This window comes from Rhinolophus sinicus, chromosome 17 (genome assembly GCF_057876585.1).
Source record: "Rhinolophus sinicus isolate RSI-liver-muscle chromosome 17, RSI-T2T, whole genome shotgun sequence".
NCBI classification, from domain to species: domain Eukaryota; kingdom Metazoa; phylum Chordata; class Mammalia; order Chiroptera; family Rhinolophidae; genus Rhinolophus; species Rhinolophus sinicus.
In genome coordinates this window covers 102,530,386-102,674,564 of record NC_142517.1, presented here as the reverse complement: position 1 = coordinate 102,674,564, position 144,179 = coordinate 102,530,386, and the positions used below count along the sequence as shown (strand labels likewise).

At 35.2% G+C, this 144,179-nt stretch overlaps 1 long non-coding RNA gene across 2 annotated transcripts; it reads left to right on the top strand.

Moving 5' to 3' along the window:
- Positions 1-38,245: 38,245 nt before the first annotated feature.
- On the top strand, positions 38,246-113,138 carry LOC109456547 (uncharacterized). Of its 2 annotated transcripts, XR_012496843.2 has the most exons (7): positions 38,248-38,629; positions 39,016-39,562; positions 49,006-49,198; positions 83,694-83,838; positions 84,247-84,361; positions 110,360-110,412; positions 111,146-113,138. It is a non-coding gene; the product is annotated as an uncharacterized LOC109456547 (long non-coding RNA). The 2 variants fall into 2 exon arrangements; XR_012496844.2 differs by lacking the exon at positions 83,694-83,838 and having other exon boundaries at positions 38,246-38,629.
- Positions 113,139-144,179: the final 31,041 nt, after the last annotated feature.

The window sequence follows — 144,179 nt, the reverse complement described above, 5'->3', positions numbered from 1 at the left end:
CCCTAGGTATTAAATGAAAAATATCTTTTTGAGTAATGTAATTTTTTTTTTCTTTCACCTCCTTCAAACTGATATTTGCACAATTTGATTTTTAAAAGTCCTTGGCAGCATCTTAGCAAAAAGCCATTTTAAAATGTCAACAAATAGTTTCATTTGGGTGTGAATTATAATCATTCCAGTAAAACCGATGCTTGTTAGATATTTAAATTGTAAAGGGTAAGCTAATTTACAATCTACAATCAACTATATTAAACTAAAACTAAATAATTCGAATACCTGAAAATAAGCATTTAGAGGTAAGTGTCCTTTAGTTTAAAAATAAGGTTCAGAGTTTGTTCTTCCTCAATTTATCACAGTATTTTTAAGTATGAACTTCCTAATAGAGTTATTTTGTCTGTATTTTTAAACTTATTTTGTAGCCCTGAGTGAATTATATATTATACTAAATTGATGTAGATTGAGAAAAGAATCTAGAAGTTACTTTTTGATCCATAGTATCCAGTCTGCAGTTTCCTTTTCTTTTTTTCTCTTTTCCTCTTTCTTTTCTTCTTTGGGTGGAATATATATATATATATATATTTTTTTTTTTCTTTCTTTCTTACCTTTTGGATCTATTAATTTCTTATTTTCTTTACTCTAAGATTTGTAAGCCTCTTGAGAGTAGAAACCATATTTTATTTTTCTTTATATTACAGGTTTCAGTCAGACTGTGTAACATGTCCCAAATAAATATTTTTTTAATAATTGAATGGTAATGAATGAAAGACTGGCAGTCATAAGGATAATTTCATAATGAAACTAACTAAGAAAACTGGATAAACCTCTTTTACAGCATTATTAGTCAAAGTGACATAGTAAAGTCAATTGCCATATCATACTTTTAATTACTAACAGTTTTTACATCTAATATTCTTCTTCTGGACAACACAATAATGATAAGAAGACAATTACACAACTTTGCTGAGAACATGCAAGTGGACCCAAACAAAAGCAGAAATATACTCTTCCTGGATAGAGAGATTCAATGTTGTGGGAAGTATCAGTACTCTACAAATTAATCTAAAAATGTAATGCGTTTCTCAAAGTTTATAACAAGACGTTTCATTCTTGGAACTCGAAGGGCAAATTTTAGACTATAAGGGAAAATGTAATTGCTAAGAATATTTTGAAAGCAAAAACATAGAGCAACGAGAACACTTTTCCTCTTGGATGGCATAACATATCATATAGAACCAGTAAGTGAAGTAATATAATATTGCCACAAAGGAGTTAAGAGTGGAAGTAGGAAGACCAGTTAGGGGATTATTATGATTTCCCACGTTGACAACCCCGTCTCTGAGTCCCCATAGTCTTACTAATTTACTTGATCTATCAGTTTCTGTTAAATGTGTTAAAATAATCCACTGTGAGTATAGATTACTCCATTTACTTTGTGTTTCTGTCAATTATTGCTTTATATATTTTGAAACCATATTACTGAACACATACAAGTTCATGATAATGTTTTTTTCTTTTATTAATGTGTAATTTTTATTTTATTAATTCTCTTGTATTTAAATTCTGCTTAATTGATACTAATATTGCTATACAGTTTGTCATTAATAATTTGTAAGGTATACCTTTCTTCCATTACTTTATACTCAGTCTTTCTGTGTGGTTTTGCTTTAGGGATGTTTTTTATAAGATGTCATAATGGTTTCTACTTTCCTTTTTTTCTTTACAAATCGATAATCTTTTTAATAGAATTGTTTTATCTATTTTAATGAGATTACTGACAGATTTTAATTTATTCCTGCCATTTTATTTTGCTTTCTTAATATATATATAGACATATCTATCTATATCTATATCTATATCTATATATATAAAATATACATATATCTTTATATATAAAATATATACATAAATATACCATGTATAATAAATATACCCTGTATAATATATATATTTTTTCCTATGCTGATTGGGAAACTAGATTTTTATTTATATTCTTTTAGGGATTATTTTTAGATTTTTAAGTAGCTTGCGTATCTATATTCAATAGTTTTCTATCTTTCCAAACACAGTAAGACTTTTAGCATACCTTACATTCCCATTTAACAACCTCTATCATATTGTTGTTCAGAGTTGTAGTTTTGCCTCCGTTTAATCAAACCAATAAAATTGTTTAATGTTAGGTTTAATAGTTAATATTTAATAAGTTTCAGATATATTTTGTCAATGTTAGTACACACTATCGTTTCATATATTTAACACTTCACATCTGCATTTACTTTTACTTACTAGAAGTCCATTCTTTGGTAATTATTTGAGTGATACTCTTTATTTATTTTTTGTTGTTTGCGAGTATTTTTTTCCTTACTCTTAAAGGAGAATTTGGCTAGAAACAAAATTTTATCTTGACAGATATAGTCCCTCTATGATAGAAGATAAAATTCTACTAATTTCTGGCATAAATTGATGCCAAATAATCCTGGCAAAATATTGTTTCTGTTAGTTTTATTGTAATTCTTTTGATTTATATATATATATATATATATATATATATATATATATATATATATCTATCTCACCTCCACCCCCAGTGGTTTTTAGATGATTGGTTTATAGTTGATGATCTAGAGTATAACTATAATATATCTAAGTATGGGTTTATTTTTTTTTCATTCTGCTTATATTTGAAGTATAATTTTAATTCTGGAAAATTGTCAGTAATCTTCTCTCCAAATACTCATTTTTCTGCCATTCCTTCCAATCTGTTCTCCTGGAACTCTTATTAGACATCTAGAACTCTTATTATTGATATTTATTCCACCTATTACAATATTGATTGGAGCATTTCAGGTTAATCCACGATGTTTCTTAACTGTGCTTTACATCTTTCTATATTTAACTCTTTGTGGTACCATATTCCAGTTTATTAATTTCCTTTCTGACCCATACCCAGTGTTAAATTTATTCCCTCTATTGCATTATTTTTTATTTTAATAATTATACTGTTTTAAATGAAAGTTTATTGCAATGATAATGGTTAGTAAAGTTACATAGATTTCAGGTGTACAGTTCTGTAATACATGATCTATATATCACATTGTGTGTTCACCACCCAGAGTAAGTTCTCCTTCCATCACCATATATTTGATCCCATTTATACTTTTTTATTTTCTAGAAATTAAACTTACTTTTTCTTATTTTCCTTTAATTATTCATTTTGATTGTTTTGTTTCATAAATTGTCATTCTTTTTAAAAGAAACAATGTATACTTTCATTTCTTTTGGAAATCCATGGCATATTTATTTTAACGTTTTTGTCAGATTGCTTTACAGATCTAAACTTAACTAGAATGAATTCCCCTTTTGATTGTTTATTTTGTTTGGTCATTTTTAGCTTTAGTTTTTTTCATGTGTTTTGGAATTTGCATCTGGATGAACTCTTACATTTCTTGCCTTCTATCAGCTCCTCCCTTGCCTACCCCCTCTTCCCTTGAAGGTTTTGCACACGCCTCTACTCAATTCACTGGACCCCCAGGCTAGGACAATGGTTTTTAAAGGCAGTTCAGAACTCCCAGTGACCTTAAGGGTATGTAAATCGAGACTGATTCCGCAGGCAGTCTGCCTTAGCTTCAGAATGAAGGCTGTGCTCTTCCCTGTGCATCCTCAGACCTGCAGCTCCCCTAAAACCAAAGCAGCAGACAATATAAAGTAATTGGTAGGAAAAACATTTCGGCTTCCTTTAAAAGCAGGAGAGCTGCAAACTGGCCACGAGCAGTAGCCTGATTGCAGCCCCCTGCCTAAGGTGGGCACTTGTTTCTTTTGCCCGGTAGGGCCCAATTCCGGATCACCACTTCCTGCTTCTGGATTCTGAGTCCTATTGTTAGACTGCATTTGTGACCCATTTCTGATCTGAAAAAATGTTTACCTTTATTTGAGCCAACTCCATCTTTATTTTTTTCCACCTTTCCTTTAAAAATCTTTATCTATTATTGCTCCATTTTCAGAAGATATTCATTTAAAATTTGTCATTAAAATAACCCTGCTAGGTAGATGGGAGGGGCTGAGAAAGTCAGGTGACTTATTTTAGTAATTTTACAGATAAGATATGTGGGGACAGAGCCAGGAGTGCAGTTTCCAGGCTCTTGGCCTCACTTGGAAAGGTGTTGGCTCAGGTAGTAAATGGCCATCAGCTGTAACCAGTGAGCCATTGGTCACTAATATAACTGCTGTGGCTATGCTAGCAGAAAAATGTGGGCTAGCAAGGTGGTGGCTGAGCTAGCAAGGACTATTGTGGATTGCAGATTGCAGAGAGGCAGATTGCAGTTAGCAAGTGAGGTTGACTGGCAGAGAAGTGGCCGGTGGGTTGCGGATTGTGTGGCTCCTGCTTCCTGTGTCTCCAACCCAGCCACCAGCGAGACTATAGTGGTATGACTCCCCTATCTATTGTTCCGTGGGTGTTCCTTTTTGGCCTCACCGCATCCTGTGTTCTTATGTTGGGAGCAGGACCACAGACCCCGCATGCCACCCCGCATGCCACCCCGCATGACAAGATATTATAGACATATAAATTGTTTTCCGATATTTCAGATTGAGGTGAATGAAGAAGTGGGGCTAAGTATCAGGTCTTTATATTCCTATCATAAATCCTGTTTTTCTACAGCATCCTTTTCTTTAACTCTGAACTCTCTTCTATTTATTTATTTTTTTAATGAAGTAAATATTTATTTGAAAATAAGTCTCATGCTTATATTAGGTTGGTGCCAAATTAACTGCAGTTTTTGCAATTATTTTTAACCCTTTAAACAGCAATTACTTTTGCACCAACCTAATACTTTGAGAATATCTTTAATTACTACATACCAAGACAGCCTACACTAGTGTATGATAGCTTAAATCGTTGCAGATCCTTTTCCCTCAGTCTCGAGGTCAGGCCTTATGAAGATATGAAACCCATCACCTCATAACTTCTATCCAGTGGATGTTGTAGGAAACAACCCGGAAAGGCATCTGGAACTTTGTCCATGCATCTCTTAGAGCGGCACATGGTGGGCTGTGTTTTTGCTCACTTATTCATCCATTCAATGAATAATTAATAAATACCTACTATGTGGCTTTCTCCAGTTTGCAGGAGAAGACTCAGGGCTCTGTCCAGGTAACGTTAGTCTCGGACAAAAGTTTCTCAGTCCGGAAAGTTAATTTAGGTTCCCCTAAGAAAGTGTCAGCTCTGATCTTAGTGCTGTGGCTGCCTGAGTCACTCAAACAGACAAAACCTCCTGCCACTCTTTGGTCCCCAGCCACTGTATCTCTACCATGAAAGCTTGCTCACTGGAGAGGTCAGGGGAGTTCTTAGATAAGAGCTGGTTACTGCTTTTTCTAAGCAAAGAGTGTGATGGACACTGAGAAATTAATAAATTGAGCACAAACTCTATCTCCTCTAAGAAAAGAAGGGAGTCAAGAGCACTGAGTGCTGAGGCTGTTGTCATCAGTGATGTCAGTTCTTCACCACTCCATCCAACTGCTTTTCTGCTTCTTCACTTGGCCTCTCATTTCTTTTTACTGGGTGCTTTAAAGGGGACAAACTTAAGAAACAAACACAGCGATCATTTCTCTGGTGGGTTTGTGAACTCTTGAAGGGAGATCATTTCTGAATTAAAGTGTACACATTCAGACGTTATGTATTTAAGCTAAAATAAATATGCACACAATTAGAGTCTTTCAAAGTTTGATAAGCTAGGACCCTTCTGTATTCCAAGGCTCCCAGAAAAGTAAAAATAAAGAAATGCTGAGATAGGGTTCAAAATACTGTGATCTATTTAATGTAAACATTAAAGGTTGTGCATCTCTCCTCCAAATTTTTAGTCTATGTCTTGGATTCTACTTGTTTATATATTTTTAAATATCTTGCTAATATCAAAAGTCTAAATGTGAGCCACTTTTGGTGTCAGGACAGTTTTTTTCCTGCGGGCACCGTTAGGAGCTCCATCCCCCTCCTCCTCCGATACTAATCCGAGCAGTCTCTGGCGGGCACCATAGTTAGAGGCCTCTCCGTCAAAACAATGTTGAGTGATCACAGCTGCTAGGGACGGACCTCCCCGGCACCCCGGCCATATTTCTCCCCCCAACCTGAAGGCCTAACCCTATAAAACAAAGCACCCAACCCCAGTAAGCGCTCAGTCTTTGGGAACAATCCTGCTGAGCCAGCTAGTGTAATAAAGCTGTGTTCTCCCTGATCTCTGCGTGCTGCTTGAGTCTCTTGGTCCTCACTGCTTTTCCGCAACACTGGGGCCTAGGCTTTCTCTGAACACACTAAAGACACGTACACACATACACACATACACACACACACAACCTGGAAGGGCTCTGCCTATAAATAACAAATTTTAAGGTAGAAGTCATATTTTTTTATTCTCTCCTTTCTATAGAGAAAATCAATTTTATAGCAATATTTTCTTCATTGAATAAATTTGACATGTAACATTGTGTAGGTTTAAGGTGTACAATGTGTTACTTTGAAACATTTATATATTGTAATGTAATTTTCAATGTAGCAATATTTATCACGTTACATAATTATAGTACAACACTATTGTCTATATTCATTATACTGTACATTAGATATTTATGGCTTATCGTCTATTCATTACAATTCTGTACTCTTAAGCACCATCACACTTATACTCTCCTACCCATCCCCTGGTGCCCATCATTCATTTTCTGTTTTTTAAATGTTTAAGTTTTTAAGATTCTATATATAAATGATGTCATACAGTAGTCATGCTGCTCTGTCTGACTAACGTTGCTTAGTGTAATGTGCTCAGGGTCCATGCACATTTTCACAAATGGAAGGGTAGCTCCTTTCTCATGGCTGAATAATATTTCATTGTGTGTATATACCACATCTTATTTTATCCACTCATCCACTGATGGACATTTGAATTGTTTCCATATGTTGGCTGTTGTAAACAATATTGTGATAAACATGGGATTATATATATTTTGTCAAGAGAAATGGCTAATGAGGATACGACTTTATTTATTAGGCAATTGGACTTACATTTGATTCTCATGAAGAATGTCAGGCATTTAGCGTCTAGGCTTTTCATCAATTTAAAAGCATATAACCACAATCCAATTGTACTCTTCTATTTTAAATGAAGCTTCAAAACAGTCAGCTACATTAGCCAACTTCACAATCAAGACCTATAGAATGCTATTATTTTAGGGTAATATTAAAAGTAGAAGTTTCACTAAAATATGGCATAAGGGGATAGGACCTCACATGAGATGATCTTAGGGAACCCATAAATACACTTTTCACTATGATTCTACCTGGACGACATCTGTTTCTAAGCTTAACCATTATTGTACATTGTGTTCACCACTCAAATTACACGCATATTGTTGCTTATCTCCTCATACGTACATATGTTTCATATCACTGATTAGATCATGAGCCTGGAGTCCATAACACAAGGTCTCTAACATGAAAATTTGGGTATGTGTTTAATGTTTGTACTATTTGATTTCCAGCATAGAGAGCAATTCATAAGCTAGATGATCAAATAAGTTGAGACCTCAGACATCATTCCATCAGGTGTCCTTCAAACTTTTTTTCAAGTTTCTAAACCTACTATACAGAAATATAACTCAGAAGTGTAGTGTATAAAAGAGATAGAACAGGAGCTGGAAGAGCAGAGCCCAGTAGACTAGATTTCCTTGAACCTCGCAATGTCCAGGTCTCCCCATCCTAACCACTTTCAAAGAACCTTTAGAACCCCATGATGCAGTGTCTGAAAAACAGTTTAAAGATGAAAGAATTATGAGGATGGTTGTTTTCAAAATTTTTTGAAGACACACATTTTTTATGGGTAAAAACATTTTAAGTATGTTAAACATATATTTATATATTACAATGGTATGTTCTTATAAAACATATAGCCAAAATAAAATATATACAAAATTAAAATGTATAAATAATGCCTTGAAAATATGAAAATATGAGAGGAAAGCATGTTTTCCTTTCATACCCCAATAGATATCTATGTGCCCTGTATTCCCCACATGAAACACACAGCTTGTAGGCATGTGAGCCAACATCCCTGAGCCTCATGATCATTTGCAATAAAACAAAGATGCAAAATCTGGCCATCCATTCAGTGGTCCAGTGTTCTACTTACTCTACAAATCTTCACTTCTGTTCAGAATTAATCGTTTTGTGTTTTTAAGTAATGTGCAACTTTCTTTCTAGGGACATGGTAAAATTTCTTACACTTTTAGTTTCTGCACTATAAAATGAAAAACTAATTTACAAACCAAATATGATCCAAACTACAAAATCAATAAACACTGAAGTTGTCAGCATGAATGGACTGTGATAGATTTTGTTGTTTTGATGAAATTGAGTTACCAACTATATCAAATAAGAATTATATGCATATAACAGCAGACAAGATCTACAAAGTTTTAGGAGAAATAGGGGTTTGTTTTTCTCACATAGTAAGAAGTGTGTAGATAGGCAGTTATTGGCATTGCTTTAGGAGTTCAACAATGTCAAAGATGCTATATTTGGAAATCTTGCTGGCTTTTCTTTATGAGATGCTTATTGCAGTGCAGTTACATTTATTTTTAATAATGTGCTTCAACCATTAATGGATTAATGAGCTCCTTGATAATAATAGTGCACAATATTAAAAAAATTAAATGTTAGAACAAAAAATTACTTTCTGTGTATTTACAACTACTTTTTCTGCTAAATAATTGATTTAATCTGATGCATACCAGACACGCCCCAGTGACCTTTTCATTCTTTCACATCAGTTATTAAATTTATCATTAACTCAAGACTGAGCAGCCTGAGGAATGGGACTGTTGAGAGTAAAAGATAAGAAGCATTAAATACACCTTCCAACCTGTTCTCAATATGTTGTTGGGAATACCCCAGCCTAGAATTCATTACGTTTAAGTGTATTTTTAGGGTCTACATGCACTGGATGCTGTATTCATATGTTACCAGGAAATCAAATAAATACAGAGGATGCCAAAAAAATTATACACATTTTATGAAAGGAAAAAAAACTGTATTAAAATTGTAATACAATGAATGATGCTAGCATTCCTTTGATTCACGCCATCTTTGGAGCGAACGTCATACTACACATTGCTACCGTAATTCAATTTAACTTTGAAAAGTAATGCATAGGTAACATCTCTTAAAATGTGTACATTTTTTTGACACCCCCATTATTTAGAAACATGATTATATATAAACAGGTTGATTGGCCATTGGAAAAGACAGAAATTGGAAGAACATGTGAAGGTACCCTGAGCAATACCTCCATGGGTTAGGAATGAGAGGGAGGTGTTCACAGCGATGATCAGGGACCAGATTGTGTGAAACCCATGAAATTTAATTTTGTTGTCAGTGGAATAAGAAGCCTTTGAAGGGTTTTAAACAGGGCAATGACATAATCTGAAATATGTTTGGAGAAATTAAGTAAATTCTGCCAGATCACAGTGCTTCAAAGTTGGTGAATTTGAGATTCAAATTCAGATCTGTTCTACCCTGGAAGATTGAACTTTTACCAATCTATACTATAGAGTATTGCCTACTTTTGATATTATTGTCTAATGTTTATCTTTACTTAAAGATAATCTGTTTTATAAATAATAGCATAGTTTGACTCCTAAAATGTACTATGAAACATGAAAACACAGAAAAAAAAGTATAATGGAAAATATTCTTCTACTGGAAAAAAGTATATTGAAAAACTTTACTGCATTAAAAACATTTAGGCAAAATGACATCCGAGAGTAATTTAAACACTGATTTATGTTAGTTGCATTTATACACTATGAATTATAATTTATTACATCAAAATAATTATCACTTTTTTCTTTGGATTTGTGCATATGTAAAAATTGAGCTGACCATACTATGTACATAAATTCTGTACGAATATTTTATATATATCTTCTCTTCTACATTGCTACCACATGTATGATTAGATATGATGAAATCCATGAGAAAGGCTTATGTATTTTTCTCCTGACGGGAAAAAAACTCGTGAGAGAAACTATTCTCCATTCCTGTACAATTTGCAATATCAAGAAGGTTGGCTTGTTCTGAAACAAAGCCTTCCTCATTCTGTTTTGAAATTTTTCTATTATTTATGTATTCTGAAGTCATATTATTGTATATTCGTCTTTTTCCCTTTCTTCTGAGGGAACCAAGATAGGACACTTTTATGGAGGAAAGTAACTATCTCAGAATAAAACTGCACATTCATTTATTCAGTCAAATGATTAGTTGTACTAATGATCCCTAATTTACTTTCCTCTTTATTTTCTAAGAAGCAAAGAAAATAAAACTACCTAAGTGGATCAGATAGTACATCAGAGATGCAAAGACTATTAATTTATTTTATGTTCCCTTAACAAAAGCCATAAATTTGCTTGATAACTGCCAAGTTTTTTCTATCCTCCTATCTAGACCTAGAATTTGGCCAATACTTAATGTAATTGGTTATATTTTATCATGAGAACCATGCTGGTTTGATGTAAGAAAAATATACTTTATTGTCACACGATTACTTCAATTAGTATTTTGAAGACAACTTTTCATGCCAATAAAAATACTTCTACAGTATTATCATTTTGAACAACTTCAAAATATTCCATTGTATGAATGTACTGAAGTTCATTTAACTAAACCCTGTTGCGTGCTTGGACTCTTTTTCATTTTTTATTCCAATTAAAAATGCAATTATATGATTGTGTAAAATCCACAATCATAACTAATTTCATTCATTTCACAAATATTCAACAATCTATCTTCCTCCACACAGTTCAATTAATCATTTCCAAAGACAAGTCTGCCTATACTTAAAACTCTTTACAGCTTTGAAAGAAAACCTTAGTTATTTGAGGAAAAGAACGAAACTCTGGAAAAAGAGAGAGAGAGAGAGAGAGAGAGAGAGAAAGAGAGAACTCTGGTGCTTTCTTATCCCCTCTTGCCTTACTGCACACCGACATTCCCCCCGTTCCTTTCCATTGCAGCAACAATGGTCCCCTGTAATTCCTTGTATTCATCATGTCTCTTCCTACCTCAGGACCTTTGCATATGTTATTTTTCTGTTTGAAATCTGCTTTCTCCCTTCTTATGGTTAACACGTGTTAGTCACTCATCTTTCACTTTAAAGGGCCCTTCCTGAGAGAAGCTATCCTTGATCTCTGTGTCAAATACCTCTGTTAATGTCACTCCTGTCTCCCTTACATAGCACCTGCCAGAGTCACTACACATTTGTATGATTTTTTAATATCTCTCCCGCAATATACTATAATTTTTTGAGAGCAGGGAGTTGTCATCATTGAGTACTCAGCACCTAGCACAGTCACTGACGCAAGTATATATATAGTGTGTATGCACACCTGTGTGTATAAAATATTTATTAAGTACACACTATGTGCCAGCTACTATGCTAAATGATGTAGCCACATTAATTTTCTTAAGTATGTTCTTATAGTATATTTCTCAAAATAGAAACTGTTTAGTCAAAGGCTATACACAGTTTTAAGTTTTTAATACACATTATTAATTTGCTTTCAAGAAAAAATGTGCCCAAGATCAGTGTATAGGGATAGGACCCTTTTCCCTGAACCCCTTATAATATTTATAATTGCAAACTTTCTGATTATAATTTTTGATTCCTAGTAACAAAGAATATTTGTTTATTGATCATTTGTACTTATTGTGTAAATTCTCAGATTTAAATCCTTTAGCAATATTTTGCAGTTTGAAATGTATAGATTCCTGAAATTCCACAAATTTCTACTTGAAGATCTGCAATACTTTTCAAATTTTATGTTTTCATCTGGATAAAATTATAGAAAAAATATACAGTTATATCCTGGCCATCTGGAGAACCACCATGGGATCAAATCCCACTAAAAGGTTTTAGTACCAATGTTTGCATTATAATAAAAAAGGAACCACCTAACACAACTTTACTGATCAATTGTGAGAAAACAGCAAAGGCAGACTTAATAATGTAGTCATGTTTTCATATAATGTGAAGGTCAAATGCTGCTGTGATGTGCTCTATGAGTAATAATGTCACAGTTAATTTAAAAGAAAAATATTAGGAGAACGCAAAAACTTGCATAAGTACTATGAGTATAGTCGTATTCTGAGAGGAGATTTAGTTTTCGTGAAACATCACCTTTCATATTAAATTGTTATTGTTGATTTGAATGTCATATTTTTTAATAGAGATTTTGGTGGTAGTTAGTTTAAAAACCTGGCTTTGTTAAATAGTATAATAACACTTTTATATTGAGTTTTATATTTGCTCTTATTTGTCAAAATATACTTAATTTTAATTAACATCAGGAGTCCTTAAGAACATTTTCCCTTTAAAAAAATGGCTTTATATTACTCAACTATATGAAACACAATCATAGACCAACACAGTTTTAATTGGTATCTACAATTGGCATTTATCTAACAAAGAAGAAATACCTACTCTTAAGATAACCATAACATTTAATTGCTCAAACCATCAGCACACTTTAGAGACTGAGGGGAGTGCCATTCATGATTATGCCAGGATATTAGGTTTAAATCTAATCCACCCTGTGCAGACTGTATTGTTTGGTCACCCTGAGTATATATTTAGCTTTGTAGTAACATCTTGTCAAATAACAACCAGGCCAGGGCAAAATTTGGACTTGGCTAGTCCTCTGGTCTGGTAGCCAGGACTGGGCACAGTGATTATGGGATTTTGCCTCTTGAAATTTGACTCACTGAATTAAAGAAAGGGAAGCAGTAGGAGTATCTTGTGGAACAGTTATATCTAGAAATGGGTAGAAAGCACGAAATTAGTCACTATGTATAAGACCAAGTAAACTGAAAAAAGAGCAGACAGAACTTGGTATGAATTTTTTAAATAAATTAGACTCCCAGCACAACTTGCCATCCTGTTCATTTCCCTATAAAGAGGAATTACACCAAGAACACAGTACACTTAATCAATATACCTTCAATTTGGCTTTAAATATCATCTCTGAATGATGATGTCATCCAAAGTCATATCTTTGAACCCGAGTTTTCCCTGAACTTTGGAGTCATATATCCAACTTCTTATTTGATGTATAGAAGCCATCTCAAAGTTAACACTTGCTGTCAGTCTGCTTGGGATGACGTAACAAAATACCATAAACAGAGTGGTTTAAACAACAGAAATTTATCTTCTCACAGTACTGGAGATTGGGATGTCCAAGGTCAAAGTGCTGGCTGATTTGATTCCTGGTGAGAGCTCGCTTCTTGGCTTGCCAACTTCTTGCTGTGTGATAGAGAGAGATAGAGAGAGAGAGGGAAGGAGGGAGGTTGAGAGGGAGGGAGAGAGGGAGAGAATGTACATGAGGGATGGAGCTCTGGTATATCTTTCTATATGGGCAGTAATCCCATCATGGAGTTCCCACCTTCATGACCTCATCTAACCCTACTTACCTCCCAAAGACCCCATCTCCAAATACCATTGCACTGGGGGTTAGGGCTTCAAAATACAGATTTGAAGGAGACACAAACATTCAGTACATAACATATGCCAAACTTTTAATATATCCTTCAACTTACACTGGCCTCTCTCCTAGGCTTCCTCATTTCTGTAAAGACACTTCATTCAAAGCTCCTCACGCCAAATATTTGGAGTCATTCCTGATTTCCCTTTTCCCCCCACAGCTCCTAATCTAAAAATCCTTTTATCTGTTACTGCAAAATAATGCTTATACTGGAGTAACATGCCCTGTGAGATCTGGGGTCTGTCTTACTCTGATTTTCTCATTATTTCTGGCCATGCTTTCATGGTTAACAGTATTTTTTATTTTATTTTATCCTATAACCAAAAGTTCTGTAATTACTTAGCCTTATTTCAATATCTAAGTGGGTTCAATACTCATCTGCAAATATTTTTCCTTGTTTTCTCCAGCCCTGTATCAGTTGGCCAGATTTCATCATCTTGTTGGTATCGTTGTGCTGAGTTCTTGCATGTTTGAAAATGTACGCTTTTGCCTTTATTCTTGAGCAACAACTTGACCGAATATAAAATTCTTAAATTATATTTCCCTTCCTGGATATATGTTTAACATTGCTTTACCATCTTCTGGTACTGAAAATTGCTGTTCAAAGATCCAAGAGCCGCTTAATTTTGATCCTCAGTAGGTAGCTTGCTTTTCTATTCGGATTCTTTTTTTTTAAATCTTTGAAGTCCAATGATTTTACAAATACATGACTTAATGTAAGTTATTTTGTATCAGTTGTACTTCTCTAGTATAATACAATCTTTGGTATTCAGATTCTACTGTATCAAATATTTTCAGGTCCAATTTGTATTCTTCTTCAGTTATAACATTTAAGTGCCTCTTTCATCCTTGATAGCTGTCCTCCATATCTATTCTTTTTTGTAATCCTCTTACACTTTTCTGCATATGACCAATTCTATCTGAATCAGCTTATTGTATAAGAAAAGACAAAGAGTGATGAAAAGGTGATTGAGCAGGAGAAGCAGGCAAATCTATTCTATACATGGTGCCTCAAAACTTTTATGCCAAATATTTTGGGGCTTTCGCCTTAGGGACATGTCTGTACTCAATCTTCATAATGCTCCCCGAAGAATGGACTATTTATTAGGATCTGAGCAAAATCTCCAGTGTCACTCATTTTTGTGTGATGGCTTAGCAGTGACTTATTTTTGGCTACCTGTCATTAGCATCTCAGAGCAAGTTTCTTCTACCTCTTACCTACCCTGAGAAATGGAGTACTTTCATCCTAAAGAGATGTCACATCTCTCCTAACTGTACTTCATCTATGTTCTGTGAGGTGTGCTGAACACAGAGCCACTCTCTTAGTTCATCCTACCGAAAATCTTGCAGGACTAAGTACTGACAGGCTCTTTTACTTTAGTAGAATTCTGAAATTTTCACTGGATCTATAGAGATATGCTTCCTACTTGACATTCTCCCTCAAATGGATCTAAATTTGAAATTATAATAGTTCTGATTGGGCGTTGTGGCTGTTTTCTAGTTCATTGGAAATAAAGTTTATAATTATTTGTTCCTTTTAATATTTGACTGGTTTTAGAGAAAAGGAGGAGTAGCAATATCTTTATTCTTCCATCCTTAACTGAAAGTTTGATTCAAAAGATTTATACATAAAAATATGAAGACAGTCTTCAAAACACTCATAGTCTAGTAAGTGGAAATAATTCTTAAAGAAATAATCTTATTTTATGTGCTATGTGGTATATAATATTCAACAGCTTGCTTATTTTAATGCCTTCATCAGCTTTTACAATAAAATAGCTTTTCAAGGAAAAATATACATGTAAATAAAATTTATAATTTTATATTACATTAAAGTAGCTGAAGCTATGTTTCTATTTACTACAAATTTTAAAAATTCAAATTAAAATAATAGTGCAATACAATTACTCACAATCTTGACAATATTTTAAAGTTTGCCATTACCAGGCTTTCCTGAGAATGGAGGACATGGGAGGACATGTGTCATACTATTGGAGGCATCAATGCTGCTTCTAGTATGTACTCTACAAAGCACACATGCTGAAAAGACAAATGAAAGGATTTTCATGCCAGCATTATTGGTAATAGTAAAACTTTGACAACCCACTGCATGTAATTAATCAGAAAATGGATAAATAAATAGTAGTAAATAAAAAAATGGCATATTATATATCAATTAAAATGAATGAACTAGAGGTACATGAATTAATGTGGGTTCATTTAAAAAGCATAAATAAGTGAAAAAGAAAGTTAAGGAAGGGGGTTGCCATTTGTGCAAAATGTAAAATCATGTAAAACAATACTCATTATTTCTATCAGTCAGAGCCTAATCAGGAAATTACAAGCCACATTATATTCTAAGTACTAAAGATTTTGATACGAGAGATTAGAGACATAAAAAACAATTGAAAGGGCTGGGGGAGTATAATAGGGAATCCACTAGTGCCAATCTCAGTTGTAAAGACAGAGCTGATAGTTTTCAAGAGGTTATTCAGAAAGCATTGAAAGTCTCAGGAACCCATGGAACGTTCTTACTATTCCACAGGCAACACTGAACAGGGAGATGTTCAATGTAAATGTAGTGCAAGGTTAAGTGGAGAAATTATCAAAGTCAAAGAAAGAATCTAATAGCATTTCCACTTTTAATGAACAGAGTTGTCAGCTGAACAAACCATTATTTCAAGCACATATATAAACACCATTCATTGATTGGTTCACTTATCATGTAAGCCTAATTGGAATTGTTTTATACTTTGAGTTTTGCGTAGTAAAAAAAGTTTTCACATTGCCCAGATTCTCCAAAAAAGAAGGTATAATTATCTGTAGTCTGAAGACTTCATAACAGCGACTCTACCCATATACATGGAGATTCAAGATGACTTAATTCTGTGTAAGACAAGGCGGAGAGTAAACATATAACTAAGTGGGCCAGTGTGTGCACAGCTTGACTACTACTTTGGGAAGTTGTAGGCAAACACATATATCCTTACGTTGTATTTGAACAGGAAAGCCTGATGATTTCCTACTTAAAATTGATCAAAGGACCAAACTGATTCCTTTTTTCAAGTTTCCCATGTATAAACATTTCCTTATCTCATCTTATAGAAAAGACAAAAAAGAAACAAAAATTTAAGGAGCATTATAGTGTTATTAGTCTGTGAAAATTCCTTTCGAATCACAGGAGAATACATTTACATTTTGATATCAAAAGTTAATTTAATCCTGACTTCTTCCTCCCATCCTGTATCTAGTCTTCATAATTTTTAACATACCTGTAGCTCCTTCATAGTGTTTTTATCTTGGCCTCTGATATCAATTACTTTCTTTCTAAAAGATAATAAGCAGTATCCTGTAACTTTAAAAATACTTGAAATAATTTTATATTTTAAACTTTTAACATGCTTAAAACCACACAAGTAAAATGTTTATAATATTAATATGTACTTTCATGTATAATTATATTTCTATAAGATATCTAAGGATAACTTTTATAGGTATCTTCTAAAGATACTTCTGTAAATATCTTTGTAATCTAAGAACTTACTCGTTATTATATAGGAACGCAAATGAGTAATTCCAACACAGTGTTCAGAAATAAAAATATAGCAGTGTTATAATTGTTGTTCTGTACTAGTGTGAATGTTCAAATGGATTGTGATGCAAAAAAAAACAAAAACAAAAACAGTTCAAAAGAAAGAAGTCAGTCATGTAAGTACAAAGATGGGTTGAAAACCAGTAATCTTTGGTAGAGGGCAAGAGGAGCAAATCATCGAAATGGCTTTAGTTACAGCTGCCAATAGAAGAGCAAGTGACTAGAAAACAAACAGTGAGAGAGGGATTCTCACTGCTGTCCAAAAATAAACATATATGATTTTTTCCTTGATCAGACAAATTAGTCACAGAAAGTATGGGGCTGGACAGTGGCCATGTTTTTTTCAAAAAAGTTTGTGGTTGTAGTTTACAGAAAATGAGAAGTAGATAAAAAAGAAAAAAGGAAAAAAGAAAGAAAGAAAAGATATAGTGGCAGATTTTCCCTCAGAGTTGACAGTCAGCGTCTGGAGAGATTAAGAGAAGTAAACTAGTTTATTGAATTAAAGGTTTTGACAAGTTGCACAGAATACTCAGTAATGACTAACCTGGAATTTACAGTATGAAAACTGTTTTTACATTAAAATACATCTAAACAAAGTGTTTGAACATAGACACTCAACTAGAAAATAATTTACTGTGTGTTTGTTTATTCAAAAGCATGTTCTTTTACTCCATTGAAAACAAAACAACCACTAAAATAACAACAACAGAAAATCTCAAAGTGAAAACTGTCTTTTGGTAATTAATAGAGAAAGATTCTAGATGTAGCTGGACTAAACAGATTGACATGAGACAAGTATACTATTTTAACAACATCAGCTTAAACCAAGGAACCTTAAGATTGGGTACGTTCAACCTCACAAAACATTCCAGCTGTTCAGTGTCCCCATATAGTTCCTGTATTCCCCAGGAATTAGACAAAAGGAGACAGGAAGTAAAATATTCACTTAATATTAGCCATTTTATACATAAGGCAATTAAGTATAAATTTTATATTGCCATTTGATATTCAAACTGGTCTCTCCACCTGTTATGAACATATGGAGAATTCAAGGAGTGAGCTCAAGAAATACATTTGATCAAATATATAGTGACGGAAGGAGAACTGACTCTGGGTAGTGAACACACAATGTTATATATTGATGATGTATTATTTAATTGTACACCTGAAATCTATATAACTTTACTAACCATTGTCACCCCAATAAACTTAAAAAAAAAAAAGAAAGAAATGCATTTAACGTCGCTCTTTTGAACTATGGTCCAAGAGTCAGAGACTTCAGGGCCCATTTTGTCCTCACCACACTGTCTTCTGCAATGTCATAATAAAGGAAACAGGGGGACTCCCTAAAATTGGATAGCTCTGTAATTCATTCCGTGGTCTTCAGCTTCCACAGTGGCCATGGTGTCAGACAAGCTGAGAAGTGGTTCAGCTCTGAAGTGGAGACACAACCGGCCAGAACAATAGTGGTTGTTCTGAAAACAGTTCTGACCCAGAGAATATGTTCAGTGCAAATCAGACAGAATATCTATGTTTTCAATCACAGAGGCGTATTATGGAGTTGAGGGAGCTTAAAGTTATCTAAGCTAACTAAGATCCCAAGTTATTTTTTCAACAACTTTTGTTTTCAAAACCGTAGTTCATTTATCATAATATTTCTAAGAGTATATAATAAGTTGAATATTATTCATTTATTTTTTTCAATAAGTACTTACTGTGTGTCTTCTATATGTGCAGTACTCTTTTAGGCATAGGGGTACAACAGTGAAAAACTGTCGCGTCCTGCACAACACAAGCAGTGGGGAAAGCGAGGGAGGCGGCAAGGGCTAAGTTCTATTAGAGAAATAAAGAGACCAGAGACACTGAATGCAAAGAAACCACAGAGGACCAAGGGACTCACAGCCTCGAGGGACTGGAGCCCGGAATCGGGTCGTCGTGGGTATTTATTGTTTTTTTACAATAGGCATCACATGATTCTGGGCAGGGTCTGCAAGACTCTCACACCACTGATACAATTAGCATATTTCCAATACCCAATCATATTGTCCCAAAGCAACCTGTGCATGCTGTCCCCACATGATCAAGGTGCGGTGTGTACAACCCCTGGGGGAGTAGGTTTCTCAGAGCAATTACCTCATGAGCTAAGCGGGGAGCGAGATAAGTTCGCTCAGTTAACGTTCCTTAGCACAATAGGGTGCTGGACATCAGAAGCATGCGTCAGCAGCTTCCAGAAAGCAATGGAGGAGGGGCATCCCTCCTAGTTTCACATTAACTCATGGGGGTCCCTGGGGTCCCGTCTGGCTTAAGTCATTCCTCCCTTGAGGAATCTTACTCGTCTTTGACTGCAGACCCAGCATACTGGGACCAAGAGAGGAAACCTATAAAACTCAACCCCTAAGAGGGACAACCCCACAACCCTCTTTCCTTAAGGAAAGGATGGTAGGGACAAACGGTTAGGGTGCTGTGTGACAACAAAAAACAAATGCTGAACTCTGTTCTTAGGGAACCTCCACTCTAGTGGGAGAAGAAAAACAGTAAACAAAAAAAAATCAACATGGTAAATAATAGTGAGACAATAATGGAATAGACAGCATCAGGGGTTTAAGACAGAACATAGGCAAAATATGATTGTCAAGTAAGGATTCTGAAAGGAGATAGTGTCAGAACTGAACTCTGACCAAGGGAAAGAGTCCAGCCACACAAGGTCAAGAGTATTTCATGCAGCAAGAATGTCAGGTGCAAAGGCCCTGAGGCTAGAAGAAGATTGTGCTGCAGGAAGAGAAAGAAGGCCAGTGTTTCTGGAGCACAGTAAGCTTGAAGGGTGTAGTAAGATTGAGATAAGTTTAGATAAAATTAAAGATATAAGAAAATAATGCAGGACATTAAGACTGTATTATACGAAAATGGAAGACATTGAAAGATTTTAAGCAGGGGAGCAACAGTGTTTCCTACTGAATGTAGTGTAGAGTAGATTGGGCAAGCAAGAGTAGAATCATGGATTCAAGCTGGGGACTATCTCAGTAGTCCACGTGAGAGAAGAATTAGCTCAGTCAAAAGTGGAGATGGAGATGAATAGAAGCGGACAGATTTGTGATATAGATATCTTAAAGGTACAATCCCAAGGTCTTATTTGCATATAAAATGTAATGATGTGAGGTAAAAGAGGAATTAGGATTACATCAAACTCAGCTTTCTAGACTGAGTAACAAAATGAATTATTCATATAGAATACAACAAAGGACTAAGATTGAGTACAAAGGGTGAGGACTGACGATTCTGTTTTGGATATGTTAGGTTTAATATTTTTGTTAGACCTCCACGTAGTAGATATGAATTGGATAAATATAAGAGTCCCCATCTCCTCTGGAGTTGAAATCAACCCCTTTCCATGACCACCAGGCCATGGACAGCTGGCACTGTTATCTCCTTGATCCCATGTTTGTCCCTCACCCACTCTGTCTGTGCCATGCTAGCCTCATCGTAATCCCCCAAGTATAATCGGCCCTCTTCAACTTCAGTGCTTGGCACTGGCTGCTTCTTTTGCCTGGATGCTCTTCCCCTGTAAGTAACCATGTTTTTCACTTCCTTTAGGTTCTTTGCTCAGATATCACCTTTGAAATGAGGTCTTCCCTGAACATCCCATTTAAAATGTCAAAACCCCACCATATTCTCCTTAATTCCCTTCCCTGCTTCATTTTTCCATAGCATGTAGCAGTGTCTGATGCACTATAAATTGTATTAATTTGTTTACAATATTGTTGCCTGTGTTCCCACACGAGGGCAGGAATCTTGTTGTCTCTTTGTTTATTTTGTACCTAAAACAATTCCTGGCACACAGGCAGTAAGTAAATATTAGTTAAATAGAACACAGGATGAAAGTATTACAGAAAAGGAAGTATTCAACTTTGCCAGTTACCACTGAATGATTCATTAAGACGTTGCCATAATATTTGATAAGTTAGGGGCTGCTAATGACCTTGACTGTAACTATGTCATGGAGTAGTGGAGATGGAAACCCAAGTGGAACCCATTGATGGGAAACCAGAGGTGAAGAAGAGGATAATCTTAATTTACACAACTCTTTTCTGTAGTTTTGCTTTAAAAGACAACAGAGAATGAAGTGGTAGCTGGAGAAGCATTGGACAATATGTATGTTTTCTGGTAGGAAGGTCCAGAAGAGGAGAGCAGTTGATGATGCAGAAGAGTGTAATGGCAGAAGCAAAATCCTTGATTAGGCAAACAGAGATGAGATCCAAAGGGCAATCTCAGGCAAGCATGTATATATTTTTCCATTGTGCCTGGAGAAAGAGCATCTATTCAGTTATTGTTAAGCTTTTTCATGTAAAAGTCGCTATAATTGTGTGTATGGATATATGAGGTCTGACAATTAATTTTGCAAACTCCTCCTAGAAGAAGTGCTACATACCTCGTTGCAGAATATCAGTATCGTTACCTTCGAAATACTCCCCTTGGAAAGCTATGCACCAATACCTCCACCTAGTCCACCCTTCAAAGCAATTTTGGAACTCTTTCTGGAATGGCCATCAGAGCTGTCGTCGTATTACCCTTGATGTTCTGAATGTCATCAAAATGTATTCCTTTCAATATTTCCTTTGTCTTCAACTAAAGAAAGAAGTCATTGGGGCCAGATCAGGTGAGTAGGGAGGGTGCTCCAATACAGTTATTTGTTACTGGCTAAAAACTCCCTCAGAGACAGTGCTGTATGAGCTGGTGCATTGTCGTGATTCAAGAGCCATGAATTGTTGGCAAAAAGCTCAGGTCATCTAACTTTCTCAGGCAGCCTTTTCAGTACTTCCAAATAGTAAACTTGGTTAACTGCTTGTCCAGTTGGCACAAATTCATAATGAGTAATTCCTCTGATATCAAAAAAGGTTAGCAACATCATTGCAACAAGTTCGTAAACGTAATTGTCAGACCTCGTATGTACGTATGTGTATTCATCATATCAGATACTTAGACAGAGGGAGATAATAAATATAGGAACTTAATGTAGGTAAGTTTTGGAGTTAGACATTTCAAACCATGTCAACATCACTCACTTTAGGTATATTAGACAAGTTATTTAATGTCTCTAAGCCTCAGTTTCCTCATTGTAACATGGGGATAAAAGTATTTACCTCATGGAATTATAGTGAAATTGACATGTATATCGACTCTAACACACTGCTTGATGTGTAATATATTCTCAATAAGTGGTAGTTTTCACTATTGTTATGATTTCATTATTTTCAATGTTGCCTAAATGTAGTCTTCTGTATAATGGAGATAATACCTATGCATGAGTTTTTAATGAGGATTAAATTATTGCTTTATAAATCGTGATGTTAATACAAAGTTAAAATATTGACACCAAATCTCAGGTAGCGTTATTAAAACAAAAACAAAAACAAAACTGTTTCATCTACAAGGAACTACTTTGAGTCTCACTCATCTAGACTGTGACATAATGCTTTCATCCCACATTACAGGGTCAGAAGTGTATATTACACAACTATAAATAATACCTACAAAATGCAGAGTTTAATTATAAGGACTGATATATTTGAAAGACAAATTTCTTTAAGTTCATCAGAGCTAATATTTCAGTTGTTCCTAACATCATCATGGTACGTCTTTTGAGTTTTAAAATTAGGATATAATTTAATCCTCAGTGTTTTCACAGCTCTGTTTTTATTGTATCTTCGGAGAAAGCCTGTTTTGAACTTAACTTCAAAGAAAAAAGTAACAATCAATTACCAGTGGCTAACTAAAACAAAATATGGAAAGTGCTTTAATGTTTATAATTTGAAATATCTCATTCTATGTACTCTTACACGTGCAATCCTTACAGAAGACTTTGATCAAACATTGGGAAAATTCTGAAGAACTTGGCATATATCATTGTGGTGCTGTCCTTTCATTTACCTATTTCCTTCTCAAATAGATGTCTTCAAGGGTTTTCCTTTCTGTATCAGTTAGACAATTCCATTTACTAAAGGTTACTTTAAATATCCTGAATAGTCCTTGGAAAGGAAAACATTGGTATAATCCTTATTGTGTGGAGCGTAAAATTTGGCGGGGGAAAGGAGACATCAAATCTTATATATAAAATTCGATATACAAAATATTAGTGGCAATGAAAGTTGCAAATTATTATATTATGTGCTAAATATTATGTGCTAAAACCAAATTTATCTTTACTTCCAACAAAACTGCTCTTCTACTTGTGTTACTTATTCCAGTAAATTCTGCCCCAATCTATCCTGATGATCATGCCAGACACCAGGCTTTTCTTTTTTCTTTTTTTCTTTTTCTCTCTTATACCTCATCTAACATGTCCTATTCCATCTTCCAAGGACATGAATCCTTCTCCTCTCAAATCCTCCTTGGTCTACCCTTTGGTCTCTACACTGACATCAAACTCTTAAGTGGATTCCCTACCTCATTCTTGTTCCATTTAATCTATTTCTATGCTGAACTCAGAGCAGCTATTTTCTAAGTCACTAATTTCATCGTTTGTCTTCTATGGTAAACACTTTTCACCCTTCCCCTCTCTACTAACGAAATGAAATCCACACTCTTTAACATGTGACATATTATATTTCCTGACTGCTTTGCTCACAGTCATTTTGGCACTGGAACATTTCAAGCTAGTCAAAAATCAAACAACCCCAGCACATTTCTAAGTGTTTACAATGAGACTAAATGATTTTAAGGTCAATTCCTGAGGAGCAGCTTCTCTCTAAAATGATCTCCTAGAAGTGGTAATGCATAATACAATAAAAACAGGTAAACTTTTTAAAATTAGGAAATAAAATGACAATTGTGACTTTGCGGATTGTAATTTTTGTTTTCCATATTGTTAGTGTTGTAGGGTGTTTGGGAGAAACCCCCACTTATCAAAAACTTCACCCTTCACTACCCATTGTCCATTAAAATGAACTCCAACTTTGCTTCAAGAATGATATGGAAATATTGCTCATAACTATTAACTGTTGGTTGGTTCAGATCACAAAGTAGGAAGTTATTTATATTTAAAAATACGTTTATATATAGTTTTTTGTTCTTTTTTGTAGATCATCTAAGATGTGGGTAAGAGTGTATTAAAAAAGACAAATGTAGGGAGCTGAAAGCATATCGCCCAAATTTATCACCATGCTGCGAACAAAAGTTCTTTCAAGTAGGGAGCTTGTATGGGTTGAGTCCTGTTCACAGAGTAGATACCTCTCTGCTATGAGAGTGAGAGCTGTGACCTCATGTCACACCGAGGCATTCCAAGCTGACAGTTTTACCTTACAGTTCTCTGAGAAGTGACAACTTTACACCTAGCTGATATGCCCAACATTTCAGAACATCCAAAACCTGTTCCCCATCCTACATATACCTTCCTCCAAAAAATTTAGAACTTAGGGAGACAGAATGAGCGAGTCAACCATACATACTCCTTCCCCTTTTCTTCTTTTTGTTTCCCATTTGCTCTCTAAGTGGAAAGGGACAAGAAGAAACAGATACAAAAAAGTGGCTTGAGAGATGCCTTGGATATTCCTAGCTGCCCTGGGATTGAAACAGGTCACTAAGAATTAAAACTAAGGAGTCAGGATTTATTATTGCTCAAGAAAAACCAAGTCCATGCAAATATAGCTAAGACCAAATAGAAAATTTTATTATCACTCAGTTAAAATATTAAAATATTTATCACATAAAAGTTTCAGAAGAACAACAACTGTAGAAGAACACATATCCCCATGAATTTTATAAAGAACATTCAATGTCTTCTAATAGCTTGAAACATTGTGTCAGTTCACAAAAATCATAGAAATTATATTTTACTTTTGTAGATCTCATGACAGGGTTTTGGTAATCAACAACAACCCATTTATATTATGAGTCAGGGTAGGCCTATTTTACAAATCAGTATATTAATTTTTGTAAGTCAGCCAAAAAACATGAAAAGAAATTCCTTCTCAGTTGAAAGATATAGTTGTTCCAATCATCTGTATATTATCAATTGACTTTCTGAGGTAAAAAGTTCAAAAAGTAACCCTGAGAAATTGACGGTGTATTCATTAATTTTTGCTTTATAATAGTTTACCCCCAAATTTGGTAGCTTAAAACAATCATTCGTTTAGCTTCACAATTGTGTGGGTCGTTAATTTAGGCTGCTCTTTTGGGCAATTCTTTTACTTGTCTTGGAAACTCTCAAGCAACTGAGGTCAGTGGTAGGTCAGCTGGTGGCTAGATCTGGTTGAGAGGGTTGCTCCGCTGGGACAGACACCTGCTTTTTGTGGTCTCTGATTATCCAGTAGGCAAACTTGGGCTTTTCCACATGGAGTCTCAGGGTTCTAAAAAGCAGTGAGAGAATGTAAGTCCCAGTGCGCCATAACTCCAAGTCTCTGCTTGTGTTTCATTTGCTACATCCCATTGACAAACCAAATCACAGGACCAAAAACAGATCAAGAATGGAGAGATAGATCCCACTTACTAATGGAAAATAGTGCCACTGTGATGTGGTTTTTTTTTGGTTTGTTTGTTTGTTTGTTTGTTTTTTAGTTTACAACACAGTCTTATTTAAACAAAACTGGATAAAAGTCTGACATATGTGAGACACTTCTGTACAAAGAAAAAATTGAATAAGATATCTTTGTCCTCAGGAATTCTGCAGACTAGGGGAAGATCTAAAGGGCTCTCTTAGGGTCCCTGGCTGAGTCTGAAATTTAAACTGACAAAGACAGATTAACAGGAAAAAACATATAAATTTACTTAATATAAGTTTTATGTGACACAAGAGCCTTCATAAGTAAATGAAGATCTACAGAAATGGTTAAACCTGAGTGTTTTTATGCTAGCTTTGATAAATAGTGGACAGTCCCGACAATACTGAGACAGGTTAGTTAGTATGTCGTTAGGTAGACAGGGAGGTCCCTGGTGGAATTAACAAAGACAACCATATCCTAAAACTCCAGGTTTTGAAATCACTCCTTCGTTCCAGGAGGTTAATCATAAAATTCCTTTTAGCCTGACAAATGGAGCAGATCTGGTAGATAAGAGTGGGTTATTTTGCTAACTCCTTCAGGATGGGCAAGTAGAACAAATCTGGTAAACAAATTTCATTAGAAGGTGTCAGCTCCCCTTCCCCTAACAGGCAAGGGAAGGTGTAAAAGTAAGAACTTTTGCCTCAGTCTCTGGGCACCCCCATTTGGAACCCCCTCCCACTTAGGAGCTCAGACCCTTTGCTTTCAATAAACTATCCTCTTTTTAAAACTCTTCGCCTCTCCTGGGTCCGTGTTTCCATTCTCTGGTCTCAGGAGACATGATCCTGGCACTCACTCATTCAAAAGTTCCCTACATCATTTGGGGACTCACAGAGACATATTCCTATTTCAATACCATTTAATGAGTCCTAACAATACCATTTAAATTCCAGAATCCAGTCATCCCTGAAGCCTAGATATTTCAATTAAGCATTACATTTTCTTTTGACAACTAATTCCCAATTGACAGTATATCCCCCTTTTGGCTTAAGCCACTTTTAGTTGGATTTCTATCAGTTTCAACTGACCATGACATTTAGACTGATGCCTTCCCCCCTTCATTGCAAAGTGTTTCATTGGTATTGACAACTCAGCATCGGATGACAGGGTGGAAGCACCATTGTACTCAGAGTCAAAACTTACTGTAATTTTGGCTCTGCCACTTTCTAGCTATGTGGACTTAGACCAATGTGTTGGATTGTCTGTTGTCACTCTCATTTAAGAATGGGAATTACATTTTCCAGAAGTCCTTTCCCTGCATGGTTCTGAGTTAAGGTGACCAAGAAAGGAATTTGCATGAGATTTGGAAGGTAGAAGTGAAAAAGAAGCCATTACTATTGGAAAGCCATGGCAGTCAGATACTGTAAGGAACGGGTATGAAGGTCCCCAGTGGGCCCCAAGTTGTCATTGTTCTTCTCCAGCTCAAGTCCAGATGTTCTTTCTGACTGCTGGCCCTCTAACCCACCATGGCTCCAAGCCCACCATTACATGCTTGGCTGTGGGATTACAGAAGCAACATATTTCCCAGAGGGGGCTGTTTCCACAAGCTCACTCATCATTGCACAACTTTAGCTACCAATTGAACACAGCTTCTTAAAGTTTCCTGCAAGTTCTCACTTGTCCTCCTGGGTCAGCACTTCATTTAAACCTGGTTATTAACTGTCTCTGAAATCTATCCTCTTCCAGACTTGCACCTAAATAGCCACCCCCACATTTGTAAAAGGTCTAATTTCTATACTAAATCCCTTATTCCCAAAGTACTTGTAGGGGTCTGTTTTCTTTACCGACCCTGTCTAATAAGGCCAGTTACTTACTCCTCTCTTAAGTCTTAGTTGCTTTGCCTATAAGAAATGGGTTGTTCTGCCTGACTCACACAGCTACAGTGAGAATCGAGTGATAATGGGCCTTGTGTGGAAACTGCAAATGTATAGCATTATTGCGTGTCATCCTCGAAAGGAAGTGCCTTGGCTCCAGCTCACAGGACTTCATTACCTTTCTTTCTTCTATAAACAAACCCTCAAAAGACAAAAAAAGCAAGTAAGCAGTTTCTAATCTCAAGACAACTGTATGCCTTAAAAGTAAACAAACAAACAAACAAACAAACAAAGGCAATTGCAGTTGAAATTCTCTCAAGAGTGTGCCTATTTCTTGATCTTTCCTTTTTCTTCTCCTTATCATTCCTAGAAAGAATGCTGAGGTTTCCTTATTAATCACTAATTAACATTAAAATATACCTTTCCCCTATTATTCCCAACTAGATCCCACAATTCCACTTCCTTACATTTCAAATCTTTTTGACTCCATGCTATTTCTTTGCATGGAATTTACCAAAAGATTAAATTGTCAAAAATTTCAATCAGATAAATAACTATTTAAAATGTTTTTAATGATGTATTTATTAGACTCTTTTTGTTCTGTTTATCTATACAAAGTATATATATATATATATATATATATATATATATATATATAAATTTCATGTACATGAAATATATTTCATTTCATATATATGTTAGTATATATAATAAAAAATATGTTATATATCATATATATTTTAATGTACAATAAAATAAATTTATATATATATACCACTGCCCTCTTTTATTTCTTAACAAGAACTCTTTCGTTAGTTGAGAAATCTTTAAGCACTAGTGTTGAGGAGAAAGATATATTTTAACTTGAGCTTTTGCTCTGGATTGAGCGTTGCTGATCTGATGCAAGCCCCTTTTTTGCTTGTAATAAAGTATAAAATGGGCATTCTGCAGTGAATGCTCCCTCCCTACACAGTGATTTCCATCAATGTATAATTAAAAGTGGATTTCCTTTTCCTTTTTGGTTGGTGGGAGGGAGGGGCTGGTAAACCTGGTTAAAGAAGGCAGAACAAAGAGAACTTTCATGAGGTCCCCTGAAAACAGTCTATCAGTTACAATTCTGAGTCTTCGAATAGCTGCACCATTCTAAAGAAGTTCTAGAATAAAAAAAGTCAAGCAGGGGGTCCAAGGAAAATTCAACCGGCATGCCAACTAAGGGAAAGAAAGAAAAAGGCAAGAGGAAAAACCCTGTCTTTTGTTGTAAAAAGAACTAATGAAGCGGCTGTTAGAACCGTCCACAGTGACACAACAAGGCTGTACACCCACACGCATTGCTGAAGTGCCAGTCATCCCTGTAATGGGAAAAGGAAATGCTGTGATTTCTAAGGAGCTGGTGGCACACACTGCTTTTGGAGTTTAACTTGGGAAATCTCTGGGAGGACACACTTTGGCTGCTGTTAGCTCCCAGAAGCTACTGCAAAAATCCATAAGGTTGTCCACTTGGGTCTTAAAGTAGAGATGGACTGGTGGGGGGTAAAATCCCATTGTCATTATAAATTGCTAATTAAATAATTATCAATTAGTTGGCAGACAGAGCTCATTCCAGTGTATTCCTCAGAGAGCCGGCAATAAAGAAAAACAGTAATTTTGGCTTTTTTTCCCTATACAATATTCTTGCCTAGAGGTGCTAAATAGAGGTGAAGTGATATACTCTGTTACATGTTTCACATAGGCGATGATACATTATTGATCAAAGATAAACACCAATTATAGCAAGCAAACGTGAATTTGCATTACTCTAGTTACATGGCATTAATTTCACCATATTAACTAGTTTTGAGTCCTAATTACACTGTATTAACAATTTTGAAGCAATATACTATTTACTTTCCAATAAATAAAAGATCCTAACACTAAATTTTCTCAGAGATATATGAAATATTTTGGGAAACAAAATGTCAACTGATATTATGTTTTAAAGCACAGACTATGTTTCTGCACTTTTAGTTGCAAAAATTTTGTTTAGAACGTCTAGATAGAGTCATTCACTAATACTTCATAGATAATTTAAAAACAGCTAATCATTTTAAAATTAATTAGGAGAAAGTAGAAACATTCGGAAGGAACATATTACACATACCGGTATAACATATAATATATAATGTAAATATACATTTATATAATAGGTGTTAAAATATTCTATCTATCATCTATCTATCTGATATTCTATGTCCTTTATTATGAATTTAGGATTTAAGGGTAAGTATTGGTAAGATCCTCATATTTTTCAAGTGAAAAATAATTATTTAGTTCTCAGAGGGTGAGATATTTTTGGAAGTTTACATCAAGGCATTGAGCAGAAACAATACCCAAAGAATGTGATATCTGGAAAGGTGGTAATTGAAATCCTAAGGAATTCAGTTACATTTAAATGTGAATGGGTTTGTAGCAGTTCTGTTATACATGTAGATAATTTCTGTCTTTGTAGAAAGATATGAAGCTCTGAACTTCTCCAGTTGTCTTCTCTGTTAAATATGAATTGGAGAAAGGTTGTAAATTTACTAAAAAATTTAGAAAATTCAGTAGCATGTTACGGAAAACAAATAAGTAAAATAAATTTGTTTAAGTGGCCATTGAGAAAAACACTTTTCTTTATATTAGGGTATTTTTTACTGTAAATCTGCATACAGTTCCATTTTTTATGAAAATAATAACATTTTAAGGGTTGACTTTACAACCACTTATTTACTCATGACAGCCATCTTGATTACACAAACCGAGCCCGCCGTATTATATTCAGTTAATTAACTCACAACAGATAAAAAGGTGTGTCTTGTAACAGCCTAATGCTTCTTCTAGACAATGGTTTACTTTTGGGGATTTGGAGTCAATTGACGTCTCAAAATCTTAAAAGAGCTTCGTTATGGCAAGTTTCTTAATTTGATTTACTTTAAGGAATACTTAATGGTTAAAGGTCCTAACTATGTTGTTTTATTGAATTCTTGTTCATGGTTCAGGATTGATCCACTTCAGCCTTTCAGCAGGAAGCAGTTTTCCAGGGAGTCACGGCAGGACTCCAAATCAATAAGGTTAATAGACATGGGGCCATGCAGTCAGAGGTGCTATGGCTGGCATTTGTGATGCCAGTGAAGACCAGTTCTGAGGTTACCTTGTGCCTGCGACAATGTCACACTGATTACCTGGCACACACAGTTGTTTTGTGTTAATAGGTCTGTGAAGGGCCCGTTAATCTGAATTATTTTAAGGGAAATAGTTCATTGTTGTTGTTGTTGTTTGTTTTACTCTTCTTTAAATTACTCGGCTCCACACATTCTCAGATATCAACTACTCCCTTGATGTTGGTAACAGTAGTGTTCAGCTCTTTCTTGTTTTTAGTGCACCCACAACAGATTATAACTCCATAAAATGTTAGATCCCCTCAAATTAGATGGCATTTTGTCTGAAAAAAAAACCGTTTCTTTTATGAAAGGAACCCCATCTGAAAAAGGATTGTTTAAATAACAAAATCTCAGAGAAGCAACTCAATCTAGAAAACCCTCTTTATCTAGTAGTCTACATAAAGCAACATGAAATATAAACTAGTTAAGCAAATAAGTCTTTAAGAAACCAGAAGAAAGTAAGCAATTCCTCCCAAAACCCATCAAAATGTACCATTTACAGACATCCTACAGGAACTAAAACAGCTGACTCCAGAGCAAATAGATTCATGTTGCCCAATATTTCACATAAATATGTTGATAAATACATAAATGTAGAATAGAAGTATTACTAAGTAGTAATTAGGAATATTTGCCCATCTCTCGTTGAGGAAAAAGCTTAAGAGTGCACATTATTTCAAATAACTGACACTGATTTTACTATGCAAACTGAGGAATCATCATTACCACCATATCATTTACAGATTTCTTTGACTATTTCCTGCTTTTTCAAACTTTTGTCTATTTTTTAAAGAAAATAAAACAAACACTATGAACAATCTAAAGTCTTTAATTTTCCAAGAATTGCCTTGACAAACTCTGTGGTGTTCATATACCCATTCTGAAAGTGTCTGACTTTATGTTTCATCGTTGGCTGATTTGCAATATTCTTAAAATAAAGATTTATGATTGCAAAACCTGGAAATATCAGATAACAACTATTATTCTGTTCAGACTAGTTTGCCTGTGGAGACAAATGTACATGAATCAAGTTAAACAGGAGATTGAATTACAGTGTTCTTGTTGTTGCCTCCCCTACTCTTTAAACCTGTTAAAAAGTAAAACGTAATAGGTTAACTTGAAAATACTTCAAGTCTGAAGGAAACTAGATTTTTTAAAATTGAACTGTTAATTGACTTGTAATCATTATTGATCATTAGCCCTTTCTTTTATGATGTGGATGTTAATGATGACGGTGGTGGTGGTGATGATGATGTAATGTATACACAAAATGATGGAAATGTGTTATTTTAATCTGAAGAGGACTCATTTTTATGCCAAATCTATGTAGGTTTACACGGTGGCCCTGTAACAGCCAAGAAAAAGGAAGAAGCAAACATTCTGGACTTTAAACTAATCTAAAAGGAGAAATTTCTTTAATCTTACATTCCTTTTTCTATTTTCTTGTTTGAAATGCTAGCCAAGCCTGTCCTGAATTGAAATTGTTTGATGAGGATAAATACTATTTTTTAAATGTCTGTTACATTTATCTTCTAGGAGGAAAGCAGTTCTTTTACTAGTTGTACATCTTTAAAAACTCATGTCTAATTTGAATTAATTAACATATTTTGTCGTCAAAAATTAATTCTAAAAAAGGAAAAATAACGAGGAAAGCAATTTAATTGTTTATTTTATAAGAGAGGAAAAAAACTTTGTCATTCACAGGGCAGCTCAGTTAATTTGATGTGCTTTGATATAAATTTGGGGGTTGCTTTAATTTCAAAACATATTTTTTCACTTAATAAGAGAGACAAAAGAAACTTTCAACCAGCATCTCCAGTTTGTTATCTCAGAATGTTTTGGCTTCTCAAATGTGAGAACATGATTGTTTTTATTTCCAGGAGGAGATAATAACACTGAAGCAATAAAAAAGAGTCAAGGCAGCTTGCACAGCACAGGAAGTTCACAGCTAGAGACTTAATTTCTCACACAATGTGCTGTGCAATGGGCCCATTAACATAGATGAATAGGCTCTTTAAAGGTTTTTTTTTTCCTTCTTCTTCTTCCAGATATGCAGCTGCCGCTGAATGGTGATATGTTAATAAGGTACTCGCCTGCCTATTCTTCAGGTACTCTGGCATTCTCTACCTAGGTAATCTCCATATAGGAAAAGCTATTAGGGGGTTGTATCTGCTACCACACCTTCAATTATATTAACACCTGCACTGAAATCCACGTAGGGTAAACTAGTAGGGGGGCCCTGGCCTTAGTCCACCCCTTTCCTCCCTACGAAGTTACAGGGGGAGGGTTTGGAGAGGGGGGAGAAAGGAAGAAGTAGAAAAAAAAAAAGAGGAAAGTCACTTTTATTACACATCAGTGGGAACCTTCTGAAAAAGCTTTCATGCCTAGGAAATTGTTATTTCTTCAAACAGCTGACAGCCTGCAGAGGAAACTCTTAATGGAAACCCAGCTCCTGCATTGTTATGCATGGCCCTCATGTAGATTCAGGGGGGTGGATTAAGTTAGCTTCCAAAGGGTCTATTGTGTGGAGCATTAATTTGCAGGGCTCTTGATATCTGAGTTGGAAGGTTTATAACCTCAGTGTTTACTTAGATGAACTACATCATAGGTTTGTTTATTCCGTCTGCAGTCTCTTATTTCCTAGTAAATGTTACATTTATATTTGTTAACAGCAAGAATGTTGTTATCAATCTGAAAGAAATAATTACATTCATTCATTTAAAAGCCTTAATCCTGGGTCACCCTTCACAGTTATGTCTATAGAAGATTATACAGATAAATTCATTTCTCAAGAACATTTATGCCACCCAGTTAAACAACAGCATGAAGACAATATAGTTTGGAATGAATGCTTAATTATAGCCCACTCCACAGTGGTAACTTTCTGCAACATTAACATAACTGCCCCTTTTTTCTTTCATATAGCAATATTATAAATACATGTTCCCCGATCTATGCCTTTTAATTCCAGATGAACAAATCTATAGAATTGACGATTACGTTTTTGTCACTGTTTGTGTGATTATTTGTAAAGGGTTGGTTGTAATTTTGCAATTTTGTGTTTTTAAAATGTTTCCAAATTGATGTTTGGAAACACATCTATGTTTGTTTTAGACATAGGAACCCTTCAAAAGTCTAATTTTTCAAGATTAAATTGAATATATATATTCAGAAACGTTTTCAGCACCACCCCTAACCCTATACTACCCTCTTCCTTTCCTCCCAGGATTGTATAGGCAATTGCTAACGTGAATTTAAAATTCAATATGAATGGCTTAGGGGGAAAAAAATCAAGCCCATTGGAATTTACTCTGGTCTTAATCTGGATTTAGGGACTCAATAGAATAAAGTACATTATGCTTGAATAATTGAAGTTCCTATTATTATGTAACCTTTTTTAAATAGAAAACAACACCAACATGTTGAATATTTTCGTGCATATTTTCTACTTTTGGTTAGTATTTTTGATGTCTTACAGATAATTTAAAATGTCGCTATTTATGGAATTATACATGTTAGCGTTTATATTGAACAGGTCTTGTGGTAGAGTGGTGAGATCATTTATTTTCTCAGACATCAGAGACAGGGCTTTACTTCTGGCTCCAAGTGACTTTGGGTTGGTCTCAGAGCCTTGTGGGTCTTCTTTTTTCATCTGTAAAAATTAGAGTGATGGTCTGATTTCTGAAGTCTCTAAGCAATAACGTTCTATGATTCTCACTAAAATATCTATTTCTTATAGAAGGAACTCCCAATAAAGCTGATATACCTGGACCTCCTCTACTCTCAATAGTTAGATTTCCCAATCTTCATATACTTCCCAGGGTTGTTATCTTTATTACCATCACTTATAATGCTCACTATTTTTTCATTCTTTCTATTTTATTTCAAGAGAAAGTTGTTGTTAGGAAGACTCTGATAGACCCAGTTGAAAATATACCGGTTCATGGTAGTGAAATGTTGAAGGAAGATTTTGAGACCTGATTACGCTTAGTTTGGCAAGTGATGGCGAAACGGCTTCCCTGTTCACCTACCAACATGCTAATTAACCTGTCTCACAGGTGGTTCCTCTGCATCCTGAAAAGCAATCCATCCAAAAACAGCAATCTGATTAGCAAATATGTCTTGAGCACCTATCATATGCTAGTCATTGTGCTAAATATTGAGGATACTGTTATACACAAGAAAGAAATGGCCCCTGCCCTTGAGTGGATTATGTTGGGGGTCTGTGCCTATCATATGTAGACACATAACAAGTGCTTACTGAATGAATGAACACATGTATGAATGAATAAATAAATAAGGCATACCCTTAACACAGCCATGATTTATCTTAGGTAGATAAGATATACAGGTTCGGTTTAGCTCATTTTAATAGTAATTTATTGAACATCTTCTATGTGCCAAACATTGGATCTAGCATTGGAAATTTTTATTAGGGAAATAAACTACCAGTATAAGTTGATATAGCAAGGCAAAACCATGATATGGATTATACTCTTAAATACTTGCCAATAGACATAAATTCCAAGTGCTATAATGGGTACTGAAGAGCTGGCTCATGTAGGCTTCATTTAGCACAGATTTAATCTTGATCTTAAAGTTGTTATAGGAGTTACATATAAATTTATTGTAGTGTGGGGACAACAACTGCAAGAAAACACTTGGACTGCAAATGTCATTTATAAGCTGGATAAAGGATTCTATGGCTCAGTACAGAGTGCCAAAAGGAGGAAAGAAAAAAGAAACCAATTTTCAGTTACTGTATACTGATGATGACAGTGATGATGACAATAACGATGACAACTGTCTTTTATACTGGACTTATTAAACATCAAATTTTATCCTGAATACTCTATATGCATTATCTGATTGAATTTCCCCATAGGCTTTGGAGGTGGGCATTATTATCCCCACTCTGCAGATAAAGAAACTGAGGTTTAGAAGAATGAGATAACTTGCCCAAGCCACAGAGATGGCAAATGGTAGAACTGAAATTCAAAGTCAAATTTCCCTCACTCCCCAGTTTCTCCTCATAATGACTCCATTACTGTTATCCTATCCTTGTTGTCAGAGTTCTCTAGCTACTTCAGGTCTTCTAATGGTCAACTTTGTTCTTTCTGCAATTCATTAGGAGACTGCTGGGTACAATCATTAATTACAGCTTAATATAAGAACAGCTTTCAGGTCTGGAATCCATCAAAGAAAATTGTGTTACGCTCTTTTCCAAAGTTGAGAAATATAACTTTTTTCATGGTAATATTTAAAGCAATTTTAGACACTTCTATAAAATATCAATATGTGTCTGTTTCTTAAATTACATGTATATATATATATATATATATATATATATATATATATACAGATATATGTACTTATGTTAAAAGTATGATATACATATATATCATATATATGCCAAAAAATGTATACACATTTTAAGAAAGGAAACATTTGTATTAAAATTGTAATATCAATATATACCGATAACAAAAATGAATACAAGTTATGTTTGACTTCTGCAATTACAAGAGGTGCTCAAAGTAGTAACCATCAGCATCCAGACACTTCTGATTATAGCAAACTATTGCTTGAGCAATGTTGACCAAAGTGGTCACTTGTATATATTTTTTTGGAACCCCTGGTATGTGTGTATATGTATGTGAATATATATATATATATATATATATAGGATGAAGGAGGTGGTAATGATTAAATGGTGGGTTTATGAAACTTGCAAACTGGCCTGTTTAGAGAATGACACCTGCATGTCATCATTACAGCAAGAAGTATGAGAGTTTCTAAATCTGAATAAGGAACATAAAAGAACACGTAAATTTTTTTATTCTCCCAAAAGGCAAATATAATAGAGGGAGGGATGGATGGAGAAAAGCAGCTGCAAGGAGGCTGGGATTAAATGTCTGATCCTCTACTTTGACAACTGTAAAAACATATTTGATCACTGATGTCATTACTGGAGATGTTGATATGCTGTGGGTCTTTAGACAGCACAATCTTTTCATGCTTCTAGAGTTGCCATTTATTGTTTATTTTACTAGTAGGAACTTGTTATCAGTTTGTTTACATCTATAACCATATGTTAGTAAATTGGTATATATACAAAGAAAACTGGGACATAGTTAAATTTTTGTTGAAGACAGTAATTTGAGTTTAGAGCTTTTTTTTTAAAATCACAAATAAAAATAAAGTTGGAAACGTTATCAAAAGGAAGACATAGGAGTAATTCCTATTTAATTGTTTCAGTTACAAGTGCCTACAAATAATGAAGTGAGTACGTGTGAGTGAAGTTTAACAAGGGAGCTTATCTTCCCTAATACATAACAACTTCAAACATACATTTGATTTTTGCCTCGTGTGATTTAGTTGAAAGAGAAAGTGATTTGGTGCCTGCTAGTATGGTAACAAATACTTGCTATCACAGTTATTGTGTGGCTTTAGGGCAGTACCTTAATCATTAGGTCTCTTTTGTCTTTCCTTGTATTAAATGGAGATGAGAATGCCGACCTTTCAGGGTTGTAGTACGAGTTCAGGGAATATGTATGAAGCATATAACACATACTAAGTGTTGAATAAATGGTGGTCACATTTTAGTAATGACTAGATGCCTGGGAAATCAGGACATCGAGAGAAGAATGAAGAAAAAAAGGAATATTAGTAATAGAAAAAGCAGTGAAATCTACGAAAAGATGGTTTAAAATGGCCAGTACTGGGAGAGGGAATATACATATCGAAAGGCAAAATGTTAAAAGATAAGGACACTGAGTAGAAAAGTTTGTCTATAGAGTATTATTCTGATTTTTGGAATTTTATTTTCACAAGTAAGCACAATGCCCTAGAAAAAAAGAAAGAAAAAGCAACAATATAAAACTATGGGAAAATTAAACAAAAACAGGAAAATTAGATTAAATATGGATCTTTGGCCAAAAAACAGTTGATCAGTGCAAACAGAACAATATGGTAAAACAAAAAGCCTGGGAAGTCTTGAAAAGAAAAACAAAGAAACACGAGAAAGAAAAAAAGCAAACACAGAGAATAAAGGGTTCAAGCACAGACTTAAGCCAGAACACTCACAACTCTGCTTTTAATTTTGACAGCAAAATGATATCTGAATTGAGCCATTTACTCTATGAAAAGGGCATACATGATGTTAAAAAGCAATTATTTTTAAAATTCTCAAGTTAAAGCAGAATGTTATATTTAAGCATGATATGTATGTCTGTTTTTAAATACATACGGAATTTGGATGTTTTGACATGGAGAAGTCATTTGATTTCATTATAAGTTTACCCACCTAGATGCCAGGAAGGAGAAACTTGATTGTTCACACATTCACTCAATTCAAGAAAATAATTTTTTCAAATTACAGTTATGACAACAGATAGAGTAGAGATGGTAGCTAGTTAAAAATAGCCATGTGTCATTTTGCTGAATGGCTAAAGCAACAACAGCAACACAAATATTTTCAGCCATACATCAAGCCACCTGAAAATCCTTTGGGGATCAATTCCTTCCCTTCTATAGCAAAGTAACATGTGTACATCTACTACAGATCTAAAGGCAAATAGACTTGTTCCTGTTCACTTGTCCTTGCAGTGTAGCATCTGCTCACTAGGTTTTTCGCTGTTATTTATTTCTTTTTCTGATTGCTCCAACTCAAAAACATCATCCTACCACCTTTTCAGTTGTTAAATCTCTCTGTCCTTGTGGCTACATCTCTGTGCACCAGAGAAAAGATCTCATTAACAAAGTAGATGTGTGTGTGTCCTTAGCTCTGAGGCCCCTTGCTTGCAGCTGGAGGCAGCTCCTCGCTCAGCCTGCCGTGCAGAGTGACACAGACAGGCGACATCGTCACTGAGCACGAACTTCTATTACATCCAGGCAGACTGTGAAAACCATTTCAGAACCGTGGCAAGACATGAGGAAGTAAAGGTAATCCTTCTGTTTCTATATCCAATTTTTGCAAGAATAAAATATTTCCATCTGGAAGGGACGATTGGGCAAAACTGGGGGAGTGGTAGGTTCTGTGTCAAAACAGATAAGCCAGGAAATAGATTCATTAATCAGCTACGAAATAAAGTTCAAACAGAGAAAGGGAAGAGCCTCTCTCATGCAAAATGAATGAAATGTTTTTCAGGATGGATATAAAAAGGGGTGTGCTAGTGAAGGTTTTGTTACATGGGAAGTAAACTGCACGCTAATATCCGGTAACGAGAGGAGGAGTTTTTGTCTTACTGGAATCTCCAAGTTGGAAAGGACTTTAGAGATCATATAGTCTGTCATGAATGATCACATCTAATACTTTTCTTTTTTTAAAGGGGTAGCTGCAAAGTTTTGGACAAGATCTCTGCAGGCAACTGGAAACACAGTGTACCCAGGTGGTGGGTCTCGTCTGTGGCAATATATTTTTCTATCCGTCCAATTGAGTATGGCTGTAAAGGGAATAAAAACCCATGTAATCTCCAGCAGTGACAATTTAATCAGTTATATAAGGGGAAGAAGCAGAGTCCCCTTATTTTCATATTTGCATATTTGATTTTTGCATTGGGGAATAGATTATGTTTTTCTATTACTTCACATTCAATTTTAATATTTAACTCCTTTATGAGTAAATTTTTACAGTGGTAAGAAATACTGAGTCAAATTGGTCTGAGAGAAAGGTTCCATTTCAGAAATAAAACACTTGATGCACCATGCTTTGTGTAACATCTTTCGCTACAATGAATCTACAAAGTCATGCCAAACATGGCTTTCTTGCTCCCAGCTTCTGCTCCTGATGCTTCTGCTATTAACATTCGTGCATCTACCCCGAAAATGAAGGCAACTGTTTGGAGAAAAATGCAAAATGATGAGGACTACACCATAGTATGTCCCCTTTTTTGTTAATATTTCTTAAAATGGTAAATCTTAATAATTGCATCCATTTCTGAAGAAGTAGGGTTTCTACAATACCTTATATACACAGGGGTCAGTTTTTATGAGGTTATAGAAGAGCAATAAATGCAGTTAAATTAATAAAACTCCATTGATTTTACAGTTGACAGAATGATATTATTGCCCATAATGTAGTAAAAGATTATGGGGTAGATTTTAGGATAAACAACATGGAAGTAATTTGAAGTCGTCATCAGTTACCCTTCTGTGATTTCCAGGAGTATTTTAAAAATCTATTCAAAATGGAGTTGGATTTGAGTTACCAGAACATGGATAGCTTTTTTTTTTTTTTTTTTTTTTTTTTTTTTTTGTATGCATCAGTGCATGTTAGTCTCCACTGGAGAAAGCTCCAAAAGTATGCTGGGTATTTTATGGAAAAAAAAAATACATTCTACTTGCTGAATGATTTAGAATTTCATTATAACAAGTGAACTCTGAAGCCAACATTTCACTGGAAGGAGTAATGATTTTGAGTCTACATAATTTTACAAGAAAACAAAAGATTAAACAATAGTTTTGAAATGTTATGTGCATTAAATTTAGTCTAAGTATACTTCACACATTCGTTTGTACATGTGTGTATGTCTCTGTGTGTATATATAAAATGTGGCCTAACTGTTGATAATCAAATTGTAAGAGAAATAACTAAATTTGGAATTCAAAAAAGATAAGCCATAGTTTTTATTAAAGAGTAGAGCAGATAGTCTTTTTAGTTTACATCCATGAACACCAGTAGCAGTACAGAGGCATGTGCAATCATTAGGTGACAGGTATAAGATGCTTCGGGGGTGAGCACAGATTTGCATTAAATTCAAGCACATAACATGTCAAGTTTTGAATATGTTTTTGTTTATTTAAATCTGTATTCTGATGTTCACCCTTTCAAAGAGGTTACAAATATATGAATATGTGATCCAATGATTATGTATTCAAATTAACCCAGTTTCTTTGAATATGGTTGTGGGGACAGAGCCAGGAGAGCAGTTTGTAGGCTTTCGGCCTCACGTGGAAAGGTGTTGGCTCAGGTAGTAAATGGCTATCAATTGTGATTGGATGGCCATTAGGTGTGGCTAGTTGGCCATCAGCTGTAACCAGTGAGCCATTGGCCACTAATATAACTGCCGTGACTATGCTAGCAAAAAATGGGGGCTAGCAAGAAGATGGTGGCTCAGCTAGCAAGCGCGGATTGCGGTTAGCAGGGCGGATGGCAGCTAGCAAGTGAGGTTGGTTCGCAGAGAAAAGTGGACAGCAGGTTGCGGATAGTGTGGCTCCTGCTTCCTGTGTCTCCAACCCCGCCACCAGTGAGACTATTGTGGTGTGACTCCCCTACCTATGGCTCCCGGGGTGTTCCTTTTTGGCCTCACCATGTCCTGTGTTCTTTTGTGGGGAGCGGGAACTGAGACTCCCTCAGGCCGCCCCGCATGACAATGATCTAATGATTAAATGATCCCTAAACACTCAACTCCTCAGAGATATTCTGATGCCTCAGCATATTTTCCCAAGGCCTGGAGAGTACTAGCTCTGCCTAGGAGTGCCTTGAAGCACAGAAACTCTGCTCTACCTAAACACAGTCCTAGGCTTTAATCACAATGGCTAGGTTCACACTAAAGCAATTAACCATATAATTGCTTTCTAGGAGCCCAGCCTCATCAGTATCTTTCCTTCAGGCCAACTGACAAGGCTGGATATAGTCAATGCCTTAAGTGGATTTGACTGCCTAAGAGGCACATGTCTCTGCATACACAGTCCCAATTGCAGAGTAGGAGCATTCCTCCTCAATCTATTTTGTAGAAGTTTCCAATTCACAATGAACACTTTAAATTTAAATGGTTAAGGTAAAATGATTATTCCATTAAACAATTAAGGGTCGCCAAATTATCACCAGAAAGTTGAGACCAAATGATAATGATCTGTTTATAGTTTGTTGGGATATTTTTTGGGGGAGTCGTTTGTTTTTTCCTTTTTGGCAGGGGTTGGGGGGGTGCCACTATAGCTCTCAAAACCCAAAATAATAACATTTACTTTATAGTTGGAAAGAGGTAAAAATGCCTAAGGAAAGTAATTTGTATTTGAATAGGCAAAGGTTAGAAAAGGTTAGATAAGAATAGAAAAGTAGGAGTGTGTGTGTGTGTGTGTGTGTGTGTGTGTGTAAGTGTGTGTGTTTACATACATGTGTATTTTTTTAGGCTTATTGAACATTGTGAGTTCATTAGTCATTGCTGGACTTGGTGATGCGTCAAATGTAAATTGGAACCTTTCTATCAGCCTCTTCTTGGTTTCCTAACAGGAAGTTTCTGCTGGCATGATGACAAGATTTTTGGTTATTATCCATTAAACTGATTTCTGCACAAGTGCCCTATTAAAAGATTGTCAATACTTTCCTAGCTTAAAAGCCAAGTATGAATACAAGATCTGAGCAACAGAAGTTTTCCAATGGGTTTGCCTTTTCTCGGAAGCACTTTAGCAGATTAACTTAAATATTCCTCAAATGCAATTAAAATACACTAGACAACAAAGGACATCCCCAACCCCTCAACCCCAATATTAAAGAATTCATGCTTCTAGTATGCACTGGCCAGAAATCTGGTAGGTTATGTGGTCTGATAAGCTTAACTGGTGCTGTATCTCATTCTGGAATGTCAATCAATGTCCCTATTGCGCTGAAAAATGTGTTGAAATTATGAGGTTCTCTCTCTAAAAGATTTGCACAATTTGGAATCCAACAGTTAGTTCTATGGCCTTCAATGAAAGAAAGTACACTCATGGAATTTGGTGTTGATGATGTTGGGAGCCTCCTAAGTAAAAGCACTTATACCGGTACCATGAAAACGGTGGATTTTTAAAGCTATTGGACTGATTTATCCTGAATCAGAGAAGACTATCAAAGTTGGTAAAAACTGTTTTCTGAATCTTACTTTTAAGCACCAAACTCCAGTTCTTTCTCATGTTCACAAATTTAGATGAATGATAAAACAGTTTATCTGCTGACTGGGCAAGTTGTGCCCCAACCAAAGCCCACAGTCGTCCTGGCTCCTCACATTTAAAGCTGAGTGTTGTGAGAACTTGGATGCTTGGCTGATCTGTGGAGTGTCAGGAGCACAGGTGGTAACGAGACCCAGAGCTGAGGGGAAATCTTGCTGAAGCGTGATTCAGGGTCTCAGCTCCCTCTCCCCACATAAGAATGCAGGATATGGTGAGGCCAAAAAGGAACACCCACGGAGCCACAGACGGGAGTCACACCACCATATTCTTGCTGGCGCTGGGTGGAGACACAGGAAGCAGGAGCCACAGAATCCGCAATCCACACTCCGCCACACTCCGCCACTCTGCAATCTGCTTGCTAGCTCAACCACCATCTTCTTGCTAGCCCCCATTTTCTGCTGGCATAGGCATGGCAGTTATATTAGTGGCCAATGGCTCACTGGTTACAGCTGACGGCCAACTAGCCACAGCTGATGGCCATGCAATCACAGTTGATGGCCATTTACTACCTGAGCCAGCACCTTTCCATGTGAGGCCGAGAGCCTGGAAACTGCAGTCCTGGCTCTGTCCCCACATGAAGGGACCACAGTCTTTCACTCTCATTGAGAGAACAAACTTGAGGGACTTCAAAACAGGTGTTCTTGTTTTCCATAGAGCCTCCCCATGTATTCATTTTCTTCTTCTCCTTCTCCTTCTTTTTTACTATTCTTAAAGGGGAAATATATATATATTCACACACAAATATATACATACGAATATATACATATACATATATATGTACATATATATGTGTGTGTGTATATATACATATATATATATGTATATATATATATGTATATATATGGAAAACAGCTATGAAAACCTTTTGGCGATATGGAGCACGCTCACAGCCGTTTGAGGGCTGATTAAAAGATGGATGTGCTTGCACCTCCTGCCACTTGCTGCCAGTTGCCAAAGAGGCTGCGTCTCCCCACAGCCGGGTGCTCGCGGCCCACTCTCCTCCTTCAGTCTATTCTTGGCTGTGGATTCCCCTGTGCTCTTTGTGCACTTTAAATTTATTTTGCATTTAAAAACTCAATTGGCTCATCTGTTAAGCATTAAGCAGCTCCCTTTTGAGCCACAGGGGGAGCCCTGGGAAAACCCACAGCTGCTGGAACATGGAAAATGGGTTTAAAAAAACAAAACCATTTTGAAAGTTTAAAGCATTTTAGCAGCCGTGGATTTCCCAATCCTTACCACCCAAATGGTTCATCTGTTTAACTTTTATCTGGTATTGGAAAACACAAACCAGAGCATTCAATAGCCCTCAAATGACTTTTTGTTTAATACAAAATGAAAGTAAAAGCGAAGCAAGCCATGTGGGAGGATCTTTCAGAGAGCTATGGCCGGGAATACCTGCTAGCATATTTTCCCTCCAGTTACAGAAACAATCCTGAAATCCAGCCATGCCTGCTCGAGCCGCAACATTTCCTCCACTCACTTAGACACACATCCCTCTTCTCTCACCAAGAGGTTGGGGGGAGGAGGGGCCAGTCCAAAACAAATCCAAATCCCAGCTTATAAAATGACAATAAAATTTATGGAAAAGTTAATAGGCTGGGGATAATGAAATGTTCAATCAAGGTTTTAAGTTTCATAATGATTTGTCATTGACTAAAAATTCAGGTTTGATTACATTTGGATGATAAAACAGTTTATCTGCTGACTGGGCAAGTTGTGCCCCAATTATTCTGGTTTATTTCACGTTCCCCAAACATTCCCCTAACTGACCTATAGTCTCCTTGTAGTAGGGCCCTGTGGGGACAGAGCCCCAGAGAGCAGTTTCCAGGCTCTAGGCCTCACATAGAAAGGTGCTAGCTCAGGTAGTAAATGGCCATCAACTGTGATTGGATGGCCGTCAGCTATAAGCAGTGAGCCATTGGCCACTAATATAACTGCCATGGCTACTGAGGAGAGTCGAGGAAAGTTGAGGAGAGTGGAGGAGAGTTGAGGAGAGTGGTCGGTTGGCAGCAAAGCGGACAGCAGGTCGCATGTCATGTGAACCCAGCCTCCAGTGAGACCATAGTGGTATGACTCCCCTACCTATGGCTCCGTGGGTGTTCCTTTTTGGTCTCACCACATCCTGTGTTCTTATGTGGGGAGCGGGAGCAGAGACCGCGCAGGCTGCCCTGCACTACACCTGTGTTTTTGTGCAGGGAGCGGGAGCAAAGACCCCGCCTGATATCCCGTTGTGGGGACAGAGCCCCAGAAAGTGGTTTACAGGCTCTCGGCCTCACGTGGAGGAGTGCTGGCTCGGGTAGTAGATGGCTGTCAGCTGTGGCTGATTGGCCGTCAGCTGTAGCCAGTTAGCCAATTAGCCGCTAATATAACTGCTGCGGCTACGGAGGAGAGAGGAGGAGAGTGAAAGAGAGTCGTCGGTGGGTTGCAGACAAAAGGGACAGCAGGTCGCACGTCCAGTGAACCCAGCCTCCAGTGAGACCATAGTGGTATGACTCCCCTACCTATGGCTCCGTGGGTGTTCCTTTTTGGCCTCACCATATCCTGCGTTCTTGTATGGGGAGCGGGAGCAGAGACCCCGCAGGCCGTCCCGCATGACAAATGGCGCTGTGAGCAGGGGCGCCCGCATGACACCGTACAACAGGCCCCAAGTCCCACAGTTAGATACCAAGTCCTTTTAATGATAGTTAAGTGTCACGCAGGGCGGCCTGCAGGGTCTCTGCTCCCGCTCCCCACATAAGAACGCAGGATATGGTGAGGCCAAAAAGGAACACCCACGGAGCCATAAGTAGGGGAGTCATACTAGTATATTCTCGCTGGCGGCACTATACTCTCACTGGAGGCTGGATCCACACTGTCCACAACCAGCCATCCTAACTGCAATCTGCTCTTGTTAGCCCAGCCACCATCTTCTTGTTAGCCCCCATTTTCTGCTAGCATAGCCACAGCAGTTATATTAGTGGCCAATGGCTCACTGGTTACAGCTGACGGCCAAGTAGCCACAGCTGATGGCCATCCAATCACAGTTGATGGCCATTTACTACCTGAGCCACCACCTTTCTATGTGAGGCTGAGAGCCTGGAAACTACTTTCTGGGGCTCTGTCCCCACAGTAAGATACTCCTATAAAAATGAAAATATTATTTGGAAAGGTGACAACTGAAAGCCTATTATTTACTATTACTACCTGATGCAAGCAAAAGTTCCACATGGAAAAACAAAATAATGTAATACTGAGTAAATAGAAGAGGTGAAAAAGAGATATTTGAATCATGGGACTATTATTGTCCAAATCAGATGAATAAATGAAGTGCAGAATATTATTCATCCAGAGTCTTTCATTCTACTGGTCAGTGTCAGATGCAGAAGTAAAATTATATAATTCCTGATTCCCAGTCCAATTTTTATCTTGGGATATCTTCTCTGAGATGTTAATGTTGCGTGGGGTTGGGATAGAGTGATTAGTTTGTGAGGAACATGTTCATGGAATATTGTCTGCTATGCACTTTTAAATATACTTTGCATTTTCATAGTCTTCAATTTCAGATTTATTTCATATTATTTTCTTCTCTCTCCCTGTCTCCTTCTTTGTCTAGTATATCCATAAAATTCTTAAAAAATATATTGATATGACACTATAGTAGGGAGTTGAATATATTCTATAGATCACGCAAACTTTATGAGGCTTTGCAACAGGGTTCTAAACAATTTAAAAAGAGTGGGTATAAGAAAATGGTAAAATAAATTTGTAGTAGAAAAATAGTAGCATGATAAATGCTCAAGACAGATACATACACTGGCAAATTCTGCAACTGTGAAGAAAGAATTTAAGTAGCATCTTCAATTTTAAAAGCCCAGAAAAAATGTCCGTTTTCCCTATCGTCAAACTCAAATTTCAGCCTCAGTTTCAAACTGAGATAGAGACTAATGGTAATAATATCTGTATACATGTTGGAGAGGGGACTATTCCTTTTTTGTTGTACCTTCAAAAACTTTTACCAGGGGAAACAAATCTTTATTGAATGTCTACTATGTGCCAGGCACAATGCTAATTGATTAATGTGATTTTAAGTGTTCAGGGATAATGCCAGTGACCTATTTTCATATGGTTTAATTACACATCTAACGCCTACTTAGTCCATGTCTCTTCAGCTTCAGCTGCTGTTCCAAGTTTGGAGAAGGATTATTCAAGTCTTGTATACAGATGGAAGAGTTTAACTACTAAGTCAAGTAGGGACTACAAACTATAGTTTGCGATCAGCTTGTACCACGAGATATAGACCTAAATAATACTATTCTCTGTAAGGAAATGAAGTCCATTTTAATCCAGCTGAAGCCAAAAAGAACATGAACTGTGGCTCGTCTAAATGGGAAGGTAGAGCTAGACTTTAAAAATCTTATCTGGACTCTTCCTCTTTCTCTTCATCTCTCATTTTGGCTTTTCTCTAGATTATGGCCACATTCTTTCTTCAGTTCAGAAAGCTTCCTGCTTATCACACAGGTGGAGGGTGGAGGTTGTGGCATATTCAGCAGTTCCAGAGGGAAGGGTGATTTTCCTCCCAACTTAGTATTAATAATCCTAGTAAAGGCTCTGACTGCTCTCTCTGGTAACATGGTTACTCCTGGACCAAGCACAATGGCCAGGGTCACCTGCAAACTGCTAACGACCATGATTGACCCTCACAAGAATCAAGTGGTTGGAGTAAACAGGCAATGAAAGCAGAGAAGTTAAGTAATTTGCTCAGGGTGATACAGCTAACATATAGTAGGGATAGAATTGAAAACCAAGAAATTTTGTTTCAGAATCAGTGCCAATATACTTGATTATTAATATTGCTACATGAGATTTCTTTTGAGTAGCATGTTCCTTTATCTCTTTTGTCCTTTTCCTTATTTTCTGTCTGATTTTGGTAGATTGTCCTTGTGATCTCACAACATGTTTAGAACTAAACCAACCACCTTGGATTTTTAATGAAATGCACTGGCAAATGCTGAGGAACATACAGCAATTGCTAGTGTGCTGATGGTATTGTCAGACCTTTGAGTTAATCATTCTTGAAACTGCTACATTCGTATTTCTTGTTATATGAAACAACAAATCACTCATTATTAAGCCACTTAGGTTAAATGTCCTGTTATTTATTTGTAGCTATCAACATTCTAACTGGTGCAGGACTATAGATTGTGGTTTTTTTTTTTTTTTTTTAATGGTTCATCTTGGATGAGTCCAAAGTTTGTGGAGCACCACAATAGACAGGAGCAGCATTCAGGGTGATAAGTGACCCTCGAAAAGAATGTTTTGGGGGTAGAAGACAGAAGATGTGCAATACAGGTCATGAGTTCCTTTTGGATGTTTATACATCTTGGTGGAAATATCAGCCATGGAGTAGATATCTGAGTCTATCATTCAGAGATAGTATCTAGGTTGACAACATATATGTAGAAGTAATTTGCTTAGAGCCAATCCATGTTTTGTTTTGTTTAGTTAATAATTGACAACTTATATTTGAACCGCTATAAATATTATAAATGTTTCAATGACATTGTAGCTTGCTACATTTATTTTCTAGAGCTGTATGCTACCAACAATTTATATTTTTTTCAGTATAATTAGTTTTTGACTGCATAAGATTCTCATTCTCAAAATATGCACATTACTTAACCTATTGCTTTTTTAAAAGATTAAGTTTATTGAGATCATATTGGTTAATAAAATTATATAGATTTCAAGTGTGCAATTCCATAATTCATCATCTATATATTGCATTATGTGTTTACCACCCAAAGTCAAATCTTCTTCTGTCACCATATATTTGACACCCTTTTCTACTTTCCCCTCTCCCCTTTCCCTCTGGTAACCACTAAACTGTTGTCAGTGACTATGAGTTTTTGTTTGTTTGTTGCTTTCAGTTTTATATCTCACATATGAGTAAAATATGGTTCTTGACTTTTTCTGTCTGATTTATTTTGCTTAGCATGATAATGAATCTCAAGATCCATCCATGTTGTCACAAATGGCAGTATTACATCTTGTTTTTTTTAATGGCTAAGTAGTATTCCATTGCATATGTGAGGTCTGACAATTAAGTTCACGAACTTGTTGCAACGATGCTGCTAACCTTTTTTTGATATCAGGGGGATTATTCACTATGAATTTGTACCGATGGGACAAATAGTTAACCAAGTTTACTATTTGGTATGCTGAAAAGGCTGCGTGAAAAAGTTAGATGATCTGAACTTTTCGCCAACAATTCATGGCTCTTGCATCACGACCATGCACCAGCTCACATGGCACTGTCAATGAGGGAGTTTTTAGCCAGTAAACAAATAATTGTATTGGAACACCCTCCCTACTCACTTGATCTGACCCCCAATGATTTCTTTCTTTACCCAAAGATAAAGAAAATATTGAAAAGAAGACATTCTGATGACATTCAGGACACAAAGTGTGGTACGACGACAGCTGTGATGGCCATTCCAGAAAAAGAGTTCCAAAATTGCTTTGAAGAGTGGACTAGGCTCTGGCGTCTGTGCATAGCTTCCCAAGGGGAGTACTTCAAAGGTGACTGTAGTGACATTCTGCAATGAGGTATGTAGCAATTTTTCTAGGATGAGTTCATGAACTTAATTATCTGATCTCGTATGTACCACATCTTCTTTATCCAATCATCTATAGAAGGATATTTTAATTGTTTTTATGTCTTCACCACAATGAATAATGCTGCAATGAATATAGGGATGCATATATCTTTACGATAAATATTTTCAGATTTTTTTGGTAGATGGCTAGAATAGGGATTGCTGGGTTGTACAGTAATTCTATTCTTAATTTTTTGAGGAACCTCCATATTGTTGTCCATAGTGGCTGTACCAGTTTCCATTTTCACAAGCAGTGTATGAGGGTACTTTTTTCTTTACAGCGTCTCCAACACTTGTTATTATTTGTCTTGTTGATGATAGCCATTCTAAAAGGTGTGAGGTGGTATCTCATTGTGGTTTTGATTTGTATTTCCCCAATAGCTACTGAAGTTCAGAATCTTTTCATATATCTGTTGGCCATTTGTATGTCTTCTTGGGAGAAGTGTCTGTTCAGGTATTCAGCCCATTTTTTAATTGGATTGTTTGTCTTTCTTTGTCTCTTTTATACCCTTTGGTTTAAAATCTGTTTTGTCTGGTGTGAGTATTGGTACTGCAGCTTTCTTTCTTTTTTTTTCCATTTCTATTTTCATGAAATAAATTATTCCATTGCTTTACTTTCAGTCTGTGTGTGTCTTTCAATCTGAAGTGAGTCTCTTGTAGGCAGTATATATAAGGGATTTGTTTTCTTTTTTTCTTTCTTTTTTTTTTAGATTTTATTGGGGTAGGGAAACGGGACTTTGTTGGGGAACAGTGTGTACTTTTGGGACTTTTCTAAGTCAAGTTGTTGTCCTTTCAATCTTAGTTGCGGAGGGCGCAGCTCAGTTCCAGGTCCAGTTGCCAGTGTTAGTTGCAGGGGGCGCAGCCCACCATCCCTTGCAGGGGTCAAGGAGTCGAACCGGCAACCTTGTGGTTGAGAGCCCGCTCTCCAACCAACTGAGCCATCTGGCCACCCAGGAGCTGAGTGGCAACTCATTGACTTCATTCTAATTGCTGAGGGCGCAGCTCACTGGCCCATGTGGGAATCGAACCGGCAGCCTGTTGCCCAGAGCTTGCGCTCTAACCAACCAAGCCACCCGTCTGCCCCGGGTTTTGTTTTCTTATCCATTCAGCCATGCTGTGTTATTGATATTGATATGTTATTTCATCATTTTGCATTGAAAGTGATTGTTGATAGATATGTAGCTATTGCCATTTTATTAGTCCTATTTTTTATCTTTTTGATTGTTTTTTGTCTTAAAGAAGTTCCTTGAACATTCCTTGTAATACTGGGTTGGTGGTGATTAACTCTTTTAGCTTTTTCTTGTCTGGAAAACTCTTTATCTGTCTTTCAATTTTAAATGACAGCCTTGCTGGATAGAGTATTCTTGGTTGTAGGTCCTTGCTTTTCATCACTTTGAATATTTTCTGCCATTCCCTTCTGATCTGGAAAGTTTCTGTTGAGAAATCAGCTGGCAATCATATGGAAGCTCCCTTATAAATTACTAGTTGTCTTTCTCTTGTAGCTTTTAGGATTCTCTCTTTGTCTTTAACCTTTGCCATTTTAATTATACTGTGTCTTGGTGTGGGCTTGTTTGGGTAGAACATCTTATTTGGGACTCTCTGCCTATGAGCTTCTATGTCTATTTCCTTCACCAGGTTAGAAAGTTTTCAGTCATTATTTCTTCAAATAGGTTCTCAATCACTTGCTTTCTCTCTTCTCCTTCTGGTACCCCTATGACACAAATATTGTTATGCTTGATATTGTCCCAAAGGTCTCTTACATTATCCTCATTTTTTGAAATCTTTTTGTTGTTCCAATTGGGTATTTTCTGCTAGCTTGTCTTCCAAATCACCAATTCAGTCCTTTGCTTCATCTCATCTGCTGGTGATTCTTTCTAGTACATTCTTCATTGAAGTTATTGTATTTTTTCACCTCTGACTGATTAGTTTTTAGGGTTTCTATGTCTTTTTTTTTTTTAATGCTTGCTATCTCTTTGTTGAAGTTCTCACTAAGCTTCTTGAGCATCCTTATAAACAGAGTTTTGAACTCTGTCTCTGGTAAGTTGCTTGCCTCCATTTTGTTCTTTTTCTGGAGGTTTTTTTGTGGTTGTTGTTCTTTCATTTGGCATGTATTTCTTTGTTTCCTCATCTTTGCTGCCTCTCCGTGTTTGTTTCTATGTATGAATTAGGGCTGCTATATCTCCTAGTCTTGGCCAGGTGGCTCTGTGGGGTCCTGGCACAGTCTCCCTGGTCACCTGTTCCACGTCCTCCAGGAGTGTCCCTTATGTGCCCTCCTATTATATTTGAGCCTTGATTGCTGTTGCCATGCCAGTGGGTGGGATTGATCCTCAGGCTGACTGGCTGTGGGGTTTGGCCCCACCAACAACTTATAGGCTGCTGTGTGGGGAGCTTACACCATGGAGTGTGAATCGCTCCAGCAGGCTCTGTTGAGACCTTTCAGAGTGCCACTTGTGGGGCTAATTGTGTGGTGCTTTGCTGTGGTCCACACAATTGGAAAACAGCCTCCAAATATGATGGTTCTGGGCTTCTTAGGAGGGGCTCTGGTGTAAGCCCAGGTCAGCCACTGCCTGTGACCAGTGGGGGACTATCTGGTAGGATCTACCAAGTGGTCCATGGTTGGTCACTGCCTGTGCTGGACATGGAGGTGCTTGGGAGAGGCCACACTGTGAACCAAAGACAACTGCAACCAGTGCCAGTTCTGGGATAGCTCTGTAGAAAGCCAGGACACCCTAAGTCCTGCTGCCACCTTCCAACTCCTGTAAGGTTCAGCCACTGATAAAACCCAGTGTGGTATGGGAGTAGGATGAAGCAGAGTCTGAGGGAATCACTAGAGTGTGAAGAGTTGTGGTCACCAGGTTAATGTAGCTTCTGGTTCGGTGCCAGTGCTGAGCCTGGAGTTACCGTGTTTCCCCGAAAATAAGACCTAGCTGGACCATCAGCTCTAACGCATCTTTTGAAGCAAAAACTAATATAAGAACAGGTCTTACTTTACTATAAGACCAGGTATAATATAATATAATATAATATAATATAATATAATATAATATAATATAATACAGGGTCTTATATTAATTTTTGCTCCAAAAGACGCATTGGAGCTGATTGTTCAGCTAGGTCTTATTTTCAGGGAAACAACGGTGCTTCTCAATTCTCAGAGCACACTGAGGCCAGTTGCTGCCTGCCCACGTGGGGCCCCTGTACTCTGATACTTTTCTAAGAAAGAGTGAAATGTGGGTGGAGCTGGCTGCTCTGTGAGAAAGTGCCTCAGGCTTGGGGAAGTTGGGTGGGGGCAGGATCTCAGTGAGTCAGCAGGATGGAGCAGCAGAGCTCACCAGACCAATCAGATTCAGATTCGGCTGGAAGCGGAGCGCTTAACACAGGAAAGATGGCACTTGGCTGCAAGGGATAAGGCCCCTTACAGGGAAAATGGCGAGTGTCCTCCAGCCCTCTTACCCTGAAGCCACACACCTCAGTCTGCCACCACATACTTCTGACACCCCCCACCCCCAAGTCACCGTCTCTCCTCCAGAGCTTTGGGTGAGTGCCTGAGAGCGAGTGAGTCTGTGTGCAGGCCCTTTTTGAGGATGTCTGGTGTTCCTGCAGCCCTCTGTCCCACCCAGAAAAATCTCCACTATTTTTTCACAGTCAGATGTTATGGGGGCTCCTTTTCTCGACACCGATACTGTGGGCTGAGGAGTCTGGTTTATGACTGGGATCTCTTGCTCCTCTGTTGGGAAACCTCTGTGGCAGAGATGTCCCTCCCAGTTTTCCTCTACTGCATGGAGGTTGGGGCAGCCCATTTTGTGTCTTCACACCTACAAGTTTGAATGTGACTTCTTCTTTATATCCTTAATTATAAAACTTCTGTTCAGCCAGACTTCAGATGATTCTCCTGGTTGATTGCTCTATAATTTAGTTGTAATTTTGATGTGTTCATAGTATGAGACAAGCACAGTGTTTATCTACTCCTCAATCTTGGATTGTTGCCCTTGTGTTCCTGATTTTAGAGGAAAAGCTTTCAGGTTTTCATTAAGTATCATATCAGCTGAGAGTTTGTCACATATGGTCTTTATTATGTGGATGTACTTTCCGTCTATGCCCATTTTATTAAGTGTTTTAATAATAATTTGGTGTTGTGTCTTGCCAAATGCTTTTTCTGCATCTATTGACTTGATCATAGTATTTTTATCCTTTATTTAGTTTATGTGGTATATCACATTGATTTATTTGTGTATGTTGAAATATCCTTATATGCCTGGAATGAAGTCCATTTGATCATAATGTATAATCTTTTTAATGTATTTTTGTATTCGATTTGCTAATATTTTGTTTATGGATTTTTTTCATGTGTATTCATCAGAGATATTGGTCTGCAGTTTTCTTTTATTTTTGTGTGTGTCTATGTGTCATACCAGGTGTTGTATCAGGGTAATGTTGCCCTCATAAAATGAGTTAGGAAGTATTGCCATTTCTTCAATTATTGGAAGAATTTGAGAAGGACATGTATAAATAATCTTTGAATGTTTGGTAGTAGTTACTAGTGAAGCCATTTGGTCCTGAGCTTTTACTTTTGGGGATGTTTAGGATGATTGTTTAAATTTTCTTACTGTCGATCAGCCTATTTAGATTTTCCAGTTCATTGTGAGTCAGTCTAAGAAGGTTATGTACTTCTAAGAACTTGTCCATTTCTTCTAGGTTATTGAATTTGGTGGCGTATAGTCCTTCCTAGCGTTCTTGTATCACACTTTGTATTTCTGTGATATACATTGTAATTTCTCCTCTTTTATTTCTGATTTTGTTTATTTGGTCTTTTTTTTTTTTTCCCCTTAGGAAGTCTAGCCAGCCGGTTGTCAATTTCATTAATATTTTCAAAGAAACAACTCTTTGTTGCATTAATTTTTTTCTATTCTTTTTTTATTCTCTATTTCATTTAGTTCTGCTCTAAATTTTATTATTTCCTTCCTCCTGTTGACTTTGGGCTTCATTTATTTTTGTTTGTTTGGTTTTTGTTTTGTTCTTTAAAACCTGAGGTTAGGTTGTTTATTTGGAATTTTGATTGTTTCTTGAGATAGGCTTGTAATGATATAAACTTCCCTCTTATTACTACTTTTGTTGTATCCAAAACGTTTGATATGTTGTATTTTCATTCTCATTTGTTTCTATGTATCTTTTGATCTCTTCTTTTATTTTTTCTTTGACCCAGTTGTTCTTTAGTACCATGTTGTTCAATCTCCATATATTTGTTTTTTTTTCCCGCTTTCTTTTTTGCAGTTGATCTCCAATTTCAAAGCATTGTGTTAGAAAAATATGCTTGATATAATTTAATTCTTCTTAAATTTGTTGAGCCTAGTTTTGTGTTCCAATATGGTCTCTCCTTGAGAATGTTCCATCTGCAGTAGAAAATAATAGTCTGCTGTTCTGAGTTGAAAGGCTCTGTAAATATTGAATATATCCATTTTGTTTAATGTATCATTTAAGGCTGATATTACCTCATTGATTTTCTGTTTGGTTGATCTATACAATGGCGATATTTAGGTTCCTTACTCTAATTGTGCTTTTGTCATTACCCCCCTTTACTTTTGTTAGTAGTTACTTTATATATTTTGGTGCCCTCTGATTGGGAGCATATATATTGATGTGTTATGTCTTCTTGATGTATAGTCCCCTTTATTATTATGAAATGTCCATCTTTGTCTCTTGTTACCTTTTTCATCTTGAAGCTTGTTTGGTTAGACATGAGTATGACTACACATGTTTTATCTGGATGCCATTTTCTTGGAGTATCATTTTTCACCCTTTCACTTTGAACTATATTTTTCCTTACACCCGAGATGTGTCTCTTGAAGCATTATGTTTGTGTTTTGTTTTTTTGATCCACTCTGCTGCTCTGTGCCTTTTATTGGTGAGTTTAGTCCATTTACATTTAGGATGATTACTGATATATGAGGAAGATTTCTTATAGCCATTTTATCTTTTGTTTTCTGGTAGCTTTTTGTCTCCACTGTTTTTTTGCCCTTGTGTTTCTGTCTGTTATTTTATTTTGGTGGTATTGTATAATTTTTTCCCTGTTTCTTTTTTTTTTTAATGTTATATGTCTCAGTTCTGTTTTTTTCTTTTTTGTGTGGTTACCATTAAGTTTACACAAAAGGAAATTTCATATGCAGTAGTCCTATTTCTTCTACATGCATCCTTTCCGCATTCCCGTTTGCAAATTCAGACTTTTACCCTCTCCTCTTTTATGGTTTTGTTATCACAAATTATCCCTATTTATGCTGTGAGTTTATTTCTGAGTTGTAGTAGCTATTGTCTTCTTTTTCTTCTTTACAATTTTTTTAACCTCCTTCAGCCTTTGTTTCACATTTAAGTATATAGTACCCTATTCAGAATAAGTGTAATTTCCTGCTTCTCTCTGTTAGACATCTTACTCATAATTTTGTATCCTTTTATCTTTTTGTTTCAAGTAGAATAACCTCTTTCAGTTTTTCCTGTAATGCAGGCTTTGTGGTGGAAAATTCCCTCAGTTTCTGTATATCTGGAAAGTTTTTTTATTTCTCCTTTACATCTAAAGGATAACTTTTCTGGACATATTATTCCTGGCTGGTAATTTCTCTCTTTCAATAGTTTGAATATTTGATTCCACTCTCTCCTGGCTTGTAGAGTTTCTGCTGAAAAGTCTGATGATAATATAATGGGCTTTCTTTTGTAGGTTACCATCTTCTTTTCTCTGTCTGTCTTGAGAAGTCTTTCATGTTCATTAAATTTTGACAGTTTTAGTATAATGTCCCTTGGAGAAGGCCTTTTAGGATTGAGGTAATTAGGTGTTCTGTTTGCTTCTTGTATACAAGGATCCAGTTCCTTCCATAGGTTTGGGAAGTTCTCATCAACTATTTGTTTGAATAGGCTCTCTGTTCTCTTTTCCCTCTCTTCTCCTTCTGGTATACTCTTGATTCTTATAGTGCTCTTTCTGGTGGGGTCAGATAGTTCTCATAGAATTCTTTCTCTCTTTCCCTTCCTTCCTTCCTTCCTTCCTTCCTTCCTTCCTTCCTTCCTTCCTTCCTTCCTTCCTTCCTTCCTTTCCTCTCAAGTTTTTCTCTTCTTTTATCTGTGTCATTTCCAGATTTCTATCTTCAATATCACTATTTTTTTCCTCCATCTATCAATTCTATTTCCTGAGCTTGCTATTTCGTTCTTCATCTCTTTTATTGAATACTTTATCTCTAGAATTTTTATTTGGTTCTTTTTTAAAGTTTCATCTCTTTGGTGAAGTATTCCTTTCATTCAATGATATTATTTCTGAGCTCATTACACTGCCTATTTCAGTTTTCTTGCATCTGTTTGAAGTTTTTCAAAACTACAGTCTTGATTTCTTTATCATTTAAATCACATATTTCCATGTCTTTAAGTTTATTTTCTGGAGATTTTAATTGTCTTTCTGAACTGCCTTGTTACTTGGATTGCTCATTATATTTTATGGATTATTTCTCTACCTAGACATTTATGGGAGTGAACTCTGCAACAGGTTGATCAGAAGAGTTGTTTTGTTTTCCAGTAAGGGCACTGGAGTGCAAATGTTTTATTTTCCCTTACACTGCTCCTGCTTTTGGTATCTGTGCTGGGCATTGGAAAATGTCTTTAATCCTTGGGGAGGTGGGCCTCTTCTCTGTGACCAGGTTGCCTTGGTCTTAGTGTACCACTTTCATGGGAGAATGTGGTGGGTGATGGGCTTCCAAGACCCTGATATCTTGACACTGCCCCTGCAGCCAGATGCACTGACCGAGTTGTCTCATGTGCCCTGACCCCGCAGGATCAGCAGCGATGGGTGGGGGTGGGGTTGTGTGGGAGGCCACTGGGGTGTTTATGGCTTTGTTCTCCTCCCAATAATGGTGACTGCCAGACCTCAGCTGCCTCGCCTCTGGATCTCCACCCTTGTCACTGTGATTAGCTTCAGTGTGTGTCTGTTCTCTGAAACTATCTGTCCAACTCTCAGGGCTGTAGATATTCTGCTTTGTAATCTGACACTCATTGGTACAGTTTCTTGTGGGGCCCGCTGCTAGCTCTTGTAGGGTGCAGGGAGGCAAGCTCTGGGAGGGTAGGGGAGGTGGCCAGGCTCCATGGCTTTGTTTTCTGCCTGACAATGGAGTCTGCTAGACCGCAGCTGCCAAACTTCTGTGTTCTGTCTCTGCCCCAGTCACTGGGTTTGGCTACAGTAGATGCTGATCACTCAGACAGGAATGTCCTGAGCTACCAAGAGTGCACCTACAGCTGGATTTCTCCCCTCTCTGGAGACCCCCAAAGAGCTCCAGCCACCTCTGTGGCACCTTCCCTCTTCTTCCTTCCCTCCTCCCTGTTCTCTTCAATTCATCCACCTTCAGATGTTTTGATGCACAAATCTATCAGATGTGTTTGTGTATTGAGCAGGGAATGCTTTGTTGGATTTTAGCTGTTCAACTTGTAATTTCAAAAGGAGAGATCAGGGGGACCGCTCATGGCACCATGCTTCTGACATCACCCAAGCCAATCCATGTTGACTTAGGAATGGATAAGTTTATCTGAAGAGAAAGTCAAGTCTCCAAGAATATTTTTGAAATATCTCTATCCCTTACTTGCAAGTATATCAACAACTTTGAAGATATCCTAATTCCCAGTTAATTAGTAAATATTAAATAAAATCTATTTCTAACCTTTCTTCATCTCCATCAGATTCCACCTGTTCCAATATCTCTTCCCTAAAACATTTCAGTGGTTTTCCATTGACTCAGAATAAAAAAGCTTAATGTAAAGGATAAAACAATTTTGTTCACAAAGAATGTATTTGACTTTTCCTTCTCATTCATATCTGCACATCCAATATTTTATTAAATAAATAACTCTCCACTCCTCCATAATATAATTTCAATCTTTTAGTCCTTCTATTGTTTTTCTCCTCTTTCAAAATATTATGCATCTCAAAATCCCAAAGAGTGGTGTAGTAGAAGAGCTTAGAATTTCTCAAATTGGGGAGAGGACAATGTGAGAGGAAAGGAAAGACCCGGGAGAGGGGAAGATCTGCAGGAAGGGTATAAAATTAGTAATTTTTTTATCCCCTCATGTAGGATTTAGATGCCCCAGAATAAGTATTTCAAGAAGGAAGGTGAATCCTTCTTAGTTTGCTGCTAAGAGGAACATTGATAAATGGCCTTTGGATTTTGGTGACTTTAGAAAGACCTGTTTTGGTAGAAGTAGACTGGAGTGGGTTAAGGAGGGAGAGGAAGATGAGGCATCAAAGTGTGTAGACTAGGTCATCCACTGGACAAGTCTGGTTGTGTAGGAGAGAGGAGAGTTAGCAGAAGCTGTAGGAGCTATGGGAATGGGCTAGTTTTATTTTGAAGTGGATGAAATCAGTGCATGTTTGAAAGCTGGAAAGATCTAATTTGACTATATAGAAGAGAAAAGGAGAAAATGTGCAGTGTATGTTCCCAAATGAAGCAGCAGAGAATAGAATCCACAAAACCAGTGGAGGGATGGGACTTAGACTGTTTGAAGACACACTGTGGATCAAAACAGGAGAAACAGAGCAGAGCATGGACTTAGATGGCATGCTTGTTGTTTCCCAGGTTTTAAAAATGTTAAGAATGTTACAGTTCATTTTCATTATGTTGTGTTACTGTTATTTCCCCCCTTATACCTGTTGTTAGATATTTGAGACTCCTTTGAAAATCCTGATCTATGATTAAAAAGACAGAGCTGTCATTCCAATGTTTTTATATGACATGGAAAATAAAAGTTCAACTAACTATTTGTTGTAATAATAAAGACCAGAAGCAAAACCAAAGGCCAGGATCCTAGAATCTTTCATGTTGACCTCTGTTCTAGTATGAACTTTAAAATCTGTTTTACATCAGACACTGCAGGAAATAGAATAGGAGAACATGGGAAAGGAATATATCCTGCTAAGGTCACCTAGGTCCAGGGGGATTGGTGATGTTACCAAAGAGAAACAAACAGCAGTTGATGAGGGTTTTCAATATGAGTAAAAATGCTTTGATGTCAGATTATTTTTTAAAAAAGAGAAAGATGCAGATTTTAGCAAGAAAATACCAAAACAAAACCCACATTGACCAAAGTTATGTTCAAGAAGGAAAGTTACAAGGGTAAATGTGGATAATGCCACAGAGCATAAAAAGTATTTTATTAGAATTCATGGAGCCATTAAAAGAAATTTCTTTAGCCATATGGAAATTTTAATTAAGCATCCTTTTAAAAAAAAAGAGCATATGGTAAATTTAGAGGAATAATCTTTAATATGATAAATTATTTAGAGCGCACTTTTGGGTGGATAGTTGGTATTTCATTAAATTTTCAAATAAATATTATCCTTTTGCTTTGTGAAAGCTCTTAATATATTATTATGGTTTTTCTAGTTTCTATCCTTCCTTTCATGCCCTAATTGCTTTCAAAACTGTTATTAGTGTGATGTTATTTATCCTTTCCTGACAAGGTTAAAAGCATTGTTAATTGACCACTAGTTTCATTGGATGTGGTATATAACAATTACAGTAATGAGTAAACAACTGTACAACTACAAATACAATGCCAGCAGAACCTGACTGCATGAACCAACATTTAACACACTCTAGTGAAAACTACTCTCTTATGTGATGCTATCCTTAACATAAGGGTCATATCTGGGAGGTCAAAAACATGCCCAAAGTAATTTACTCCATGTAATACACACCATGTTTCCCCCAAAATAAGACCAGGTCTTATATTGTATTTATCTGAAAATAAGACTGGGTCTTATGTTAATTTTTGCTCCAAAAGATGCATTAGGGCGTATTTTCAGGGGATGTCTTATTTTTTTTCATATACACAATCTACATTTATTCAAATACAGTCATGTCATCTTCTTCTGGAACATCGTCAGAATGTACTAAATGTATCCGTCTGGCTGACAATCTTTTTTCTTCTTCTTTTTTTTTTTATCAGTTTCAGGTGCACAAAACAAAGTAATACTTAGACGTTTATCATTTATATCCCTCACACTGTGTCAACCCCCCTCCCCCCATCCACTATCCCTCTGACATCGCACACTGGCTGACAATTTTAACTGGGGCTCATTTTTGGGGTAGGTCTTATTTTTGGGGAAACACAGTAGTTGTTCAATTTCCATAACCTTAATTCTCTCTAAAGAGAAAGTTAAAGAATTTGAGGGGATGGAGCCAGTGAGAAGGGTCACATGTAAACAATAGTTTCGTTGCCTAACACCACCATGTGATTCAAGATTCATTTCAAGCCTTTTCCCTTGTAGGGGTCTTTCTAAACCTCCTTCCCCCTAGTAGAATGTATTTCTCCCTCCCTTGCACTTCTGGGGTGAGGAAAAAAAGAGAAGGACTCCAAACTACTCCATTTATTATTAATTAATTAAATTATTTAATACATTTATGCATAATTCTAAAATATATTTATATTTTGATTCTTTGGCAGGATAAGACTCATTTCTCTACATTGCATTGTTATAATAATCAATGCAGTATTTAGAAAAAAATAATAGAAACAGTAGTCAAAACTGAATACAGTCTGACTGGATATTTTGAACTTGTGAATAAGACACATTTCAAATCAACATAAAATAGACCTAAACATCTTTTAAAAATTCAAAAATCGGCTTTAACTCAATCTCAAAAGAGTATATGTTGGTTTTGTTTTCCTGAAATCATTTGAAATTTTCTACTAAGAGTAGAATAGAAGAAAAAAACCATTTGAGAAACTATTTTATTTCTTTAAATGGATTCACATCTTAAAAAAACTGTTGATGCTGAGCTGATTTTGAAAAATAATAATCTTTCATGTTAGAAAAGTTTAAATTGCCAGTTTAAACCTGTTAAAAATATTTTTATTGCATTCTTAGTAATTTCCCATGGAAGCATTTCTAAAGGCTCAGTAAAACATTTACAATTTTATAAAACCTTTTAAATTAATTTATAACTTAGCTATGAGCTTCTTTTTGGGAGACTCAGAACAGTGGGTGACCTTATATCCATAATGTGTATGCTTAAGTGTTTTATTACAACAGAGTGAATTAGGATGAAATTACTTAACTTTAGATACCAACATTTCATTTAACTGCAATCTGTTTGGCCCTTTACTCAAACCAATTTAATTCCATTTTATATAATTGCAAGCTTGCTTTTGTATGTTCTAGTTATTTTGTTTTATTTTAAACCATAGAATGGCTTCAAATAAGGAATAACACCAAATATTGACCAAATTAAATCATTCTCTTGGCATTTTATCCCATCAGATGTTTAAGAAAATCAATGTTTCCTTGTAATCTTGATTAATGAGATATAATGCTTCAACCCCTTTTGTATCCAATCTCACATTCTCTCAGTTCACCTTTTCTTCTCAGCTGTTACTATGACAACCAAACTGTGTGCAGGTGTAACCTGACAGCACATTGCTACAACTGTACCTGTCCTTTACTTTCTTTCCCAGAGAGTAATTGCATTTATTTTTAGTCCTATTTTTTTTTTTAATAAATGATTTAAGGGCTATGTATTTTCCTCTGTGTAGTGTTTCAATCATAGTCACATGATAGGCCAGGCAGTATTCTCATTGCTCATTTCTAATTATAATTTAATTTTAGCTTTGATCTCCCAAGTTAACCCAAGAGTTACTTAGAGAAGTCTTTTTAATATCTAAATAAGTATTTGCCTTTATTTTCAGTTTATTTATTGCCTAAAATGTAGCTTCAGTGATTTCTGATTTGGGCTCCTCCTTGAGAGTTTCCTTGTGTAAAAGATTACATGGTCTTTTTAAATAAAATTTTCATGAATACTGAAAAGTTTCTATTGAAATGTTATATTGGAACTCTTCCTATCTCGGATTTGATGGAGGTCACGAAAACTCAGTGGTAACTACTCTCACATTGTACTGAGAGGGGCTTTCTCAAGTTAAGTAAGTCTTGTGAAGAAAGGGCTGAAATCAGCTTTGCAACCTCCAGCTCAAGTAAACTGCAGCCTTGGGCCTCAGCCAGAGTTAGGTTAATACAGACAGAGGCAGAAGCTCTACCATTCAATCAAGCTCCAGGTTTCAACCATTGCATAGGACTGAATATTTAGTTACTGAATTAAATGTGCATTATGATTCAAAGTGACTCATAACTCTGAGTTTCAGAGAGTGATCCAAAAAATGATAGATTTTACCCCGGGAAAGGGAAAGACTAGCCCCACAGAGCAGTGGTTTGGTGTGGAAGTAGTTGCTCCCTAGTTATATCCTATGAGTGTCATTTCTTCAGTGGGTGCTTACATATTTATAGATCAATTTCCTTGTTGTGCTATTCAAATAGTCGCTAACAGAGGTTGGCAAACTACAGTTACAGGTCAAATTTTGTCCGTCACTTGTAGTTATGAATGGTAGGAGAACATGCCACGCCACAATATGACTGCAGGAGTTCAGGACATGACACCCCAAATTAACCACTTTGATATATTGATTATTTTGAACTGTAGGCACTTGAAAAACAGTAAATGCAGGGAGAGGATTTCTCTGAACTCCTCCTATCTGCCTAAAGATAAATCCTCTAAAAAAACTCAATTGTCACAGATACCTTCCCCAGGAGTTTCATCAACCAGGGAAGATTGCTTTTATCCCAGGAGAGGAGACTACCACACTCAGACAAAATTTGTCACAAACTACCATACCACTCATTTTTCTTAGGACCCATTCATCTTTCTTAAAAATCATTTACTCCCCTCTAAATTCTCTATATACCTCTCTCCTTTCCCAATTAAGATGGTATTTAACTCTGAATTCTAAACCACTTGTGAGAATTCTCACTTTCTCTGCATACTTCCCATGTACCTAGGAGGTATACATGTTAATAAACTTCTGTTCATTTTTCTCTTATTAATCTGTCCTTTATTACAGGGGGTTTCAGCTAAGAACTCAAGGGTAGATGCAAAATTGTTTTTCCTCTCCTACACTTGTAAATAAAGTTTTATTAAAACAGCTACACTCATTCATTTATGGATTAGTTTTGGCTGCTTTCACACTGCAACAGCAAAGATGAGTTACGTGACAGAGACCACCTGGCCCTCACGTCTAAAACATTTGCTATCTGGTCTTTTGCAGAAAGTGTTTGCTACCCTTGATTTATGTCTTTCTCAATTTTTTGTCCCCTAATTACTTGATTTCTCCTATTATGACTGTGAAATTGTCCAGTTCCCCTGATGTTTGCACCAGTTTTTACTTTAAAAATTTCCAAAGCTATGTGGCAAAGTTTCATGACTGTTGTATCATTATAGACCTATAATTTTATTGGGAGCTAATATATCTCTTTATCCCTTTCAATGACCTTTATCTTGAATTCTCTTTTGTCCAATCTCAACATTGGTATAACTACTTTCTTTGAGTTAGTGTTTGCCTAGTGCTCAATTAGCATGAATTAATTTTTAGTTTACAACATTACTTTCTAGATTATTAACTTTTAAAAGAAGCATGTAATTGGCTTCTTATAAAACTTATGACTTGGAGAATTTAATGCATTTATTTTGTGTGACTCCTATTGCCTGAATTTTTCCTTGCCATATTATTGTTTTTATATCACCTATACTCTTCTTTTCTGTTGCTGTGTTTTCCTTATCTTCTTTTAATTTGATCCATTAAGATTACTTGTAATTTTTTTTTCTATTTGTGGGAAAAAGTTGTAAACCCTAGTTCTCTCTATCTAGTGTATGTCTTTAAAATCTTAACATATGTATTTCAACTCTTTTTCTGATGTTATTCAGATTGAGCCATATCCATTATTTTCTACCTAAGATAGGAACATTGTCTTCCTTTCTTTCTTCATTCTTCTCACTTGTCACCACTAAATGTGATAATAATTTGAAGTTTGATGAGTGATATTATGAGGCTATTATTTTTAAATGGCATCAATTATTTAGACTCAAATATTCACTTTATGAAATTATTATTCTCTATCTTTTTCCAACATTTTCCTTTCTGGGGAAGGAAATGTATTTTCTAATGTATATTCTCAATTTTTTTCTGAGTGTTCATGGTCATAAACTTTATCAGCCTCTGCATGTATGAAAAATATGTATTTTGATCTTTCCCTTTAATGCTTCCACATCTCAACCATGTTCCTTTAAACCAGTTAATGCCTCTGTAAATAGCCCATTAAACTTTCATCAATTAAAAATCTAGAGTGTGCTGACTTTTTTCTGCTGGGATCCTGAATGTGACAGATATTATATCTTGAAAACCAAAGAGATTGTAATACAAACCATCTCTCATTATCATTTTAGTAAATTGTCTGAATGTTAATAAATATTCCAAGACTATAGATATATACTACACACATGTGCACATATATCTTACACATAGGCAAAAAAAATAATAATTGTAGTATTTACATTAGCTCACAAAACTTATAATTTATCTAAGGAATGAATTAACCATGAAAAGAAAGGGACCTAGTATAAATTTTTATAAATAAATAAGCAAATAAACTTTATCGATAAAGAAGAACATGACTTTAAAACTAACTAACTAACTAAATAAATAAATAAGCAAGCACTCTGGATAGTGTATTAGTTAGGATGCATTTGGTTGCAAATAAGAAAACGTGAAACTCGAACTTGCTGCAACAATGCAGGGAAGAGTTTCATAAACTGGTCAGTGAGCACGCTGCAGTTCCGTTACCTGGGATCTTGTTAGAAATGCAGACTCTTGGGGTTTACCCCAGACTTACTGAATCAGTATCTCAGAAGGTGGGGCCCAGATGTTTGTGTTTTAACAAGGCTTCTAGGTGATTCTTATTCATGATGAAGTTTAAGAAACATGAGGGAAGGAGATTTATTGACTTAACAAACTGGAAGTTTAGAGTTGGATTCTCTGGTTCAATGTATCTTTTGGTGTGTCTGTTCTGTCTTCAATTTGGCAGTTTTGTCTTCATTCTGCTTCCTTTGGGGATCTCTATGCATTACCAATAGTGGTGGGCCTGTAGACTTCCTCACTGACTTGAGAAAAATAGTAACAGCAGGTCATACGAGGTTGACAATTAAGTTCGCGAACTCATCCTAGAAAAAGTGTTACATCCTTCATTGCTGAATATCACTTGGTCACCTTTGAAGTACTCCCTTTGGAAGCTATGCACTGATGCCACATGTAGTCCACCCTTCAAAACAATGTGGAACTCTTTTTCTGGAATGGCCATCACAGCTGTCATTGTATTACCTTTGAAGTCCTAAATGTCATCCAAATGTCTTCCTTTCAATATTTCCTTTATCTTCAGGTAAAGAAAGAAGTCACTGGGGGCCAGATCAGTGAGTAAGGAGGGTGTTCAAGTACAGTTATTTGTTTACTGGCTAAAAATTCCCTTACAGACAGTGTCATGTAAGCTGGTACAAAAGCCATGAATTGTTGGTGAAAAGTTCAGCTCGTTTTCGTCTAACTTTTCCATGCAGCCTTTTCAGCACTTCCAAATAGTACACTTGGTTAACTGTCCAGTTGGTACAAATTCATAGTGAATAATCCCTCTGATATCAATAAAGGTTAGCAGCATTGTTGCAATAAGTTCGTGAACTTAATTGTCAGACCTTGTACATGGAAGCTGCTTTATGGAACTAAGGACATTTCTTTCTCCTGTACCACACTGTCTGGTTGAGTTGCAGGACCATTTGTAAACATAGGCCAGGAGATGGGCTGTGCTGATCACTGTGTGCCACATGTTCCTACTCTACAGACACAGAGGAATTTAGCGTGTCTCCAATTGATGGGATGCGCGGGGGACATGTGAGTGCCTGAATCAAATTAGAGTTCATCCTGTGAGAAGCAGAAATAAATGGTGGAAAACCAACCATAAAGTCAGTAACATTAAAGTGTGAACCTACCAAATGATTATATAAAGTTAATTTAACAGATCATCAGAATACCTATTTTAAAATGTTAAATATCAGAATACCTATTTTAAAAGGTTAAATATAAAGGTTAAATATATTTTAAACTTACAATAGAAAATTGTCTCACATTTTAAAAATAAATTACTAATGAGGGAGGACTCAGACAACAAGATTTAAAATAAACTTCATTACTCAAAATTGTCTACCTAGGAAACCAATGGAAACAAGAATAAACAAATAGATGTATGTAATTGAATAAAGTTCCAAAATGAATGAATGGAAACTTAATACATAATAAAGGTGGCATTTCACTTCATTGTTTCTTTGATAAATACATTTGGCATAATTAGCCACCCATCTGTATAAAAGTGGTTAGATCATTTTGTTATACCATTTACAAAAGTAAATTCTAGGAGGATTAAAGATATGAATGTAAAAGACACACAATATTCACAAAACAATTAGGAGAATATTTGTACAACTGTGTGGTAGGGAGACCTTCAGGAGCAATAAAGGAAACATTACAGAAAAAGATTAAGAGATTTAATTACAAAGAAATTTAAACATTCTACATGGAAAAATATACCATAAACAAAGTCTGAGAACAGATAAGACTGAGAGGAAATATTTGTAATATAGACAGCAATAACAAATAAATTGATAATAAGTACATAAAAAACACAATAAAATTTGGCAGTGATGTAAATCAGCAAGTCACAAAGGAGGAGATGCCAATGGAAAATAGATATTAATATATGAAAAGATGTTTAATGTCACTAGTAGTCAGGAAAATGAAAACAGACACAACAGTGACAGACTACATATTTAAACCCATCAGACTGGCAAAAATGTGTGTGTGTGTGTGTGTGTGTGTGTGTGTTTAATATATAATGCCCTGTGCTGATGGGAATCTGGAGAAATAGGAATTCTTATATATGCTGGCAGAAGTACGAAACACTATAACTCCTTTTGAACAGATCTGGTAGCATCTATCAAAATTGAAAAAAAAAATTATATATATATACACACACACATACACACACACATATGCACACATACACATATGTCCTTTAACCATGTTATCTCAGTTTGGGGAATCTATCAAACAGAAATAAAACCACACACATACATATATAAGGCAATATGTACAAGAATGTTTATTATAGTGGTTATATAAGTGGTAAAAATAAATCAGCAAACTAAATTGTCAATTAATAGGAGACAGGTTGAATATGTTAAGGCACACTCATGCTGAGAAATGCTATGCGACCATAAAAAAGAAATGAATGTATTCATTATTCATTCAGGAAACATTTAACATATACCTACAGTGTTCATGTTCTGGTCTAGGTGTTGACATTCAAGGGACGTCTAAAGGCATGTGTCCTTTGTGACTCATATACTAGTGAGGATGGGAAATAAACAAGGGAACAAATAAATAAGATAATTTAGAGAGTAATTATATATTAAAAATAAAATAAAACAAAATGATGTGATAGAAAAGGATAGATAGGGAGGTAAACAGACATCTGAACAAACTGAGAAGCCTTGTGAAAATAATGGAAAATAATATTTTAGGCAGAATGAACATCTTCTTTATAGCCCTATCAATGGATCCAGAGGGATGCTCAGATTATACTAAAAAAATAAAAGTTACAAAAAAATATGGCATAGTATGATCCTATGTTGTGAAAAAATATAGAAGAATAACTCTTCTGGTGGGTATGTATGTGTTCTGTGTAAATGAGCATAGAGAAAACATAGAAGAATACATCATGTTACCACTAGTTAACCCAGGAGATAGTATTGGGGTGGGGAGGTGTAGATATAGTTAGTTTAATATTTCTTTGTAGATGTTTGTTTTCATCTCATAACAGGAAGTAAATTGTGATTTTATAGTTTGGGGAAAAACTGTAATAAAGATTTTTAAATCACTAATTTTTTTTTTGGTATGCGTGTCTTTTTAACTTTGAGATTCATTTTTTTTTGGCAAAGAAAAATACTCTTATTTCCTTCTCATTGTTCTCTCTAACAGTTCTTTATGGAACACCTGTAAATTGATCAAGCAGCCAGGATGCTCTGATTTCCAATTAATTATTTCTTATTAATTACCTGAGACCCCACTTGGACTGATCCCTGCTGACCATTGTACTGAATATTGGTTTTTGAAAGGCTGACACACTTGCATCTCCACAGCTTTCTTATGTTGATATTTTTGGCTATTGATTTTTTCTGCTTTCTATTTTTCAGATTTTTTTTCTCAAAGTTTCTGATTCCCCCCCCCCCCAATATCTTGTATCTAATTCTAAAGAACCTACATGTCTTGCTCAGTTCAGGCTGCTATAACAGAATAGCCTAGACTGGTGACTTATAAACAATAAACATCTGTTTCCCACAGTTCTGGAGGCTGAGAAGTCCAAGATCACTGTGCTAGCAGATTTGGTGTCTGGTGAGAACCCGCTTTCTGGTTCATAGATAGATGGCTGTCTTCATGATGCATCCTTACAAATGAGCTCTCAGCCTCCGTTTTATCAGGGCACTAATGCTATTCACTAGGGCTCTACTCTCATGACCAAATTACTTTTCAAGGACCCCGTCTCCTAATACCAATGTATTGGGGGTTAAGATTTCAACGTAGGAATTTAGAAGGGTCATAAACATTTAGTTTATAATACCAAATATAATTGTGTACTGGGGAAGGATATAAGTTAAGTTTATCACTTTTATCCAACTTCTTCCTCTCTGTTCTTTCTGCCATTGTAGAATTTACCTGTCAGCTTTGTAGTATAATTCAGGCTAAATCTAAGCAGTTGCAAAAGTACATGTTTTTAGAACACAAATAACTCCTTACATTTCATGAGTTCAGAATATTTATACCAGTTCTCTGAGTTTCAGCCTATTGTAATCTCTGTTTTACAGTCTTTGTTTTCCTCTCAAAACCATTGGTTTTGAACATAGGTAACCATGATTGCTGTGGGCATAGCTCCTACAGCTAGACTGTTGGGCTCTTTCATACCTATTTTGACCAGAACTACTTAGTTTTTATCCATTTTGTATTGTATGCTTCTGTTTAAGGTCTTGTCAGTAAAGGAGATGATTATTTTAAAAAAGAGTTGGAACAACATCTTAAGAAGAAAAACAAAATCGGTCGGAATTCAGGAGTTTGTTTTTGGCTCTCTCCCAATATTTTCCTTGATCTTTCCTTATTTTCAATTCTCCTTATGACCTTCCTTCCAGATGCCTATAACCACATGCAGTCCTCAGATTCTAAAACCGATCTAGACTCAGCTTTCCAATATCATCCCTAGCAATCCTAAATTACCTTTGTTCCCCAATAAAAATGCAAATTCCACTAGTGTATCAGATCTTATCAAGATGTTACATAATTATCTGATTAAAAATTTGCATGTAGATATTAAAAATGATAGGGAATCTCCAGGAAGCATGTTGCATTTTAAAATTGGATATTATCCTAACTTATCTCTTGTTGGCATGATATGCAGATGTGTATGTGTCTGTGTGATCTGTGCCTTTCCCTCCCCTTGTCTGTTCAGTGATGTGACATATTTTTCTTATTGAAAGAATGGGACAGATAACTGCAAGCCCTCTTCATATGTCAAACAGTGATTCTCAAATTAGTGAAGTTCTTAATGATTTTCCACTGGTCTGTGACACAATGAAAAAAATAAGGCCACTATCCTTCATTTTCATAAAACCAAATTGATTCAGTTTGTAGAACTGTAATTTTCCTGTGAATTTTGTCCTATTTTAATGAAATAACTGTTGTAGTAAAAAAGTAGTCTTATTTTGAATGTTCTGATCTTGATGAAGCAGGACTTCCTATTATAAAACAATCAAAAAAATAAATCAGTAAAGTGCCAAAACCTTGCAACACAATATATCCTGTGATATTTGGGGGAAAGAACTTTGTCTTACTCTGCACTTTATCCCCACTGGATAACGAAGTGTCTATCATTCTATGGTGCCACTATTTGGAGAATTGAGTTATGAGGTACAAAGAGTAAGCCAAGCTTTTTAATGTTGTCCTTAGAGTTTATGCTGTTGCTGATTTGTATTAGCAGAAATTCTATTAAAATTACATGTGATAAATAAAGTTCATGCTGGAGTGTAGATCTGTCATTACTCTCTATTTTTTTTTCCAGTAGGAATTTCAAAGGGAGTTATTCGCTCAGTCCCAGAGAATCAGCAAAATGGTCTAAGTTTTCTACTTCCACACTTCTCCATATCTTTATTTCTAGAAAACAATTCCTTAAGTCATGTTTAAAACATTCTATCGTCTTTCTAAAACAGGTTCCCAGACATCAAAATTGTGTGTCCTCTTAGTCTAGCTGGTTAGTTTCTTATTGATCTTCATACGTGTTAAATTTAACTAAGACAGGGGTTCTAATTTGAAATTCCTATGATTCATTTGTCACATCACAATGTTGGAAGTACTTTTCAGCAATTTTTTGCAGTCCTGGAAAAAGTTGAAATTATACATGTCTTGTTAGCAATGATTCTTTCCCCCTTGGGAAATTTAGCAAATGACGAAGAAATAGCTGTATATTATACATCTTACTCTGTATTTTATTAAACTTTTGTGTTTTCTTAAATTCAATAAATACATCCACATCATTTAACTTTTGCCAGTTGAGATTTCTTGACTAATCCTTTCTAAGAGAAAACTTTATTCTTTCAGTTAGAATCCTGACCCATAATATACACATTTTTCCCTTTTGAGATCATTTAAGTACTAGATTTTTCTCTATTTCAGCTAGCTTTATCCTGTAACAGTGGAACAAAAAATTCTGAATTATGATCCCCTTTAATTTTATTCTTTCTATTTTACTCTCTTCTCAGTCTGTTGCGTCCTCTTGGTGGAAACACGATTTCCTTCCTCCCAGCTCCCCACATTCCACCCCATGGAAGTGCATTACAGTGATTACGGTTAATATAAACTGTCATTTTAGAGGAAGTAGACAGAAAAAGAATGTGGATATTAAAACAGTGGCACATGTATCTTCTCTATTTATACCAGTGCATTAATCAATGGCAAAGATATTTAACATAGGTGAATAACATTTAACATTAGTGAATAAAATGTTGGAGGTGCAAACATTTCTTTTTGTGTTACTTTCAATTAAATGAAATGGGTATATGCAAATTTCTGCTATTAGTATAGTTGGCCTATGATAATTATTGATAAGAAGGGCAAGACCATAATGTGGATGAGCATGAAAAAACATGGTGCCTTAGTACCCTAAAAACACAGGCAAAGGACCTTGAGAGTTGAGACCTGAAGTTCAATTGTCCTCCAGTCTCAAAGGAACTCCCACTCTATGGACTCAAGCTCTGTCTCAGGCTCTTTCTTGCTTCCATACAGTGTCACATGTTATTGAAATTATTGATAATCTCTAGGACTATATTCCACTTTGTCTTTTGTTACCCTAGATCAGGAGGATATAGTTTCAACTTATTCCCAAATGAAAATGTCTGTGCTGCCACACACATTTGTAGCTGGCAGTGTACCTTCGTGGCCTCATTATAAACATAGGTCTTTTATTTTGTCTAATATATATTCATTCTCTGTCAATTAAGCATGTGTACCACTATTCTTTTTTTCCACGAGTCACTTGGTAAATATTTTCTATCTTCAACTTTTGAAGTCTTATTGATGGCATTTAAGAATACATGTGCTCTTACTATCTCAAAAAGATTTAATAACTCTCCTCTATACATATTGTGATGATAAACACTTAGAGTTACGAAAACTTGTCATATTTATATAAATAGTGAAGATAACAAGGAATTTCATACTCATGAGAATTTCAGGAGCTAGTTTTCTTCACTCAAATACTTTAATTCCAGTTATTGTTGCTTGTGCAATGGATTGTTTACTGTTTCCAGTTTCCAAAAACTAAGCTTTTCTCTTGAATAAGCAATGTTGGAAGATAATTTTCTAACAAAAAAGGTGAAATCATGTTTGTCATATGATATAAAATGAACATGTGTCAAAGATTTTAATTAATGAGGGAATGAAACTGATACAAAGAAAACTCAAAGTGCCACGGGTTAGTAGTGAAATAACATAGACTGAAATGAATTTACAAATAGACGTCAAACTGGGAAAATTGATCAATATGCAAAAGACCAATATGCACTGGTCAAATGCAGTTCATCAGACACAATTTGCATTTATAAAAATAGAAATCATTGGCAATATGATTAGTTTTTTGGAAGTTAACATCTGTCTCTATAGAGTTGTAAGATACCCTAGTCAAAGATGAAATAAAGGGCACCTTCTATGGAATCAGTCAATCTCCCAAAACTATGGTGTTCTACAGAGAAGAGAGCCAGTCATCTCCTTTTCCATCATTTCCTTCTCTGTGATCTTAAGAAACTCAAAGGAAGATTTTTCTTTTACTTATTTATTTTTTTATTTTGTTTGATTTTTTTTTTTTTTATTGGGGAAGGGGAGCAGGACTTTATTGGGGGAACAGTGTGTACTTCCAGGACTTAATTTTTTTTTCCAAGTTAAGTTGTTCTCCTTTCAATCTTAGTTTTGTAGGGTGCCGTTCAGCTTCAAGTTGTTGTCCTTTCAATCTTAGGTGGAGGGCGCAGCTCAGCTCCAGGTCCAGTTGCCGTTGCTAGTTGCAGGGGGCGCTGCCCACAATCCCTTGAGGGAGTCAAACTGGCAACCAAGGTTGAGAGGACGTGCTCCAACCAACTGAACCATCTGGGAGGCAGCTCAGCTCAAGGTGCCGTGTTCAATCTTAGTTGCAGTGGGTGGAGCCCACCATCCCTTGCGGGACTCAAGGAATTGAACTGGCAACCTTGTGGTTGAGAGCCCACTGGCCCCTGTGGGAATCGAGCTGGCGGCCTTCAGAGTTAGGAGCATGGAGCTCTAACTGCCTGAGCCACTGGGCCGGCCCAGGAAGATTTTTCTTGATCACAGAATAAGGATGGTTCATTCGACTTGGCCTGATTATTTGCATAGATGCAGCAGAAGTTTAATTTACTATGTATTCCCTCTCAAGATCATGTTGCAAAATCCGAAGCCATACAGTATTGAACAATCACAAAATTAACTTCTTTCTGGAAGTTGTCATGAGGAATCTCAGATTGGATTTTAATTATAAGGGTTCTAGTATTTGTTATCTTGAGGGTAGGAAGCCAAGCCTCAAAGCCTCCTTTCACCAGATTTGACCTGCATTATCTATACATTTGGATCAATTTTTCTGCTCTTCAAGTCCCCAAAATATCCGTAGGTTCTTTGGCATGCCAAGAAGTGAACTTTCTTACCACCTGTAAGGTTGGGACTCTATAACCAGGTGCCAGGGCAGTTTCTCTGAGAGGACTTTGTAGGCATCCGTTTTGTAGGTAAAGTCAATCTTAGTTCCTTAAAAGTGGCTGGTCACACCTGATTAAATGACTATTATTTTCAACTGTAATACTCTATGTGAGGACATGTTTGCATAATTAATTTTCCTAATTATATCTTGGTAGAACTGAGGATAGATTCTTAATGAACCTAAGTAAATAACTAAATTAACATGAAAAATCAGAGAACTTAAGAATTTCCGGAAGGGTCAATGGAAATCAGATAATATTTTTGAATGTTTCATTCTGGTTTACAAAAGCAGAGCTTATCAAATTGTCATATTTCACTAGATTTTGAGGCAGAAGTTTAATGAACCTGTCTTATTCTTGACTCAATCCAGTCTGACAGTTGTCTAAGTGATGTCATTCACAAGGCTTTACCATAGAGTCTATTATTCAAATTGTCAATAGTGTGATGTGCCTGGTATAGTTCTTTCCCATGCTGTTCTGACACACTCTGTATTTGTTGAAGACAAAACTTCTGGTAGATTATAGAGGAGTTAGTTATCACAGTATCAAAGTAAAACAAATACTATAGATGACAGAAACTTAGTGACTATTGTTAATTTCTTACTGAAAAAATTCAAATGTGAAAGGATTAATAAGAGTTCACAATAAGAACCTGTAAGTGACTAAAAATGTTGGCTGTTTTTGTGACATGATGCAAAATATCAAAATTTAGTTATTCTGAACATAATTTTAGATGAGCTATCTCTAAAGATAACTGATTAAGCCTATTTTCAAAAAGTCAGTGAATGTTACATCTGATTTATGAAGAAGAATGAGCATGACTTTTACAGAGGAAAATCCTTACACACACACACACACACACACACACACACAACATACAAAGTATATATAATATACAAAGAATCCACCTAGAATATGAAGTAAAGAGATTCAGTAATAAGAACTAAGGCCTACACATTTGTATTTTTATAAAACTTTATGAGTAAGTCTGACATATATCCTCAATTGAGAGCCACTGGCCTTGAAGTTACTAGATTTGAAGTGAAATTTCAACTTAAATAATTATAAAATTATGACCAACAAGACTACTCTGTCGTCTAATACCTTCAGGCAAATCACCATGATTATGACGAATCTAGGAAAAAACAACTGAACTATTTCATGAGACTTTTGATTAGTGTTTTCCTGAGCATAAAATGTTATCATAGACAGGATTTCAATACACTTGATGCTCATTATTCACAAATCCTGTATTTGTGTATTTGCCTACTTGCTAAAATTTATTTGTAACCTCCAAATCAACCTTATGGGTTTGCAGTCCCATTGAGGTCAAACAAAGTGATGCTCTGCCTTCTTGTTTTAGCTTTTATGCTGTGAACAGGTCTCTTTCTTGGTCAATTGAATGCTATCTTCTTTCAGATTTTTCTGCTTTTTGTTTGTGATTTCACAGTCTAATATGACCCTCAGAGGCCCAAAATGGCACAATAATAGTAATGTGATATAACTCATTAAATAAAATTAGATTTTATGAGTCTCTCATAATAACAGACAAATAAATAAATAGGAAGAGAAAAAAGGTATTTCTTACAGTAGAGTGATGATTAATAAATATAGAAGGAATAGTGGAATAAGTAATCATTTTTAACCATCATTGTAAAAACTGATACAAAAAGAATACCGAGATAGTAAATCATGGGTGGGGAAGGTTAGATAAGGTTCAGAATACTTACATAATACTAAGAATCCTTACAAGGTTTTTATTACAATCTATCCTCATTATTCATGGGTTCTATATATGTGAAATCGCTGACTTGCACTTTAAGCCCTCTTTGAGCAACCAGGAGGTGATTCACTTATGGAAATTCCTTTGCATCATCCTCTGATTCTAAAATCCATCTTTTTTCTTCAGTTTTGGAGGCACCTTCATCTCTAAAGTTTGGGTTTCTGATTCCACTGAGAAGTAGTTTTAGTGCCTCACCAAGAATCTGTCACTGACGCACCACAGCCCTTCTTCCCCACCCCTTAATTCTGTTTCAGATTCCTGGGGTTATTAAAGACATGCTCAAACCCACACTCGGACTCGGTCCCCCTGACTTTACCTCTGCTCAGCAGTGCAGGCCACATTATAGAGCTAAACTCGGCATGGTGGCCCTGTCAGCTTCAGCATGTTTGTGACAGGCCACACGTAGTAGATGTTTGGTCTGTCTGTGATAATTGCTTAAAGAATTCCATTTTTTCTTTAATGGATGACATATATCCTCTTATTGTGTAAACTTTTTATTTTTTGGTAAGTGTTCCTGAGCCATCTTGGTTTGTCTAGTACAGCTTTTCTTAATCTCAGCAATATTGACATTTGGGTCCAAATAATTCTTTGTTGTTGGGAGGTGTCCTGTGCATCGTAGGACGTTTAGCAGCAGCCCTGGCCTCTACTCAGTACTCTCTGAGTAGTGACAATGAAAAATGGTTCCAAACATTGCTAAATATGTTCCCAGTTGGGAACTACTGATCAAACACTTTGTTTTGAATCTCCACTGCCACTTATAGCTAGATAATTTTTTTCTTGGATTTTTGAAATAAATTTTTTCTTGGATTTTTGATATAATTTTTTATTTTCTATTTCTAATTTAGAGGGTTTTCTCTTCTTTTTCTTTTCTTTTTTTTAAAATTTATTATTTTATTAGTTTCAGGTGTACAAAACAACATAATGATTAGACATTTACGTACCTCACAAAGTGATAACCCCAACAAGTCTACTACCCACCTGATACCATACATAACCATATGGAAACAATTGAAACACTCATCAATAGACGACTGGATAAAGAAATTGTAGTACATTTATACAATGCAGTATTACTCTGCCATGAAAGAATGAAATCTTACCATTTGCAACAACATGGATGGACCTAGAGGGTATAATGCTCAGTGAAATAAATCAGACTTAAAAGGACAAGTACCATATGATCTCACTTATATGTGGATCTAAAGAACAGAATAAACCAACAAACAAAACAGAAATAGACTCATAGATACAGAGAGCAAACTAGCTAAATAATTTTGAGCAGGACACTGAATCTCAGTATTCTTGGCTGTAAAGTGGGCATAGTATTGCTTCTAATGCAAACAATTATTAAGGAGATAAATGAGCTCATACACATCAAACCCTGAGTAAAATGTCTTGCATATGATAGGTGCTCAAATAACTGAAAGCTCTTATTATTTTGTTATTGACTGTCCATAGTTAAGGGAATCAATAATCAAAATAAACATTTGTTTGCTATTATGAAACACAATGTTATTCCACAGACAGCTGTTTAGAATGACTAATTTTAAAAAGGGGGTTATTTTCTTAGAAAGCCTATTTAAACTTTTTTGTTAATTTAGTCCCATTGAAGTCCATGAAGTTATAAAAATTTTTTCCCAAGACTTTTTGAGGTCTGCAGTATAATATCTAGGATGCTTTAAATTTATGTGCAGCTTTGTCCTTGAAATGCTCTCATGCAGTCCGGGATGACTAAGAAGCTATTGCTTATTTCCTCATAGTTAAATAGGGTTCCCTAATAGCAGAAGCAAGATCTCTAGGGCAGATGCTGTATCCTGTTTATTTTCTATGTAGTACACAGACCACGATGACTTTCAATGAGCTTCATTTGGGGAGTACACTCTTTTCCGGGAGAAGTTTTTAACATAACATGAACTCTAGGAGAGCTTTAGTTTATTATATACACTACCTTAGTTAAAGAAAATCAATAAATCTAAATACAGGTAAAAGCAAAAAAAATAAATAAATAAAAAAGAAAGATGCTGGAAGATCTTCTCACTCCAAAACAATACTGTTTTCAGAGGGTCTCTGTTTGCATTAAATATTTTCCACTAATATACATTAATACATTAGCTTAGTGAGGAATATAGGATGGAGACATAGGGCAAGTTGAAGATAACGAGGCACAAAGGGGAGATCAGTGCATTTAGAGCATGATATAGAGTCTAAGAAGAGCTGGTTTTAGTAATTCAAGCTTGTAGGAAGTGCTCATTTCCAGTTTGATCTGTCTCGTGAGCAGGTGGGAAGCCTGGCAATGCCCTGTCCCTGAGGCACTAAGGGCTACGTGGGCAGCGGGCATAACCTCTGCAACCTCAAGCTGTAGACAGAAGATGGAGGAAGGAAGGGGAGACATTTACAGAAGAGCTATCTTGGGAGGATTTTTATATCTTTATAAGATAAATGGTATGAAGAGAGATTTCTAAGTTAAGGAAAACTTGGAAGGACCAGACAAGTGGAGTTACTATATCAAGAGCTTCAGAATCTGAGAAAGCTGGTGTGGAGCAGGGCTGAAGCTGTGAACTGCAGCAATTCTCTTAGGAGTTGGGGTATTTGCCTAGTTGTTTTTATAAATGCAGAGCCACACTTCCTGGCAAAGGTCAGGGTTGAGAGCCTATTTCGTTCAACATTCAGCAAATGTTTATTGCATAGGTTAATATATGCAGGCAATTTGTTAGGTGGTAGTGGTGCAGTGGCAAGTACATTCAGAGCTGGTTCCTGGTTCCTGCTCTCATAACACTCTCAAGCTAATATAATTCATTATCATATTAATATGTAGGTATATACTAAGTTAACTACTAATTATAAAACTAAAGTTATTCTTTTATAGTGAAGAATAAGAAAACCTGACTACACTGTGGGGGTGATGATGGTGGTATGGGGGATGAGGGGGACTTTCAAAGAAGTGTTTTTTGTTTTTGCTGAGATTCTATGATGTATAGAAAATAAACCACATTCCAAACAAAGGGAATTCAAGAACACAAAGACTGGGGACAGGGTGGGAGGTTGGGGGACTGGGGCAGGGAAGAAGGGAGTAAGGGGAATACAGCAGTCCTCAGTAAGTGAAAGATGGCCAGTAAGGAACATGGAGACGGAAGGCAGCAGGTCTGTCAGATGGCCAATAATCAGAGGCCAGACCATGCAAGACGTTACAAGCCATCAGAATCTGAGTATGTATACCAAGCTTAACAGATAATCATTGAAAATGTTTAAGCAGAGGGTGAGTGATCAGGTTTGTAATTTAAAAGCATCCCCTTAACAGCTCTGCGGTGATTGGCTTGTAAGGTGGAAAGAGTGGATATATGTAGAAATATCCTTAGCAGGCTATTTTAGTAGGATAATATAATAGCAGGCTATTATACACGTATTATCCTCAGTATAAAATGATGGTGACTTAGGTTAGAGTGAAGAGTTCATGTGAAGAGCGATGCGTGAATTGGGGAGGTACCTGAAGAGGAATCATTGGCAGGAATTGGTGGTGGATTAGATTTGGGTGTGAGAGAGGAAGGTGTTACTGTTGACTTGTGGAATTCTCACGTAGGGAACGAATGGGTGACAGTGCCACTGGTTGGATCTGCTGGGGAAGATCGCAGCACAGTTTGAGGTGTTTGAAACCTCAAGTGCAGGTGTCCAAAAGGCAGGTCTGGCCTGGAGATATAAATCTGTGAGTCTTTCCTCTATAAATGAAATTGAAACCATGGGCTGAAATGAGATATCTTTGACTATCAAATTAGAAGAATTTTGTGGCTTTAGACTGAGCCTTGAAGAATTCCCACATATAACAACCAAGTAGAGGAAGACAATCTGAATAAAGGGAATGAAAATGAGTAGTCAGAGAGAAAAGAGAAAGACAAGCAGAGTATGGCACTACCAAAAACAAGAGAAAGGCGTTTCAGAAAAAGAGAGATTGTGAACACATTGGAATCATGGTGAAAAGTTAGGTTAAGACAAAGATTGATTTCAATATTAAAGCCCTGGTTAACCTTAGGTAGTTTTTAGTAAGAGATGTTTTGGTGATGGTAAAGTCCAGGTTTCTGGGTTGTTGTTTTTTTGTTTGTTTGTTTTTGAGTTAGAAGGGATCAGAAACAGTGGTAGATAGGATTTGGTTGAGAGTGTTAAGCTGATACTAGGAGGGGGTTATATATAGCTCAGAGCTAAATTATTGAAAATTAAACTAGCAGAGACTTGAGCACATTTAAATATGAACAGAGAAAATATGCTTGAGAGGAAATGCTAGAATAAAAAGAGAATGAAACAGAATGGACAATTCCTTAGAATGATCTTGGAAAATCATTTGGAGTCAGAAGTGGATTACTGCAACAGTCTGAAGCTTGCCAGGGCCCCTTTATTTGTGGTATATTCTATGTTCTTGGTCAGCTTCTTGAAAATTTTTTATCTGTTGTGATCAGCTCACACATAGCCTGTGTCCACCCCTTTTGCCACTGAATTTTTGATCAACTACATTATGTATTTTTTTTTCTTTTTTTACAAAACTTACTAACATAGCAGAGTCTGTAGTCTGAAAGGGTTTCCTATTCTGTGATTTCTAAAATTCATTCTCCATTATTTTCACTTGGGTTACCTTCCCTATAAGTAGAACTAAGTACAGTATTTTACAGGACTCCTCCAGAGAACGGCTTTTCTGGAAGTTTCTTTACATACAGTAACAATTCTGTAAGCTCAGCCAGAGCTTTGAAAGCTAAAGTGCTGGGGCCCCAGTTCAGTAATTTCAGAAACAAGGCATCCGTATGCTGTCATGATTTGCTGGTACCTTAGCAGCAGGAGAGATGAGAAGAGGAAAGAAGACTGGATGGGTTCATCAAGCAGGGAGAAGGAACCTGTAAGCTTGATCCCAAATGTTGGCTGATGTTTTTCAAAGTAAAAATGGCAGCAGAAGAGATCTACGGTGTCATGGACTCTCTCTCTCTCTGATTTGTCAATTCAGTAGTCTCATATGTATTAAGGAATGAGAAATGAGCTCATCAGTCTGGGGCGTGATGTCCTTCACACTGGAGAACATATATTTCCAGCCACATCAGACATGGCAGAGAAATACTACTTCCGTTTCCAGGTGCCTTTCAGAATGGCGACAGTTCTTCCGTGCGAGGCAGCCGCCACCAGGAACTGCCCGGGAAACCTTGCACATCTACCCATCTCTCACAAACTTTCTCTATGCTTTATCCATCTGTGATCTTTCCTGATCTTTACCATAACCAGTCAAGGGGAAGGAAGAAATAAAAACAGTGTTTTCATGGGAACTTCACTTTGGAATGTTTAAGTATTGGAAAACTATTTAAAACTCCAAATAAACTACATTTGGGTTTTAAATTACCTTTGAAGTGGAAGGAAAGGGCCATTACTGGAATATTTATCTAGAAAGGCAAATAACAATGTATTTTAAAATATATGTATCAAGTGGACATGGCTGTATCTGTTACCTCTCTCTCCCTTCCTTCCTCTCTCCCTTTCTCACTCCTTTTCTCTCTCTCTCTTTCCTTCCCTCTCTCTCTCTCACAATCAGAATGCCTGTCAACACCAGCTCTGGGATGCAACTCCCTTGCCCCTTACCCCTCTCTGTTCTGGCGCCATCACCCTAGTTTATGCTATTTTCCTGTGTTGTCGAAGGTCTCTAACTTAGCTTTGTATCTCCAATGTCTACAGTGTCTATCACACAGTAAGTGTTCAGTACATTTACTAAATAAATGGAGAATTTTTGAACTCTTTATATTTAATGTACAACAATACTATGTAAAATGACTCTATTACATGTTCTTGCAGGTTTATTGAGGTACAATTAACAAAGACAATTGTATATCCTGAAAGTATACAACATGATGATTGGGTATATGTATACATAGGGAAACAATTCCCTCAGTCAGGTAAATTACTACATTCATCATCTCACACAGTTACTGTGTGTGTGTGTGTGTGGTGAGAAAGCTGAAGATCTACTCTCTTAGCAAATTGGAAGTATATAATACCTCTTATTAACTACAGTTACCATGGTATACATTAGAGCCCAGAACATATTAATCAACCCCAGGATTTACTCATTTTAAAACTAAAGGCTTAGACCCTTTAACTAGTGTCTCCTCATTTCCCCCATACTCAACCCCCCTGGTAACCATCATTCTATTCTGTTTCTATAAGTTCAACTTAAAAAAAAAAAATTGATTCCACATATAAGTGAGATCATACAGTATTTGTTTTCCTCTGTCTGGCTCATTTCACTTAGCATAATATTCTTAAGGTTCATCCACATTGCCACAAATGGTAGTATTTTCTTCTTTCTCATGGCTGAATAATATTACATATACATAATATATATATACATATATATGTATGTATACATATATGTATATACATATACACATGTATGTGTGTATACATATACATATGTACTACACACACACACACACACACACACACACACAGGGTGCCAAAAAATGTATACACATTTTAAGAAAGGAAAAAACTGTATTAGAATTGTAATACTCAATATATACTGATAACAAAGATGAATGCAAGTCACATTTGACTTCTGCAAATACAAGAGATGCTCAAAGTGGTTACCATTAGCATAATTTTAATATCGTTTTTCCTTTCTTAAAATGTGTATACATTTTTTGGCAACCTCTGTATATATATATATATATATATATATATATATATGTGTGTGTATATATATATATATATATGCATACATATATATACACACACACATATATGTATATATGTACGTATATCTATCTATCTATCTATCTATCTATCTATCTATCTATCTATATCTCACATCTTTTTTATCCTTTCTTCTGTCAGTGAACACAGGTTGTTTTCACATCTTGACTATTGTGAATAATGCTGCAATGACCAATGAGAGTGCAGATTATCTCTTTGAGATAGTAATTTCATTTCCTTTAGATATATACTAAGAAGTGGAATTACTAGATCACATCATTATTCTATTTTTAATAATTTGAGTGACCTCCATACTGTTTTCCACAGTGGTTATACCAATTTACATTCTCCTCAACAGTGTACAAGGGTTTCCTTTTCTCCACACCATCACATTTATCTCTTGACTTCTTGATAAAAACTATTCTAATAGGCATAAGGTGATATCTTATTGTGGTTTTGATTTGCATTTCCCTGATGAGCAGTGATGTTGAGCACCTATTTATGTGTTTCTTGACAATTTGTATGTCTTCTTTGGAAAAGTATCTACTCAAGTCCTTTGCCCATATTTTACTTGGATTATATTACTATTTGCTATTTAGTTGTGTGAGTTCCTCATATAGTTTAAATATTAACCCATTATCATATATATGGTGTATAAAATCTTTTCTCCTATTTCATAGGTTGCTTTTTGTATTATATACTTTTATTAATCATTAACCATGTTTTTAAATATTATCACCCTAAAAATATTGACTATGTCTTTGTTTCCTTTGTTAAATGAAGTGAGTTTCCTTTTTTCCCCAATAAGTTGTACATACACACTGAAATCTCAAAATATTGTGCTAGCATGAACACACACGCTTTCAATTTGGAAGTATTATACAGTCTATTTCTTTAGTTTAGATAACTACCTATTAACTGAGGCAATATCAGATGTGTTAGTAAGGAATCATTTGGGTCTTTAACTCAAATTAACTTAAGAAAAACGGGTATTTATAATTTCATGTAATTAAAATTCTAGGAGTAAATCAGACTTCCTTCATACACACTGGAATGCAAGGTATCAATTTATGTCATTTGCAATCACTCCTGTCTTCCTTTGTCTCTTCTTTCTCCTCTTTATTTTTCTCATCCTACCCCTTGGTCCTGCTGCCTCTTTCACGTTGGACTTGCTCTTCATGAAGGTTGTTTTCTTCAGGGCTATAATAATATATGGTATTATTTGTGAATTATAATAATGTAATATATTATTAATTAATTAATATTATATATTAATAGTATGGCATAATATTGATATATAATATTGTATAATTAATACATATAATATACACTTATTATATAAAGATTTCTACCCCATTTAACATTGTATTTTGAGCATAATTTAATTAAAATTACATTTCTTTAAGCCACTAAATTTTCTGTGAAAAATTTTTAATTAAGCTCATATTATAAAGTGTCTTATAAATGCAATGCTTTAAAAAAATGTTTTTTATTACTTAATGAAGATTGCTTTTTAAATTCAAATATGCTCACCTCTTTTTGGCTTATCATTAACATAGGCATTTTTCTCATGAGTAAATTTAAGAAGAATGTAGAAGGTGAAGAGTAATAATATGCTATTCTTTGTATATGAAAATGGCAGTCCTGACCTGCCATTAGTCGGGGCACTTATGGCTATGATAGATTTTTCTGGATCCATCTGCTTTTCCTTCCAGGCACCCCAGGTTTCTCAGGACGAAAGGCGTAATGGAAGCCTCAGAACAGAGCAACGCTAATGAGGATGACCCTGACCTCCTGAGAATAGTGTTCTGACCTCCCGACCCAAACGGAAATAGAAAAGCTTGAGCAGTACATTTAAGAGTAACTTTGGGATTAGTTCTATGAGTATAAAGATAAATGAGAAAATAAATTCTACTCACACATAGAGAGACTTGGATAATTGTGTGATATTTGAAACATAAAACTTAAACTGAAAACTGTTATACTCATAAATTGAATAACATTATCATTCCTTTTAAGTAACATCAAAATTAACTTTCCTTTAATATTTCCTTAGTTAATAAGAACCAAATCTTATCGTTATAATTAAGGCTACTAAAAATGCTTTAAGCCTTTTTCTTTTTAAAAGATGCATTTATTATCTATTTATTAAGTCTATTTGAAACATATACTGAAATTGTGCTGTTTAGAAATTTCAATTAAAATATATTGAATATTTAAATATATTTAGATTATAACCGAATAATGTCAAATAAATTTTTCCATTAGATATTTTGAAGACCCTCCTCAATCTGTAATTAGACACCGACCATGAAGCTTACCTGTATAAATACTGATCATTCTGAATTATTATCTTGAAAATGTTTTACTACAATTTTTGCACGTAAGTTCATTATTATTTTAATTATCTAATGGTGTATAGAAGCTCTACTAATAGCAGAAATTTTAAATGTACAATCCCTTGATTCAAATTATGTGAAAAGATACAGAATACAATTATTATTATTATTATTATTATTATTATTATTTTACTTTGGTAAGAGACAAGGTTAATTTTCATGATAATTCATAGGCATTTAGGTGCAATATGTTTGTTAGTCATTGAAATAACAAAGGCAACTGTGAACTGGACTGAGGAAAAAAAAAAAAAAATTCTTATTTTTCTCTTTTAAAAAGTAAAACAATAACTGCTCCAGTGAGTACTGGTTGCAACAATTCACTATTTGTCCAATTTGTTTTTGTTTGTTTGTTTGTTTTGAATGGCAGTGTCAGCTCTGGATTACCTAACAGTGTATGAAAGCAAGGCACTTTTTGACTGTAGACATCAACTTTCAGATAAGACATAAAAACGGAGTCCTGGTACTTTCTGGAAGAGCGGAGGCACTAGCTCCAGTGTCCTGGCCAAATTTCAATTTGGATAATTGCATTTGGCTTCCTTTAAAGGCCCCTGGTTGGTTCCATTCGATAAGGAACTCTTCACTTCCTGCCTGAATAGTTACAGAATGTGGCACTGCTCTGGGAAATGATTGTTGGGTTCGTTCCTTAGTCGAGTGAATGTCAACACTGTAACACGCGCACACACACACACACACACACACACACACTCACACACTCACACAGTCACACTCACAAACACAAATGTGTGGAGGGTGAATTGAAATCTCCATGTGAAAGGCGGGCTTTGCACACATCTACATTTTCATAAAGCCAGGTCCTATTGTATCACTAATACCATGGAAATAGGATTTCTGTCAGTACACACAAAAAATCCGTTATTGAAGAAAGAAATGATTATGTAATTTTAAAGATTCAATCATATTATCACTAAAGCCATAATACATAAAATAAAAGAATAAATTATTGGAAAAGAAGAAATTACGTGGTGGCTGCCTTATCTTGTGGCTCTAGTGACAGCCCAGCGGATGATCATATTACTGTGACTCACATTAAGAAAGCTTCAACACATGTGCAGCAATTTTTAAAGGAGATTTCCAGTAACCTGTAACTACTCCAGGTTACTATTTACAATAAGAGCAGAATTTTAGAAGTCTCCCTAAAGAGGGTAATAGCAGGATTTAGTTCCTAGTGGATTACAGCCCACATTATGAAACTACTGCACATTTGGCACAATTATGCACCACTGGCAGCCTTTTCTCAAAGGAAGCCTCATGTTAAATGAACACTTAGAATCATTTTGGAACTCATGCATCTTGCAGCTAACACTTTGCTAAGTTAGGCATCTAACACTATGCCCATCTGGCAGAGAGGGAATATTGGAGCTGCAATATCATCAGTCCTTCCCCTTAAAAGCTTTGATTTCATTAAAGGTGACTGTCAAAGTGCTTTAGAAAATGAGATACTCTCCAAAATGTGCTGAATAGGACAGAGGGGCATTCAGTACATAAATTACTGTCTTACCCATTTTAAGGTTGTTTTTAAGGTTTCCCAGGATCATGCAGGTTGGCTGTTTTTCTGCTTCGGTGTCCTATGAAGCCAGTCTAGAAGATACTCAGTGGGCACTGAAGGGTTGAGTAATAGTACATGTTTGCAATGAGATGCATTGGCCATTACTCTCTAGTGTGTGATGAGGATGGTTGATTTTCAGAAGAAAATTTGGAAACCTCAGAAACAAGATGCAGGCTTCAGTTCCCTTCCAGAACTAAATATTTGGGGAATTGAATTTCAAAGGATGAATATGCGTCTACTTCATATTGTCACTACAAAAATGTGCTTTAAAAACTGCACTGCAAATATTTTACAAAAACATATAATCACACAACTGCAGACCATGAATTCTAGCTCCAGCCAGTTGGAGATGACACCTGTTTGGAATATAGTACAAGCTGAATTGAGCAAGTAAGACCCTCGTCAGAAAAAAACAATTAGACTAAATTCAAATTGACTTTCACTTATCAGAAAGCCTCTGGAACTACTGCTCAGTGATGGTTTATTTCATTAATTTTATTGAAATGATTCGAACTCAAAATTAGAAATAGCAAATTACAATACAGGCTTCCAACACCTAATCTATGAATATTAGTGGAAAGTGATTGTGTTCAAAATTTCAATAACTATAGCAGCCTTTAATTTTCATAATTTCTTTTGCCTGGAATAGATTCCAGGATAGAATAAAGTAAAATAATATTGGCCATCATACTTTGTTTGTTTCTTATTTCCATGTATTAGTTTTCAAAATACAGAGTTGGAATTGTCATACAGGTTTACGAGTATATATGTTTAACTTGTAAATCTTCTGTTGAAATCTCCATTTGGGTCGTTAGTCTGTGTCTCAGTTTATTAACCATTCAATAGTATAATAATTATTATTTCATAGAAATAGAGTAAGGGAAAAGTTGAACTTCATATTCCAACAGAGTTTGAACTTATTGGTATATTACATGACAATAGTCTTACTTACGTTGAGTAAAATAGAACTAATGATCCTCAATGAGCAAGGCTACATTTAAAAATTTAGAAATCTGTTGATATTTTAGAAATATTTTTATTTTAATTCATTAAAGTTGATAGTTTTATGGTGAATTTTCAATTGTTCTGAGAATGAGTTTACCTAGGATATTACAATCCTCAAGATTAGTAAATAGCTTATATTATACTACACAAAATATTTTGGTTTCATTTATTTCTTATTCCTTTAGAAGATTCCAGGAGAGTATAAAGAAAAACAAAGCAAAACAAAACAAAAACATATGGCCACCATAGTTACATGTTTTTCTCTTATATTCATGTATTAATTTTCAAACTAGCAGGTTTTAATTATGTTATAGTCATAATTTACTTATATTGTAACTTTTTTATGTTATATTCATCGTTTTGATTTCAAATTTTGTGCTGGTATTCTATTTTTTTGCCTTATGAATTACAATTTAATCTCTTTTTTTCCAAACTAAAATACATATTTATATTATCATAATTATAAAATTAATCCATAAATGCATTCTCACTGTATACGTTTTAAATATTAAGAATTTAATAAAATAATATGAGTAAATTAAAATCCCATTGAACCCCTTTTAGCCTCATTAAGTTGTTACCAATTAAGGGACTGTCAACAAGGGCCTTCCAGGATTGCAGAGTTCTGTAGACCACTGGTTAATGCGGACCTCTCCTTTCACTCTTTTTGAATGGGAATTTTCACAGTGGTTATCCTATGGATATTTGCTTTGTATGATGGATGTGTTGGGAGCTTATAACTTATCTATTTAGTGCATAGTTTTTTTTAATTGGTAAGAACTATTCTCAAGGAGTTGACACTTGAGAACAACACATGGAGGATCCTCATATGCAACTGAACATAATTTAGATTTTTGAACCTGAATCTGAAACCATAACGAGATGAGAATTTGGGGGCCTTAGAGAGGAGGAGTTTTTTTTTATAACTAGAGAGGAGGCTGTAGCAGGTTGTATTTTATAAAATCAGGCACAGTGATATTTCTGGCACACAGACTTTTCCAGAGCCTTGTTACCCCTTCTTTAAGAAGTGCAGTCTATTCCCCATCTCTTTAAAACCAAATGGAACTTTGTGGCTGTTTGGATTTAATAAAATTGGTGGAAATGATGCTACCTGACTTTCAATGCTAGGTCTTAAAGTAATATGGCTGCCACCTGACTCTCTGACTCTTGAGACACTCACCTTTTGAACCCAAACACAATATTGTGAGTATACTAGGCCACATTGAAACATCATATGCAGGTGTTCTGTCTAATAGCCTCAGCTAGATCCCAACTGACAGACAGCGACAGCTGCCAAACACGAACGAGTCTTCAGATGATTGCAGTTTCCAACAATTAAGCCATCTCTGCTGATGTCAAGCAGAGGAGAGATAAGCTGGTTCCACCAAATTTTACATGAACTGTAGACCCACTTGTTAGCAAAATAAATGTTTCTTTTTAAGTCATTGATTTTTGGGCTATTTTTTTCTACACAGATAGATAGCGAGAATAGATCATAAACTCTTATATAGCTGATTAGAGGAGAATGAAAATAAATCTGAGCAAACTTGGCATGGCTTCATCTAGATGATCAATGTTGTGATGTATTACCTAAGTCTTAGTAACCTTGTTTTGGGGACATTAGACTACAATATTTGGTACTTTTATTGGTGCCATGGAGTCAGCGTAGACCAGACCCGGGGAGTGAGTGTGTGTGTGTGTGTGTGTGTGTGTGTGTGTGTGTGTAGGAATGGAACTTCCCCAGAAAGAAATATATATTTTCCAAATTTAAATGATACTATAAAGAGATCAATGCTGAGGGAGGAAATTGAGATTCAAGATGTGAGTGAGTGAGTAATTGAATGAGTGAGCAAGTAATTGAGTGAGTGCGTAAAAGGGAAATGTTTTTTCTTCCCTTTAGGGTATGGAGTTATTTTGACCCCGACTGAAACACAAAGATGCCTGTGGTCCTACTGGTAGTGTTGGGAATGAGCTGCCTCTTCATGTGGTAGAGTTGAGCTTTCTCTTCCAATAGTAGGGGGGAGATGCCTCTGGCTTCTTGAAGTCATGCGCCATTCCAGTGAGAACATTGACTTGTTCACTATTGTTCATTATTTTGAGCTTCCTTTCTACACCTTCAGCAAAGTTTCATGAAAAGTTATCTTCTGATCTTTGCTCTACTAAGCCTATATGAAATCAAGAAAAAAAAGACCTGTTCTATGCTGTAAAGAAGTAGATAAGAATATATCAATGTTTCATACCAGAGGAGAAATAACAATACCAGTCTCTAGTGAAAAGTGTACATACTAGAGCAGCCATCTCGTGATGTTTATCAGAGGCAAAGAAAACATCTTGATGGCATGCTGCACAGACTGGGACTACATAAGCATTAAGTATGATTAGGCAACACTCTAGGAAATTCTTGTGGAAAGCTAATTTATATCAATAAAGATATTGATATCAATAAAGCTACTACCCATGCTAATATGGATTATAACAGTTAAGCACACCACTTACTAGATGTTTGACCATCTCTCAATTTTTGTTAAGAATGGTGATATCTCTCTCATAGAATTGGTGGGGTAGTTAAATGAAATACTGTAAATGTATTGGCCCAACTGAGGCCTTTTCCTCTAACCAGGCTTTCAAACAAATCCCATAAATAAGTTAAATGGAACAAAATGATGATGCACTCAGAGGAAAATATAGAAAGTATAATTTTCTTAACTTTGGTTATAGAAAGTTGTCTAAAAATAAAATGAAGAAAGACACTAGCAACAGGAAAAATTAATTTGATTTCCACCAAATTAAAAAAAAAATTGATGTTAAAAATTAAAAAGGAAAATGAAAACTAAAACACATCAATAAAGAAGTGAATAAGAGCTGAGTACCTATAATTCACTTAAAAACCAATATAAGTATTTAATAAAATACAAAAAATATGTTCAACATCACTAATAAAGAAGTGAATTTCAAAATGCTCCCACTGAGACTATTGCATTGGCAAATCTCAATGTTGGATAAAGTATGATGATCTTGGAGCTTTCTTACTCTGATGGAAGGAACATAAATTGGTGAAAACCCTCCAGACTCTAGAATTGTTTTAGAATTCAGAGATTAATTTGCAATGTGTAAGGAAAACTGCAAAGTTGCTCACTGGTAGATCCAATATTCCACTTGTAAAAATGTATTCTCAAGAAACAATTAAAGATGCAGAAAAAGACACATACAATGCTTTTACTATAGTTTAAATAAAAATAGTATAATTGTACAAATGGAACATAGTACAATAGTTTCAATACATTATGAGTACAATAGTAATAAAACTGATGCAGTATTATACTGATATTACAAACTATAGTAGTGATAGGATAAACTATTAAGTAACAGATTCTGGAGAGAAAGAATAAGTGGCAAAAGAGGAAAAATATGGCATCATTCCAAAATATATGAGAAAAAGAATAAAATAAAATGTAACAAAATAAGAGTGATGGATATTTAGGTAATTTTTGTTTTCTTCTTTAATTTTTCTACATTTTAGAAATTTTTATGAAGAATTTATATTATTTCTTCAACTTGACAAAAACATTTAAATATTACAATTAATAAGTGTGTTAGAATAAAACACAAAAGATTAAAAAAATTAATTTTCTCTTGAAAACACTTTGATTTACAGGTGAAATTTTTATTTAAGTGTATTGAAACTTGTTCAGCTGGGATAACTGAAGGTCTTGTTGTATGGTTCAAATATCCCAGGTGAAATTACAATTCAAGAAACACAACTCATAAATAAGGGGGAAAAAAATCAGCTAATACATTTCCACTGGTAATAAGAGATCTGAATTTTATTATCAAAGTATATCTGGGAACTGCTGAAATTAAACTTTACCTGGCTATAAAAGTCAGAGTTGGAGAGCATTAATTTTGTTTCAGTTGTGAAGATAGCCATTTACTTTTACTGTATTCTCAGATGGTGGCTCATTTGTAACCTACCTTTTAGGATATCAGGACTCCCCAATTTACCTCATGTGGATGAAAAAGGGGCCACATACTAAACCTGACAAGCTCAGGGGAGGCCTACATGGCAAGCCCTACAAACTCAGAGACCGAAATTAACCACATAAGGTGGTCTGAACATAAAAATTTCTAACTAAAAGTGGGTCATGGCCGGTAGTCACATCCTTGTCCTGTAGTTTCCTTGACAAAGGTCAAACTTTACCTTAAGTGAGCCTGTCTATTGTCTTTTTGCATCTAAGATAAGATGTCCTTGGAATGTCAGAGTAATGTCTTTCTCCAGACATTACTTTCTCCAGACATTTCTCCAACCTGTTGTACCCATTTCTCCAGAGTTGGAGAAATGGGTACAACAGGTTGTACCCTAAGGGTACAACTCGCCCCATCAGGACACCAGACTACAGAACCCCTCATTGTTATCTTTTCCACCAAATACCACCGTTCTGTGCTGTAAAATGTTGTTTGTTAACTATTCTGTGCCCATCAATGTAAAAGAAGTATGTGTCTCTCCATTTTACTTTTTATCCTCTCCCAGAGTTTTCCCCATTTTGCTTTCTCCCACACCCTTAATCTACTACCAATGGATTTCATCCTCCTTACATCTCTCCCTTTCATTCTAATATACAAAATAAGCTGTAAAACGGGCATTCTCTGGAGCATTTTCTTAATTCATTGAGATTTTGCTTCCTGGCAATTGTCATCAGTTTGGCTCAAATAAACTCATTAATCTTCTCTATAGGTTTAGACATTTCTAACGTATGTATACTTAACTGTATGTTATGTATACTTAACTATGCCCTTAAAAAATGTAATCTGGCAGAATATTGTCATCTACCATCAATTCAATATTAAATCACAGTATGTTAGGGAGTGACATCAGCAAGATGGCAGACTAGAAGGTCCCAATTCTTGTCCCCCAACAAAAACAATGAACAACTATATACCAAAAACATAGTTCTGAGAGAGCTCTAGAATATAAAAAGAGAGCTGCAGAAACACTATGGAGCACAGAAACCCAGGATGGTCTTATACACAAGCATAGGAAGTATTTTGCCTGTGTCACTCTTCCCTCAGTCTGGCACAGCTTAGCACCAAGAGGGATCACCAGAATGCAACCTTCTCCCATGAGGACAAAGGAGAGTAGGAAGACCCCAGCAGCCCTCATCTCCATCATGGAAACCCACACCATTCACTATTGAGGAACATGCAATCTTCACCGACTCAACAACAATAACAACAACAAAAAACTCAACAACAATAACAACAACAAGGAAGGAGCTGCTGAGAGTCCATGTCACTTTGTCGTCCCAACCCTTCAGGGAGAGAGCAAGCACTGCTGTAAACATCTCCCCTAGAAGGAGCTGCTTCTGTGCTCTGTCACCATGCCCCAGGGCTGGAACGAACACTTCTTCCTCCTGCAAAAATCACTCCCTCCACTTGCATGCTCCAGACTGACTTTATGGCTGCCTCACATATGACTGCACCACAGCCACCAATACCACCACTGTTCCAAGTACACAGGTACCCTGGATCCCAGTGCTGCTGTCACTATGTGTCAGCACATGTGACAACTGTATGTCAGACCCAATACTAAGAGAGTTCCCGTGAGCTGTAATTTCTCCTGCAGTGAAAAAAGAACAGGAGGACCATGGCAACTTTACCGCTGCCCCATACACCCACATCTTTGACTGAAGTTCCCTCCAGTCTTCCTGATTCTGTCCTTAGCTGATGGAGCTCCATATAGACTATGCCACTGTGCCCTCTCCAAACTCAGAACCACTGCTGAGCCCCCATAGAGCCAGAGTCACCACAGCACACCCAATCAGTGTCCTCATATTCATCCATAAATAAAAGTCTTTCCCCACCAAAGTTGGTTCCTAAATTTTGGAAGAATTAACTGCTCCTTCAAATGTATAGACATCAATGAAACATTATGCGAAATATAAAAACTCAAGGAAACATGACACCACCAAAGAATAATTTTCCAATAATTAAAACTAAAAAAAAAAAAAAATGTGCATTTACAAAATTGCCTGACAAAGAATTAAAAATAATTGTTTTAAGGAAGTTCAGGAAGACAGCCCCGAGAGACAACTCAACAAAACCAGGAAAGCAATATATGAACAAAACAAGGAATTCAACAAAGAGATTGATCATGAAAGAAAGAGAGAGAGAGAGAGAGAGAGAGAGAGAGAGAGAGAGAGAGAAAGAGAAAGAAAAAAAATAAAGAAAATCACACAGAAAATGTGGCGCTAGAGTAAAATGAATAAAATGAAAAACACAATAGAGCTTCAATAACAGAATTAATCAAGCAGAAAAAAAAGAATTTGTGATCTCAAAGGCAAGTCATTTAAAATTATCTAGTCAGAAGAGAAAAAAATAAAAAGAATAAAAAAGAGTGAAGAAAGACTGTAGGATTTATGGGGGTGAAAAAACTCAACAACAATAACAACAACAACAAAAACAAAAACAAGTGAGCTACTGTACATATTATGGGATTTCCAGAAGATACAGAAAGAGAAAGGGAACAGGAGGATTATTTGAAGAAAGAATGACTGAAAACTTCTGAAATCTGGGGAGGAAAATCTGTATCCAGACTAGTGAAGTGCAAAGAATCCCAAATACGCTGAAAGTAAAAAGATCTACACTAACACACATTATAATTAAGCTGTTAAAAGTCAAAGGCAAAGAGATAATTTTGAAAACAGCAAGAGAAAACCACATTACAATATAAAGGAAAATGCCATCAGGCTATCAGCAGATTTCTCAGTAGAAAATGTGCATACCAGGAATAAGTGGGATGATATAGTCAAACTACTAAAAGACAAAACTGCCAACCAAGACTACTATACCTGCCAAAAATTATCTTCTAAAAATAAAGAGATAAAGGCCTTCATCAGATGAATAAAAACTGAGGGAGTTTGTTACCACTGGAAGTTCCCTATAAGAAATGCTTAAGGGAATTCTTTCCATTGAAATGAAAACACACTACTGTATCTTTAAATAGAAATAACAACACAAAACATATGAAAATATAACTCTCACAGGTTAAGGTAAATATATAATCATATACAAATGAATGTAACACACTGTAAAGGTACTGTGTAAATTACTTTTAGCCCAAACAAAAATGTTAATAAATAAAAAAGTTGTTAGTGGATCCACAATTCAAAAATAAGCTCTGACTACAAGAACATGAAGAATGTGTGTGGAGGAGTTCAAGGGTAGTGTTTTATAAGCAATTGAAATTAAGTTGTTATTAACTTGAAATAGGTTATAACTACAAGATATTTTACACAAGTGCTTAGATAACCACAAGACAAAAACCTGTAACAGATACACAGAAAAAAATAAATAGAGAAGGAAACTGAAATAAATCACTACAAAGAATATCAAATAATAAAGGACGAGAGCAGGAGAGGAAGACAGGGACAAAACAATCATAAGACAAACAGAAAACAATGAACAAAATGGTAATAGTAAGTCCTCAATTATCAATAATTGCCTTAGATATAAATAGATTAAATTCACCAATCAAAGGGTAGAGTGGCTAAATGGATAAAAAAATAAGATTCAATAATATGCTGTCTATAAGGGACTCACTTTGGAATTAAAGACACAAATAGGTTGAAAGTGAAGGGATGGAAAAAGATATTTTATGCAAATGGTAATCAAAAGCAAGCAGGAGTGTTTATACATATATCCAACAAAATGTGCTTTAAGTTTTCTCTAGAGGTCATTATATAAGATAAAAGAGTCAATTCAACAGGAAGATATAACAATTATAAATATATATACACCCAAAATCAGAGCACCTAAATATATAGCAAATATAGACAGATCCAAAAGTGGAAATTGACAGCAGTAAAATAATAGCAGGGGACTTCAATACTCCACTTACAGTAATGGATAAAGCATTCAGATAGAAAATCAATAAAGAAACAATTGACTTAAACAATACCACTGATCAAATGAAACTAACTGACATATACAGAACTTTCCACCCAACAGCAGAAGAATATACATTCTTCTCAAGCACACACACAGAGCATTCTACAGGGTAGATCACATGTTAGGTCACAAAATCAATTTAAGAGCAAAACAATTCCAAGTTTCTTTTCCGGCTACAATGGAATGGAATAAGAAATCATTAACAGCAAGAAAGCAGGAAAATTCACACATACATGAGTAATAAACACACAATTTTGAACAACCACTTGATCAAATAGAAAATCAAAAGGGAAATCAAAAGTGTATTGAGGTAAATAAAAATAACACCATAACACAGAAAAACCTATGGGATGCTGCAAAAGCAATTCTAACAGGGAAGTTTATAGTAATAAATGACTACATTAAAAAAATAACAAATAAATAACTGAAATTTAGATCTCAAGTAACTAGAAAAAGAAAATTAAACCCAAAGTTAAACCAAAGAAGAAAGGATGTAATAAAGATTAGAGCAAAAATAAATCAGAGAACAACAATAACAACAAAAACCCACACAGAAAAAACCCATCAAAACTAAGAGGATTTTTTAAAAAGATAAAATTAACTACCCTTTAGCTAGACTAAGAAAAAGAATATTCAGATAAACAAAATTATAAGTGAAACAAGAGACATTACAATGGGATAAAAAGGATCAGATGGGATTATTATGAATAATTATACACCAACAAATTGGGTAAACTAGAAGAAATGGATATATTTTAGAAATATACAACCAACCAAAACAGAATCAGGAAGCAATAGGAAGTCTGAATAGACAAATAACAAATGAAGAGATTAAATCAGTAATCACAAATCTCCCAACAAAGAAAAATACAGGATCTGATGACTTCATGGATTAATTCTACCAAACATTTAAAGAAATAATATCAATGCTTCCTAAACTGTTCCAAAAACTAGAAGAGGGAACACTTCTAAACTTGATTAATGAGTTCAGCATCACCCTAATATCCAAACCAAATGAAGGTACTACAAAAAAATTAAAACTTCAGACTGATATCCCTGATTAATATAGATGCAACAATCTTTAATAAAATACTAAAAAATACAATTCAACATACAAAAGTTACAGTTCTATACAGAAAAAACAAACTATCTGAAATGAAAATTAAGAAAGCAGTCCTATTCACATTAACAAGAACAAGAATAAAATTCTTACAAGTAACATTAACCAAAGAGATGAAAGATATGCATGCTGAAAATTATAAAACATTGATGAAAAAAATTAAAGATGACACAAATAAATGGAAAAACATTCTATGTTCATGAATTGGAAGAATTGATATTGTTAAAATGTCCATACTACCCTAAGTGATCTGTAGATTCAATAGAATTCCTATCAAAACCTCAGTGTCATTCTTTACAGAAATAGCAAAAAGAATCATAAAATTCATGTGAAAACATAAAAGATCCTGAAGAGCTAAAGCAATCTTTAGCGAGAACAATATAACTGGAGGCACCACATGTTCTGATTTTTAAAATTTATTACAAAGCTACAGTATTCAAAACAGTATGGTACTGGCATAAAAACAGAGATATAGACCAGTGAAACAGAATAGAGATCCCAGAGATAAATCCACACATCTTTGGTCATCTGATCTTTGACAAGGGTGCCAAGAGTACACAAAGGGGTAAAGGCTAGTCTCTTTAATAAATGGTGCTGGGAAAATCCACATGCAGAAGCATGAAATTTGACACATATCTCACAACATATAAGAAAAATTAACTCAAAATGGATTAGAGAATTAAATATAAGTCCTAAAATCATAAAATTACTAGAAGAAAACTTAGGTTAAAAAGCTCCTTTATATTCGCCTTGGAAATGACTCTTTGGATATGATACCAAAAACATAGACAACAAAATAAAAAACCAACCAATGGAGCTACATTAAACATAAAAGCTAAAGGAACAGCAAAAAGAACCATTAACAAAATGAAAAGGCCTATAGAATGGGAGAAAAATTTGAAAACCATACATCAGATAGGGGGTTTATATCCAAATTATATCAAGAACATAACAATAGCAACAAAAAAATTATCAAAAAATAGGCAGAGAAACCAAATGGACTTTAAAAAGAAAAAGATATCCAAATGGCCAACTGGTATATGAAAATATGCTCAACAACACTAACCATAAAAACCAGTATGAAATATCACCTCACACTTGCTGGAATGGATTTTATCAAGAAGACAAGAGAAAACAAGTGTTGGCAAGAATGTGCAGAAAAGGGAACCCTTGTACATTGTTGTTGGGAATGTAAATTGGTATTGACATTATGGGAAACTGTGAGTTTCCACAAGAAATTTAAAACACATAACTACTATATGATCCAGCAATCCTACTTCTGGGTATATATCCAAAGAAAACGAAATCAGTATCTCAAAGATATATCTATACTGCTATATTTATTTCAGCACTATTCACAGTAGCCAAGACATGAAAACAACCTAAATGTCCAACAGCAGATGAATAGATAAAAAATGTGAGCTACGTATACATGAATGTGATATATGGAAAAAAAATATGTATAAATGTATACTTATATATAATTCAGCCTTTAAAAAGAAGGAACTCTAGCCATTTGTGACAACATGGATGAATGGGTGAAATAAGAAAGTTGTAGAAAGGCAAATACTGCATGATGTCACTTATATATAGACTCTAAGATACTTGAACTCATATAAAAAAAAAAGAGAGAAAAATGGTGGATCCCAGGGTCTGGGCTGAGTGGGAAATGGGGAAGTGTTGGTCAAGGGGTGTAAAGTCTGTTACATAAGATGAATAAGGTCTGGAGCTCTAAGGTATAGCAATGTGACTATAATTAACAATACCTTCTTTTATACTTAAAATTTGCTAAGGGAGTTGACCTTAAGTAGTCTCAGCACTCATAAAATGTGGTAATTATCTGAAAGGATGAATCTGTTAACTAGCTTGAATTTGGTGAATATATATATATATATATATATATATATATATATATATATATGCCAAATCATTAAATTATACACCTTGAATATATCAATTGTTAATTGTCAAGAAAGCAAAAAATATCAAAGAGCAATATATTGAATTTTATGTATATACAATAGAAAGTTTAACATTTACAAAATGTACATATGTATATGAAAAATCAACTTTCAAAATATTTTAAAATTAAATTATTTAGAGTACATATATATTTTAAATGTCTAAAATGTCCTTTAAATATGCATTTAATTTAAAATGTTCCAAGTATTTTTACATCTCATGGTTGTCAAACGAAAACTTGAAGTAAAAATTTGAAGGTGGATATGTTAAATCTATAATGTGGTTTTGATTAACTCAAAGTGCGTTTTCTAATTATAAATATATTCTTAGCCATGTATACAAGATATGTATCTCTTTACATAATATAGTTTTTAATATCTCACTTATGACAATTTTTGTGACATACCTAAGATATTATACAAAATATAGTTGTAAACTAGTGTTGTAACTTCTAAGTGTCAGATGTATTGATATATTGTTATTTTAGATTCCATCAATTAGAATTCTTAGTTATTGAGATAATTATCATTGGTGGCATCTTTGGAGCCTAAAAGCCAATAACTTCTTCCCTATCCAAGTTTATCAGCAAAGGAAAGCTAAGGCTAATTAGAGACCTGTGGTTTATATCTGCAGGAAAATGAGATATCTAATATCATTCCCCAGAATTAAATATATTTACGCATCCAAGGACAAGGTTAGTCTAAAGATGACCTTGCCCTGTCCGCAATGTGTGGCTTGGAAGAGAAGAGCTAAATTTATGCTTACAGTGGGCAACTTTCTCACCTTGCTTGACAATGGTATATTTAAAAGCTTTTATCTGTTGTGTTATAACTACCACTACTGAGTAATTAAAAGTTTTAGACACATAAGTGGATGTAGTTTTAGATATTTTGTCTACGTGTTCAAATAGTTTAGTAGCATGTGCTTCAAATAATCAATAAATGATCCATATTTACTTATATGGCCTATCAGAAAAAAAACTGATTCTTAGCTGCATTGCATAAAAATTAGTTTGTATATTTGGTAAAAGTATTTCCACTGAAGTAGGAAAATAAATGCTCAGTCTTTACAAAGGACAGTCCCATGATTGTGAAGTATCCACTTTCTAATACAGACAATTCACTTTCCCTGCGTGTGTTGATTTTGCTTCCATAGTGATTCAAACACCTAACACTAAAAGGTAAGGGAAAAAACTGAAGCAAACGTTTAAAAAAGCAATTTTTGTGGTTAAAAAATAAAGTAGGTTTAAAAGTGATAAAATGTAAGTACAATCGAAACTAGTGAAAATGATGAAAGAGATTTAGGAGGCTTTTAATACGACAATTTTGAAGGATTCTAGATTGTGTATCTATTGCATTGTAGATATTGACCTCTTAGATCCCATGACCTTTGCTTTCTAACAGAATTTCTTTTCATCTTCATTGTGCCATGAGTCCATCCACATTGATTTAACACACCATCATCTAAAGGATGTGATAAAGTTGGTGTTTATATCTGTCAAGGGACCAAGAAGATGAAAAGTAGGCATCACCAAAAGGTGTAATTTTAGGTTGCTGGGTACCCCTGCATTTTTCTTAATTATTTCTGACATTTTATCTATTTCACCATGAGCTTCCTTGGAGGATACAGATAAAAAAATGTTCATCATAACCCAGCAGAAGAAATACATCTTCTCCTAATAAATCCCACCTGAAATCATGTAGGGGAAAGGAAGAAGGAATGAGTAACAGTTAACATTTGTCACTTGTACTGTTTCATTTGCTAAACTCTTTTTTGAACGTGAAAGACACTTTCTTTTCAGTATAAAAGAGATTTCAGACAAAGTGTGAGGGTCTGAGGAAAAGAATTTTGGATAAACTATATGAGGATTTGTTCAAGGGGAAATTGAAATGTGATAATTACATGCTCTACTTGCCCTTATTCTAAGCTTTCTGAAAACATGACAGTGTTTTAATTGGTGTAGCCCTAGCACTTAGCATATAGTAAGTATTCAGTAAGTATATCTTGAAATATTCTATTTCATACGGCATTTTAATTAAGATACCATAAATCCTTCCAGAAATGAGTGTGCTAAACCAGAACACAGTATAAATTAAAAATGGCTATAAAGAGTATTTGTATTGCATAGTACACCTAGTGCCTAGTGTGAAAGTTACTCATTGTAATATGTGATAAGAGGATGTTGTTGAATCCATTGTTCAAAACTTAAAAGTGCTAAGAAAATATTGAAATAAAGGCAAAAATCCATTTCTTGTAAATGATCTCTGTTTTTCTTGGCTTAAGATGTTGTGAAAGACAGCAGGACATCTTCAAAGATGGCCCCAGTGAGCCATACCTCCTGATATTAATACCTTTGTATAATCACCTGCTCTGTTGAATCTAGGCAGGCCCTATATAATCAATAGAATGCAGTGAAAATGACTCAGTGTGACTTATAAGGCCAAAGCATAAGACTCGTAATAGATAGAAGCTTCCTCCTTGCTGTCTTAGAAGGAGCACTATTGGGGAAGCCAGCCTCTGTGCAAGAAGATTATCCTGAGACTGCCATGCTGTGAATAAGCTGGCCACATGAAAAAACTCATGAAGAGACTTGGATGTCAGCATTCTAGCCTTCTCTCCTGAGGTACCAGACACATGAGACAGGTAGCCATCTTGGACATACAGTTCAGTTGAGCCTTCATATGACTTCATTTCCAGGTGACATCTGATTGTAATCATAGTCAGACCACAAGCAAGAACCGCACAAATGAGTTCAGTCAACTCACAGAACTAAGTTATTGGATTGGGTTGTTATATAGCGATAGAAACCAGTACAAATTCTTGTAAGTTCATCAGGGTATGCTAACGTATACCATATTCATGGACCATCATTTATTTAAGAGAATCCCAGAAATTTGTAAAACAATCTTTTGAGTTTAAAATAATGAAGTAAATCAAATATATATATAGTTATGCTTAAACTTGGAATCTGTTACAAAACATTTTGTTGGGTCTTGGAATGGGGAGGGTGAATATTAAAGGGATACCTTAAAAGAGGTTCAATTATTATAAATCAAAATACCTCCATACCATGGTCTTCAGGCCCAACCTACAAGGAGGTGCAATAAATCATCAGGCTTTCACAGGCATAGATATGTGTAAGTTCAGGTATAATTTAAGAAGTTGCTATAATTCTATTTAATATTCTAAGTTGGTGTTAAAATAACTAATACCTTAATTTTAATTATTTTCTATTTCCATATGGCATCTTCAGATTTTAATTTATTCTATTATTTTCAATTAATAATACCTCCTTTTATAGGTTTATGTTAAGACGGGATATGTGCTATTGAATATCGCTTAACTTTTCTTATATTATGTGTTTGAAAATACAGATCAGTTGAGATGTAAAATTTCTGCTCTGTTTGACAGGTTACACAAAGGAAAGCGACCCAAATGATGTCATATGTGTGAACAAATATTTTACTAAAGACCTCTTTGTTTAGAGGTCAAGACAAACATGATGTAGAGTAGTCTCAGTAACAAATTTGAAATTAGACAAGAACCAGAAGAAAGAGAGTAATTTGTTGGAGAATATATTTTTTCAGACTGATTGATTTTATGAACTGATTCATTCAAACATTCATTTATTCAACTTTAATTGAGTACCTATTATCAGTTAGGGATAGTGAAGAGTGTAGAAGTTATAACTAGAAAGAAAACAGAAAACCTTTTCCCCTAAAGAGATTGTAATCTAGTGGTAGTGCTGGTGAGTAAGAGTAAGAAAAACGGATGAACAGAATGTCAACATAAATCTCTTTCAAGATATCAACTACTGAGGTATGTTAGAAATTCTAGGTAATCCTCACACATATGTTGATAATATAATTCTGGGGGGAATCCATTAATTGAGTCATGAACACAAGTCATTATTAAAAATAGACACTGTGGCATGTTCATATATTTGGATTTTTGTTTTATAGGTGCCTGTATTTAAACCAGTAATCATATTATACTTGTTCTATTTTGTGTGCGTGTGTATGTTGTATTTCTTTGTTCTTTGACCACAGAAGCAATTTGGTAATGACAGTAAGGTAATCAATGTATTAGGATTTCATTCTGTATATTTTCTTTTGATTTATCTTCTGGTTTATAAATTCTCTCTTTGGTTATGTTTAAACTAATAAATCCTCCATAGAGTTCTTAATATAATTTCCTATACTTTTTAGTTCTGGAATTCCTTTCTTTTTTAAGTTTTAAGTTTTCTGAAAATTTTCTTGTTTATCTTCCAAACCATAGAGCTATACAGTGCAACATAGAGCTGTAGAGTTTACAGAGCTATACAGTGTATACTATGCAATAGTATTTATCTCTCTACTCCTTTTATCTTGACACCCTGTGAATGTAGGTCTACTGACTCTTGTTTCTCTTAGTTTGCATCTGTTTGTTTTCTTTTAATTTGTTTGCAGTTAATTTTAATTGAGGGTGAGTCATTTAAATGAAACATTATAGTAACAATTGAGGCTTCTAGACCAGATTTATACTTGCTCCTGACTAGGACATTTGTAATCCAAAATAACTTAATTGCACTCAGAGTTTTTGATATTTTAAAGCTAGGCTTTAGCACTTGCTAGGGACAGTCTGTTCTCATTGTCCCTTCATTCCTAGATAATAACGTTTCTCGGTCCTGTGTCAGAGAGTGCTTATGAGTATTTTTACCAAAACTTCTCTTTTGGTAGACATTGGAATCCAGTATTGAGCCTCCTGATTTGGAGGCTGTTAGTTTTCCTTAATAGCTTCTCACCCTTTTAACAGACATCTCTAAAGCAAAAATGATAACTCCCAATACAGTGCCGTCAATCTGGGAATCCATATTTTCCTCAACTGTGGCTTTGTGAGTCCTCATTGCCTTTTTAGATCTCTGGTATATTGAAGTTGGTTTTAAACAATGCTTTATCTGGGCTTCCTAGTAGTTCTCAGTGGGAAGGTTGGCTCAGTTTACTTATTCCAACATTGCTTAGAAGCGAAAATTCTACATTCATATTTCTTTGCATTCTTATGAAAATTTAAAGGAAAAGCAAAATACTAAACAATCACTATTCAAAATTTCTATGTAGTCTCTTTTCACAAAGAAATTAAGATTTATTCTATTTCACAAGGAAATTTTAAATTGTTTTTACTTGATTGTGCCTTGTGTCGCTCTTTCTTGTATATGAATTATTAGGTAAGTGCAGATAAAATAATTTGCAAAAATTTTATCTTAGTAAATTATATTTTAAAATTAAATTTTAGGGCTCTTTGGTCATATACAACAGGAAATAGCTATAACTGGCAGGAAATTTGGGAAGCTCTGAGGATCTCAAAAGTGGTACCTAATGGGTAGACTCTTCAGTGGAATGCTTTGGGTTGAAAATGCTCCAAACATTTTAACACATTGGGTCTCTCTGCTCAAAACACTTGTTTTACCTAAGAGCTCTATCAACAAGGATAAGTATCACAACATTTTTTTCATCACCATTTACTTAGTTACTTCTTTTTCTTTTTTCAAGCACTGTTACAGGTGCCTATTTTATTGCAGTCATAACAAGTCTGTAAGATAAATATTATAATTTTCATATTACACAGAATTTAAATAAGTGTCTACTTATTTCTCTGGAGTCAGAAATATGCATAATACTTGTCTGTCTTTGGAGGAATAAATAGGCTCAAAGACTTTAAATAATATTTCTAAGATCATAGTATCAATAAATGGCAAATCAGGCTTTTCACTTTGACTTAAGGCTTTCTTCTATGTCACATTATCTCTTTACATTTGTGGATAGCCTGTTTTCATGAAATTCAGAAGAAAAAGTTATAATGAAAATAGGCTTTCTCTGTTGACCTTAAAAGAATGATATAAACTTGAAAGCAATCTTGCTGCTGTGTTCATTTTGTCACCTCATCTTCAGGATTATGATCTGTAGGGGTTATCTCTATCTTACACAAATGTTAATCAGTTTAAAAAAACACTGATGCAAAAATAGTATAAAAATATGCATATTTCAGAGCACAGCTATTAAGTCTTAATAATGGACATCAAGAGCATGAGATCTACTGCTGTTGTGCAATCATGTTAACCATTGATTAGTTAATGTAAGTCATTATAAGCTCACTATAAAGCCATACTTTCTTCATACTTGGACAGGTCCCTTTAGGGAAGTTTCTAGATTAAAAATAAATTTTGAAAGCAAGCTCTCTAAAGTCATAGGAATTATATAGCCAATTAATAATGCTAGTTATTAGTAATGCTAGAAATCTCCAAAAGCCAAAATAATTAGTATTCTTTAGCCAAGCTTGTAGGAATGTGAGATATCCTTTCTCTGTGTGTAGTGGTAAAACATTCTTCAAAAGTCACCTCATCTAGTAGCTAAGTATTGTTTTTATTTCACATGACTTTTTTCTCATCTATGTTGAGGTAAATTTGGTAACCAATAATTTCAATAATTTGTTTGTCACCTTATTTATTTGGCATCTTACTTATAAACTGATGCTTGAAAATATCGACTTAATCAAAATCATGAGCATGATAACTTTTTTTTTTTTGGTTCCCTCCATTAAATAACACACAAGTAATTTTCTAAAAAGCTCCTAAGTTGAGTTGCTTTATTTTGTCATATTACTGATTGATAACATTTTAATTTTAGCCCTTCTTTCATTCATATTTTAAAGTCTCTCATCCTAAAAGAGTACTATAATATATTAAAATTGTCCTTTTTAAATGACAGTATAGTGCGACTCTCTTTTGTATAGTCATACATATTAAATCTATTTTCAAAATCTGCAAGTACAAATTATAGAATGTTAGTGTACAATTAGATGGAAGTGCTTTTTCTACTAATGTAAATTTTGAATATGCCTAGACTGTTAAGAATGTAAAACTTAACTATTAAATGCAGTTGTTTGATAGTAATATATCGATTTTTAAACTATTGATAAGGCTTTTGTGAAATGAAATAACTACTAGGAATGGGAGCCAAGTGTTTTGAAAAAATGAAGTGGTCCTTGACTAGGAGATTCTCTTGGCAACCTTGATGTATCTTGGTGGGTGCATATGATGTGAATGGGTGAGAGGAGAGAAGTCAGCATGAGCCATTGCTCACAGAAGGAATGGATGGAAGAGCACACATGAGCATCCATGACAGCCAAGAAAAGCAGTGCAGCCTGACGGTATGATGGTAAAGCTCAGGGACTTTACATGTTGAGGGTGCCCCAGAATTCTGTTTCTAAATATCATCTAAACACTGATATTTGACTTTTGTGTTAGAAAATACTTTATTAAAGTTCTTCGTTATGCCTTCATTACATCTTGCTAAGAGTGGTAATTTTCTGTATTCAGAAGATGGTGATTTTGTTGTCTAGCAATATTATATGAGATTAATTGCATGGAAATTTTAGTGCTCATGTCCCTGACATAGTTATATTATCACAAGTATATTATCATTCTTCATCCTCACAACTACTTAAGGAATATATTATGATACTTATTGAAAAGTTTCATATTAATATTTGGTGAGGTAAAGTTCCCTTAGACAATGTGTTAGCAAAACTGCTTTCTAAACCCAGATTTTTTTGACTAAAGTTTATCTTTTTTTCTGTTCATCATGATGCAAAAAGTTCTTTTGTTTCCCAAAAGCTGAGAATACTTTCAAGCAGTGTACTCTTTCTATACATAAAGTCATCACTATGAAGTGAATCTACGTTCAGTTATGTTTTTTTCCTTCACAGGTAGTTATTTATTCCTTCTATTTTATTCCCAAATTCTTGTTTATGATGCATTTGCAAAGTGGCTGAGAAGGCACTTGCAAATGAGTGAAATTATATGTCTTATAGGAAATCAAATCTGTAAACTTGATCTCAATAGCATCCTGCTTTGATCTTAATGGTACTGTTTTGGCACCAAGAATCATTACACACATTTTTGACTACCACAGAATGGCTAAGTTTGGACAGTCTTTGAACAAATGTATCTTTGGGCTGCCACATTATTTTCAGAATTTTCTATGTTCCTTCATGTCTCTTCCTGTCTCTCTGTCCGTCTTTTTCATTCCATGTCACATTTATTGACAGTCACATTATTATTTTTAAATATGTTCACTGCTCATATTTTTTAAAACATGCTTTTACTTCAACTATTGAAAAATGAAGCCATAACACTAAAATATCAAGTGAAAGAGTTAGATTTTAGGTGCCTTCTTTGGTGCTCTCTCAAAACATCGTATAAGTGACTCTTTACTAAACTACACATTTCTTGAGTAAAAGAATTTAAGTGTATCTGGTTTTGTATGAACCAGTGTGTGTGCACACATGTGTGTGTGTGTGTGTTGATATACACATGTACCCACAGAAGAATACCTTTATGCATCACCACATTTACACATATACTAGCAGGTGCTTATAAATGCTTTTGAATAAAAATATATTCTATTCTGTCTGACTACCCATAAGACAAATCCTAATTTGAAACAATTTAAGAAGGACCTGGAGAACACAGTGAAGCATATTACCCTTACAATACACAAAGAAAATAGTTCACTGAGGCAGATAAATACCAGAATAAATTTTATCACAAATATCAGAAATTGAATAACCATAGATTTTTCAGCCAGTTCCACATTAATTTAACTTTAAAAATTAAAAATACAAACTTAGGTTTTACTCAGGCATCATTCTCATGCTATTATATCTAGTGTTACTTGCACCAACTAAATTAAAGATAATTAATTTTTTTAGTTATTGCAATTTGTTAATAGCACTCATGAGCTAAGAATGATACAAACTGACAAAAGTCGATGCTTTCTCTTGTTATTTCAAAGTTATTCACCAACAGGAGGCTTTAAAAAAAACATGCAAATGGGAAAACTGTACCAACTAACTACTATATTTAAATGAAATCTATTTACCTTTTATCCAGGCTGAATAGGTGCATTTTAATTATTGCTAATTGTTTAAGATGCCTTCACATCCCCCAGAAGATTTAGTCTGAATAAACTTAATTCCTTTAAAATCTTCAGTTACAGGCAAATACAGTAAGAAGCCCCACAGGTATGGCAGTAAAATAGTCATAAAGGCAGAAATATTTAAATGAGTAAAGCAAAGAAAGTCTTCCCCAAAAGAGGCAGAAAAGCTATATGGTTGGAGATACAAGAACTAAACATGAAACACACAGCTGAAACATTTAAGATGACTGTGAAAAAGGTCTATGTTCACTTGTTAAAGAATGCACTAGGGCAGACTAAAGCATATGAATAGTTCTTTCACAGGTCACAGCCTCCATTCAGCCTGTGGACATTGTTATTACCCGACAGAAATAGATGGGCCTAATTAATATTCTGAACATACCTGAGAGAACATTCTTAAGGAAATCATCCTCTGGTGGTTTGGAAATTTAAAAAAAGAAAGAAAACTTAACAGTAAGTATTAAAAATTGGATCTAGATAACAAAGTCAACTGCTCTCAAAGTTTAACAACAGCTGCAAACAGGAGTCTTGTTTGTGTACATTTCTTGGTGTAAATGGTTGTGTCTTGTGATGTAAAGTTAAACAATAGTGTTCGTTTATTAGTAATTATAGTCTTGCCATTTTAAAAATAACAGACAAAAATCAGCTATAGAAAAATTTTCAAACTCATATAGTAATAAATAATGTAGCAATTTATAAATTTGGTATTTATTAATGTAAAGTGCATATACTGAAAATACAGTATCAAAAAACCCACTTAGTATTTTAATGAAAAAGTGGGTATTTTATTGCTAGAGAAACAACCACCTACAAAGAATGTTTGAAAGCTATTTCAAAATATTTTCTAAATAAATTATTAATTTAAATATTAGTTTTCAGTGTAATGATTAAATCTAAATTTCTCATACATAACTACAATATAATAAGTTATGACTTAATTTTTTTATTTTCAACACTTTATATTTAGTATATCATTTATGCAAGATTAACTGCAATGGTATTTTTCAAAAATTTACTGTTACAAATAATCTAAAACCATAACTAATTTAGAAATATAATAAAAATAAGGTATAGGACAAATTTTATGAGCTACTTCTATATTCTCTGTATATATATAACATATGCACATTTATATATTAATAACATATATACATGCAAATGTAAAACACATACATATATACATATATACACTTATTAAAGAAAGAACAGAGGGTAACACTATAAAACATTCAATAAAATGAGAAAAAAGAATTTATTGAAGAATTAGTGGTTAAAGTACTTATCCTATTTAAATACCTGCTTTTAACAAAGTAATTCATTCTAAAATGGGAGTCAAGTGTTTAGTGCCTAAACCTAAAACAGTACATATAAAACAAAATCCCTATTGAGATGAATGGACTCATTCATTTCCGAGACACAAAAAGCTGTACTTTCTTTGTCTTGTTACTTTAAAGCCTCTTGATAGCATTTTTCCTATTTATGGTGCTTTAGGTATGGATACTTCTCTACTCAAAAATCATGAAAAAACTGCAAGTAGCAAATACCTAAATATGTAACAGATGTATAAGTGTTCCTTGGGATAAATAGATTATGGACAATTAACTGTCATCATATCCCTGTCTCCATTTCCACTCGCTCCTGTAGTGTACACCTGTGGCTTATTAGCAATATAACCAAAGCAGTAACACAAATTCCAGGTTCAAAGGTAACCTAGGAAAAGCTGCCTCCTTACTTCTTGAGTGTTCCTTATGAAACGAACAATAAGCAATATAGAAACAAAGCAGTGGATGCATATCATTCAAGAGTGCACTTGTAAAGAACCTCATCTTATGTTTTTGTCTGATTGTAAGTATATTTCAAATTAGATGATCAAAGGAGGATTTAACACCGCTTCAAAAGGTGTTAAATGCAATAGGATTCTGATGCTTATTTGGATTCTGATTTCAATAAACCAAACCAACTGTAAAAAAAATGAAATTATCAAAGAAATTTGAACACGGATTAGATATTTGCTAACATTAAAATTATTTTGTTCAATTGGGACAATGACATTGTGGTTTCAGTTTTTTTGAAGTATTTATAGACGAGATGATGTGCCGTCTGAAATTTCTTCAAAATAATTGGAGTGGTGAGTAGAAAGTGGGTGGACATACTGTGGTGATTTTAAAATACGTTAAAAAATTCTTTGATACTCCTTTCAAGATGTGGAGATTGATTTCTCTCTACTTGAGTATAGGCTATATGTAGTGACTTAATTCTATCAAATAGAATATGGCAAAAGAGACATTGTGTGATTTCCAACATTAAGTCATAAGAGTCATTGTGGTTTCTTCTTTATCCTGTTGTATCTCTTGCTCTGTGGGGAAACAGTGACTATGTCATAAGGACATTTCAGCAGCCTTGTGAGGTGAGGAAATGAGTCTTCCTGCCAATATCCTCTGAAGAACTGAGGCCTCCTGCCAATAGCCATGTGAGAGGATCACTTTGGAAGTGAGTCTTCTGGCCCTGATTATCCGTCAGATGACTGCATTCCAAGCCAACATCTTGACTGCAACGTCATGAGTGACTCTTAGAACCACCCAGCTGAGCTGCTCCTAAATTTCTATCCCACTGAGACTATGATAATAAATGCTTATTGTTTTAAGCTACTAGGGTGTTTTTATTTTTCATTTTGTTTTGTTTTTGCAGCAATCAGTAACTAACATTATCTATGAAATCATATTCTCTATCTGTTGAGTTTTTGTTGCTGAATAAAGAAAACATGAGGGATTACTGTATCTATCTTCATGAATACTTTAATAACTATAATAAAACATTTTAAAACTGATTTTCATTTTTCTTTCTTTTGTAAGGATGTAGTTTGAATGGAAACTGTTGATATTTTAGTTAAAAATGTAGTAACTCTTAGTTCTATTTAAAGAGTCCTTTAAACCCCTTTGCTACTTTATTCCCCCAATAATACTTAAGTACATTTGGATTAGCCTCATCATTTTCTAGCAACTTTCCAAAAACAATAAATCTTAATGAACAAAACAAAACAAAACAAAACATGTAGGGCTATAAAATAGAGACAGCACTAAGAAGGCTCTTGGAAAAGCCATTTAGGCACCTCCTCACATCATAACCTTATCACTCTCCCACAAATAAGCATACTCCGTGAATAAAACAGTGTGTTTTCTTGACGAACACAGTTGCCAGATAAGATCCTTTGGGCTCTGACTGTAACAAAATAAGACTATAAATATGAAAATATACTATCTTTAAAGATTGCTGTGATATGATTACCTTAATCTCTATCTAAAATGAATATAATCACTGAATATGTATTTAATAGCCTTGAACTAAGTGCTAAATGAAATTGAAATACATTTTAACTTAAGAAAAACAAAGTGTTGTTTTTTTTCCACAGAGTGAATTCTAAAGGGTTTACTTTCTAAAGTTTTGAGCGTGGCTTTTAAAAATGTAAGTACTACAGATCTTATTAAGTAGAAAGCATATGCATATTCTTTCTATTATTAACTATAATTATGCAGTTATAAAGGGAAATAATGCATATGAGACACATATCATGTTCGATACATTTTATTATATTGATTTCTCATATGTTCCCTCTGAGTTTTTTTCTCACACGTATAGGAAGAAACAAAATTTCAGAGATAAATTCTCTTGCTAGGATTACACAGTTAAAATGAGAGTTAAAATGAGTGGTTTTTGATTTTAGATTTGAGTTTCTCTGAGTATAAATTCCCAAATTATATGGAGTATCATTATGTGCCTAGTTCGGTGCTCTATTCAGTGTGGACAGAACAAAGGACTACAACATAGCTTCTGCCCTCAGTGCACATTTAAATTTTGAGGAAACAAAACATTAAATGGGCCATATTAGTCCATGAAAATATTACTGGTATACTGCATGGGACTACTATAACCGAAATGGAAATCCACAGGAATTAGGGATATATGTAGTCAGCAGCAGTTGATGAAAATTTCATGGAGGAAATGAGATTTTAGGTAAGGTTTAAAAACAGTGTAATTTAGGTGCACAGAAGGAAGCACGAGGATATTATGGGTTGGAGAAACTTCATATAAGAGCTCTGAATGATGACACTGAAGAGAAAGGTAGTTGTGTGTTCCTGGGAAGTCTGTTGTCCACTTCATACCCCTTTTCTTTTTGCTTCTTTTTGTTGGAATACAGACACCATAACCGGAGCTGTGAGGAGAACACCCAAAGCGTTGGATAACTTCATTGAATTGCTCAACCAGCACCAACAACGGCTCATCTGAGGGTTCTTGTTATGTAACAAAAACATTCCTGTATTTGTTTAAAACTCTATAGTTGAGTTGTATTACTTATTGCCACAAACATTCCTAACAGATACACAATGCCATATAATATTCCAGGTAAAAGAAATACCACTGAAAATGCACTCGTCTTGGGCATAAAAAGTTTAAGCTGCTATAACTGATATATTTGAACAGAATTCAGTCTGATGTCAAGTCTAATCTTTGGCTAATAAATCTTGGTAGGACGTCTGAGAGAAGCAGGGTCATAGTTTCTTTTAAGGTCCTATGTTTTAATCTTCTCCATATAGTACTAGTATCTGAGATCATCCCCTGAAAAATAGGGTAGAATAAAGATTATGAACTCTTGTGGAGAGAAGTCCTGAGGAACATCTATTTGGAATGTTAACAGAACCCTCGTGAAATAAAACAAAAGGCTGGGTAAGCAACTGTGGAGGTCAGTTGGAAGTTAATAAACTAGTATTTATTACTTTCAAGAATTAAATTCTGTGCTCAACTGTGGTGATTAGGTTTAAATTAGTTTGTGCGATTTTCTTACTTCTGATACATTTGGAAAGAATAGATGACAATATTATAATTAGTTTTATACAAGATATGAAGAAAATCATGATCTGGGCTTTCCAGTTTAAGAAACTGATGATTTTAATAGCTCTGACTGAAATGAAGCGATTTTAAAGGAGTGCTTGTCTTGGAGGAAGAGAGAATTTCCCTGTTGGATGTACTGCATTCGAGTACTCCTTATGTGGACTTGTGGCGTAAGCTGCTGAGAACAGGCAGAGACAAAGGCAGTGGGTTGTGAATGGAGTCCTACATTTAGAAGTAATCAGGGAAAAGGAAAAAAAAGTGGCTGATTTGATAAACTGCTAAGCTAAAATTGCAAGTATCGAGAACAGAAATGTGAGCTTCCATTAGAGACAGGCAGCAGTGTAAGGAAAGAAAAACATGAATAGAAGAGGAGCAGTTAAGACGGTTAAGTGTCAAGAAAGCCAAGGAAGGCTGGTTTGGGGGCTCAGGGGAGCAACACAGTCAGGGCAGGGCTGAGGATTCAGGCCAGACCCAGTGTTGGAAGCCTCCGGTGGCTGGTAGGAGAGCAGTGCTGGCGACTGCTGAGGGAGACGAAACCCTGCATTCCAGGAGGGGTGTAATACACAGAAGGAGAGAAAATTAAGTACAAGCTGTGAGAGGAAAAGCTTCTGATCTCTGTCCCAGTAAAGAAATGATTCCAAAAAGCACCTGTGAGGGACTGACATGAAGTTTCAGGAGGATGGAAGACGTTTATTCTCCTTGTGGCAGCTGTTGGAGGATGCAGACGCTAGAAGCATAAAATCCTTTTGGTTTAATAATTTAAAATAATATCTTTAAAATCCTTTGCTTTGTTTCAATATGATAAATGCTTTTGAACTTTTGAAAAAAATTGTGTGAACATTTTGAGTTGTACGAGGATTATAAAACATTGTTTTCCTCCCTTTATAATAATTAATCAGAATATGTTAAGGTAAAGAAAGTTGCAAGTATTTAGCTTTTTCTTCCTACTTTTAAAGATCAAACAAAAGTTTTTACAATATGCCTAGACAGAAAAAGACGTCTTTTGTTCATTGAAAAACTTTATGTATGAATACAAAATGCTTTTGTATCCAACTTTATGAAATACAATTATTCTTTGCTTTCTATATTCTAATCATAATTGGATGGCATCAGAAATCTGCAAAACCACATCTTATTATCATGGCTCCATACAAAATGGCTGTTATAAGATTATATACAAAAATTTGATTTTAAAATAATGGCACTGCTTTCTTCTAGGATCTATGTAGCAAACAGTTGTACACCAAATATCTACATTAAATATTAAAATAAAGACAAGCAATAAAATAACTGAAAAATGATCCCATGCCTTATGCTATCTATTAACTTTTACTTAAGATTCATATGATTGATTTTTCTTAGGAGGTTCATGCTAAGAAAACAGATGAAAGAAAAAGTAAAACCATTTAACAGTGATATGTGTGTTTGAGATCTGAGTTTCTTAAGACAAAACAAAAAGAGAGACACGATCTCTTTTTGTCAAATGACAGCTCTATAAATAATCATGTTCTTCATTTCCCCTTGGTTCTCAGAAAGCACAAATTGAAATTTTTTGAAACAGATTAGTTTTTTTGGCATAATTATTTATTTATTCTGTCTTTATTACTAGGCTTTTCTATTATTTTCAAAATTTATTTTATACTAGTTTCGGGCATACAGCACAGCAGTTAGATAATTTGCATAACTTATGAAGTGATCCCCAAGATTATTCTAGTACCCACCTGGCACTGTACATAGATATTATTAGCTTTTCTATTCTTTCTCAGACTTTATGGTTTACTATTTTATGATATCTCCTTTAATGTCATCAGTTTTTTTATACCCTTTTTGGAAGAGGGTGGAGCATAAATGATAAATAATGAATTACAGTGGGGGATACGTTTTAAAACCTTCAGTGGATGTCTGACACCGCAGTTTTCAAACTGAACTCTATGAACTCACAGTATGGAACTCTATGTTTTTTCTTATACGTATACATGGGGGAGGGAAAAATTCCAATCCTTCCCCTCTTGGTTTCTATAGTTGGTAAAATAACTATAATAACATGAGGAATATGTTCACCTGGGGAATTCACATAAGCATGAAAAAATTCCAAAAACTGTAAGGGAAAATGAGGTATATGTGGTGTGATAATTAAGTGCGCGAATTCCTCCTAGTTAAAGTGCTACACACCTCATTGCTGAATATCATCACTATGGTCACCTTCGAAGGACTCCCCTTGGGAAGCTATGCACCAATGCCAGTGCCTAGTCCACCCTTCAAAGCCATTTTGGAACTCTTTCTGGAATGGCCATCAGAGCTGTCATCGTGTTACCCTGATATCCTGAATGTCATCAAAATGCCTTCCTTTCAATATTTCCTTTATCTTTGGGTAAAGAAATAAGTCATTGGGGGTCAGATCAGGTGAGTGGGGAGGGTGTTACAATACAGTTATTTATTTACTGGCTAAAATCTCCCTCACAGACAATGATGCCAGAGCCATGAATTGTTGGCAAAAAGTTCAGGTCGTCTAACTTTTTCACACAGCCTTTTCAGCACTTCCAAATAGTAAACTTGGTTAACTGTTTGTCCAGTTGGTACAGATTCATAATGAATAATCCCTCTGATATAAAAAAAGGTTAGCAACATTATTGCAACAAGTCCACAAATTGTCAGACGTGGCATATGTCATTCTGGACTAAGAGAAGGAGGTAAGGGTCTGGGAATTCAAAGGAAATTAAGGCAATTCTCAGGGAGATGTAAAGACTTAATGTTCTGTAAACAAATGTTTATTGGGCCAACTAGAGACAATGGTACACTGAGGATATTGATCAAATGGGCCTTGCTGGGTTCCTCCCTGTCTATCACACTTAGTTCAGAATAAACTATAGTTATCTATGATGATAACTCCTTCCCTGAACAGGCCTTCTATCTCAAATTCTTTAGTCAATTAGAGGGAAGGTCAAAAGTTTCTTCCTGAGGTTTCTGGGCCTTAAAAACAACTATCTTAAAATAATCAATATCCCAAAGAGACATATTTTGGTGTGGCAAACTCTTCTCTTCTGTACATACATACCTATGATAAAGTTTAATTTATAAATTAGGCACAGTAGAGATTAACAATGATAACTAAAAATAAAAAAGTACAGTTGTAATAATATACTGCAATAAAAGTTATGTGAATGTGATTCTCTTTCTGTCTCAAAATACCTTTTTGTACTATCCTCACCTTTCTTCTCATGATGATGTGAAATGATACAATGCCTTCATGATGAGATGAAGGGAGGTGAATGACTCCACAGTCAATCTGATAACCAAGATGGCAACTAGGTGACCCACAAGCTGGTACCCTATAGAGAAAAGATATGCTGGACAAAGGGTTGATTCATGTCCCAAGCTGAATGAAGCAGGATACTGTGAGATTTCATCACATTACACAAAAATGACATACAATGGGAAACGCATGAATTGTTTATTTCTGGAGATTTTCACTTAATATTTTCTAACTATGGTTGATTATGCATGAATGAAATGGCAGAATATGAAACAGTGGATAAGAGGGGAATACTGTATATGATTATCAAGTCACCTAAAATATCAATAAATAAATGCATTTTGGGAAAATAGGAGGATAAATTAAAAAACAAACAAACTAACCTTTAGTTAAGCTGCAGATTTAAATTCCATTTTATTGAAATGAATTTAGCTGAATATTGAAATCTCTTCTGTTAGCGGAATTTGCATATTACCTTTAAAATAATCTATAGACAAAAAGAGGACAACAGAATAAATGACTAATTAGAAATGCTCTACATTGCATAAGGCATGAAATTAAAATTAGTAATATCAATTAAGGGTAGCAGAAATGTGCCTGATCTGGGAAACTGGAAATCTACTTCTTACCCTGACTATGCCATTGACAATTTAGCAGTCCTTAGTCTTTTGAAACTTCAGTTTTTTTCATTCATAAAATGAATAAATTGACTTAATCATTAGACTGCTTCCAACTCTAAAACGTTTTTCCTTGAAAGTTTTTCAAAGTCTTTATATTTCAGATGTACTATTTAATTTAATTTTCTTTTATCTTGTTTTACTCACTATATTAATAGACTAGGGGAGGTGAAAAATTCACATGGAAACCACACAGGAAAAAAAAGGAACATAGATAGCTAGTTTTCCAGCATTTCTTTTGAAACAATATGCTTTTTCACTTTAGTAAACTTAAATTACAAATATTTAACTTCCAAAACTTTGTGAAATTATAAACAACAATGAGGATTGCTTAAACACAATTGTATTTTGCTGTAAAATACAAAGGATGGAGCCTTTTCAGAACACTTAAGATTTTGGCATTTTACTAAGTTGCATTTGGTTTGTTGAGTTCTGTGGCTAATGTGTCACATATGAGCACTTTTGTTTTTTCCAGAATTTTAACACATTTACCTCAGTAAGAATCAGGAAAACAGAATTTGATGGAAATGAAAACTATGCATTTTAACATCATTCTTCATTTTTGTCTGAGTTTCCAACAAATGTTTGATTTTAATTTGATTTGTGTTTAGGATGATTTGCGAGTGAATTTATAGGCTTGCCCATCTCCATTGCAAATTGACAGCTGGAGGGCATTCAACAACCACAGACCTAAGGCTTCAAAGTACAATCTACAATTGGTTGGAAATCAAGAAATCTGCATCAGTAAAATTTCAATTTTACTTTACAGCTGGCTTGGTTTCTTGTTTATGTTCTTTTTCAAGTATTTGAGTGAGTTTTTTCTTGTGTTTTATAAGCTTTGTACTTATTTAGAATAGTTTTATCAACCTCTTGCAAAGGAGTGGAGTCCAGGAGAGAAGTATTATTTTGGCTGAATTACTAAAGAGAGCTGGTAAAATCAACAGTTTTTAATATCCTCTGACACCATTAGACTGGAAGGTCTTTTCTAAATAACAACATATACTTAATTATAACATCTTGGCTTCATTGATATATTTTTACTATTTTCTAACCTACTGACATAGTTGTAGAGAAACTGATATGTGCTTTAATCAGAGAAAAAGTCACTATTTAAAAACACTAGATGTTAGACTATTTATTAAAGAGATTGACTCAATCTCTACAGCTACAAATTGATATTTTCTAAATGGTAAATTAATTTCTATAACAGCTACCCAAAACTCCTCCTGAGTTTTCTTTATCTTCCTAGGAAAAAGACATATCACACCAATATCCCAAATATGACAGAGAAAATCAATGAAACAAAACTTTGATTATTTGAAAAGTTCAATAAAATTGACAAACCTTTAGCTAAACTAAGAAAAAAAGAGAGAAGATGAAAATAACTAAAATCTAATATTCAAATGGAAACTTTATTACTAATCTTGTAGAAAATTAAAAAGGTATTAAGAGAATAATAAACAATTGTACACCAACAGATTTAATAATATAGAGAAAATAGACAAACTCCTAGAAACACAAAAACTACCAAACTGACTCAAGAAGAAACAGAAAATCTCAATCAACATAGTAAAGACATTGGTGGAGTAGTCAAAACCGCCCAACAAAGAAAAATTTAAGAACAGATGAGTTCATTGGCAAATGCTATCAAACATTTAAAGAAGAATGAAAGAATTACCAGTCTTCCTCAAACTCTCCCAAGAAGAAGGAAGAGGAGGAGAAGGAGGAGGAGAAAGAATATTTCCAATACACTCTATGAGTCCAGCATTACTCTGATACCAAAAAAAAAAAAAAAAAAAAAAAAAAATATCACAACAAAAGTAAGCTACACAGCAATATACTTTATGAATATTCATGCAAACACCCTTAACAGAATATTTGCAAACCAAATCCAGCAACACATTTAAAAGATTATACACTATTACCAAGTAGGACTTATCCCAGGAACTTAAGAATGGTTGAATATAAGAAAATAAATTATCTTAGTATACCATGCACTTTGAACAAAGGAAAAAAAAATCCATGTGTTCATCTCGATTGATGCAAAAAAATCATTTGAAAAATTTTAAATACCCTTTCCTGATAAAAATGCTCAGCGAACTAAAAATACAAGGGAATTTCCTAACATGATGTGTCATATTGATGAAAAACCTATAGCTAATATCATATTTAATGGTGAAAAGCTAAAAGCCTTACCCATAAGTTCAGAAACCATACAAGCACGTCCACTTTTCCCACTTCATTTCAACACTGTAATAGAAGACTTCACAAGAGCACTTACACAAGAAAAAGAAATAAAGATATCCAAATTGGAAAGAAGAAGCAAAACTAATTCTATTTTCGGATGACATGATTCTGTGCATACAAAACACCAAAGAATCAGAAAAATGCTATTAGTGCTACTCGGAATTGCAGGGCACAAGATCAGCATATTAAAAGTAGGTGTGTTTCTATATACTAAAAATGAATAAGCCAAAAAGGAAATTAAGAAAATAATTCAATTTCCAAAAGAATCTAAAAATACCTAAACTACCAAAGAATACATTTAACTGAGAAGTGAAATATTTGTACACTGAAAACTACAACAGAAAAAATGCTGAAAAAAATTAAGGAAGACCTAATAAAATAGATAATCATCACATGTTTGGGGATTGAAATGGTTAAAATTGCAATACTCCCCAAAGTAATCTACTGATTCAATGCAATTCTTATAAAAATTCCAATTACTTTCTCTGAAGAAATGAAAAAAAACCTATCCTAAAAATCATATTAAATTACAAGGGGCCCTATATCACTAAAAACAATATTGAAAAAGAAAAACAAAGCTGGAGAACTCACTTTTTTTATATATTTCAAAACCTACTATATAGCTAAAGTAATTGAAACAATGTGATACTAGAATAAAGATAAGCATATAGATGAAAGAAATAGAATTTACAGTGCAGAAATAAACTTAATATCTATGGTCAATTGATTCTGACAAAGATATCAAGACCATTCTATCTGGGAAGTAATTGCTTCAACAAATGGTCCCTGAATAACTGGATAACGACATGCCAAAGAAAGAAGTTGTACTGCTTCCTCAATCCATATGTAAAAACTAACTCAAACTAGATCAATAACCAAAATATAAGAAAAGTATAAATTAGAATAAAACATTGGCGTAAATCTTCATGACCTTTGATTTGACAATAGATTCTTAGATTTGAAAACAAAAGTACAAACAACCAAAGGAAAAACAGACAAATTAGACTTCATGAATTTAAAAAAATTTTGAGCATCAAATGACATTATCCAGAAAACAAAAAGATAACTTGTAGAATGGGGAATATTTGCAAGTCCTATACCGTGTTTCCCCGAAAATAAGACCTAGCTGGACCATCAGCTGTAATGCTTCTTTGGAGCAAAAATTAATATAAGACCTGGTCTTATTTTAATATAATATAAGACCAGGAATATAATATAATATAATATAATATAATATAATATAATATAATATAATATAATATAATACCAGGTATAATAATAATATAATATAATGTAATGTAATGTAATGTAATGTAATGTATTGTAATATAATATATACCTGGTCTATAATATAATACAATATAATATAATATAATATAATATAATACCCAGTCTTATATAATATAAGACCAGATCTTATATTAATTTTTGCTCCAAAAGATGCATTAGAGTTGATGGTCTGGCTGAGTCTTATTTTCGGGGAAACACGGTATACAGTAAGGGTTTAATATTTATAATATGTAAAGAACACTTACAACAACAACAAAAACAATTCAATTTAAAATGAGCAATAGAACTGACTAGACATTTCTCCTAAGATGTGGCCAAAAAGCATATGAAAAGATGGTCAACTTTATTGGTCATTAATAAAATGAAACAAAACCACAATAAGAAACCACTTCATACTCACTAAGATGGTTATAATCAGAAAAACAGAAAATAGGCGCTTGTGGAGATGTGGAGAAATTTGAGCCCTCATACATGGATGTGGAAAACAGTTTACCAGTTCATTAAAAGTTAAAGGTAGAAAGGAGATCCAAGATGGTGGAGTACATAAACCTGTGCCTGTTTCCTTCTGTGGACACATTAAAATTAAAACTAAATTATAGAACTATCAATCTGGAGAACAATCTGAAGTCTGGCTGAACAGTTTTATAACTAAGGCTATAAAGAAGTAGTCATGTCAAGACTGGTAGGAGGGGCAGAGATATGAAACGGGTTGGCCCCAAATCTCCGTGTGGTGGTTGAGAACCAGGAAGGATATCTAAGCCATGGAGTTCCTCCCTGCCCAGAGAAGCAAGATACCTGGGCCCCACATCTGCCTCTCCAGCTCAGGTTACTATGTCGGGAAAAGGGGCCTCCACAATACCTGGCTGTGAAAAACAGTGGGGATTCTGACAATCTGGGGAGGACTAAAGACATTTTTTTAAATGACCCACGCACAGACTCTCTCACTCACAGGCACTCACCTAGGGTTCCAGGGGAGAGATAGTAACTCATGGGCATAGGACACATATGAGAGAAGGAGGGCAGACTGAGGTGTGTGGCATCAGAGCAAGGGCTGGGGAATAGTCGCCATTTTCCTGGTGTGGGGTCCTTCTCCTATGCAGTTGGTAGGCCTGAGCTATCTTTCCTGTGTTGAGCCATCCCCCACAGGCCAAATCGGAATCTGATACACCTGGTGAGCCCTGTTCACTCCACACTGGTGACTCCCTGAGATACCGCCCGACCAACTCTCCCAACACCAAAGGCACTTTCTTCTCCAAGAGCAGCCAGCCCATCCACAATGTACTCTTTCTTGAAAAACTTTTGGAGTCTGCAGTACCCAGGTAGGTGGCAACTGGCCTTGGTATGCTCTTAGACTTTTGTTGAGTAGCTCCAGGCTTATCATTGACACCAAACCAGAGTCTATATTAACCTCTTGACCACAACTCTTTCTACTCTTGTGACTCTCTGAGACCCCGCTTCACCCAACTGATGTACCAGATAAGGCTCTACTAGCAGCTGAAACTTAAGAGAGCCATCAGGAGGCAACAAGCCTTGGGGTGTCCTTTTTTTTTTTTTTTTTTTTTTTTTTTTGCGGACCCACCACACGCCTGGTACTGGCGACAGTAACCCGCATTTTGCAGCATGGCCCCTCCCACACAGCTCCAGGGTTAGCACATGCAGCGCTAAAAACTGCAAATCGCTTTGTAGCTCCTACCAGGTAGTCTCCAGCCAGTCACAGGCAGTAAGTGACCTGGGTCTTCAATGGAGCCCCTTGCTATAAGCCCTAGAACCAACATACTTGGAAGTTGGCTTCAGACCATAGCAGAGCACCACCCAATTAACCCCATAACTGGCATACCCAAATGGTAATCTCAAGAGGTCCAGAGGCCACTGGGGAGAATACCACTCAGTGGGGTAATCTCCCTGCACAATAGCCTGTACATTGTGGACATGGCCAAATCCCATAGCCAATCAAACTGAGGATTAATCCTACCCACTAATGTGCCAACAGCAATAAGGCTCAACCATAACAAGAGGACACACATAACCCACACAAGGGACACTACTGGAGGACCCAGAGCAGGTGCCAAGGGAGACTGTGCCAGGGCCCCACAGGGCACCCACTACATAAGGCCACCTGACCAACACTGGGAGACATAGCAGCCCTACCTAATACATAGAAACAAAGAGAGAGGCAGTCAAAATGAGGAAACAAAGAAACACATCTCAAATGAAAGTACAGGAGAATCTCCAGAACAGAATTAAACAAAATGGAGGGAAGCAACCTACCAGAGACAGTGTTCAAAACTATGGTTATGAGGATGCTCAAGTAACTTAATGAGAACTTCAACAAAGAGTAGCAAGCATTAAAAAGGACATAGAAACCATAAAAATGAACCAGTCAGTGAAGAAAACAATAACTGCAATGAAGAATGCAATAGAAAGACTCACCAGCAGACTAGATGAAGCAGAGGATTGAATCTGTGATTTGGAAGACAAAGTAACAGAAAACAACCAATTAGAACAACAACAACAACAACAAAAAGATTCCAAAAACTGAGGATAGTTTAAAAGATCTCTGGGACAACATTAAATGTAACAACATTCACATCATAGGGATACCAGAAGGAGAAGAGAGAAAGCAAGGAATTGAGAACTTATTTGAAGAAATAATGACTGAAAACTATCCTAACCTGGCTAAAGAAATAGACATACAAGTCCAAGAAGCACAGAGAATCCCAAAATGAATGGACCCAAACAGGCCCACACCAAGACACATCATAATTAAAATGGCAAAGTTAAAGACCAAGAGAGAATTCGAAAAGCAGCAAGAAAAAGGCAACTAGTAACTTATAAGGGAGCTCCCATACTATTGTCAGCTGATTTCCCAACAGAAACTTTGCAGGCCAGAAGGGATTGGCACAAAATATTCAATGTGATGAAAACCAAGGATGTACAACCAAGATTACTCTAACCAGCAAAACCCCCACTTAGAATTAAAGAATAGATAAACAGCTTCCCAGACATAAAAAACTAAAGGAGTTCATCATCATCAAACAGTATTACATGAAATGTTAGAGACCCTTTTCTAAGACGAAAAAAAAAAATCAAAATTATGAATAACAAAATGGCAATAGCTACATATCTATCAACTATTACTTTCAATGTAAATGGATTAAATGTTCCACTCAAAAGACATAGGAGGCTGAATGGATAAGAAAACAGAACCCTTACATATGTTGCCTACAAGAGACTCACTACAGATTGAAAGACACACACATGGAAATTAAAGGGATGGAAAAAGATATTGGAAATGAAACAAACTATCAAAAAACAAACAAACAAACAAACAAACAAAAAGCTGTGGTAGTAATACTTATACCAGACAAAATAGACTTTAAAACAAAGGCTATAACAAGTAACAAAGAAGGACTCAGTAATCCCACTTCTGGGTATTTATCTGAAGAAAACCAACTGCTACTTCGAGGGGACGTATGCATCCATATGTTCATTGCAGCATTGTTTACAATGGCCAAGATCTGGGGGCATCTTGGGTGTCCATCGATGGAAAAATGAATGAAGAGTATGTGGTACATACATATGATGGATTATTGCTCAGCCAGGGAAGGGAATGGGTTCTTGCCATCTGCAGTGACATGGATGGACCTGGAAGGTATTGTGCTGAGTGGTATATGTCAGACAGAGAAAGACATATGCAATGTGATTTTACTTATGCATGGAATTTAAAGAAGAAAAACAAACAAAACAGAAACAAACAAAAACGTTGAACATAAAGTTACCATAAGATGCAGTAAGTCTACACCTAGGTATACATTCAAGATAAGTGAAAATACTTGTTCACAAAAAATTTGTGCAGGAAAGTTTACAGCAGTATCATTATATAATAGAGAAACATGTCCATCAATCCAAATACATCAATGAATGAATGTATAAAAAATACACATGTGATAAAATATTACCTAGTCATAGCAAAGGAATGATGTATTGTTATATGCTAAAGCTTGGATGAACCTCAAAAAAATTAGGCTAAGTGAAAGACTCCAGACACAAAAGGGCAAATACCGTATGGTCCTTTTTATATGAAATATCCAGAATAGGCAAATTTATAGAGACAGAAAACAAATTTATAGAGATAGGGGATAAAGGGACAGAGGTTGGGAAATTATTACTTTCAGGATATAGGGTGAGGTGATGAGAAAGTTTTGAAACTTGAGAGAAGTGGTGGTTATACAACATTACGAATGCATTAAATGCCACTGAATTGTACACTTTAAAATGGTTAATTGTATGTTATGTGGATTTCATCTCAATTTTTTTTAAAAAAGGAGAAAATAATAGAACCTACACATAAGAATATTGGAGGACCAAATGAAATAAGGTATAAGGCATATACACTGCTTTAGCATAGTGCTTGGAACACAAGAAGCACCTAATAAATGCTATCTCTAATAAGAATAATTGTCATTTAAACTCATTTTGTTATTGTTATCCCCATCTCAATCTATATTTTTATCAAAAATTTGTCTGAAGATTTGGATGGAAGGCACAAAGTCAGGCACAATCATTAATATGTTGAGTGGCAGTATCAAGGTTTAAGAGTTCTCAACAGACTCAAAATGCATGATAAATTTGGAGCTAAAAGTAAGAATTTACCTTAAGATTCAAAATATTGCCAGTGGAGGAAATCTAACTGATATAAACACATAAAGATGTGACAATTAGGTAACCAACGTACTCAAAAGAATCATCGTCATATGTATCAAAAACCTATTGTAGTCTTTGACTTCATTAATAGGGAGAATCCACATTGAGGGAAGCAAGAGTTTCTCCTAGTTCTGCAGTTCTTGACTCTGTCTGAAAGGTTGTGTTCACATCTGGACGACACACTTATGGAAGATTTTTATGGGTTGAAACATATTAAAAGTAGGGTAAAATACAATTTTACTAGTCCTGAAATTTTGCCACAGGAGGATAATTGAAAAAATAAATGATTATTTTGGATAAAAAAATCAAAAGATGGTTTTGTAAAATTGGTATCATCTTTTTACATATATAAAGCTCATTTTGTGAAAGATTAGTCTTGGTAACTGTACAGGTCTGGTAAAAGACATTGGTGAAAATAAATAACCATGAAAAAAAGATATGTAATTAATGTGAGAAGGAAAAATCTAAAATTTCATCACTGACATGATATTTGGTATCTTATGTAGCAGCAGCTTCCTACCCGCAGAAATAATCCACCTGAAGCTATAGAATGCATTTCAGGAATGATATAGTTGGCAAGTATAGAACTTTGGATCTACTACCAGCCCCCAAAATAGTACCTTTACCTGTGTTATTTTGGCCAATTTACATACCTTCCTTAAGCATTCTTTTTTTTACCCACTGTAAAATTAGACAATCTATATTATGAATTTATAATTTTTAAAAAGCACCTCTGAAAAAAATGCAGTCTGATGCCTGACATCATAACACGCAAGAAATATCATCTCTTATTATTCTAACCTTGCATGTAATGATGGACTAGATTTTCTCTAAGATTGTGTCCAAATTGATGACACATCCATACAGTTGAAATGAGATAAAACTACACAACCAACGGTGGACGTACTGCTCCCGTCGTTAATGCTAGTTAGATTATTCCCATGTTTGGAATTACTATGTTCAAGATCCTTTCCTCCAGAATATGAAAACCAACCAGAGAATTTGTCTTGGTAGATCCTCATCTAAATGGAGCAAGGTCTGAACTGCAGATTATCCAAATCTGAGTAATGGGTGTGTAAATACAAAGCATTAACTTTATTTAGAATAGACTGACCTATGATGAACAATTTTAGGATTCTTTCTTTGGCAGGTTCTCAATAGTATGTCATAGAATTTTCATTATCTTCCTAGTTATGTGCTGAATATGATTTTATGAAATCTGTAAAACTCTGTCAAGAACTATTCTCAGATGTTAACAGTGCATGCACTAACAGAATATTGAAGTATTTTAAGGATTTCAAGAATTCCAACAGTTCATCAAGGGATATCTTTATTCTTTCTAGCACACACTTCTAATTGTTTTCTTCTCCCTTTGCTTCTTTATTTTCTGTTCTCTTCATTACCTAGCCCACCCTAGAATCTTCCAAAGTGTTTGCATTTATTGTTCACTTTGTTTTATAATTCTCTAAGTTTCATAAATGATTTAGATCTTATCCTATTTAATTTAATACTTATTTTCTAATATTGTAAGAATTAATATTTATTTTTCTATTAATGTTTATAAAGAGTGTGCATGCCTTTGGAGAAAGGCACCCCAGAAAGCGGGCCAAGTATCCTATATCATCTTTTCTAAAGGCTAGTGATAGCTATGTTGTCAAAAGAGACATGGCAAATTATCACAAACTCTACTAACTAAAAGTTCTATCACAAAGTTCTGAGGTGGACTGAGCCCCACTATTGAGCGTGAAATAACCTGCCATGTGCATGGCTGGCAATCATATGGATGTAAAGCACAGCAAGTAGAACACAGAGTTATCAGAGCCTGCGTGTGGGTAGAGCCTCTACAGTTCTGTGGGGAGGATGCTTCTAGAGGCAGGATGTCATTTTGTCCTTTCTGAAAGGGAGTTATACCAGCCTCCTAAGATCTGGACTCATCATTGGAAATCATGAGAAAATTTGATTTATAAAGTCCCCCTTCATATTTTCACAATCACATTTTTATACTGTTTTAATATAAAACTCAGGTTCTAAAACTCTGCTTTTTTCCTTTTTTTACATTACTTTCATTCTCTACTCTGAACAATTGATCTTAATCTTTTACTTACTAGACTGAGTCTTCATGACTAATGATCTTTACCTCCCAGCACCTGATACCATGCCTGGGACATAGTAATTATCTAACACATATTAATGGGTTGTTATTAAACATTTGATATTTGGCTTGAATACATCCTCTTTTTCTTTTCAGAACTGATTTCCAAAATGTTGCTAGTTAATAAATTACTAATGACTGTAAATATTGAATAAGGTGTTCACCTGATGTTGTAAAGATTTCAAAGATATACTTCCTCTGACATCAAGGAAATTGTTTTAAAAATAGAAAATAGAAAATAAAAACTTAAATAGAGCTAAATCATGATATATATATATATATATATATATATATATATATAGATAGATAGAGAGAGAGAGAGAGAGAGAGAGAGAGAGAGAGAGAGAGAGAGAGAGTTAAAACAATAACTTTCATGGTTAAATGGGCTAAACCACAAACTGAATCAAACTAAACAATATTAGAAATGGCCATTATAGGATATAAGCAATTAAAGTTCAAGAGTGAAGAGATGCTATTGTAATTGTTATGTAATATGATTTAGATGTGTAGTTAATAGCTGTTACTGGAAATGCAAGGGGGACACTAGAATTACAGGGAACACTTCAAACAGAACACCTGAGACTTACAGGATTGGCAGGTAGGCCATTAGAATGCAAAATGGGTAAAGCATTTTTGGAGAGGAATCAGCAAAAATCCTAACAAAGGTAATATATAACATGAGCTTGGAAAGTGGGGTGTAACAAAACAAATAAACAATCCTTCAAAAATCTGCACCTTTAAAAGATCTACTTTTTGTTTGTTTTAATTATGGCCAAAATGGATATCTTAAGAATATTTGCACACAAGGAGAATTATTTCCTGGTCTTTCTTGTTGGAAAGTGAGCTGAGGGACAAAGAAGACCAGCTCTTTTGGACCAACAGGGAAATGACAGATATTGGTAGTTTCCTTAATCACTTCTCCTTGCAGGAGAAAAATTTGCTGAAGTGGTTAGACAGGAGTCAGGGTATCCCTCCTGATGAAAATCCTTCCCCAGTGAATTTGGGTCAGAGAGATGGGGCTGGGCCCTGGAAATGATTCATTCCGCTGATGGCTACCCGTCCCCAGTGTCCCCAAGAACCGCCAGATATTTCAGCTGATACTTGAAATCTTGCTTGGCTGGGGTATGGCAAGGAGGAAAGGTGACGAGAGGAGGGTGCCAAATATCCATAGGGCCAGGCCAAACAGGAAAGCAGGTGTTATGGGCTGAATTGTGCCCCTGCCCACCCCTGCAAATTCCTAACCCTCAGTACCTCAGAATGTGACTATATTTAGAGATAGGGTCTTTAAAGAGGCAATTAAGCTAAAATGAGGTAATCACGGTAGGATCTAATTCAACATGACAGGTGTCCTTATGAGAGGAAATTAAAACAAAGACACACAGAGGGAAGACCATGTGAAGACATAGGGAGAAGACTGCAACCTCCAAAATAAGGAGAGAGGTTTCAGAAGAAACCAATTCTGTTGACACCCTGATCTTGGAGTTCTAGCCTCCAGAATTGTGAGAAAACAAACTTCTATTGTTTAAGACACACAGTCTATTCTACTTTGTTATGGCAGCCCATGCAAATGAATACAGTAGGATCTCAAAAGGAGTCTCAGTGTGGAGTTTGATTACACCCATTTGGAGAAAACAGGATAGGTTATCCAACAGACTAAGAACGTCAAATGCTTCCCAAAATTTTCATTTTGTACCTCTACATTTACCCAAGGGGTGTGTAGAAGAGTGACAAATCCTTTCTGAGGGCAATGTGAGACAGGACGTTATTCTATTAGGCGATACATTTTAGTGTCTATTTACATTGAGCACGTGGTGAGTAGAAGGTATATATAAGGTAAAAAAATAAGACAAGGGCCAAATTGCTCTGTATAAAAAAAGAATGAACTATGAGAGGACAGATGACAATTTTTTATGTAGAGAGTCAAAAGTCTGCGAGGCCTAGGCCAAAGGGAGAAGGGTGGGAAGGATGAGACCCAGGGGTGAGAGAGGGAAGGAGGTGAGAATGCAATTTGCTATGGCTTTGCAGTTTACCTTGCCTACACCATCTGAGATTTCCTAAGAGATTTCTCTACAGGTGTTGATGTGAGTGAATTTAGTTTTGAGACTGTAGAGAAGTATTGCACAAGCTGACAAGTTTGATGCAGGCAAAAACAGAGACTGCTCTGGGGGATGACTCACAATTGACCTCAGCAATTAAGATGACCTGGGAAGGGTGAAAGGATTCTGTTGCAAGTTAGTGAAGCACTGGCTTGAACAGGTGGGATTGAGCCAAATTGTGGATGGCAAGCAGGTGTGTGGGTTTGGTACTGAGGGTCTAGGTGAGATTCGGACATGGGCTCTAGCTGTTAGTGTGGAAACCTAAGAACTTCTCAAATAACTCAGTTTGTTCTGTGAGCCTGACCAGGGGACAGCATTAGCTGTCACAGGTAGCATGGCCACTCCCCATGGTAGGTCATTCCTGGAGCGTATTGCATGGAACTCATTGGCCAAAATCTTGGGGACCAGCAATTTCGCTGATATGAAACAGAACTTTTTTCTTCTCTTACAACTTTTGCCCACTCTAAAAAAAATAAAAAAATAATAATATTGAAAAAAGAAAGAAAAGCTTGTACACCGTTGGGGAGGAGGCAATATTGCTAAGCATGTGCCACTTTTTATTGAAGACCTTGTGCAGCCGTGGGCTCGTGGCTGCTATAGGACAATGATGGTGGTGCCCAGAAAAGGCCAGTATCTAATTGAGTAATTGTGGCATCTGAGCATCATCAGGGACTTCCATTTTCTTCAGAACAGCAGGGGCCCCTCCCCCTCATCTCACAAAAGATTAAGGTGACAGGGTAGAGATAATGGAGCAGGATAACTTGAGAATGGAACTGTGGTTTGACTATGTAGTCACAGCATCTAGCTTCTTATGCTTCCTAAAGTAACTGTGACTTACCCTGCCGGTGGGCCTGGGGAACAAGAGTAGCTGAGTGGGAGAACAAGGCAGAGCAGGGCAGCAAACATGCCCAGCAGGAGTGAACTTGCTTTGAGCAAAAGTGAAACCCCCTCTGGGGACTCTAGGAAATCTTGGGTGGGGTATGTGCTTCCTTAGCAACTGGGGTCCTGTATAATGCATGTAAGGGCAGGAGGCAGTGAGATTTCACTTATTAATGTTAATGTGATCTCATTTGCTTCCCTAGGCCGGTGTGGCCTGGGGAAATTTTGGTTCTATTGTGTGTAATGGGGGCTTCTGGTTTTTAAAAGAAGAGACGTGACATAATGAAAGTAGCGTTTTAGAAAGATTAAATTCCAGTTTATGAGGAATGACTTTATCGGTGGAAAAACAGTAGTTACATTGCTTTAAAAATTGAGAAAAAAATTCACTGTAGGTTTTAAACAAAGCTATTCTACTTAACATGCTAATTTACATACATACCTCAAAGAAAAAGAAAAATGCCCCAAACTTTGGAATAACTCATGGAGGTCCACAAAATTACTGTTAATGAACGTCCTTAAAAGTTCTTTAGCCTGAAACAAAGCTAACATAATTTAACTTCTAGTCTCTGCTAACATCTCTGAACAATTGCTAATGTCTTATTTCCATGTATATTGCCAACTTCATGTTCCTGAGCTGGTTTCTGAATCTTACTGTTTACATACAATTTAGAAGGTTTATCATCAAGCTGAGGGAAAAGACACTGGAATTGATTCCTCTGTTAGAACAGTTAGTACAGGACAAATAAAATAATTAGTTATTAAATCATATAATCAGTCTAAATATCTCTGTTTAACTTAGACAAGTTACTTCTGATCTCTTCATCTCATCTTCATTATGTGTCAAATAGAAAGGTCTAAGTGTTTACTAAGTCTTTTTCCACCTTAAACAGTATGATTCCAGAAAAATAACTATATAATTATTCAAGAATCAATTCATTTTCCTGTATTGACTAAATCCTCATGTGCTTTTCTCTGAGGCCAGATCAAAAAGATTCAGAATGTCTCTTTAATCTAAGCAAAATAGCTCTATCTTTCAAAAAAAGCAAACAACGGCTTTAACTCTTAGAAAAGAGAGCAGGAAGAAAGTGAGGAGTAACTTCTGCCTAAGTGAAAGCTTCATTAGGAAAAATGAACTAATCAGCGTCCTCGGAGGAAAATTCATCTGTTCAGAAGTGCATAGCCTCTGCTGCTATGCATACTTAACAAAATTTATATTATTATTAAAATTGCTACATAAATATATATATATGTACATATATATTTATATTATATATTTGGAACACAGCTAATGAACCATATTTTACCACTTAGTATCATTTCTATCAAGAATTACTAGTTATTGCAATATTATATTTGAATATGGATGAGATAACATATTCAAGCAAACATCATGTATATTGTGATGCTAGGAATATGAAATAAACTTGGTAAATAGAGCCTTCTGCAAAATTCCACATTCTGTGGTGACTCAGTCAGTACATAATAGCAGGGATGAAAGATCCATCCAAGTCTCATCCAACATCAGTGTTTGCATTAAAAATATATGAAAGTTTATATACCACATATCAGTGAAATCATATGGTTCTCGACTTTTTCTGTCTGACTTATTTCACTTAGGATAATAATATCAAGATCCATCCATGTTGTCGAAAATGGCACTATTTCATCTTTTCTTACAGCAGAATACTATTCCATTGTGTATATATAACACATCTTCTTTATCCAATCATCTATCAAACAAAAGAACAAGACAAACAAATGAAGAAACAAAACCCCACAGATACAGGTAATAGTTTAGTGGTTACCAGAGGGTAAGGGGGAAGGGAGGTGGTAGATGAGAGTAAAGGGATCAAATACATGGTGATGAAAAGAGAACTGACTCTGGGTTGGTGAACACACAATGTGATATATAGATGATACATTACAGAATTGTAAACCTGAAACCTATGTAACTACTAACAATTGTCACCCTAATAAACTAATTAAAAAAAAGAAAGACTTCCATTTATCTAAGTTATACATACCTGAAGAAAAATATGGTAAACAAAAATGAGAATTCAAAATATTTACAGTCATTTGGTTTGTCAAAAAACCCCAAATCAAATCTTAAACATCATGGGATTTCACAAAATCTCAGAGAATATGATTAAGTAAAAAGGAAAGAAGAAAAGGGAAAAGGAAGGAAAAAAGGCATGATCAATTATGAATGACTATCAGGAAACATCACAAAGTGGTCATATAAAAATAATCTAATCATGGCTTAAATAAACTTTATTGCATGCAGAAATAGTTTTCTAAGTAATTTCCTAAAACAAGACAAATGGATGCAACAGAGAACTGATATTTATTGAAGTCCAGTATGGACTAGGCTGTTTACCTAACCCTCACAACCACCCAATGATGTCAGCATTACAATCCCTTTTAAAATTAAACAGCAGAAAATGACATGTGATAAAAATGATAAGAAACTGCACCTTAGGACCAGAGGGAGACACGTATACATGCAGACATAGATAAAGACAACAAATTGTTTATAAATGGAGAAAATAAAAAACAATAAAAATCTTAGGTTAGGTATTTGTTCTCCCTAAAATGAAGAAATATAGACAATTAAAAGGAAGCAGAAGAGGCCAATGTTTAGAAAGACCTTTTGTTCCAACATTAAGTTATTACTAAAGAGAAAAAAAAAATAATAAAAATACCTGGAAAAAATCAGGCAAATATTATTCACTGAAAAGAGGAAATATGAATTTCCTCTCCCCTCATTTTCTCTTTCTTTATTGAAAATGATGTTTTGTCCTCTGGATAATTAATGAAAGATCAATGGCAACATGGAAGCAAACAGACCAAATGCAGAGTGTAACCAAAATAAAACCAAAAAACCAAAAACAAAACTGAGTTCAGAAATATCACTTTCAAAAATCTTTACAAAGAAGCAATTTTTAGAGTCAATTATGTCAGTAGTAGTGGAATCAGAAATATACAGCCATAGCAAAAGTTTACATGAAAAGTAGAACTTAACGATACACACATACAAGCACACACATACACATAAAGGAGAGGAGAAGCAAAGAACTGTAGAGAAGAAAATAAGGGATCGTTTAATTTAACTAAAGAGTTTTCTGATAATTAGACAATTTATTTTATTACACTATATTAGAGTAACAATTTAGTTTATTCCTAATAACTTTTAATGATATTAAAATTGTTCCTTTTTTATATTATGAAATGTATTTTTTGCTTATTACACAGAAATATTCTGTAAAACATATAATCAAATACAGATAAGCAAAAAAAGCTATATATTTATCGGACTAGGCTAGGTAGTGCCATGGTTCCAAAAAGTCCCTGAATCTCAGGGGACTTAAAACAAACAATCAAACAAACAAACAAACAAACACTATTTACTTTTCTCACTCATGCAATATTGCCTATTGTTGGTTGCTGTGTTAGGCTTCCTGGGCTTCCATAACAAAATACCATAATCTAGGTGGCTTAAACAACAGAAATTTACTTTCTTAGAAATTGCAGCTTAAAAGTTTGAGATCAAAGCCTTGGCACAGTGGATTTCTTCTGAGGCCTCTCATTCTGACTTGTAGATGGCCGCCTGCTTACTGTGTCTTCAAATGCATGACGTTTTCTCTGTTTGAGCACAGAGGGAGAGAGGAGAGAGAGAGAGAGAGAGAGAGAGAGAGAGAGAGAGAGAGAGAGAGAGAGAGAGAGAGAGAGAGAGAGGAGATTAAGATTGCACCCTTATGACCTCATTTACTTTTAATTACCTCCCTACAGACCTTATCTCCAAATACAGTCACATCAGGAATTCAAAATATGAGTTTTGGGGGGACATAATTCAATCCATACAGTTGTCTTGAAAATCACATGACTATACCAAACATCAGAGGGGAGAGATGCAGTTCTATCATATTCCTGAAGAAAGGAAAACTGGAATATTGAAAAATACCCCAAAAGATGATCACAATGTTTATAATTTTCTATTGCATTATAGTTTTTATAACTAATCTAATTAATAATGCTATGATAAAGATCATTATATGAAACTTTCCAAAACATATTCCTCCAGCATGAATTCCACAAGAAAAAGTCTTAGAAGTAGAATAAGTGTATTAAACATCTTGAGCATTTTGTTGTGTCCTGGCAAACTTTCCTCCTGAAAAATATTGTAGACGCATGCCAATTCCTAAATCCTTGCAAACATTAGACATGTTATTTAAGAAGAAAAGGAGTATAGGAGAAAAAAGAGTTGACGGAGAAAACTTTTGCCAAACACACTGTCAAAAACCACCATTTCATTCCTCTAATATGTTTTTCTTTCTTTTCTTACCAACAAAGCTTATCATCTTCTTGCTTGCATATATTTTTGACAACATGAAAAATGTAGTCACTATTTTGGTTAATTTTTTTTCTCAGTGAAGCATTTGCCATTCAATTACAGACGTTTTACCCTTTCTGAATTATTCATTACTTTACAGAACAATTCTACATTGTAATATATAAATATATAGGTTTGCACACACACATTGGCCAAAGATTCCATATAAGAAACTGGTATTTAGCAGCACATATCCTGACAAAGTTCCAAGGATTAAGGTTAAAAAGTACATGTAATGTTGCCTTTCTCTGAGCCCATGTTTATCAAGACAGAAACTCACGTGCCACCATCTGAAAGCATATCTGCAATATCAGAAAGAACACCATCTTTTTTCCAAGAATAGTATTATAAATTGACAGATGAATAGACATCTCCGATCTTTACCATTGCTCCTTTATCTCTTGATCTCACCAGAGAGCTGAGTTAAAGGTGGGCAGCCCCTGAAGGAGGTTCAAGTCCAGGAAACTACCAAGCGTTGAACCTCCTCCCAGTCCTACTGTGTCCTGTAGTTGTCAGCTGGATGTGCGCTCTTGCCTCAAGCTATTTACACCGTGATCAGGCTAGTAATTAGCAAAATGTTTAATATAATATAGAAGCAATTAGGAGGTGATAACATGCAATTAAGATGTGTTTTCAGATTAAAGATTTTATAGTGCTCTTTTTCTTGAAAAGATAAAGTGCCTATCTCAAAATGTCAAACTGCAGTGATTTAATCTGAATTATTTTCAATTAATATGCATGTATTCTTGCGATGCGCTCACCGTTGTTATTGACATTGATAAATTAAGCTCATCCCAGCTGAATTTATCCTTGAGTCGCTCTATATTTCCTGAATGTCAGCTCTTTATTCGTGTTTTTTTCTTTGCCTACAAGCTGTGCGTGATCTAACTATAAGTCCCTTGATTCTTCCCTGGGATTACAGTGATGTGTCAGTCTGGAGGAACAATAATCTAAAAGGGCATTGTTATAAATAGAGTGTTAGAATATAATTGTTTGTCATGTCATTTCTCCTCTTTAAATTCCCTTGGGTCCTGTTGAAGTAATTTAGACAGCTAAGATGACAAGAGTCTTGAGACTGTACTTATAGAGTTGTCCAACACATCTTTAGCCTATTCTGCCTTTTGAGACCATCTCATCTGCAAAGCAGGAAATGCAAACATCAAACAAGTTTTGACTACAGTGTGGATTTAATTTGAGAGTTTACAAAGGCCACACTTTATACAATACAAGCATTATGTCTCCCAATTTATCTGTACTTGTTGGGACAATGGCTATTAAATGCCATTTATAATTAATTAGAAATTGTCATGAGTGAGTACAGTAGCTATTGAAGATAACTTACAGGGAGTAAATATTTCATGTACAAGTAGTTTTTGTGTGTGGGGGTGTGTGTATAGACAATGTGCAGATGAATGGGTTGGGAGGAAAATAATTTTTAGTTAAAAGAACTGGGCAAAGATATTATTGTATATCAACTTTGCCACTTGTAAATTATGTATAATACTAATGATTATAGCATTGACATATATGCCATATAATATGGTGATAAAATTAGAAACAAATTTAATATTTCTTTCTAAACAAAAAGTACAAAAATGTCTCCAATTTGTGAGTTATTATTTTATTAAGAAGCAATTAAAAGTGTATTTTTACAAATTATGAACAAGTGCAATTTAAGAGGCAACAAACAGTTCATAGAATAATGAGTACGCCTTATGCCATGATGGATTTATAAATACATTTAATTGGACCTAGTAAATAGATATACTAGATTAGACTGAAAGTTTTTTTTAAACCTATCCAAGTTTACTAATATGAAAAAAATTAATTGTTTTACAAAATTGTTATGTTTATTAAGGAAGAATTAAATGTTTATTTACTTGGTAGGCTTTGTGAGTTTGACATAATTAGTGATTGTGGCCCAGGGCCTTTGAAGTACGGTGCATGCACGTAGGAAAACTAGGTAGTACCTTTAGGTATGTAAACAAAATATTGAAACTTTAATTATATTTACGTTTCATCTGAAAATAAGAAATACCGGGGGTGCCAAAAAAATGTATACACATTTTAAGCTATGTTATCTATGTATTACTTTTCGAAGTTGAATTGAATTACGATAGCAATGTGTTAATTGCAGAAGTCAAACGTGACTTGTATTCATCTTGTTATTGATATACATTGCATATTACAATTTTAATACAATTTTTTCCTTTCTTAAAGTGTGTATACATATTTTAGCACCCTCTGTGTATTAAACTTTACTAATAGTTAATATGTAATTAACATCCGTGCCCCCATGCTGCCCTGTGTCAAGAGACAACACAGAAGCCATATGTAATCCGTATACATGTGCAATGTGTCCTACGGCAAAAGAGGAGTTCACAGCATGGAGGTATCAATGCAGGAACCAACAAGGCATTTGTTTGCTTTTGTTGTATTTCCATACATTGCATGGTTAAGTAGATTTGTGGACTACTATTTAGTTTTAAGTAAGCTAGTCCTCAAAATTGACAAGTGACTTTATAAGATTCCTGCAAATAAAATGCAGCTGAACATACTCATCGTGAAAGTGCAAGTAAATTTCAACAAAAATCTTTGCATAATTAGAGATGGGATTGAAAAATTAGCATTCTAATTTAGTAAGAGGGGCCAATAATGCACTTTTTCCATTTGGGACTACTTGTCTTTTAGAAGTATCTTTTTCAGTGGTGACAATCATTAAGCAAGTATCAAAATAAATTGAACTTAAAACTAGAGCTTTAAACAAAAAACTATATTTCAAATTATTCAACTAAAAAAATTAAGTAGTGAATAATAATGATATTGCTTCCATCAAACATTGCTTGAGTGATAGATGTAACATATAGCATTAATAAATAAAATATTTAAAAATTTAGTTTATTTGAGACAAATTTCATTCTAACTTTGAGTATACTACATACATTCACAGAATTAATATAGACACACAAAAATAAAATATATGAGCTCAATTAGATAAGTATACATATTAAAATCAAACAGTCATCTTTTATTAAACTTGTTGGGGTGACATTGGTTAACAAAATTATGTAGGTTTCAAGTGTGCATTTCTATAATACATCATCTATAGATTGCATTGTGTGTTCACCACTCAGAGTCCAACAATCATTTTTGCAACCATTTGGCTAAATCAAGCAAAGTAATGTTTGATTTAAAAAATTTAGAGACCACTGTTGTGGACAATGGACCTTTTGCTCTTTCAATATACTGAGGTTTGTAAAGTGTGTTTAAGTAAGTGTCTATGTGAGCTTAAACACACACAAATGTGTTTGTAAAAATGTACATTCCTGAACCCATATATAAGCTTGTGTAGAAATGTACTTTCATTCAGTACACCTTTATTAAATATTAAGACACTGTAATAAGTACAGAATAGAAAATATGCAGTGTAATTACAGCAAAATTATTTGAAAGAAACATGATGTAGAGAAAGTCAATATAATAGTGAAAATTCTGTATTAGAAAAATATCTGATAATTATCCTGTGATAGGAAGTAAACACTTATTTTATTCTGTACAAATTATAACAATAAAAAGTATTTATAGCTACAAAGTACCTTTATTATTACAAAAATATATGTATAAACACAAATATAGATAAACTCTATACAATTGGCACCTTTCCAGGTCAAAAACTGTCATATTGGTGACTTATGTCCACTAAACATCACAGAACAAAATTTCTCTTGATTTTATACAGCTCCCCTTTCTTTTTAAACCTGTAAATGCCTAGAACAATGCCTTGCCCATGGTAGATGCACAATAAATATTTGTTGAATAAACACTGTTATTAGCACAACATTTTTCACATATTGTTACTACCCAGTCATGCCAATCACCTTCTCCCCATTGTCTACCTCTTTCTTAGAGAACCAGTTACTTGCTGGCCACAGCTGATGGACAGCTGACAAGCTGCTCAGTTTAATTCTCTCTCCCCCAAATGAGAAACTGGCAGTCCAGAGTAGGCAGAGGCAAAGCATCTGATTAGGATTGGTGAGATTTCTTGGGCCCCAGACCAGGCTGAAGGTATGATCACTCAGTAAATCCAGAGGATTAGGATGACTAAACAAGCTCCTGTAAATGTTGTCTGACAATTCTGATAAATAGTATCCTGGGTAAACCAATTCACATACATATCAGAGCCCTGCTTTGCACCGGGCTAAGCACAATTGGAAGTCCAGAGACGTAGATAGGCATTCTGATTCTAGCTATTTGATTTGTAAATCTATTTTAAACAACCTAAGTATATGCCATTTCTTTTATCAGAGAAAAAGCACTCATCAAACACTAAAATCACAGCTTCTAATATCTGTATAATTTGAAGATAGTTTCTCAGCCACCCTCGTAGATGGATCATAAAAAAGAACACTCATCCCTTGATTAGTATTCTGAATATGATCAAAATTATAAATAATCTGGTATTCAGGATAGACTGATTATAATTTAATGTTTGTTTGTTTTTAACCAGTCAATAAAAAGTTAAGCTGCTCTCTACATTCGTCAGTATTTGTAGCTCACTGTGGTTAAACAAAACAATGAGAAAATAATACTTATCTCCTCGAATAAATTTAGTCATATATGTTACATCCATTCATAAACACTTGAGAACATGCAGTTGTTTTAACCTGTGAAATGTTTCATTTCATCAGTAACTAAGAGAAGAATCTGCAATGAAGACATTTAAAATCTTCCTGATCAAATTTAATTCCACTGGGTGATATAAAGGACCCATTTACATTTCCAACCCTTTAGGGAAAATTGAAAGAGGAGTTTTAACAACTGTGCAGTTTAGTTACAATTGTTTGCTAATAAAAGACTGATTTTATTTCAGAGCAAGTAAAAATTACCGATAGCAGCAAAGCCCCAACTAACACACAGACTTCATTATGTTCTACCTAGATGTATGCATGTGTTTATAAAATGTGGGCTCTCTGCTTCACAATATGTAGAATAACTAACTAATTTTGAAAATCCGATCTTAAAACCTAATTCAAGGGGAAAACCTCTCAATCTGACAAAAGGAATTATTGCCGGAGATTAAACGGCTTGATGTTCTTCATTGTTCTAGTTGAGTCAGGAGGGAATATTAATTGAGATGTGCCATGGATTCCGGTGTGTGTTCCATAGTGGTTCACAGGTTTCCTGGTGGTCCTTCCAACAGGAGTAGCATAAATGAGTGGAATGAGAAGGATCATTCTGAACCACAGTAGTTAAGCCATTGTTCTGTTTGGCACAAAAGGTAATGGTTGGTTGATTTGCTTTATTTCTGTGCTGTTCTGATTTTTCCCCCATCCACCCTAATCTCTACTACTTCCTCTGTGAGTCATCAGCAGCTGGACCCAGGGAGACCACGGGAACTGGCTCCCGGAAAAGAGCGTTAATGGAGCTATTACTCAAGTTCAATTCTCTTTAAGTGTGGTAAGAACCACGAGTTACAAGGAGATAGAAAAAAAAAAAAAAGAATTATTTTGCATTTTCTGCTTTGAAGAGCCTCCAAATCATGCTGACCTCTTTATGTTTCTGTGCAGCCACATGATAGATATATTTATCTCAATAGTTCCTGTGAACAAATACAACTAAATGAAAAAAAAACAAGAATATTTAACGTTATTACTCACAGTAATTTAATTATTTCTCCTGGAGTTTTTTGTTTATTGGTTTTGTTGTGTAGTGGTTTATTTTCCTTTGAAAATTCCAAAAGCAATATTTTAGCACCATTTTTCCTCACATAGAATTCATCCAACAGTTTCTGCTAGTCTACATCTGATACAGTTACTATTATAACCTCCATTAGACATAAACACCCCTATTTTCTCACCACACAAGGGGATCTTGAATTAGATTCACAAAGAACAGCTTGATTTATAGTTGTTTTCTCTCCATCCTATGTGAAAGAAAAAACAAAAAAAAAAAAAGGAAAAAAAACTTAGCATGACATCAGGCTTTGATATGAGGGAGTTCCCACAGTCTGTGGACAAACTCTCCTTGGTCACTTATCTAAACTAGAGATTAGGCTCGAGATTTTATTAAAAAGGAAGATGCCGGGTACACAGACTGCATGGCCATGGTGTTGGGCTATTTAATAAGACTCCGAGTGAGAAAACCCAGATCTCAGGCTTGTACTATTATTTAACTCTTCATGTGGCATCTCAGATTTCTTCAAGTAAAACAAGATACTTTAAAATGCTAAAAATTTCTGAAGAAAGTTTATTGATTAATACATTTCTGCTACAGGTGGCATAAAGGAAATATAACCACAGATGATAGTGTCTCTTTGCTGACTAGAAATACAAGGAAATGAGGTCTCTGAAGGTAATTATGCAAGTAGAGAGAGCAAGCAGTACGTGTGTTTGAGGCGCCTCTCCCCACTACGCCCTTGCTACCCAGACAAACTTACGAGCATTTTCTTCCATTAGTTCTCACCTTAAGGTAGCCAGTATTTCTTGGCTGTCTGTCTCCCTACCTGTCTTCCCATTATATCATGTGTTGACCAGGAGGCTCCATCTACTGAACCCAACCCATCCTTTACCCCTCAAGAGACGTTTCCTGAAACTCTTTAGGCATTCTTCCCTTCCCTTACATACTTTAATGGTGAAATTGTTGAAAAAGATCTAATGATTTGTTCCACTCAAATATTTTCATCCAACAAAAGACTCTAGGAGTTAAAAAAAGGGCAGTATAATTTTCTCATATATCTACATTTAAAATCTATTTCCCCCGAAGGGGATTAAGTCTAAATTATTTTGTTGGTAAGCAAATTACTTTTTTTTTTTTTTGCTGTAGTTTCATTAGGAATTGTGAAGTTTTAAGGATCATATATATTAGTATTACTTCATTCCAAAAGTGTATTTTCAGTACCAATGGAATGCCTGCCAAAAATGTAATGTTACTTTTCTAGAAAATTTTAATTCTCTCTCTCCAAATTTAAAGGAAATCTTTGGGGAGTTGAGAAATATTAGGGGATTTAAATGTTCAATGTTTATAAATCCCACATCAGTCTTTACCAATTGATGGCTTTAAAAGTAACCACCCCAAGTCCTGTATATATATATGCACACATTTTTTTTCTTTTCTTTTAACGTATGTTTTACATTATATGGCATTGCCAGATATTTTCAGAATCATGGTTAAATGCTGGGAAATATCACAATACTTATTCAAGTAGTTACCCTTTCTCAAAATAAGTGACATGGTAGATAAGTGAAGTTGTGCCAGCTCAAATATAAATTAACTTTAGTTAGGAAAAAAATAATTAAAATTTACTCATGTGTTTTAGAGAACTTCACTAGGTTTTACAGCTTCCATTGCAAATTAATCACTGACTTATGCTTATTTGTTTTCATGCATGATATCTGGTATTAGGAACACAGTAATTTCCCCATATTTTTAGTTTTTATTCATACAGCATGTATTAGTTTTACATAATAAGACATCTGACAATTTTCCAATCTTTAGTTATACAAGAAGTTGGGATAAGCCAGAAAGCCTTCCAGTTACACCGACTTTTAACAGATTTATTTGTTTTACAGTGGAAATGGGTATCTTCTTTAAAATTTTGAACCATTTATAATTGCTTGCTTTTTATGCTATCAATTATATTTATGATAACATTTGAAAAACTGTAGAAATATAAAGTAGCCTCAATGACCTCTGTTGTCCATAAAACATAAAACAGATTTCAATGAGAAATGTCAAAAGAGATGCATATTTTGTGATTTGATGAGTAATAGTGATAGAAAATGACTCCACATTGAGCATTCATTCTTCCTTCTCATTACTCATTTTCTCTGCAAAGATTTGTTAAGCATGTTTTATACATTAAGGCATTGTGCTAGGAAGTCTTTACTTAAATCACAAGGGGATAATCCTTCAGCTTTATAAACATTTATCAGTATTAAAAGAATAATCACCTTGATATTTGATGTATACTTCTTTTAAAAATTCCCTTTATCTTCCTGAGTAAGTTTACAAATATTTCATTTCATGGAACTTCTATACTCTAAGAAAAAAAAAAAAGAAAAATTCGTCCTGCTATTTTCTACGAGCTTTTGCTTATGTAGTTTGTTTCTAAGCTAAAATGTCTTATCCCTTTATCCATTCTCTACATCCTAGCAACAGACAGTGTGAAGAAAATGAATTTCAGTCGCTCTAGTTACTCTTGATCAAAACTATGATAAACTTAAACTGGAAAGCCACCTCTTTCTTCTGGTACTGTTTTGTATCTGTCTCAGCAAACTGGCTCTGAAGACCAGTGGAGTGTTGAAATACATTTTCTTTACGATCCAATCTAAAGAGAACCTGGTATTGGCTCAAGCTATGGGCAAGTAGCTTGGTACTGGGTTCAGTGCTGAGGTTGGAAAATGGAGCTGAAAATTTGAGTAATGGAGGAAAGAATGCTAGGAAGCTTCAGGTTTCTGCCAATAGGATACTACCACCAGCATTACACATACAGGCCTTCTTTACTTGGAGCCAGTTATATTTTTGGAGGTTCTGGAAGACTGTAGAAAATGTAGGCCTAAGGAATATTTGGTCAGTAAGGGATTTTGAGCTTGAATAAATGTTGAATAAATGTTGGAAACCATTATAATGCAAGAATAAATTTATCGGGAAATTGTATATTTATTGCATTTTAAAAGGAATAGAGCAGCTTCCCAAATATGTTCAGATGTATTGGTAATAAGGAATCAATCCAAACTGAAAAATTGTACCCACTATACACTTAGAATGAGAATGACAGTATGGTGTATAGAAGTATTATTTATGAGACTATAAGTTTCAACTTACATCCATCTATAAAAATATCAGCATACATGAAGTCGTATCCTAAAACCAGGGAAATCAGAGAAAGAGCCTTATAGGAAAGAGCAATATAGATGTGGTTTAAAGCATGAATTCTGAAGTCAAGCAGTTCTGGGTTTAAATCCTAGCTCTACAGTTGTTAGAAATGTTACAGTTTAGACAAATTACCTCACTTCTCTAAGCTTCAGTTGCCTCATCTGTGCAATGGGAACAATATTGGTCCCTGACACATAAGCTCATAGTGACTATTCAGTGATTAGCTCAGTGCATAGAACAGAGTATGTCGTAACTATAAAAAATTATTGTTACTCCTCAGAATTCCCACAGCAATTTACCAGTACCATATCAAAGTCTACATTGCATTATAGTTATTTGTATATTTAGATTATAGCTTCTACCAAAGCCCGGATGCAAATTGGATCTGCGTCTGTTTCAGGTTTGGACCACCACAATGCCTCAAAACTATCTTTCAAATGCAGATTTATTTGAAGTCATCAGAGTGATGACTTTATTAAAATGGCAGCATGTGTGTTTCACCCACAAAGATCAACACTTAGATGGCTATCCACAAACAAAAACAGTTCTTGGACAGCTCTGGATATGAACGTTCCACTACACACTGGGACAAAAAACCTGAGGATAATTGCAAAAAAAGCAAAGAAAGATAGCTTTTTTTGCCTGCATTGTCCCACCTATCAGGCCAGCATTGTTCAGCACCAAGAGGGAACTCCCCAGCTATAGAGTTCCCCTCAGTGTGAAAGGAAGAGTGGGGTGAGTGACCAGCTTCCCCAGTCTTTCGGGGTCCGCACGAAGGTACCACTTCAGTTTAACTGCACCCAGACTGGCAAAGCTGAGACATAGATGGACAGGAACAAGGAAGAAAACAGGAATTACTAGTAGTAGCCATGCACCAAATTTGATCACAGTGACCTTCTCTGCAGATAAACCCATCAACTTTCACAACAAAACAAACAAATAAACAAACACAAATGGCTAGCACAGACTCTGTGGACATCTGGCAAATTTTCACCATTTTTCACCCCACTGTATTGGCATTCACTGATGCCAGCTACCTGAGTACCTTCCCACTCCCTGCCCCTTACCCCTGCCAGGGTCTGGGAATGACATTGGCAGCAGATTCAGACCATAGTGGCTGTGCAATTGGAAGATGCCAGCCTGAATCCCCACATCTGAACCCTACCTCTGTGCACTTGCATGCCAGCTGCTTGACACCTGTTACCAGCCTCCACCACCATGCACACACCTAACAGGGAGACTGCAGCCATGGAGGAACACATCAAAAGCCAGGACCCATACAGCTGCTTGTTGGCCTAGATCAGGCCCTGTCTTCTGTCACTGGCCTGCACAGTGCACTCACTGCAGCTAGCCCCTCCAGCTCTGTACTTACACAGCCCGGCCCAACACCCATCACCAGCCTCTACTGCCATACTCCCATGGTGAAGTCCAGCAGCCACAGCAGTGCACACCACCATCCATGGCCTGTACAGGTGCCAGGGCATTTACAGTTAGACCTGACCCTTGCTGCCTGCCCTGGCTCCCACCGCTGCATGTGTGTCTGCAACTGGCCTCTGCCACAACACAAGCCCTGGTTCCCAAAGCTGCGTGTTCGCACATCACCAGCTTTATCCACCACCACTGCCTGCACTTGTCCCGGGATGCTGGACCTGGTGGCACCACCAAGGAACCCAGCAACCCTTACAGTCTCTGTGAACCTTCTGCAGCACTTGCCAGGGACGACACAGTTGTGAATGTTGTGAACCCCACAAAAGAAAGAAACCGCCAACCAAGAAAACTT